The sequence below is a fragment of the Giraffa tippelskirchi genome, chromosome 14 (assembly GCF_054371585.1).
Source record: "Giraffa tippelskirchi isolate mGirTip1 chromosome 14, T2T-mGirTip1v1.2.pri, whole genome shotgun sequence".
In the NCBI taxonomy this organism is placed as follows: Eukaryota; Metazoa; Chordata; class Mammalia; order Artiodactyla; family Giraffidae; genus Giraffa; species Giraffa tippelskirchi.
Genome location: NC_137288.1, coordinates 31,081,936 through 31,226,114, shown reverse-complemented (window position 1 = coordinate 31,226,114; position 144,179 = coordinate 31,081,936). Strand labels below are relative to the sequence as shown.

At 37.0% G+C, this 144,179-nt stretch overlaps 1 pseudogene; it reads right to left on the bottom strand.

Annotated features, from left to right (window-relative positions):
* Positions 1–25,421: 25,421 nt before the first annotated feature.
* LOC145534867 (large ribosomal subunit protein eL43 pseudogene) lies at positions 25,422–25,739 on the bottom strand (annotated as a pseudogene).
* Between the last annotated feature and the right edge of the window lie 118,440 nt (positions 25,740–144,179).

Below are 144,179 nucleotides of genomic sequence, written 5' to 3'. Positions count from 1 at the left end.
GTGGGCTTTATCCCAGGAATGCAAGGTTTTTTTAACATCCGCAAATCAATCAATGTAATACACCACATTAACAAATTGAAAGAAAAAAACCATACGGTTATCTCAATAGATGCAGAAAAAGCCTTTGACAAAATTCAGCATCCATTTATGATTAAAACCCTCCAGAAAGCAGGAATAGAAGGAACATATCTCAACATAATAAAAGCTATATATGACAAACCCACAGCAAACATTATCCTCAATGGTGAAAAATTGAAAGCATTTCCCCTAAAGTCAGGAACAAGGCAAGGATGCCCACTTTCACCACTACTATTCAACATAGTTTTGGAAGTTTTGGCCACAGCAATCAGAGCTGAAAAAGAAATAAAAGGAATACAGATAGGAAAAGAAGAAGTAAAACTCTCACTGTTTGCAGATGACATGATCCTCTACATAGAAAACCCTAAAGACTCTACTAGAAAATTACTAGAGTTGATCAATGAATATAGTAAAGTTGCAGGATATAAAATTAACACACAGAAATCCCTTGCATTCCTATACTCCAATAATGAGAAAACAGAAAGAGAAATTAAGGAAACAATACCATTCACCATTGCATCAAAAAGAATAAAATACTTAGGAATATATCTACCTAAAGAAACAAAAGACTTATATATAGAAAACTATAAAACACTGATGAAAGAAATCAAAGAGGACACAAACAGATGGAGAAATATACCGTGTTCATGGATTGGAAGAATTAATATAGTGAAAATGAGTATTCTACCCAAAGCAATCTACAGATTCAATGCAATCCCTATCAAGCTACCAATGGTATTTTTCACAGAACTAGAACAAATCATCTCACAATTTGTATGGAAATATAAGAAACCTCGAATAGCCAAAGCAATCTTGAGGAAGAAGAATGGAACTGGAGGAATCAACCTGCCTGACTTCAGACTCTACTACAAAGCCACAGTCATCAAGACAGTATGGTACTGGCACAAAGATAGAAATATAGATCAATGGAACAAAATAGAAAGCCCAGAGATAAACCCACGCACATATGGACACCTTATCTTCGACAAAGGAGGCAAGAACATACAATGGAGAAAAGACAACCTCTTTAACAAGTGGTGCTGGGAAAACTGGTCAACCACTTGTAAAAGAATGAAACTAGAACACTTCCTAACACCGTACACAAAAATAAACTCAAAATGGATTAAAGATCTAAACGTAAGACCAGAAACAATAAAACTCCTAGAGGAAAACATAGGCAAAACACTCTCCGACATAAATCACAGCAGGATCCTCCATGACCCACCTCCCAGAATATTGGAAATAAAAGCAAAAATAAACAAATGGGACCTAATTAAAATTAAAAGCTTTTGCACAACAAAGGAAACTATAAACAAGGTGAAAAGACAGCCTTCAGAATGGGAGAAAATAATAGCAAATGAAGCAACAGACAAACAATTAATATCAAAAATATACAAGCAACTTCTGCAGCTGAATTCCAGAAAAATAAATGACCCAATCAAAAAATGGGCCAAAGAACTAAACAGACATTTCTCCAAAGAAGACATACAGATGGCTAACAAACACATGAAAAGATGCTCAACATCACTCATTATTAGAGAAATGCAAATCAAAACCACAATGAGGTATCATTTCACACCAGTCAGAATGGCTGCTATCCAAAAGTCTACAAGCAATAAATGCTGGAGAGGGTGTGGAGAAAAGGGAACCCTCTTACACTGTTGGTGGGAATGCAAACTAGTACAGCCACTATGGAGAAGAGTGTGGAGATTCCTTAAAAAACTGGGAATAGAACTGCCATATGACCCAGCAATCCCACTGCTGGGCATATACACCGAGGAAACCAGAATTGAAAGAGACGCGTGTACCCCAATGTTCATCGCAGCACTGTTTACAATAGCCAGGACATGGAAGCAACCTAGATGTCCATCAGCAGATGAATGGATAAGGAAGCTGTGGTACATATACACAATGGAATATTACTCAGCCATTAAAAAAAATACATTTGAACCGGTTCTACTGAGATGGATGAAACTGGAGCCCATTATACAGAGTGAAGTAAGCCAGAAAGAAAAACAACAATACAGTATACTAATGCATATATATGGAATCTGAAAGATGGTAACGATAACCCTATATGCGGGACAGAATGAGAGACACAGATGCATGGAACAATTTTATGGACTCTGAGGGAGAAGGTGAGGGTGGGACGTTCTGGGAGAATGGCATTGAGACATGTGTATTGTCATATGTGAAACAGAGCACCATTCCATGTTCGATGCATGTGACAAGGGCTCGGGGCCGGGGCAGTGGGATGATCCAGAGGGATGGGAGGGGGAGGGAGGTGGGTGGGGGGTTCGGGAAGGGGAACACATGTAAACCCATGGCTGATTCTTGTCAATGTATGGCAAAAACTATTACAATATTGTAAAGTAATTAGCCCCCAAGTAAAATAAATAAATGTATAAAAAAAAAAAAAAAAAAAAAAAAAAAACACTAGGGTTTCCTTTACTGCGATTTTTCCTCTGGCCCTGTTTGTAAGAATCACAGTTGAGTCCTAGAAATGCTTACTATAGAACAGTGAATAAAACAACAACAACTACAAAATGAGATTGCATTTGTTTTTCATACATGAAGAAGAGATAAATTGAACTTCATTAGTTCAAATATTTATTGAGTACTTACCATTTTCTAGGCTTTCCTAACAGCTAAGATGCTAAAAGAGTCAGCCTACAATACAGGAGACCCAGGTTTGATCCTTGGGTCCAGAAGATCCCCTGGAGAAAGGAATGGCTATTCACTCCAGTATTCTTGCCTGGAGAACTCCATGGACAGAGGAGCTTAGCAGGTTATAGTCCATGGAGACACAAAGAGTCAGACACAACTGAGCATCTAGTACTACCATTTTCTGATTTGAAAATTAAACAAGTAACATTCTAAGTTTATAGTTGGCTTTAAATCAGTCACTTTCCCAAGATTATACAAAGAAGCAATATCAAGGAAAAGCCCGAATTTCAGATTTTTATTGTCTTTGTGCACACTGCCTCCAGAGAGTCCCCTTGGCCTTTCACACATTTTCCCATATTTTCTGATGACCTTAGATGTGAATGTTCATGAGGCTGGTGGGGAAATTGGACTGTCTGTGGTCATGAACTTCAGCAAGGGTAGCTGTTCCACCTGCCTTTTCTCCCTCCTGTATACATTTATTGGATGGAAATGCATACCTGACTTCCTTAGCTAAAGGTCTCCAGGCAATGCTCATCCTACCAACTCATACAACTTCTTGACCTGCCTATTAGTAGAGCCCGGCCTCCACCCAGAGTTTTTCTAGGCACTGTTTGAATCCAGTAACCCAGTCTGGGAGGGCTTTGGAGTTTATTTCTAGTCTGTTTCCAGTGTTAATTTTATATAATTGATCTTAGAAAATGCAATTAGGCAACATAAATTATTCTTTTTCGATTAAATATTTAACCACAACAGAAACAATGAATATCCTAAATGCATTAATTTAAAATCTTTCTCCAAGAAATGCAAGATTATTTTTCCCTAGAAGTGAAAAATTATCTGTAAAGAATGCAATAAAAATAAGAAATATTTTAAGTTAATTTGTGAACAAAATAATAGAAATGGCTGTATTACTGTGTTACAAATCAATTATATTAATAATGAAACCTTATACAAGTTTACTTTTATTTAATTAGTTGTATCAGTATGTGCTGTAATTGTTAATGCATCACACTATAAAAGATGAAATAAGGTTAAATGGCAGTTCCCAAAACATGTATATTTTACAATGTGAGGAAAAATCACAGCAAAATATCATAAATAATGTAAAAGATCTTCTAAATTGTTATGTTTGTTAGAAATCATTTGTGGGTGAGGAGAGTGAAAATAATAGTTTCCAGGAATATTTTCTCCTCCTCCTCCTCTTGGTTAATATTTAGATCATAAATGATCAGAAATGAAAGTTCTCACGCAATAACTAATTTACCTCCTCCATTTTTAAAAATAGAAAATGAGGATTCTGATGCCTTCAAGGAGTGAAGAGATTTCCTCAAGGCCAGCCCAGTACTTAGTTTATTAGAGAATAGAATTAGAACCCTGATTTTATGAACTCTCAGACAACACAAGGCTCTCCAACTTTGTAATGCTTTCTTCCATTCTCCAGTAATGATTATGAAACACACATTTTTTCTTGATTCTCAGAAATTTCCCCCTATGGCTAACACAATTTACTTGAAATGTAAGAACATTGCACAAAATAAAAGTTGCATTGAGTCACAGGGAAATAAAAATCTTAACCTATTTTGTGCTACTAAGTACAGCTGATACTTTGGATGCTGAAGGGTGATAATTTAAACAAAATTGACACTGTGCTGGTTTTATGGATTTCTAATGCATTTCATCTTGGGTACATTGGACATATTGTTGTCTTGGCTTATGCTGAGTCTAATACTGAGGTTTGGAAACTTACACAAATTGAGAACTGCAGGCTTCCTTCTTCAAAAGGCAGACAACACAAAAACAGTTTTTTCCCTCCCGTATTCAGTTAGCATGTTTACTAAAAACTTCATATTTAAGGAAACAGAGAGCAATAGTTGATTAAAATTGACTTAATACTCTTTTACTCTTTACAGATAGTTTATTGGCTGATTTATTTTCTTAATTTTTTGACATTTTGATTAAATCATTTTCTCTATATTTGTAAACTTTATCAAATGGGCCTGTCTTCTAGTGGAACTTAAGACCACGTTCTGTGGAAAGTTACACACACACACACACACACACACACAAACTCACAATCAAAGAACAACAAAACCAAACCTATAATCACTAAAACAAAGATAGAAAGAGTAAAAACTCCATAAGCACAATATAAATAAAACTAAAGGGCAATGTTGGACTTTCTTCAAGTTTTCTTGGATCATCTGAATATCTTGCCCACTGTATATTGTGCTCATATTTTCTTTTAAGTAGGAAAAAAAAAACCAAGCAAACCTATTTTTCCTTTGCCAGTTGGGTATAGAGGAGGTAAGTATATGTGTATCTGTCCATTTCTGTCCCCATCGCTGTTTTCTGTCTTTCTCTGTTATCGTTTTTATCTTCTAGAAAGCTATATTTTCTCCAGAATAGGCAGGGCGAAAATGTGTCTATCTTTGGGATTTTATGAACGATGAAGATGACAATGTTCTTAGGATCCCAAAATGTGTGATCCGGGTACTGATTTGTTTTTCATAATTTGTCAATCTATTTACATGAAAATTCCCCCAAACATAAAAACATTGAGAGCTAGAGTTATAGTGACTTGCATATATTGGAAGAAATTAAAAATACTGTCCTGTCTCCTGTATAGGTAAGTGTTTCAGCAGGCATTCTCTGGGTGGAGCAGACATGTTTAGGCTCTGCCTCTCTCATGGCAGGAGAATCCCAAAATGCACATAAAAGGACTTCAGATCCAGCATCAGGTAGGAAGACTTCTGCTTGCAATGAATGTACACAATGCACTCTCACAAGGTCTCATTTTTATGAAAGAGTCAGATCTTGGTTTTGGCCTATAATTAATTCCATGTCTTTTGTGACTTTTGATATATAGAAACTAATGCAAATTTTAACATGTACTGTCATGATTCGTTTAATTACTTATAAAATAGTGGCCTTCCATAAATATATATATTTTTTATCTTGTAAAGGAAAATGGGGCATAATATTTTACTGAGATTGGCTCAGGGAAATCTGAGTCACTAATTTTATATACCAAAAAAAAAAGGATATTCACCTAGTTACACCAAGGATCTGAGGCAGCTAACAAAAATTGAGAAGTTTAAATAAATAAAAATAAATAAGATAGTTGAAATAAGTGGGAAATACATATGCACAATGTCCTAGTAATATTTGTGTAGAAGATTGTCAGGTTTGGTTGTAAGCGTCCTTGCAGTTCAAGCAAGGAGACTATAGGCACACTGTACATAATGCACATTCAGGTATTTGTTGACTGGATGGAGTGGCTGTTTTGTGAATTATTAGCAGCTTTGTAACAAAAGTTAATAAATCACATCAAATACTTTTACATGGTGTTTGAACATCTCAAATATGGTGCATTCCATGATCTGTCCTCAGTAAGTGTTGAATGCGATATTGAATGTAAGAAACCAGTACTGTCTTTACAAAAGTTATTTTTCACATTAAAAAATGAGACCTGTGGCCTAAAATTAACAGCTTCTCAAAACCAAGGATTTATCTAAGTTCCTAAAAGTCCATCTTTAAAAATAATTTTAAAGGAAAAATAAAATGTATAAAGCTAAATATAAAATATAAACCAATTATAAGTTGCAAGTAGATTTTCTGTTTGCCTTTTCATACTGTTCATGGGGTTCTCAAGGGAAGACTACTGAAGTAGTTTGCCATTCCCTTCTCCAGTGGATCATGTTTGTCAGAACTCTCCAGCGTGACCTGTCCATCTTGGGTGGCTCTACAAGGAATGGCTCATAGTTGCATTGAGTTAGACAAGGCTGTGATCCATGTGATAAGTTTGGTTAGTTTTCTGTAATTGTGGTTTTCATGTTGTCTACCTTCTGATGGATACGGATGAGATGCTTGTGGAAACTTCCTAATGGGAGGGACTGGCTGTGGGGGAGTTTGGGTCTTGCTCTGATGGGCAGGGCCATGCTCAGTAAACCTTTAATCCAATTTTCTATTGATGGGTGGGGCTGTGTTCCCTCCCTGTGGTTTGGCCAAACTACTGGTAGGGGTAGTGGCTGTATGGCAGGGGTAATGGTGGCAAGAGCAAACTCCTTCAAAAAGACTTATGCCAGCATGCCACGTCATAATTGGGAAAGGAGTACGTCAAGGCTGTGTATTGTCACCCTGCTTATTTAACTTATATGCAGAGTGCCTCATGCAAAATGCCGGGCTGGATGAAGAACAAGCTGGAATCAAGATTGCCAGGGGAAATATCAACAAACTCAGATATGCAGATGACAATACCCTTATGGCAGAAAGTGAAGAGGAACCAAAGAACTTCTGATGAAAGTGAGAGAGGAGAGTGAAAAGGCTGGCTTATAACTCAACATTGAAAAAACTAAGATCATGGCATCCAGTCCTATCACTTCATGACAAATAGATGGGGAAACAATGGAAACAGTGACAAACTTTATTTTGGGGGCTCCAAAATCACTGCAGATGGTGACTGCAGCCATGAAATTAAAAGATGCTGGCTCCTTGGAAGAAAAGCTATGACAAACCTAAACAGCATATTAAAAAGCAGACACAAGAATCAAATGGAACCAAGATGGCAGACAAGACTAGACCTTGATTCTCATCCAGCAAGCAAAATGATACACCCAGAGGTGCCATGACAGTTCCAAGGCACTGTCAAAAGCCCAAGGAGTGGGCAGTAGCCTGAATCCTGAAAATCACCTCTTCCCCAAAATAATTGGAATAATTCTCCCACTCATTAGCATATGAACTTAGCTTACCTGTAAAAACTAACCAAGCCACATTTCACAGCCACACTTGCCTTCTGAAATGGCAGACTCTGTCTGTGGAGTGTGCTTCTCTGAATCTGAATAAATCCATTTCTTACCTATCACTTTGTCTCTCACTGAATTCTTTTTGCAATGAGACATCAAAAACCTGAGCCTTAATAGGCCCTGAAACCAGGTACCGTGAGTTTTGGCTGGGTTTGAGTCCTAGCCACATGGGTTCGAGTCCCAAACCGGGTTTTGGCTGGGTTGGAGTCCGAGCCATGTGCGCTTGAGTCCCAAGCAGGGTTTTGGCTGGGTCTGAGTTCCAGGCATGTGGATTCAAGTCCCAGGCAGGGTTTTGGCTGGGTTCAAGTTCCAGCACATGATTTCAAGTCTCAATCTGAGGCAAACAGTTTCAAAACCAGTCAGTCCTAAAGGAAATCAATCCTCAATATTCAACAGGACTGATGCTGAAGCTGAAGCTCCAATACTTTGACCACCTGATGCAAAGAACTGACTCATTAGAAAAGACCCTGATGCTGGGAAGGATTGAAGGCAGCAGGAGAAGGGGATGACAGAGGATGAGATGGCTGGATGACTCTATGGACATGAGTTTGAGCAATCTCTGGGAGTTGATGATGAACAAGGAGGCCTGGCATGCTGTAGTCCACTGGGTCACAAAGAGTCAGACATGCCTGAGCAACTGAACTGAGATTTTCTTTTGCTGATTGTCTCCTCATTCTCAAATGGATTGAATATTTTGACTGAATCAAAATATTCAGTAATATCAGGATATTACAAAGACCTGATATCTCTCTGTGGTTAGGCAAAGCTTACTTGAAATTGATAACCTAATTTTTATATGCATTGGCATGCAGTCTTCCTTTCATGAAATATTGCAATTTTTTATCTGGTGACCTAAACTATCAGATAAAAGTGGAAAAGAAGAAAACGAGAGGACTTGAGGAAAAAGAAAAGCTGTCAGCAATGACATCTCAAAAGCATTCTTTATTTTCTGATCTCATTTGCTCTTAAAAAATTAAGTGACTGGAACAATACCATGTGCCTGAGAATTCAGAGACTGATGAGCTCCCATAAACTTGTGTTTTGGTTTCAACCTGTCCATTAGCCAACCTGACACATGTAGGTAATCAACAGTTATCAGTCTTTCTCTTTGAGAAATACTCTCATTATCTCAGAATTTTTATTTCCATATTTGTAACTGTGGGATTTAGTGAGCTAAATTTTCTTCCAAGTACAATATCCACGTCATTCAGTAGAAGAATGCAGTTGTAAAAGTGGAATCACCAATACATGTGATCACAGACTGTTTGGAGAAGTCTGTATTCTAGAAACTGGGAACTCGTTTTTAAATAATTTGTGATATTTAAGAACACCCCACTTGTGAGTTAGTTTACTTTTTCCTAACGTTAGTTCAGTTGACTCCAAAAACTTTGAATGGTGACACATTTTAAAGGGCATCTCAGAATTACTTTATCAAAAATTAGTAAACTGATTATATACACATTCCTTTTAGTTTTTCTATTTAATTAGAGGAAGAACTATGCTCAGAGCACTCTGCTTAGTGCTAGGAACAAGGGAGTGAAGAAAATGAAGTTGTAGGGCACATGGCCACATAGGCTTTTAACAAATAATTAGTTTATTGATTATTTAATTACAGCTGGGATAATAAAGAGAAAATGCAGGATGTTATGAAAATGAATAATAGAGTACTATGATAAAGTCGCGGGTCAAGGAGAGCTTTTTAAGACATAATATTAAAGCAGAATAGTAGAGCTCAAAGCTTCATCAAGAGAGGTCCTTGCAAGAGTGTTCTTTTCTTCTACCATTGTGAGAGGCACTTTGCTACTTTGTTGTAGCTGGTGGGGTGGGGGTGGGAGGGAGTGGGGCGAGAGTGAATACCAACCTACCTTCCCGGGTTTTCTTCCAGATTCTTTCCTTCCAACCTAGCAAGGAGAGAAAAAAATAAAACATATTTCTGTATATTCCATAAATTTACAGAATTTCAGCTCCCCCCAAATAGAATGGCATTCAGCACATCAGGTACTACCCAAAGTATTTGTTTCAGAGCCTTTGCCTTAAAGTGTGCTCATTCAATGATTATTAACCGAATGAGTTTTCCTACAAAATTTTGGATAACCCTGTCTACCAAATCATACAAGATAGGGCTATCAGATCCAAAGAAATGAAAGGATAGGAAGTTTTATTGATATTGTTTAAACATTAATTAGTATTGGAGAATGAGGAATGTGGCAAATTCCCTTTGGAAGATGATTATGATCTCATCTATCTAGTTTTCCTAATTTATACATCTATCCAAAACTTGTTTGTATGTATCAGTTCATGTGCATTTGGTCTCTCTCTTTAGATTAACTAAATGTATTTTAAACGCAGGGATCATACCTACCATTATTGTACCTAATGTAGGACCAACTATCTATTGATATACAGGCTTGGGAAGACTGGGGAAGCTACTTGAATGGTCCTTGACAGCTGAAATTTCTTTTCCCCTAGTTTTTGTACTACTTTCTTTTTCTTAATCACAAGAGATCAGAAATGAATTATCAGTAGGTTGCTATGTATTTGTAAAAATCCTGAAAATGATGGAGCTGTGTGTGTTCTAAATGTTCTTTTGCTAGTTTAAAATCATGAAGCTCTCAGTTGCAAATATTATCGGTATGTATGAGTGGCCCAACTGTTGCTCCTACCTCCCTTCCTTCCTGGTGGGTGTCTCCTTCTGAGAGTGCTACATCTGCCTTTGGAACCCTTCTGGGGAGAGGGGGTGGGGGGGAAATAAAGATGTGTGCTGTTGTTTTGCGTTGTCAGATAGCAGGATTTGTATGTGTGTGTGAATCTTAGGAAAGTACCGTTCTTTTTCTGCCTGCCTCTTTCTCTCTCAGTTGTTTCACCTCTTTTCCCCACCAACGTGTAAGTACACACTGCCTTTCTTTTTTAAAAAGCGAACAAATATGAGAATGGGAGGCAGGAATTTACTGCAGCAGATTTTTGAAAAAATACATTTCTCCACTTTCTTTCTTGCCACACTCCAAAGACAGCCCACATACACAGATGTGACAACTTCTTTGTAAAGCTAATTTGAGCGAATGCCTGTCTGGCAACTTACTCTGGGAATAGTTACATTTACCCAAACTGAAATTCTGCCTTTGTAGAGGTGACACTGATGGTGTGTTATTACTGGATACCCAGAAAAGAGACACTAGGAGAAGAAAAAAAAAATTAAAAATAAAATAAAAGACATGAAAGTGAAGTACACATGGGTTTGTTTTTGAAGATCTTTGTTAATGGGACTAGAATAGAGGTGCCTGCCCAAATGTGACTCTGCTCTTGTAAAAATAGCTCTCTGGGAGGTATCTGGCATTGACTGGATTAATTTGTGAGCTTTTTTGTTTTCCTTGATAAAGACCTTCCACAAATACAGCAAAAAAGAGGTAGATATAAGGGTCTCCACTAAAGAGATGAGTGAAGGGGAAAGAAAAGAGGTGCCTCTCATTGCCAAATTCATTTTTAATGCTTTTCTTTTCCATTTTGTGTATAATTATTTCTATCTAATTTGTCATATTGTTCATTCCAAATAGAGGGTGTGCAACCAAACTCATAATATATTGGGTGAGAGATAAGGCTATTACCAAACTACTTGATGAGGGAAGGTGGGGTGTTTGCAGAGGGAGAAGAAAGAACCCTTTCTCTGTCCTGATTGCACATTCTAACTGGACATCATTCACTGGACAATTGCATTCCTTCCTTCCTTTCCATCCCTTCTCTGCATTTCCTCTTCCTTTCTTTCCTTTATCTCCTTGTGCTTGTTCTTTCGTCAATGCAGCTTACATTTATATTTCTACCTATTTAATGCATTGGGGGATGTGGGGAATGCATAATGCATTTGTGGAGAACATAAAGAATATTATATGCTGTCTTGCCCTCAGGAGTTTGCTGCTATTTGAGAAGACATGATATATATGCATGAAATGTTGAATAAAGATTCAAGATTTGAATGGCAATATAAGAATATAAATCAGATGAGCAATAAGTACTATCAGCTTTTAGTTAAGAGATCAGTGGAGACTGGATGGTCAGAATAAGCTTTGTTAACTTCATCTCCTTTTCTGGAACACTCACTGCTAATATATACACTTCGAGGTTTTATCTGTTTAACTTATAATTCTTTGCCAGTTTATCTTTCCAAATGTTTCCCAAATATTCTTCAGACTTCAAAGTTTTGAATAAACTTGATCTTCTTCTGTGAAGAATCCTGTAGTCTTTGCAGCCCCCTGGCATATCCTCCTTCCCTGAATTACTCTACATCAGAACTTCTCTACCACATACTCAACAATGGACAGCACATCATCTACCCTGTGCTTTGTTTTTTATTATATATTTAGTCCCAACTTTTCCCTAAAAATTTCTATTGTTTTGCAAGTAGGGCTCCATTTTATACTTCCTATACAGCACATAGCACAAAATATATCATCTGGTCTACCCTGTTTTCCAATATGTATTTACTCGGTTGATTTTTAGCCTAGAGAATTTGAACAAACTCCCCTCTTTGAGGGCATCCCATATCTTTTCCAGATCTAATATCCAATGTGATTTTGTTTCTATTCCTTGAAGCTGAATCATTCTTACAGATATTTAAGGAACATTTCTTATTTGTAATGATCACATGAGGCATAAAAGCAGTTTGGGGAGATGAGCGAAGTTCTCATGAAGTTTAATGACCCCAAAAGGTTGCCACTGCTGATAGCAGCAGGATTGCTATGTAGGATACATTTTCAGGAGGGTTAAGTTCTTTTACATCTTTTAAGACCACCTCAGCTCTCTGAGGAGAAGGCAATGGCACCCTACTCCAGTACTCTTGCCTGAAAAATCCCATGGATGGAGGAGCCTGGTAGGCTGCAGTCCATGGGGTTGCATAGAGTCAGACACGACTGAAGTGACTTAGCAGCGGCAGCAGCTCTCTGAATCAGATGGAGCCTTTAATATTTATTTTTCACTATTTTATTTAAAGCCACTTTAAAAGCTATTCAATAGAGGGCATGACAAAATGATCTCGATGCTCTGCCAGACTCTGTCATTCTCGAATTCCAAATATCAACACACACATATATGTGTACAACACATATACTCACATATACACAAACATACTGGATTCAATGGAAGGTGACTAAATTCAACATTTCCTTACAAGCACCCTCTCTCTCAGATCAGCACCCCAATTTTATCCTTCTCTGTGCCTCATAGGCTCAAGTTCTGTTTGGCAAAAGAACCGGAACAATTGTGATTCCTGGGAGAATATCTAAAACGACAGTTGCTGAAAGGTTACAGCAAAATCTATTAGAAAAGAAAAGTTGAGGGAAATCAGGTGAGCTCATAGAAGAAAATAAGGAAAGATTGGTTCCCTTTTGGGATTAGGTCTAATTAAGGTGAGCAAGCAGCTGGGCCTGTTTGGAATAACAATTGTGCTAGCATGTCACTTTTTTCTGCTTAGTTGAAATTTATATAGTTTGGGAATGGTGGATATAAGAAAATTAGAGCTCATTTAGAATCTGTTGAAAGGACAGTGGGCCTTCATTATTAGTTTTGCATCTGAATTTTCCTGGGGCAGTCCTCTCTCTGTTATAGGTAATGGATTTTTCCCCAGATGTAATTGGATGAGTTTAATTTTTTCTCTCATTACCTGTCGAGGAGGCCTATGCCCCTACTTCCCTTTGTGTTTTATTAGGACTGTAACCCCTATTTAAATAAAGGCTTTGATTGTGCTTATATACGTTCAATCAGCACTTTCTGATTGAACAGTTCTGGTCACACAATGCTCTCGCCTAGCATTTTTTACTAATTACATTTTCGCCCCGGCTGGGTATGGAAAAACCTCTGATGATGTTTGTTTGCTGCTTTTGATTATGCTGGTGATTTGGTCTGTGCAGAGTGTCACAGGACTGAGAAAACAGATCTTCAGACTATAGTCCTGCTGGTCTCGAACGGTGACTTGATCTGATCTTGTCTTTTATTAAAGGGATAGAAAGCTAAGTCATGTGCTGATAAATGCTTAACAAGCAGTTCTAAATAAATAAAGCAAACAAATCTCTATCATAGCTTTCACTGATTTCCATGGTGTAAATATTCCCACCATGGCTGATTTCAACATAATATAATTGAATGTGGAGCTGAGAAGAGAAGCACACAATTTGAAATCCAGGTCTGCTGTGTGCAGCTCCAGCACATGATGAAAAGTCTCAGTTACATACCTGTCATTGAGGCCATGTAGCTCATCATCTTCATATCACAATTAAGATGGATACTGGTTGTTAAGCCGATTTAATTAGAGTATAATTTCAATGATTTATATATTTTGTCGCTAAAGGCATTTTAAGGTGATTCTTCTCCCTGTGCTGAAAAGTCAGAAATATAATGGTTAAAGTGTATCATCTTAAATCAAATGTACATGTTTCCTGAGAAATTTTTAAATATTTATATATTTCATTCTTTTTTAATATATTAGCAAGCATCTTAGTAGATGTATTGTGCCAGGAGTTTGAAGACCTTAAATTTAGCTCAAGCCATGATTAAAATTATTAAAATCATCTGTATCCTTGAGGAGGAGTTCCTTTAATATCAGGGCATCACCAATTTACACCTCATTTTAGGAAAGAGAACAATAGTTCAATTATAACCTCTCATAGAAAGCTGCTCCTTTTCACCTGGATAGTATTATAAATTCTTTTGAATAGATGCATGATATTTTATCTTTATCTGTCCTAAAGCAAACTCTTAACCAGAAACCCCAGTGATAACATGTTTATGTATTATATCTATAATGTAACTTATGTTGATAGATTTTACTGGAAGGCAGAAATCAAGCTTTGTTCATCTTGTATATCTTTCAAAATTTAGCCCAAGAAACTGAACAGAGTGAGTACTCGATTAGCATGAGTGGAATGAGTTAGTGACTGACTGCTTTCCTGTTAGACAAAGATTGGTGTGGAAACAAGAAATAATTCAAACTAAAATCTTAAAAAAATTAAAGGTCCGTCATCAATGATAAACATTTGACTCTTGACAGTACATATTTTCTAATGCTTTCTAAGGACTAGAATGGAAAAACAAATATTAGTTTGTAATAAGTTTAAAAAAAGGATTAAACTTTATGATATCTCTATACACCTTACAAATACATTTGCTTTGACAATCTCCCAAATAACTAAAATTGCTTCAATTAAGTTTAATTAATATTCATCTTTAGTTACTCTATAAATGCAATGACATTTCTTCAAAGTGGGAGGGATATCCCAATGGACTGAGATTTCTCTTTTTTGCTTCCAGGTAAGCCCCCTACCCCATTGCATCAGGGCCTCCAGGCTTTGTGGAATAGACAGACTTATGGTTCACTCTTAAATGAAATAGAATGTAATATGTTGGCTATGCTGTCTGGTGATGACATCTATGGCTAAGAATCTGGAAACTAGGCCTTTCCTTCTGAATCTTGTCAGTCCACCTTTTTGTTTCCTTACTTTCTTTCATAAAATAGAACAGATAATAACTTCTTTGCCAGTATTAAGTAGAGTATGGATAAGAAAACAGACTTTAAAATATAAAAACGCTGTAACATAAAATAGCCTTAAATATTATATATAATAATATAATACAAGATAAAATATTATCATTAACCCAATGACTAATCTTCAGGCAACAAATCTAATTATAGATGGCTGGTATAATTTAAAAGATCATTGTGTTCAATTGCTAAGTCCTGTCCAACTCTTTGTGACCCCATGGACTGTAGCATGCCAAGCTTCCCTGTCCTTCACTACTTTCTGGAGTTTGTTCAAACTCATGTCCATTGAGTTGGTGTAGCTATCTAGCTATCTCATCCTCTGCTGCCCCCTTTCCCTTTTGCCTTCAACCTTTCCTAGCATCAGGGTCTTTTCCAATGAGTCATCTCTTCACATCAGGTAGCCAAAGTTCTGGAGCTTCAGTTTCAGCATAAATCCTTCCAGTGAATATTCAGAGTTGATTTCCTTTAAGATTGACTGATTTGATCTCCTTGAGTCTCCAAGGGACTCTCAAGAGTCTTCTGCAGTACCACAGTTCAAAAGCATCAATTCTTCAGTGCTCAGCCTTCTTTATGTTCCAAGTCTCACGTCTGTATAAGACTTCTGGAAAAATCATACCTTTGACTATATAGATCTTTGTCAGCAGATTGATGTCTCTGCTTTTTAATATGCTGTTTGGTTTTTCATAGCTTTTCTTCCAAGGAGCAAGTGTCTTTAATTTCCTGGCTGCACTCATAGTCCACAGTGATTTTAGAGTCCAAGAAACTAAAATTTGCCACTGTTTCCATTTTTTCCCCATCTATTTGCCATGAAGTGATGGGCCAGGTGCCATAATATTAGGCTTTTGAATGTTGAGTTTTAAGCCAGTTTTTAAAAGGCAATGAATGATTTCAAAATGGAACTGGGTCTGGAGTTGTCAGTTTCTGGCAAATGGTGGACTAAAATAGTGCTGACATCCTCCCACTACATGCATGTCAATAAAATGAAATGAAATAAAATATGACCATAAGATACTCAACAAATGGCTAACTTTGTAAGAAAGAGAAATAATCACTTCCCCAAAGCAAAAAGAAAAAGGTGAAGATAAGAAGGCCAGTAGCAGGACAGATCCTGAATTTTAATTTACCTACAGAAGATGAGACAATATCATGGGCCTGAGATAAGTGAGAAATAAAAACTGAGACTTTCTAAGTTGAAACTAGAGCCTGTCTGCCACAACCCAGGAAGAATGTTCGTTGTGCTGTTTATATAGTGAAGTGAAAGTTGCTCAGTCGTGTTTGATTCTTTACGACCTCATGGATTGTAGCCTGCCAGCTTCTTCTGTCCATGGAATTCTCCAGGCCAAAATACTGGAGTGGGTAAACATTCCTTTCTCCAGGGGATTTTTCCAACCCAGAGATTGAAACCCGGTCTTCTGCATTGCAGGCGGATTCTTTACCATCTGCTGCTGCTAAGTCACTTCAGTCGTGTCTGACTGTGCGACCCCATAGACGGCAGCCCACCAGGCTCCCCCATCCCTGGGATTCTCCAGGCAAGAACACTGGAGTGGGTTGCCATTTCCTTCTCCAATGCATGAAAGTGAAAAGTGAAAGTGAAGTCACTCAGTCGTGTCCGACTCTTAACGACCCCATGGACTGAAGTCTGCCAGGCTCCTCCACCCATGAGAGCCACCAGGAAATCCCGTGCTATTTATATAAGTGAAATGTAAAACATAAGTAAGCAAGAAATAGTTTTAAATTAAAATAATCCAAGATATAAATTGGTAAATAGTAGCCAAAATAAATCTCATGTAACTTTCTTAATATTAATTGAAATACTTTGTAGTAAAAGAAAAGTAAAATAAAACAGCATTGTTGGGTTAAAAAAGGTCATTAATTTTATGACTTTCAGGTCATAAGAAATATATTACAATCCTGAACAACATAGCTTCAAAATATGTTGATCAAAGACTGACAGAAATATAAGGAAAATCCAAAATTAAATTTGGAGATATTAAACATAATTCTCTGAGGAATTAGTAGGTCATCAGACTGAAAATAGATAAAGATTATTTGTATTAAGAAATTTTTGAGTTGGTGGAAATAACTGAAACATGCCGTGTTTCTATTTATTTAAATGGATCACTTAGCCAGTACAAGAGAGTTATTTGTAAAGTAAAAGTTTCAAGTAATTGATGACAAAACAACATATTTGTTATTTATAGATGCTATCATTGTTAGCATACAATAATCAAGGGATGAGAATAAACAAGTAATTTGCTATAACTAATAAGAGATTTCAGCATAATTATGCAAACTAAATGACACTAATATACAAAAATTGGTGGTGTTTCTATATGTTAGTGGTGATGAGATACTTTAGTTTCTACAAAGATAATAATCTATAATGGATTCTATAAAGTACCTAGAACTAAATCAAATAAGAGATGTATAAAAATTTAAAAAGTTAATAAAGAAAATAAATTAGTATGAAATTATCAGAGAGATATACCAGGTTCAATATTGGAAAATTTTAATAAGACAAAGATGGAGATTTTTCATAAATTAATCCATAAGTGGCATGCAGTTTCTAACAACACTCTGAAATATTCTTCTAGTGATATCAGACAAGCTGATCATAGACTGTATTTATAAAGAGAAAGGACAAACAACAATTGAAAAATTAAAAACAAAATAATGGGAGCTTAATCCACAAAGACTTATGCTAAAGCAATAGTTATTAAGAGTTTGGTTGACAATTAGTAGAAAATAATAGAGATGCCAAAGTATAACCACCTATAGATTAGAAACTAGTTATGCCACAAAGGAGGCATTACAAGTCAGTGGGAAAATGTTAATAAGTGGGGAAATAGTGGATAAGTTATTAACTGGGTTGTAAATATTGACTTTCCTATCAAAAACTTTAATTCATTTCAGATGGGTTAAAATACAAAATGTAAAAACTAAAAAAGAAACTCTAGAACATCTTTATGATATCAATATATGATAATATTTAAAGTAAAATGAAAATTATACATTGAAAAGGAACATATTGATACTTTGTCCCATTAAAATAATAACAGAATATTCCTATGACTATCCAATGAATTGATGTGATGTGATGCTATCTATACCTAGAACACATAAAAATATTTCAAGCCCTTAATAAAGTGTTCTATAAATGAGTAAAAATTTGAACAAATAATTCAAAGAAAAACACTATCTGCAAACAAGGATGACAAAAAAAGATATTTAACTTTACTACTTAGAAGGGGGATTCAAATCAAAAGAAATTTAAAATTTCTGACCTGCCAGATGAGCAAAATTAGAGAAATATGTGTTGGTGAACATAAATTAGGAATATAAATTACTACAAATTGCAAGTCCAGCCATGTCAATTTGAAGTCCAGTCATGCCTGTGCAGTGTAATTTCATGCCACCATTTTGAAGAATATGTGAATAAAATTCAAAACAGTCAAAATTACCTATACTTTATGGTATATCCATTCCGCTTCCTAGTATTTTACCCTAGAAAACATCTGTCTGGTGTTGTACTAAAGGAGATTCATGGAAACATATTTACTGTGACACTATGTAAGACTGGGAAGAAGGGTGTTGTTTTGCTTATCAACCATATAAGAGCAAAATATCAAACATCATTCTTACAATGAAGTAGTTTGTGGGAAATTTATATCAACTTGTTTCAACATGAATAAGCATAAAAAAACATAATATTAAGTAACATCAGTTGAAAGTTTAAATAAATTTTTAAACCAAATGAAACAATGATCTATATTGTTTATGGAAATATACATATGAAGGAAAAATATAAAAGCACGCATGATTATATATAGATAGCAATAGTGTTAGAGAGATTTTCAGAATAGTGATTACTTTCAGAGAAAGAAGAAGAGGAAATTGATGGGATAGTTGTTGGATTTACATTTTTTTCATTAAAACTGAAAAGGGAAATTCTATTTTGGACCTTAAAACTTAAGTTCTTTTACATGTAGCACCATGCAAAGTTTAGCAATGACTAAACTTGCTTTTGTTTTCCCTCTCATGAAGAATGGTCTTTAGAATGTCCAGTGACCATGAACAACACTGGCATCCTTCAGAGACATTACATTACATTATAAAATGCTGGACTGTGGGCTTCCTTATTGGAAGAAAGGATCATTCTATAGCTTCTATGTCAAGAGATCATATCTGGGAGACATTTGAATACTGAATATCTCAAATAACAGGGGACTTACCATTCACATAACACCCATTCAGTATTTTTTTTTTTTGAAAGCAGAGACATATTTAATTGCCATAACTCAAAGAGTTTTTGGAGAGAGTAGTGTGGGGAAGAATGTCAGACATCCCTCCAAGTCATCACCAGGGACAGCTAACACAGACCTACAGAGCTGATCAAAAGAGATCTTCCAATCACTATCCAGTTAATGTCTGCTGCTAAGTCACTTCAGTTGTGTTCGACTCTGTGCGACCCCACAGACGGCAGCCCACCAGGCTCCCCCGTCCCTGGGATTCTCCAGGCAAGAACACTGGAGTCGGTTGCCATTTCCTTCTCCAATGCATGAAAGTGAAAAGGGAAAGTGAAGTCTCTCAGTCGTGTCCGACCCTTAGCTACCCCATGGTCTGCAGCCTACCAGGCTCCTCTGTCCATAGGATTTTCCAGGCAAGAACACTGGAGTGGGTTGCCATTTCCTTCTCCGCCAGTTAATGTCTAATGCTGAACAAAACACTTTCATTTATACAAACAAGGACAGGAAGTACACACACTTACATGTGCAAGATACTGTGAAAAAAATCAATTCCCTAGAGAAAGAGAGACCAGACTAAGAGCAAAGAGTCCCCTCTAAGAGTCAATATGACTTGTAGAACATAAATTTAATAAGGAATTTGTGATAAAACAAAAATATTGTAAAACATGCTGTTTTCAGAATTTGCTTTTTAAAATTTAACCACATACTAAACACCCACTCAGTCTTGAATAGTCTGTTAGAAATATGTTTTGTTGAGAGAATATCCAACTTGTATTCCCCATTTTGAGCTTCTCTACATGCTTTCTGGAAAAATGAGGTTAAATATTGTATGTGGCAGATTTACTGATATTTGAAGTTCTCCACTTAGTGTTTTCTTCAACCTGCTTTTCAGCAGAATCATACCTCTACTTGCAGATCCCTCATGGCCCTCTGCCCTCTACTTATTCTATTTGTTACAAGCACTTTCTAGAATAAGGAAGAATCCCTGTGTAGAGGGGTGGATGACACTAGACTTTGTAAGTCAGTCCCTTCCTATACTCTACCATTTAAAGCAATGTCCTGGGAGATCAAGTCAGTATTTCTGCTGTTAGTTTTTCACCGGTTATGTTATTACAAAATGATGCAGCAGTAGGTGGTTATGGCAGATCTCTATGAGGAAAGCTCTAGCCGTGGCTGTCCTATTGTACTTACAAACAGCCTACATCCCTCCATACATATGTATACAGGCAGGAGACATGGGCAATTTTTTTGTCTCATATCATGAATAATTTTAACAGTACAGACGTCTGACTTTGAGTCAACAACCAGTTTCAGACGAACGCAATTGCAGCCAAAGAAAGTTTCTAACTAAAATTAGCCACTTTTCATATTTAACAAACTACTGCCTGCTGTATTTCCTGTGATCTCAGCTTTCCTCTTCCTCTCATATGGTCACATGTAACATTGACTCCTTCACTTCCGTCTCTATTTTCTTCTTGGCTTCTCTAAGTGTAAAACTTGCAGTTCCTCCTGCCAAATGACTTTCCAAGACTGTGTCTAGGATATGCCAACCCAACTCAGGCTCACATTCTTTCCCACATTATCCTCAGATTTCAGTGACCATAAGCCCCTTTGCTCTTAACATGTATCCAAGAAACTGGAATGGGAACCTCACATAAAAACAAACAAACAAATAAAAGCACTTTGAGGGCAAGAATTCAAAAAAGATCTCTGGGCATAGCCTCAGGCAGATGATAAATTGAATGTTTTTAAGAACTATATCCCATTTAATCTTTATAAAATATTCTGCAATATCTGTAATTATTCATATACTACAGATGAGAAGCTTAAGCAATTTTTTCATGACATCAATAAACCCTCAACTATGCTTATTTTGTTTGACTCCTTGGAAATTAGATCACTGTCTTATTCAGCTTGACTGGTGTTAAAAATACCATACACTGGATGGCTTAACCGACATATGTTTGATGTTCAAAGTTTTGGAGGCTGAGAAGTCAAAGGTCAAGGTGACAGCAGATCTGGCTCTTGATTAGGACCTTCTCTCCTCCTAATGATGGTCACCGTCTTGCTGTGTCTTCACAGAGTGAAGAGAGGAAGCTCTGACATCACTGCTTCTTATGAGTGCTACTTTCATTATTGTGGCTTCAACCTCAAAGTGAAAGAAAGTGAAGTTGCTCAGTCGTGCCCGACTCTTTGCAACCCCACGGACTGTAGCCTACCAGGTTCCCCCATCTGTGGAATTTTCCAAGCAAGAGTACTGGAGTGGATTGCCATTTCATTGCACCCAGAGGAAACATCCTAATATCATCACATTGGGAGTTAAAGCTTCAACATATGAGTTTGGAGGGATCACGTTCAGTCCATGGCAACTGTGCTCTGCTTAAGTCCAGTCGTGGCTGTGCTTCTCTGACTAACCCTGTTCTTGTGCAGTTTGCTTGCTCTTAACAGGAATTATCCTAGTTTGCATGAATCATCTATCACTGAAAATATAGAATAAGTCCTGGACTAATTGAACTGATGGCCTCCTGCTCTACAGATAAGATTTTCCCTGACTGTGGTTGATGGATGAGAGAGACACTTTGGGATTTTATTAAGGAAACTTTTATTTCAGACTGCAGTCCTTCACTTCTATCTTATTATCCAACCTCAGAACTCTTATGTTCTCAGCATCAGATGGCCCTTGGTCAAGAATTTTCATTCAAGTGTTTAATCGATTTTGGAGGCTGTGCGGTACTTGGGTGTAATGTATAGTTTCTGGGATCTAAGAGTCTGGCTTCAAGTTCCATTTCTATGATCTATTAGATCCATAAGTTTACATATTACCTCATCTCAGGCCGTTGTTTCCTCATCTGTTAACTGAAGTTACTAATAGCATCTACTCCACACAGTTGTGGAGAGGATAAAATGTATAAAACTCATAATTTAGTTTGAAATAATAATTTACTCTGAATAGAGGCTACAGTTTCTCAAGATTGTCACAAGACCACACATTTTGGCATTTGATAAATATCATTTTATTTGAATATTAAGCAGCAGACAAGTTTCCCACAGTTGTGTGCTATTGAAATACTTCTTTTATCTCTAGAAAGCAATTCTAATTATGGTACATTTATAGACTACATGAGAATTATAATCACAAATGCTTAAATACTCAACTAGTCTGGTGTCTTTTGCCTTGTTTCCTCCTCCAGTGTGCAAAACTGTATCCTATAGAGCTTGGGAGTAGGCAAATAAACAAACGGACAAATATCCTGTTACTTTCCAGACCCCAATCTTCTCATTTGTGTCTGAGGGACTTGAACTAGAACCTTAGCAAAATATAACAAAAGTAGCTCCTGCTTTAAAATTCTTACATATCTGTGATGATGATTATGTTCCCAATCATGTTCATATTTAACAAACATATCTTTAGTTGTTATCACTTTAAAAAAAAATTCTAAAATGTGTATATAGTTAATTGGGCTTCATTTTTAAAAGTGCTTTCAAAGATAAAAGTTAAAAAGTGTTTCACTTTAAGCTTGAGTCATTTTACATTGTAAATCATAGTTTCTGGTGAATTTAACTTTGGTGCCAAGACCATGTCCTTGGATCAGTTTCACAGAAGCATGCGAGAAGGCTGATGTGTGGGAGTGAATGAAGTTTTTGCACGTAGAAGAAACTGATTCCTGGGTGTGCTTAGAGATGCTGCAAAGTGTCTGTTGTACCAGGGCCAGTGGGACTTGCTGAGAAAGAATACAGGGGCTCCTACCATTTTGGGGGGCATAAGAGTTTATGCACTGTTGCAGACATTGGGTCTTATTCTCTCATGGAGCCTTAAATTCTCTGTTTTAAATCTAGTATTTGCTTGGCTCTTCAGTTGTGCCATTTTTCTTAATTTATGGGCCTGCCGATTTCTAACATATGATAAAAAAAAAATATTAAAAAATAATGTATCCTACTCTGCTCGGAGAAGGCAATGGCACCCCACTCCAGTACTCTTGCCTGGAAAATCCCATGGACGGAGGAGCCTGGTAGGCTACAGTCCATGGGGTCACTAAGAGTTGGACACGACTGAGTGACTTCACTTTCAATTTTCCCTTTCATGCACTGGAGAAGGAAATGGCAATCCACTCTAGTGTTCTTGCCTGGAGAATCCCAGAGACGGAGGAGCCTGGTGGGCTGCCGTCTATGGGGTCGCACAGAGCCGGACACGACTGAAGCTACTTAGCAGCAGCAGCAGCAGCAACTCTGCTACATCCACAATCTACTGTACTCTCTCTTTCTCTCACCATCAAAGCTCTTGCATGCAATGTAGCACTAGAATTCACTGCTGAAGAGGCAACATGTTCTCCCAAACTTTCATTCTTACAACTTGCATGCTAGGAACTTTCTTCCCACCATAAATATTGAGAACAACTTCCGCTTCCATCCTTTCACTCACCTTTCCTTAGCAGAGTAAAAGTTAGAACTCCAGATATCTATTGGGTAGAATTAATGCATTAGCTGATTGATGCTCACCTTAACCTTTCACCCTGGATGGGCAGGAGTAGAGTAGAGGTGTGGAGGACGGGGTCAATATTTGATCCACAGATTCACTGTCCTCATTAAAAGGATCCTGAGACTTAGACTTGAAACTTCACAGAGACTAGACAAGGAGTACTCAGACTGATATTTCAGAATCTCCATGAAATGGTACTGAACTGCATTAAAATCTAGCACACTGTGTTCTTTAAAGAGTTCTGTGTTTAAGTAAACTCTTACGCTTCTTAGACACCCAATGCTTTCCTTGTATTTTACCTTTATTTAAGGTGTTTCTTCTCATAAAGTTTCACTTCTAAAAGTTATTTAGACGTTAAATTTCTGTCTTCTAAACTGTAGTGGTATAAATTCTTTCTCAATCAAAATTATTACCTTTATTCTATATTTTAATTCACATAACTGTTTTTAACCTATGAGACTAAAAGCTTCTTTTGGTTTTGTGTTTGTTTTATAAGCTTCTTGAATATACAGGACCTACAATTTGTTCACTTTTTATCCTTAAACATGCCTTACTTAGCACCTTGAAGACAGTAAAAACTCATCATTCACTACTTAATTGTTACCTGGGAATTAAATTTTAATGTGTGAGAGTTCATTCACTTCTGGCAGAAAAAGATGTGGATCAGGAAATACCGCCTTTCTTTAGACCAGACAGTCCAAGTTTTGATTATTTATCTCATTTTTTTCCTGGCTAGTCTTTCTGCTAGTGAATAACCAATAGTTATCAATCTCCATATCCTCAGGCTGGAACATCACTTTCATATGAAGTGAAATTGTGAATAAATCTACAAAACCTCAAAGATTTTACAATGTTGCCATACTAACTTTTTTTTTTTTTTTTTTTTTTTTTTTACATTCAGGAATAAGAAAGGGCTTTGGTCAGAAAAATCTAAGTTCCCTGCCTCCTCCATTCTCCCTTTCTCCTCGGTATTTTCTTTCCCTTCCCCCGATGCTTTGATTCCACTTATTGACCCTTGCTTTTCAGAGTCTCTCACTGTATTATTATTTAATCCAGGAAGAGAAACACTAATACAGTATATTAACACATATATATGGAATTTAGAAAGACAGTAACAACAACCCTATATACAAGACAGCAAGAGACACAGATATAAAGAACAGACTTTTGGACCATGTAGGAGAATGTGAGAGTGGGATGATATGAGAGAAAAGCATTGAAACATGGTATTTTACATACATACCATATGTAAAATAGATGACCAGTGCAAGTTTGATGCATGAAGCTGGGCACTCAAAGTTGGTGCTGTAGAACTACCCAGAGGAATGGGGTGGAGAGGGAGGTGAGAGAGGGGTTCAGGATGGGGGGACACATATACAACCAAGGCTGATGCATGTCAATGTATGGCAAAAAAACACAATACTGTAAAGTAATTAGCCTCCAATTAAAATAAATAAAGTAATAAAAAAAGTAACTCTCAAGGACCATGCTTCCCAGGTGTTCTGGTCTGCTCCGTTATTACTATCACCTATTGAAATCGTTCTAGCCTGGGGAGATTTTTTGTTGTTGTTACATAAATTAACCCATTTATTATAGGCTAGCAACATTATCAAAAGATGGCACTCCTACTGGTCCTTCAGTTTCTTCAGTCTTCAGATGGCAGGCTTCACTGTGACTACAGAAGTGGTGTTGTAGGTCCAGTCACCTCCAGCTACTGTTTTCATGCAGGAACCACAGTGCCAAATGCCCATACCTCATCTCTTCATCTTCGTTTTGCCACAGAAGAAGCAAGTGTACTTGGTGTGCTGGCTGATATCAATTTTCTTCACCATTTTCCTGAGAGAAGTATCATAACAGGTCCTGTATTTGCCCATAGTTCCAGCCTTCTTGATGTGTTTTGCCAGGTCTGAGCCCAGAGAACTGGAGAGCATTTTCATTTCCATCTATCATGCTATGTTTATCCTGTAAAATCTTTTCCCCATGCTTCACCTGTAGAAATAGTTGAAGAGATCAATAAAAATAAAAATAAATCCAAAACATATTAAAATTAGTGGAATGTTCTTAGAGAAGTGGAAACCATGTGAGATCTTTTCTGAAAGGAGGAAAGCAGAGGATTGGACTAAAGGGTAAACCACAGCCTTGGGCCAGTGGTCCCCCACTGGGGAGTCTCTGTTGCAAATATGTAGTAAGCTGTTTCCTAAGTGGTGGGATTTGGAGCAGGGGAAGGACAATAGCAGACAGTCATGCCGTGAGTTGTGGTGCTAGAGTAGGAGATGTCACACATTGGTCACTGATCTCTTCCATTGCCAGGGTTCTATGATAGTAATGTAGCTGATTGCCTGCAGGAGAGAGTATACACTTCAAGATATCTAACTGATAAGAGAGCAGGCTCACCAGGTGCTGGTGATGTTTGTGAGAAATAAAAGGGCAACAAAATCAAATCTTTATTGTTGAGTTTAACCTGTTCTTCCCCTTTTTGACTATATTACAGGATGCAAGGCAAATCATAACCTCTGGATCATTTTCTCAAGAAAGCAGCCTGATCCAAAGATGTAGTAAATAGATGTAAAGGATATTTCAACTACAAAAGTGGTGACAAAATCAAGGCTCACTACAATTTGTGAAAGAAGGACAATGCACTTCCACAAATAAAATAGATTATAGCCAAGGTAAAAAAGTCAACATCTAATAACCACAACATCTGGGAGGTATCAGAGATAACGTTTCATCTAAAAAACTGGGATCAAGAAAATAGATCTAAGTAGAAAACTTGGATATAAAAATAAAATTAATAAAAAAACAAAAAATATTCAGTGAGTGTCATAATATAAAAAATGAACACAGCAGACAAGAAAGTTAATGATATGGAAGGCCTTGCCTAGTAATTGTTAAAGAAATTTTCATGTAATGTTAAAGAGATTAAGATTGTGTAAATAAGAGTAACAAGAGCTAGGAAGGAGCCATTATCATTAAGCTAGGTCATTACTCATATTTAGGAAAAATAAAAATCTGGAAATTATACACACATGTTTAGTGATTCTTTATTCTTATTATTTAAATATAATATCTGCCTTACAATGCAGGAGACACAGGAGATGCAGATTCGATCCCTGGGTTTGGAAGATCCCCTGGAAGAGGAAACGGTGACACACTTTAGTACTCTTGCCTGAAAAATCCCATGGACAGAGGAGCAAATCAAGAACCAAAAGAAGAAAAGTATTCAGGGACTTGGACCACCATTTTCCACTGATGAAAATGTTTGCCAGTTTTGAAATCAGCAGCAGAGAGTTTGAGAAGTGCTTTTGACATTCATGTGAGGCTATATGATCAAAACATTAACAGTTGGCATGCAAAGCTCACCATGGGTAGAATTCCTGGTAAAATCCCAATACATTAAATTATCCATAAAACAAATCTCAAGGAAATCTAAAGGGCTGAAATCATAAACAATATGTTCACTGTCATAGTAAAATTAAGCTGGAAACCAACATCAAAGAAATAAATAGACATGTTTCAAATTAAGATATATATTCGGAGAAGGCAATGGCAACCGACTCCAGTACTCTTGCCTGGAAAATCCCATGGATGGAGGAGCCTAGTAGGCTACAGTCCGTGGGGTCACTAGGAGTCGGACTCGACTGAGCGACTTCACTTTCCCTTTTCACTTTCATGCATTGGAGAAGGAAATGGCAACCCACTCCAATATTCTTGCCTGGAGAATCCCAGAGACGGGGGAGCCTGGTGGGCTGCCGTCTATGGGGTTGCACAGAGTCGGACATGACTGAAGCGACTTAGCAGCAGCAGCACTGAAGTATCAAAAAATCAATGAATAACTCAAAATGAATGGCAGAAAACACTTTGAGCTGAATGATAATAAAAATATTACATGCCATAACTTGCTCAATCAGTGATTAAGGAAAATTTTATAGAATCAGTTGTGTACATTTTTTAATATTCTCATTTTCCCCCAGCTTTATTGAGACATAATTGACGTATAGTATTTAGTAAGTTTAATGTTATATAATGCATTTATTTCATACATTTATATATCATGAAATGATTGACAATATAATATTAGCTATTACCTTCATCACATCATGTTATTAAAATTTTTTGTGGTGAGAATATTTAAGATTTGCTCTCTTAACAAATTTCAAATACATACTACAGTATTGTTGACTATAACCTCCATATTGTACATTAGATCCTCAAAGTATTTGTCTTATAACTGAAAGTTTATATCCTTTCACCAACATATCCCATTTCCCCCATTTCTAAGCCTCTGATAATCACCATTATACAGTCTATTGGAGCTTAATTATTTTAGATTCTATATATAAGTTATATCATGCACTATTTGTCTTTTTCTGACAGACTTATGAAGGTCCATCCATACAGACAAAAATGGCAGTGTGTGTGTGTGTGTGTGTGTGTGTGTATCTATCACATCTTCTTTATCCATTCACCTGATGATGGACACTTGGGTTGTTTCCATATCCTGACAATGGCTATTGTGAATAATGCTGCAGGGGACATAGAGATGCCTATAGCTCTTTGACATCCTGATTTCCTTTCCTTTGGGTGTATACCTACATGTAGGACTGCAGGGTTGCATAGTAGTTCTATTTTTTAACATTTTGTGGTGCCTCCATACTGGAGATGACATTTCATTGTGGTTTACATTTACATTTTTCTGATGATTAGTAATTTGAGCAACATTTGTATTAGTTAAAAAAAAATCAGAGAAAACTATAGTTCATCTGTTAGAATTAATACATAAGTTTAGAAGTGTTGCTGGATACAAGGCTAATATACAAAACATGATTGTATTTCTATAATTGCAATAGAGTTATATAATCAAATTAACAGTAAACATTGAGAAATAGTAAAGACTGGAAATAAATATTACAAAAGATAGGTAAAGTTTCCACCCAGAAAATAAAACATTACTGAAACAAATTAGATATCTTACTTAAATAAATGCAGAAATCACCCTTCTTTATGGGCTAGAAATTCTAAATATTGTAGAAATATTGAATTTTTCCCAATTAATCTTAACACTCAAGATAATGTTAATGAAAATTTCTTAGATTTTGAAAAGAACTTGAGAATCTGATTTTTTATTAATTTTAAACTTTTTATTTTGTATTGGGTATAGCTGATAAACAATATTGTGAGTTTCAGGTGAAAAGTGAAGGGATTCAGCCATATATACACACACACATACACATACACACACACACACACACACACACACACACACACACACATATATATACATTTTCCACCAAACTTCCCAGCCATCCAGGCTGCCATGTAACACTGAACAGCATTCCATGTGCTGTACAGTTGGTCTTTGTTGATTACCCATTTTAAATATAGCAGTGTGTACATGTCTATCCCAAATTCCTTAATTATCCCTTCGCCCTGGCAACTATAAGTTTTCATTTTGCAGACTAATCCTTGTCAGTCACATCATTTGCAAACACTTTCTCCCAATTTGTGGACTGCCTTTATGTCTTGTTTATTGTTTCCTTTTATGTTCAAAAGCTTTTGAGTTTAAGTAAGTCCCATTTGTTTATTTTTGCTTATTTCCATTGTTTTGGGAGATGGATTGAAAAAGATACTGCTGCAATTTATGTCAGAGAGTGTTCTGCCTACATATTCCTCTGGGGGGTTTACAGCGTTTGGTCTCACATTTAGGTCTTTAGTCCATTTTTAGCTTATTGTGAGCTTGTACCTGACACAAGATGGTGGAGTAGAAGACTGTGCACCCGTCTTCTCCTGTGAGAATTCCAAAATTGCAACTTACAGTTGAACAGCCATTGACAGGAGAATGCTGGATCCCACCAAAAAAAGGTACCCCATATCCAAGGGCAAAGGAGAAGCCCCAACTGGATGGTAGGAGGGGCAAAATCGAGTTTCGAATCAAACCACACACCTGCTATTGATGCTTGGAGGGCTCAAACAAAACCTTGTGCACACCAGGACCAGGATCCAGGGACTCCACAAGAGACTGAGCCAGACCTGCCTTTGAGTATTTGAGTGTCTTCTGTGGAGGCACGGGTCAGCAGTGGTCTGCCGTGGGACGGGGCTCTTGCTACAGCAGATCTGGGAGGCATGCTATGTGAGTCCCACCAGAGAATCATTGAGCAGAAAACCCACAACTTGAAGAACACTTACATCAAAGAAGTTCTCACACTGTTGCAAAAGTTCTAGGGCCCACAATAGATTTCCCAACCTGGGGATCCAGCAAAGGGACTGAGAACCCCCAGGGAATTTGACTTTGACGGCCAATGGGATTTGATTACAGAACTTCCACAGGACTGGGGAAAAAGACTCTTGGAGGACACAAACAAAACCTTGTGCACAGCAGGACCCAGGAGAAAGGAGCAGTGACCCCATAAGAGACTAAGTCAGACTTGCCTGTGAGTGTCCAGGAGTCTCTGGCAGAGGGGTGGGTTGAAAGTGGTCAGTGGCACTGATTATAACAGTTCTGGCATAAGTCCTTTTGAAGGAGTTTGGCCTCAGGCCAAACTACAGGAAGGAAACACAGCCCTACCCATCAACAGAAAATTAGATTAAAGATTTACTGAGCATGGCCCTGCCCATCAGCGCAAGACTCAGATTCCCCCACAGCTAGTCCCTCTCACCAGGAAGCTTCTACAAGCCTCATCCTTATCCATCAGAGGGGAGATAAAATGGAGACCACAATTACAGAAAACTAACCAAACTGATCACATGGATCACAGTCTTATCTAACTCAATGAAACTATGAACCATGCCTTGTAGGGTCACCCAAGATGGATGGGTCATGGTGGAGAGTTCTGACAAACCATGGTCCACTGGAGAAAGAAATGGCAAACCACTTCAGTATTCTTGCCTTGAGAACCCCATGAACAGTATGAAAAGGCAAAAAGATATCACACTGAAAGATGAACTTATCAGGTTGGTAGGTGCCTGATGTGCTATTGGAAAAGAGTAGAGAAAATGCTCCAGAAAGAATGAAGAGACTCTGAGTCAAGGCAAAAACAACACCCAGCTGTGGGTGAGACTGGTGATAGAAGCAAAGCCCAGTGTTGTAAAGAACAATATTGCATGGGAACAGGGTATGCTAGGTCTATGAATCAAGGTAAATTGGAAGTGGTCAAACAGGAAGTGGCAAGAGTGAACATTGACATTTTAGAAATCAGTGAACTAAAATGGGCTGGAATGGGCAAATTTAAATCAAATGAGCATTATATCTATTACTGTGGGCAAGAATCCCTTAGAAGAAATGGAATAGCCTTCATAGTCAATAAAAGAGTCCAAAATGCAGTACTTACATGCAATCTCTAAAAAGACAGAATGATCTCTGTTTGTTTTCAAGGCAAATCATTCAATATCACAGTATTCCAAGTCTTTGCCCCAACCACTAATGGAAAAGAGCTGAAGTTGAATGGTTCTATGAAGACCTAGAAGAACATCTAGAACTAACAGTGAAAAAAAAAAAATGATGTCCTTTTCATCATAGGGAACTAGAAGGCAAAAGGAGGAAGTCAAGAGATACTTGTAATAACAGGAAGTTTGGCCTTGGAATACAAAATGAAGTAGAGTAAAGGCTAACAGAGTTTTGCCAAGAGAATGCATGGATCATAGCAAACACCCTCTTCTAAAAACACAAGAGACAACTCTACACATGGACATCACCAGATGGTCAATACTGGAATCAGATTGATTCTTTTCAGCCAAAGATGGAGAAGCTCTACACAGGCATTAAAAACAAGACCAGAAGTTGACTGTGGCTTGGATCATGAACTCCTTATGGCAAAACTCAGACTTAAATGGAAGGAAGCAGGGAAAACCACTAGACCATTCAGGTATGACATAAATCAAATCCCTTACAATTAAACAGTGAAAGTGACAAGTAAATTCAAGGGATTAGATGTGATAGACAGAGTGCCTGAAGATCTATGGACAGAGGTTCCTAATATTGTACAGGAGACAGTGATTAGAACCATCCACAAGAAAAGAAATGAAAAAAGGCAAAATGGTTGTCTGAGGAGGCCTTACAAACAGCTGAGAAAACAAAAAAACTAAAGACAAAGGAGAAAAGGAAAGATATACCCATCTGAACGCAGAGTACCAAAGAATAACGTGAAAGATAAGACAGCCTTCCTAAGTGATCAATGAGAAGAAACAGAGGAAAACAATAGAATAGGGAAGACTAGAGATCTCTTCAAGAAAATTAAAGCTACAAAGGGAACATTTCATGCAAACATGTGCAAAATAAAGGACAGAAGCAATATGGACATACAGAAGCAGAAGATATTTAGGAAAGGTGGCAAGAATGCACAGAACTATACAAAAAAGATTTTAATGTCCCAGATAACCATGATGCTGTGATCAATCACCCAGGGCCAGATATCTTGGAGTGCAAAGTCAAGTGGGCCTTAGGAAGCATCACTACAAACAAAGCTAGTGGAAGTGATAGAATTCCAGATGGGCTATTTCAAATCCTAAAAGATGATGCTGTGAAAGTTCTGTGCTCATTATGCCAGCAAATTTGGAAAACTCAGAAGTGGCCACAGGACTGGAAGAGGTCATTTTTCATTCCAATCACAAAGAAGGGCAATGCCAAAGAATGTTCAAACTACCACACAACTGACACATCTCACATGTTAACAAAGTAATGCTCAAAATTCTCCAAGACAGGCTTCAACAGAGACAGATTTAGAAAAGACAGAGGAAACAGAGATCAAATTGCAAACATTTGTTGGATCATAGAAAAAGCAAGAAAATTCCAGAAAAATATCTGTTTCATTGACTATGCTAAAGCCATTGACTGTGTGGTTCACAACGATCTGTGGAAAATTCTTAAAGAGATGGGAATACCAGACCATATTACCTACTTCCTGAGAAAACTGTATGCAGTTGAAAAAGCAACAGTTAGGACCAGACATGGAACAATGGACTTATTCCAATTAGGAAAGTAGTACACCAAGGCTGTATATTGTCACCTTGCTTATTTAACTTATATGCAGACTACATCATGTGAAATCCCAGCCTGGAAGAAGCATAAGCTGGAATCAAGATTGCCGGGAGAAATATCAATAACCTCAGATATGCAGATGACATCACCCTTATGGCAGAAAGTGAAGAGGAATAAAGAGTCTCTTGATGAAAGTGAAAGAGGAGAGTGAAAAAAAACTGGCTTAAAACTCAACATTCAAAAAACAAAGATCAAGTCATCCAGTCCCATTACTTCATGGCAAATAGATGGGGAAACAATGGAAACAGTGGCAGACTTTATTTTCTTGGGCTCCAAAATCATTGCAGATGGTGACTGTAGCCATGAAATTAAAAGACGCTTGCTCCTTGGAGGGAAATCTATGACCAATCTAGACAGCATATTAAAAAGCAGAGGCATTACGTTACCAACAAAGGTCCATCTAGTCAAAGTTATGGTTTTTCCAGTAGTCATGTATGGATGTGAGAGTTGGACCATAAAGAAAGCTGAGTGCCAAAGAATTGATGCTTTTGAACTATGATGTTGGAGAAGATTCCTGGAGTCCCTTGGACGGCAAGGAGACCAAGCCCATCAATCCTAATATCCTGAATATTCATTGGAAGGACTGTTGCTAAGCTGAAGTTCCAATAGTTTGGCCGCCAGATGCGAAGAACTGTCTCATTGGAAAAGACCCTGAGAAAGATGCTGGGAAAGATCAAAGGTGGGAGGAGAAGGGGACACCAGAGGATGAGATAGCTGAATGGCATCCCAGATTTGATGGACGTGAGTTTGAGCAAGCTCTGGGAGTTAGTGATGGACAGGGAAGCCTGGTGTGCTGCAGTCCATTGGGTTGCAAAGAGTTGGACACGACTGAGTGACTGAACTGACTGGAACTGAGCTTATCTTTTTGTATGGTGTTAAAGAATGATCTAATTTTGTTTTATTTTTCTTTTTAAATGTAGCTGTCCAGTTTGCCCAGCAGCATGTGTTGAAGAGACTATCTTTCCAGCATTGTGTGGTTTTGCCTAATTTGTCATAGGGTAATCAACCATAGGTGCATGGGTTTATTTCTGTTTTTTCAATCTTGTTCCATTGATTTTAAAATATATATGGAAATTCAAAAGTCCAAGAAGTTTCCATTGTAAAAATATAAGGCAATTTGGGAAGGTTTAAATTAAGCTAACTATAAATATAAAGTAGTTAAGACAGCATGATTTGTGCAAGAACAAACAAGCAGTCCAATGGAACAAAATAGAGAGCTTAGAATGTGTACCATGCATTTATAAACATTCCTTTAGTGGCAAAGCTGGCACTACAGAGCAGTACAGAAGGAATAGCAATTTCAATAAATAAAATAAATAAGTAGAATATAGAGTCATTTGAATATTTATGTAGAAACAAAATGTAAACTTGACTATGACCTCATACCATACACAATAAACTGCAGATCAGTAGACATCAAAATGTCAGGAAGACATCAAACTTACCTTTGTTACCTTGGAATAGCAAAAGAAAGTAAAATGATTTAAAGAGCATAGATGTAAATGAAAAGATTCACTTTTTATTGCAGTAATATCTATTTATGAAAAGTATCATTAAATGGGTCGAATTCAAATTATATTGTGGGAAAAGACACTTGAAGAACAAAAAACTGACAAAAATTCTATAGCCAAAATATGTGTATGTGTGTGTATACACACACACACACACACATTCTTAAAAAACTAATAAAATTGATAGTTAACAGAAAAATTGCAAAATACTTGAATAGCTACTTTTCAAGACAATGTCAAAATGGAATGCAAATATATGAAATTATGCTGAAATTAAATAATAATAAGAGAAATGCAATGAAAGCCATAATATGATACCATTAAATAACCACAGTGTCCAAAACTAAAAATATAAAATATATAATGATGTTTTTTCTTTTTTTATTCTCTACAAATTTAAGTGTTAACATTAAATTTTTTCAGGAGATTTGCCTGGTTTTGGTTTTGGTTTATTGATATTTCCTAGAATGGGGACAATTTTTGGAGGTTCATCAAAAAAGCAAGAGAGTTCCAGAAAAACATCTATTTATGCTTTGTTGACTATGCCAAAGCCTTTGACTGTGTGGATCACAATAAACTATGGACAATTCTGAAAGAGTTGGGAATATCAGACCATCTGACCTGTCTCTTGAGAAATCTGTATGCAGATCAGGAAGCCACAGTTAGGTCATGGAACAACAGACTGGTTCCAAATAGGAAAAGGAGTATGTCAAGGCTGTATATTGTCACCCTGCTTACTTAACTTATATGGAGAGTACATCATGAGAAACTCTGGGCTGGATGAAGCACAAGCTGGAGTCAAGATTGCCAGGAGAAATATCAATAACCTCAGATATGCAGATGACACAACCCTTATGGCAGAAAGTGAAGAAGAGATAAAGAACCTCTTGATGAAAGTGAAAGAGGAGAGTGAAAAAGCTGGCTTAAAGCTCAACATTCAGAAAACTAAGATCATGGCATCTGGTCCCATCATTTCATGGCAAATAGATGGGGAAACAGTGGAAACAGTGGCTGACTTTATTTTGGGGGGCTCCAAAATCACTGCAGATAGTGACTGCAGCCATGAAATAAAAAGACACTAACTCCTTGGAAGAAAAGTTATGGCCAACCTAGATAGCATACTAAAAAGCAGAGACATTATTTTGTCAACAAAGGTCCATCTAGTCAAGGCTATGGTTTTTCCAGTAGTCACGTATAGATGTGAGAGTTGAACTATAAAGAAAGCTGAGTGCCGAAGCATCGATGCTTTTGAACTGTGGTGTTGGAAAAGACTCTTGAAAGTCCCTTGGAGTGAAAGTTACAACCAGTTCATCCTAAAGGAGATCAGTCCTGAGTGTTCATTGGAAAGATTGATGTTGAAGTTGAAACTCCTATACACTGAGCACCTGATACAAAGAGCTGATTCATTTGAAAAGACCCTGATGCTGGGAATGATTGAAAGTGGGAAGAGAAGGGGATGACAGAGGATGAGATGGTTGGATGACATCACCAACTCAATGGACATGAGTTTGGGTGGACTCTGGGAGTTGGTGATGCACAGGGAGGCCTGGCGTGCTGCAGTCCATGGGGTCGCAAAGAGTTGGACACGACTGAGTGACTGAACTTAACTGAACTGAACCCACATTCACAAAATTTGTTCTGCTTAGCCCACAATTTTAAGGGTAATAGCAAGAGATTTGTCCAATTTTCAGCTGGGAATATTTCTATATTTTTAAATTTTAATTTCATTTAAAAAAATAGTTAGATTTTTGTTGAGAGATTTTATAGTCCAAATTCAACTTGACATTAACATTTTGCTGCCGATGACTGTCTTCATAATAAAATATGTTAAGAGTTGATATGGTAGAATTTGCTGTGACTTCTTAGTTCTAGGTTGTCTGAAATTGATAAACCAAGGCAATAATGAATAACATAATCAGCCCATTCAGTCCAATTAACCACTTAATCCTTTTTTCCAATTAAAATTATTTCGATTTTTCCCTATCATTACTGTCTTTTTTCTATTGCCAATGGCATTGTAGTTATTACTGGAGGAAAGCATGGCAACCCGCTCCAGTATTTTTGCCTGGAGAAAACCCATGGACAGAGGAACCTGGCAGCCTACAGTTCATGGGGTCACACAGAATTGGACATGACTGAGAGACTAAGCACAACACCTATATCTATGCAGATGAAACAGGAATGAGAGGGAAGCATTTGTTATCTCACCCTGGAGGTCTAAATATGTTTGATATGGAGATAGAGAAGACTTCTACCAGTGTCGACAATAAATATCACTATCAACCAGGAGGTTTAATTTGTTATCAGACCACTCACATTTTGGGACTTAGACCTTACCTTCTTTCCCTATTATGCATCATTCATTAAGGCACATCTGTAACATCTAAATACACCTCTTATGTACCAATCGTCTCATTCCCAGTCCTCCATACAGTTTTCAAATTCTTACGAATCTATTTTTTTATTGAAAATTTTAAGTAAAACAAACTAATTTAGGCATGGAGATGATAGTTATCAGCTACCCTAAATTGTGAAATTTCATATAGACCTGGATTGACAAAATTGTACACAATTTATTGGCTGTTAGATATTATATAAAGAGAACTCAACTCACTATTTATATATTTACAATTGGTAACATTAATGTGCATTTTAATTTACTAGATCTCTAAAGATAAGATCTATGGTCAAGTTTGCCAGAAGACTAATTCCAGAAGACTAAGACATAGTGGAATTTTGGCCACTCTCTGAATATCTATTTTCAGCCTTCATATCCTGACATTTGTCATCATAAGCTTTAAAACATGTTGTTAGTAACACAGTTAAAACACTAAAACTTGTCAAAATTTAGAGCAAAATAAAGCTTATTCATATATCCTGATTTACCATGACATGCTCACTAAATTGTCCCTGAATCTTTTCTGGAATGGGTATTGTAGAATAGATATAAGCCAAGAATTGCACCTATTTAGGAGAAAATACAAAAAGATTTAAAATGGAGGGATAACACAATGGAAATATTTGAATGAATAACAAATGGATGACTGTTTGGTGTGCACAGAGATAATCGGAGACCATGGCTTCCCACTTTTCCTTATCTTCTCCTCCCAGAGTATAGGTTAGTGTACTTTGATGTCTGACCTGTTGCCTAGCTTTTATATTATGTAATTTATGTAATGCAGTCATTAGATACAAACACTGGGGATAACAATAATGCTGTCAGGATTGTTCACCACATTCACCAATATGTCTTAACTTGGAACATCAAAATAATCTGAAATTTCATTTTATCTGTGACTCAAAAAGAGAATGATTTATTCCTAAAATCTAGACAAAGGCTATCTTGGAACATGGTGACTGCAGTTCCAGAGAATTATGGCGAGGTAATATTAATTTTTTCAATCAAGATCCTCACCTCTTGTTAGTAATATCTCACCACATTAACATATTAGTATCCCATTGCATTGTATTAATATTCATATCATATCAGAATTTATTGTTGCTTATACAGTGTTAAAGTCATATAGCATTAGTGACTTTCATATCAGAGATTAGTGAAAGTGGATCCTAATAAGACTTTCATATTCAATTACTAAGGTAACAGTTTTGTCTTTCCAAGTCACTTCTAACTAGAGCCCAGAGTACAAATTGATAAATGTGGTAATAAAGCAATCTTTCTGGCTGAAGATGGATGGCCCCTGGGACCAGTGGAGCTGTGAAAATAGGACTTGAATCAAGGGGCCACAGTTCTGACAGGAAAGAAGTTCAACCCGTTGCCTACATAGCAGCACTTCTGAACTAAAGACTGTATGGACATAAGAAGCTAGAAACACAGAACTTTTCCTTGGTAATTTACTTTCCACTCCTGTTATCCTGTTCCAGTCTGATAACTTGAGCTACAAAAGAAAAGGAACATAAATGAAAACTTCTTATGAAAGTGGCTTCTTTTGTCCCAGAAATTATTCAAATTTAGAGAACTTTCACCTAACATTTGGATCGGTAGGTGAGATATTTTGGGACACACAAATGATTGCAAGGACTCAAATGCTGCTATATTATTATTCAAATTACTAGGTTAAACTTAATCTTGACACCTATAGCAGGATATGCAAGAAATAGAATCTATGAACATATCCATATGTTGATCTGACTTCGCTGATGGCATGAACTGTGCTTTTCTCACCTTTTGATTCTAACACCTCTTCTCAGCACCTGCTACGTAACATGCATTCCACATGCACTCTTTGGCAAGGTAAATTAGTAGAGCTCATTTGGGTGCTGAGATCAGAGGTCAAACCAGTCATAAGTGTCATTTGGTAGGAAAGGGCAGGATTTCTCCATCAACTAGAAAAACATTCATACATAATTTGCACAGGCACATATGTGTGTGTGTATCAATTGTTTTGTGTCTCTTCCTGCAATCCTTTAACATATAGTGTATTAGACAAACTTTCTAAAATTTCTTCTGCATTACCTCTCTTTTTAAACCACAGTAATCTTCTTTCCTGGAGTCTTAATTCCTTCTTTTCTCAGTTTCCTTTCTTGGTATATTACCATATCAAATTATTTCTAGTTTAAGAGGAAAAAGAAAACCCTCTCCTCCCTTGACTCAGGGCTTCAGTCACATTATCATCCTCCTACTTCTTTGTACAGCTGTGTATTTTTAAATATCTAGACATTTATGGTCTCAGGGTCATTGCTCCTCAGCCTATCGCAGTCTGTATTATATTCATACTCCCTTGAATGTTTCCTTTTGTGATCAACAGCAGCCCCCAGCGTGCTAAAGCAAAGGGACATCTTTTCAGTCTATAAATTCTGACCTCTCATTCCATTTGATACTTTTTCCAAATTCACCCTCCTTGTTTGATCTTTGGTCTTTTAGATCTTATGGCATCACTTTACTCTGGCTTCTTGCCTCTCTCTCTCTCTTTCTGTATATATATTTCTCATTCTGCTTTGGGGTCACATCTTCAAGTTCTCTTCTCTGCACAGTCAACCTAATTGATTAGATACCGTTCCTTTCGTTTGATGGTTTCAAGCTTTAGTGTGAATGAAAAGCACCTGGAGAGCTTGATAAAACCCAGAACACTGGACCCCACCTTAATAATTTGAACTAGAAACCCAGGGAATATTTTGTCCATCTCCCTCTCTAACATTACACCTTCCTTTCCCTCCACTAAACTTAATCCACTAAAAAGTCCTAATGCCCTTAACTTATAACTCAGGGAGTCTTCTCTCTTCTATTAATAGTTTCCTGGGCCACTGCTTGTCTGGATTAAGCAAGGGCTCCTTTAATTGTTCGTTTATGTCTAGGAAATTAGCAGTTAACGTTTAGCTAGTATTTGTTTTTAATTTACAAATATTTTGACAAACATTTCTTAAAAATATTGTATCAATTTAAAAGGAAATGATAGAGAATAGATAAATTAATATTTTACAAAGAAGAGGGTACATGATTTTCCAGGACCACAGAAGAATTTAGCTAGATCATCTCTTCCTATGAATTACCCTGGATTTCATAGGGAGAGAAAGAGAAATAATAAAGTATTTTTTTTAAAAGCTGCAACTACTCTTATTCCATGTTACATATTAGGAAATGAGCTCAGAAGATTCAATAACTTCAAGGATTTCACAATAAGAAGAGGTAAGATTGAGATTAAAATGAAAGTATGTCTAACTTCAGAATCTGTGTTCTTAATCCCTTTACTTATGAATAGTCCTTGGTAATGACAGTTCCCTTGTTGAAAGCTGGCAGTTCTCAATTATAGCAATGAATTCTGAATTCTCACTTAGAGCCTTAAAATGCCATTCATACTAGCAGTAAGTGTTAATTCTGGCTCTTGCTCCTATAGTTTACATACTATAAACCCCTCTCTACATCTGTGTCTCTTTTGCTGTCTTGTATATTGGGTCATCGTTACAGTCTTTCTAAATTCTCTATATATGTGTTAATATACTGTATTGGTGTTTCTCTTTCTGACTTAAATTAATTAGCCTCCAGTTAAAAAAAAATAAAAACCCTCTCTAGATGGGCCAATCCTATGCTCAGAAAAAAGCTATCCTACCTTGGGCTCCATCATCCATGTGGTTATTCCCCTGATCCTCATGCAGGATCAAGCCACTCCCCAATATTTTTTTTTTATTTGTATTAACCCCTCCTTCACAGCTTCCTGATTTATGATGATTTCCTTCTCATTGTCCCCTAAGTTATGTTTCTCTGGGCACTCATTTGTTTTGTAAGGCGTTAGTAGCTACATTTTTTTTTTTTTATAGTAGCTACATTTTTTAACAGTTTATAGTTTCACCTGTAGCTGTATAATAAGCAATGTGAGAATAATAGTTGTTTCTTTTTTCTGTTCTTGGTGCTGTCATGCAATGCCTAGGTCAGGAGGAAGCACAGCTAGGTCAGGAAGGCAATGCTGGTTAGATAGGTTTCCCTCTTGGTATAAGAATCAATATACATTTATATTTTCCTTAAAATACTGTCAATTAAATAGCATTTCTAAAATCTCCAAGTCTCTAAAGTACCCAGGGTGGTGGTTTATTTTAATCTTAAAATAATAAACAAATCTATTTGCTTATGCAACTGAGATTCATTTGATTGAGCAGCTTCTTTATAATTCATGTGTCTCTTCCTCTTAGCTGGTATTGTAAGAAATTCTGGATTGTCTCTCTCATCTGTTGGATACTTTTCTTTGATAGAAAAAGCAAGACACATTTGAGTCTGGGATGAAGGGTTAATTGTTTCACCAGCAGAAATCTCTTAAAGATTTGAATTGCTCCCTGGCTTACTAAGGTCTCTCTCCTAACACAAACCTGGCCACATTGCTTTCTGTGAGGTGGTAGATACAGTAAACTGGTCATATGGAATCAAAGTCTAGTGCAGAACACAATGGAGACTTAGAGACTTTGTCTTTAGGGCACAACAAAGACATGGGAATCTTGTTTGATAACATTATCTTCTTTTAATTTCTTTGCAGAACACTTTCTGAAAATTGAAATCCTTTATCTAAGAGCCAGAGATCTTAGCTTTGACCCAGTTGCCCCTTAAATATGAATAAGAGCTGGTGTCTAATGCTATCTATCTTATATTTACCTGGTCTACTTGACTGCATACTATTTTGTGGTGCTTTTCTTGAAAGACAGCTTTCTTCTCTTATCCTCAGCGAATAATTTTCTTTGCAGCCTACGGGAATTTAGAGACATATTTTCCATTTTTTTCATCTTCCTGGTTAGGTCGAAGTTATAAAGGTTATCACAATTATAATTTGAATTCATTTCATGTCTTTGGTTAGAATAGCATTATTTGAATCATCAACTGTTGTTTCAAAAAATAGGACTTTACATTTTAGTTTCATTCCCCTGTAGTATTTAATCAAGGACTCCTCTTGTCAATCAATCAGTTTATTTGCATTTATATTACACTGTTCAGGAAGGGGTGTGTGATTGTGTAACACACACACACATTCTCCACTTCTTCCACTCCCTATTCTCCTATCAAATGGTAAAAGTGCAGAGCAGAGCTAGAAATGAACAAACAGCCAGGTGTCTAACTTTAAAAAAATTGGCAATATCAAGCAATGAAATACTTTTGTTTCATGTGAGATAGGGTTAGCAGCTAAAAGGCCATTACAAGATAGGGTTGGAGTTAAAAGGCAGATAGAATTTGAGTAGACAGAAAGTCTTTGCAAAAAGATAAGATGATGGAAAATATAAGATTTGTTTGATAACAGTTGTGAAACTGATTTATTCAAATAAAATTTTGATTTATCAAAAAAATGCAAATAGTTGTTTTGTTGCATTCAAATCTTTTGTGACCCCATGGACTGTAGCCCTATAGGCTCCCTTGTCCATGGAATTTTCCAGGCAAGAATAAGGGAGCGGGTTGCCATTTCCTTCTCCAGGGAATGTTCCCAACTCAAGGATCAAACCCACATCTCCTGCACTGACAGGTGATTTTTTTTTTTTTTTACCACTGAGCCACTTGGGAAGCTCATAGGTAGTAATAGAAGACATTGAATGAATGAACATAGGCCAGGTCTCTCCACTTGACATCTTGATGATAAAAAAGAAACAGTGAGGGGGAGAGAGAGAGAGAGAGAAAGAAGAATGAATGCTGGGTTACACTCTGAGGTCGGCAGGTTGCTGCTGCTAAGTCGCTTCAGTCGTGTCCGACTCTGTGCGAACCCATAGACGGCGGCCCACCAGGCTCCTCCGTCCCTGGGATTCTCCAGGCAAGAGTACTGGAGTGGGGTTCCATTGCCTTCTCCAGAGGTCGGCAGGTTATACCTAGACAATTAGATTAACTGTTATTACATCCCCAGAGTCGTGGCAGTAAAGGACTGTGAGATCGGACCCAAGTCTGGTTTGAAGCCAAAAAAAACAACGAAAAAAACGCAAATGCTGGATTAGCTATATAGTAACTCTCAGTTCTTGGGTTCGTTTTTTATCCTCTCTGAAATCAAGTCTTCTCATCTGAAAAAAATATCTTGTCAGGTTATTTTGATAATTACATAAGCTTAGATACAAATTAACAAAATGCAATAGTAATCGTTGCTGTTTAGTCACGAAATTGTGTCCAACTCTTTATGACCCCATAGACTGCAGCACACAGGGCTTCCCTGTCCTTTGGAGTTTGCTCAAACTCATGTCCATTTAGTCGGTAGTGCCATCCAACCATCTCATCCTCTGTCTCCCCCTTCTCATCCTACCCTCAATCTTTTCCAGCATCAAGGTCTTTTCCAGTGAGTCGGCTCTTTTCATCAGGTGGACAAGTATTGCAGCTTCAACTTCAGCATCAGTCCTTCCAATGAAAAATCAAGCTTTATTTCCTTTAGGGTTGACTGGTTTGATCTTGTTGAAGTCCAAGGGACTCTCAAGAGTCTTCTCCAGCACCACAGTTCAAAGCATCATTTCTTAGGTGCTCAGCCTTCTTTATGGTCCAACTCTCATATCTGTACATGACTACTGGAAAAACCATAGCTCTGACTATATGGACCTTTGCCAGCAAGTGATGTCTGCTTTTTAGTACAGTGTCAGGTTTGTCAAACCTTTCCTTCCAAGGAGGAAGTGCCTTTTAATTTTGTGGCTGCAGTCACCATCTGCAGTGATTTTGGAGTCCAAGAAAATAAAAGCTATTTCCACTTCTTTCCCATCTATTTGCCATGAAATGGTGGGACTAGATGCCATGATCTTAGCTTTTTGAATATTGAGTTTTAAGCCAGCTTTTCACTCTCCTCTTTCACCCTCATGTTAGATATTCCTCACGCTGATCAGAATGGCCATCATCAAAATGTCTACAAACAATAAATGCTGAAGAGAGTGTGGAGAAAAAGGGAACTCTCTTACACTGTTGGTAGCAATGCAAACTGGTACAGCCACTATGGACAACAGTGTGGAGATTCCCTCAAAAACTGAGAATAGACCTGCCATACGACTCAGTAACCTGACTGTTGGGCATACACCCCAAGGAAACCAGAATTGAAAGACACACATGTACCCTAATATTATTGCAGCACTATTTACAGTAGCTAGCACATGGAAGCAACTTAGATGTCCATTGGGAGATGAACGGATAAGGAAATGTGGTACACATATACAATGGAATATTACTCAGCCATATAAAGGAGCACATTTGAGTCAGTCCTAATGAGGTGGATGAACCTGGAGCCTATTATACAGAGTGAACTGTTTCAGAAAGAGAAAGACAAATGCTGTTTATTAATGCATATGTATGGAATTTAGAAAGATGGAACTAATGATCCTACCTGCAGGGCAGAAAATGAGACATAAAGAACAGACTTTCGGATTCAGTGGGAGAAAGTGAGAGTGGGATGATTTGAGCAAATAGCACTGAAACATGTATGAAATATGTGAAATAGAAGGCCTGCAAGTTCAATGCATGAAGCAGGGCACCCAAAGCTGGTGCTCTGGGACAACCCAGAAGGTTGGGGTGGAGAGGGAGATGGGAGGGGAATTCAGGAAGTGAGGGCACACATGTATACCTGTGGCCGATTCATGTTGGCGTATGGCAAAAACCATCAAAATAATGTAAAGTAATTATCCTCCAATTAAAATTAATTAATTAAAAAAAATTCTTCTCCCTTTCACCTTCGCTTTGGTTTATGTGTGGTGATGGACCCCCATCTTATAGAGTAAGCTAGATTTATTTTAGGATATCTTTCCAACAAAAATGCAATTCTTCCACAATACCTTCCTAAATGGTTAAGTATATTTTGTTATAAACATGAAATCATTTTTAGGCATTAAAATGAAAATATAAATTACAAATAATGAAATGTATAATATGTATTTTGATAAATATTGATTTTGATAAATATAAATTGCCTCAAAATGTCAAGTATCATGATTTAATTATTTTAACAACATGGTTTCTTCTGGGAATATGAATGTGTTAAAATCAATAGTAGTGGATATAAATGCAATGTTGCTATTAATATCCATTTTTAGAGGTCTCAATGATCCCTTATAGTCCCACTGTCTTTTTATGAAAAGCATCTCTGTAAGATACAAAGTTCCCAGGCCTAGTTTTCCAGCTTTGTGAGTATTCCCCCATGTCCCACTTTGTAAATGTTCATTTGCTTGTAATGGCAATTTATGTCACTGTGCATTATATGGATGGCCTAATTCAAGGCCAGTCATCCAGTGGAGATGTCTTCACTTCAAGGGAAGTTGGTTAATGGTTGGAACCAGGATGTTTTATTGTACCATTTCATTGAACTGTATTTTCTACAGTATCTTTTTACTGACTGTACCTAAAAACATTTTATTATATTTAATCATATACACTCATTCTCATTAGGAGGTTATCATTCCCCTTGTAGTTCTACCTTCCCAGTGCCAGCAGTGCTTTGGGTTTCTTAATGCTGCACTAAGAGAAGCATTGGTTTTTAAATTAAAATCCTTATTGCTCATTACGTGTCCTGTGATTTCAATAAATGAAATGTACCATCTTCCACTGAAAGAGATAGAGCCTCTAGTTAGGACCTAACTTATGTGGAAGTAGACAGGACAAGCCATAGAATTTTAGAGGTTCCAACAGCCTCTCCCATGTTTCTCCCAAGCCAGTTTCTCCAACTCCACCTGCAACTGCTTTTTACATGTTAGTTAATTCCTAGCATAAAATGGCAACCCACTCCAGTATTCTTGCCTAGAGAATCCCGTGGACAGAGGAGCCTGGAGGGCTGCTGTCCATAGAGTCGCACAGAGTTGGACATGACTGAAGCAACTTAGCATGCATGCATGCATTGGAGAAGGAAATGGCAACCCACTCCAGTGTTCTTGCCTGGAGAATCCCAGGGACAGTGGAGCCTGATGGGCTGCCCTCTATGGGGTCACACAGAGTCGGATACAACTGAAGCAACTTAGCAGCAGCAGCAGCATTCCTTCAAAAGACCTTACTGACTTTCAGTCTATTCATTTGCCATTTATTCACACATTCTATTATTTTTATAAAGGCCTTGGAACACCAATCATATTATGGCTTCTGTTTGTGTCTTCAGATTCAAAGATGAGTTATTCAACGTATTAACATTAAAGAGAATGATGTACAGTGCAGTCACCGTATAAAAACAATTACAAAACATGATTTTAGGAGCTTTAATAGCTATACGAGCAAAATGTTTCTGGAATACAAGCAAATGTCAGGGCTTTCACTGAGAAAGTCATAGATATGCAGGTTAGCAAAAGTGGCCAACTTGACTAAAGAGAATCATAAGAATAACATGTAGAAAAGAGGTGTGAGAGATCCTGCATGTTCAAATAAGAGCGAACTGGTTTAAGTAGATTTAGCAGCTTTGTAAATTGGAAAGCAAAGGCTATATGGTAAGTCATTGTTGGGTGGGATCAAAGTGGGTTGAAGTTCAGGAATGGAGAGTGAGTCAGAGTCAGATATAGGCTTATATTGTGGTTATAGTTAATAATGATAGTAGTAAAGGTTGATGTATTTGGAGCAATGGTATTGTTATAAATATCAACATTCTTTGTGCCAAAACAGCATCTTTAAATGGAATATCTGATGCATAACATTGTTTAACCTCATGCATCCTAGCATCTATTTCCTGCCCTTTTATTGATCTATAAAAAGCATTGATTTAATCATTCTCATAAAATTTGGTGATATTGTGTTACTGTCATCAACTCAAAATCATCTGGAAGAATGAATGAAAGAAAAAGTGAAAGTGAAAGTCACTCAGTCGTGTCTGACACTTTGCAACCCCATGGACTATACAGACCATGGAATTCTCCAGGCCAGACTACTGCAGTGGGTAGCCTATCCTTTCTCTAGAGGATCTTCCTGACCCAGGAATCAAACAGGGGTCTCCTGCATTACAGGCAGATTCTTTACCAACTGAACTATACTTATATTATTAAATTCCTCTCATGAAAGAACAACTGAGACTAAAAACTGAAAGAAAAAATCAAATTTTCTGTCAAATTCCCTCCAAAATTTATTTTGTATCTAAAATCCACATAGCATAGAATAACTTATTGATTTAATTATGGAAGGATAAAGTTTGTATGAAATTTAAAAGCAAAGAGTCACCAAGAATTTATTTATTAAAAAGTACAGAGTTTATGGGCTTGAGATTTTTCTAAGGCCAAAATGTTATGTTGAAAATTTTCATTTTATAATTTTAATCACTTACTATTACTTTTAATTTTAGGGTCTATATCATACTTTTTTTTTTTTAATGTTTTTTAGCCAGCACAGTTAATGTCTTGTGAGGAAATCACAGTCTTTCCTCCAGGTTATTTATAGGTTCTCAAAAGGTGGACTAACCATCTTATTTCATTTTGAATTGTATGTCCAGTAGAAGATTCGCTCCTCTTTACCTGTTCTGTTTTTCTACTAGTAGCTCAGAGATACATTTGTCACTTCTAGAAGTTTTGCAAATTTTCATTATATACATATCTAAAATATTAATACCAATTTTGCACATTGTGCCTTGTTATTCTTTTCCATTTGTTATTTTTCACATTGATTTATTTCTATGCTTATTTTTATTTTATCGTCCCTCAGTTTAATATGTATTGCATCATATATTCTACAGGCAACCTAAAATCTATTTTGTAACTAAATGAGATAAAAACAAACACAAAGAGTGCTATTCTTCACATAACACTAGCCATAAGAAAACATGGCAGTGTGCTTTTCCATTTTATAGATGAATTTTGAAATTAAATGAGGTAACATGATTGAGGATGCAGCCTAACCAGAATGGAAAGTGTTAGTCGCTCAGTCATTTCTGATTCTTTGTGACCTCATGGACTGTAACCCAACAGTTTTCTCTATCCATGGAAGAATACTGGAATGGGTTGCCATTCCCTTAGTTGAATACTAAAGGTAACAGATGGGCGTGTGCTTATCGGCTATTAATTTGTCCACAAAGCCCTGTGTTCTGTGTAGGACCAGTGCTGCACAATTTAATAAGCAAGGGCAATAATTATGACAGGCAGGAGAAGAAAATTATAACCAATCAAGGAAGAAAAAATGACACCTGTATTCCACAAAATTAGGATAGAGAATCTGGCTTGCCCAGAGAATGCTGGGAGTTTAACAATTAAAGGCAGTTTCTCTAGAGACTGGGGGCTGTGTCTTCCTGCACATGCTAATGAAGTATAATTCATTTTTCCTCACCCCCACCTTTAGAAATCAAAGTTCTAGAGTCTGTATCAGACACATTTGAAAGGCGAGGTCTTCTCTCTCTTTGCAGTATTGTGTCTCCTCTTCAGGGAGCATTCTCCTGTTCTATTAATTATTGTGCTTGGATGACATTACTATTCATTGACTAGCATCTCAAAATACTTGACTTAGCATTGGGTCTGGAACTAATACTAATAAGTACAAGGTTGAATACTGGTTGAAGTTTTATTTATTCTTTTCTCTCTCTCTTCGACACACAAAGAAAGAGGATAGTTTTATTCATAATTCAGCTGCCTTGCACTTCTAGAGAGAATTTAGTCTGTTGATTCATTAGTGACAGTGTCATAGAAAAATGCACCGCTGGGATATTCCTAAGAAATGGAAAAACCCAATCCCAAATTCCCATAGACAATCCAAAGAGGAGGTACAAAAATGAAGAATTATTTAATTCATTATAATTTTAATATTACTTTCAATAATATGTATTTTGGAGGCAGAAAAACCTTTGTTCACTGGTCTGGGGCTGGTGATTTCAAATGTGCTGTATTGGTAAAACGGATATTGGTACTGGAGGTAAGATTAGAATGTGATGAGATTAATCTTTTTAAGCAAACATGGTAGGCTATATCCACTCAAGGAAGACACTGTGTTCTTTAAAGTAGCCAACAGGAAAAGCTATTGTATCATACTAACCAAAGAAAACCCAACTACTAATATTATCAAGAAATATGTTTACTTTTCCTTTGCAACAGAAAATGTGCTGGCATTAGGTCACCTGTTCTGATAATAAAAACAAAGTTATGTGCTATTTCTTGCTTCACTATGCAGATCACATTGGCTTTTGACTACTATTTATTGTCTCATGGTCACATGGTGGTTGACTCACCTAAAAGTATCACTTTATATTCAAGGCAGAGAAAGGAAAATAAGGTGGGGCCAGAATGGATTCTCTTGTTTCTTTTCTTCTAATTGGGAATTTAAAAGACCCTGAGACATTTATACTTTTACCTTCAGTAACTGGTTTTCATGCCTCTCTCAACTGTTGTTAGAAGACCAGACATATGACTTTATGTATCTTATTGTGGGAGTTGAACAAGGGAGAAGGAATTGAGATTGGAAGTGGTTCTGTAACCAAGAAGGACCCTATGGGACCTTCCCAGGACAGACCGCCACCCTTTGTTCTCCATCTGTCTATTGTTTGTAGAAAAAAGTTAGGGTCCTAGGCTTCCCTGAGTTTTCAAAGAATACATTTAAAGAGAGAAGTATGGAAATGCGGAAACAAAAGAAAACAGTCAAGAAAGACAAAATAATAATAGTTTAATAATTAAAGTCAAAGAGCTTTAGTTTCTCTTCAAGGACCATAGAAAATATTCTGAGCCGTATCTATCCTTTGAACTGTTTTGCAGACACTGAAACCCCCGCTAAGGGAAGAAGTTAATTATATGCTGACCACAAGCACGTAGACCCCAGGCCTGTTGAAAGCAGAAGGTTGATGATGTTGATTCCTAATTGGTTTCCCACCAACCAATCAGAAGGTCATCTACTAACTTAGCATTGCATCCTGCAAACCTCTACCTTACCCCATCTTTAAAATTCTGTCCCTGACAGCCCCTGGGGAAGTGCAGGGCTTTTGAGCATTAGCTACCAGCCTCATTTGGCACCTGCACTAAACGCTTCATTCTCCATCACTAGAATCTGCTGTCAGTAAATTCTCTACACTGCATGCAGGTGAGCAAACCTAAGTTTGGTTCAATAACAGTGTTGGCCAAAGAAGAGTGTCACCATGAAGATGGAGTTAGTCCAATAAGGTTTTATTATTTTAAATTCTTCATTGTTTACTAACTGCATTTTCAAACACATTTTCCTTGGAGCAGAGGATCAGGTCTGCCTTCACTTAGTATCATTTAGCAATAGCATAATGCCTCTCAATATACGTATTGAGTAAATGAATTAATGAGTGAAAAAATGAACCAATACAATTTTTCCACTAGGCACCTATTGGTTTTTCTATGTGACTCTCGAACAAAGAGGAGTGGGTTGGGGGGGAATGAAACATTGGCAGCTAAAAGTGTGAAGCAGATGGAACATACTTTTTCTTTCTAGTGGATGAGGTGGTGCAAACTGTTATTGAAGGAGGAACAGAGACAGACTGAAGAAACTATATCTACTCGTCCAGTCCAAGTCCTCCCTCTGCTCCAACAATCTAGAGACTGGGTTGCTTCTTACATTTACTATGTCTTGAAATTGATCCCAAGGGCCCAGTCCTTTCCCTGACTGATCTTTCTTCTGCTCATATCTGCAGTTTCTTCCTGACAGCCTAGTCCCTTCATACTGTTTTGTCTCCAATTCTGATAACTGTCCGTTTCAGCTAGGGCAAAGTTTTCTATAAAACTTAATTAGTTTTTCATTAATTATTTTCTTAATAAAGTTTTTTTTTTATTCCTTTCACCTAATATTTATAACCTAAACGTCAACCTCCAAAACAATACCTCCGTCACTGAAATTGTAAGCCATCTGTGAACACATCGAAACTCCCAGATTTCAGGAGTTTTCAGTGATTTGATTTTTGAGAAGCAGAGAACAAGGGTTGCCTTATGTATTTTATGTCTGGGAAGTGATATGGTTGTGTTTCTTATATCTATTGCTTAACTGAACATCAGTGGAATGACAGGGAAAGACATTGGCTGTGAATAAAGTAAGGAATATGACTAAACTTCTCCTGAATTAGGAATTCCATCACTAACAGTTGAAAAAAGAGTAGATGGGCAAGCTTCACTCTGTTCCCAGATTTGTAGTTATTTTCTGCCTTTTAACTTGCACTTTCTCTAATATCATGTTATCATCACCCACCTCATTCCCTGCCTTAACTTATTTTCTTAGGTTCACCAGTGTTTTTCTCCCCACAATCCAAACAAATTATTTAAATTACTGTCACATGTTATACATTTAGAGCTATGATAATCATTATTGAGGTTAATCAGTTGAGTGATACTGTGAATATGATGAATATGATTACTTCTCTTTTATGGAGTTAAACTAACATACTATGAGGTTAAGTGGGATCAAACCAACAGTGGGGCCAAAACTTAGACCTGGGTTTTCTCAGTCATAAACAATGCTTTTTTTATTTTTACTTTTATATACATAAAATTTTTTATATACATGAAAAGTCACATGAAAGAAAAGACACCTCATGAAGCTATCACTTGAAATTGGAGCCCACCCTCCTTTTAAAAAATACATTAAATGCCAGCTCAGTATCAGTTTGAGTTAAGCTATATTTGCTTTTTCAGGGGTTAGACTTTTCTAGGCATGTCTGATAGACTGACAAAATAGATTAAAGAAAATATTTGGGAGCTTCCTAAACTCTAAGGATTCTCCTAGGAAGCATTTCCCCTTAAGGAAGTTTTTTTTTTGTTTGTTTTGTTTTGTTTTTAAATGAAGTCTAAAGAGACCTTTATTTCTAAAGACTCCTAGTAGGAAATTATAAAATTTTCACAGTTCGGTTCAGTTGCTCAGTCGTGTCCAATTCTTTGATACCCCATGAATTGCAGAATGCCAGGCCTCCCTGTCCATCACCAACTCCCGGAGCTTGCTCAAACTCACGTCCATTGAGTCGGTGATGCTATCCAGCCATCTCATCCTCTGTCGTTCCCTTCTCTACCTGCCTTCAATCTTTCCCAGCATCAGGGTCTTTTCCAATGAGTCAGTTCTTATCATCATGTGGCCAAAGTGTTGGAGCTTCAGGTTCAGCATTAGTCCTTCCAATGAATATTCAGGACTAATTTCCTTTAGAATCAAATGGTTTGACCTCCTTGGAGTCCAAGGGACTCTCAAGAGTCTTCTCTAACACCACAGTTTCAAAAGCATCAATTCTTCAGCACTCAGCTTCCTTTATGGTCGAACTCTCACATCCATACATGACTACTGGAAGAACTATAGCTTTGACTGGATGGACATTTGTCAGTAAATTAATGTCTCTGCTTTTTATTCTTTTATTTTTTTAATAAATTTATTTATTTTAGTTGGGGGCTAATTACTTTACAATATTGTAGCGGTTTTTGCCATACATTCACATGAATCAGCCATGGGTTTACATGTGTTCCCCATCCTGAACCCCCCTCCCACCTCCCTCCCCATCCCATCCCTCTGGGTCATCCCATTGCCCCAGCCCTGAGTATTTGTTCATGCATCGAACCTGGAATGGTGTTCTGTTTCACATATGATAATATACATGTTTTGATGCTATTCGCTCAGAACATCCCACCCTCACCTTCTCCCTCAGAGTCCATAAGACTGTTCTATGTATCTGTGTCTCTTATTCTGTCTTGCATATAGGGTTATCGTTACCATCTTTCAAATTCCATATATATGCATTAGTATACTGTATTGGTGTTTTTCTTTCTGGCTTACTTCACTCTGTATAATGGGCTCCAGTTTCATCCATCTCAATAGAACTGATTCAAATGCATTCTTTTTAAGGGCTGAGTAATATTCCGTTGTGTATATGTACCACAGCTTCTGCTTTTTAATATGCTGTTTAGGTTGGGCATAGATTTTCTTGCAAGGAGCAAGCATCTTTTAATTTCATGGCTGCAGTCACCATCTTCAGTGATTTTGGAGTCCAAGAAAATAAAGTCTGTCACTGTTTCCATTGCTTCTCCATCTATTTGCCATGAAGTGATGGGACCAGATGCCATGATCTTAGTTTTTAGGGTTTGAATATTGAGTTTTAAGACAGCTTTTTCACTCTCCTCTTTCTCTTTCATCAAGAGCCTCTTTAGTTCCTCTTCACTTTCGGCCATAAGGGTGGTGTCATTTGTATATCAGAGGTTATTGATATTTCTCCCTGCAATCTTGATTCCAGCTTGTGCTTTATCCAGCCTGGCATTTTATATGATGTGCTTTGCATATAAGTTAAATAAACAGGTGGCGGTATACAGCCTTGACATATTCCTTTCCCAATTTGGAATCAATCCTTTGTTCTATGTCCAGTTCTAACTGTTGCTTCTTGACCTGCATACAGATTTCTCATGAGGCAGGTAAGATGATCTGGTATTCCCATCTCTTTAAAAATTTTCCACAGTTTGTCATGATCCACATAGTCAAAAGCTTTGGCATGGTCAATGAAGCAGAAGTAGATGATTTTCTGGAACTCTCTTGCTTTTTCTATGATCTAGGATCTTGGCAATTTGATCTCTGTTCCTCTGCCTTTTTTAAATCCAGCTTGAACATCTCAAAGTTCTCAGTTCACATACTGTTGAAGCCTGGTTTGAAGAATTTGGAGCATTACTTTGATAGCATGTGAGATAATGCAATTGTGTGGTAGTTTGAGCATTCTTTGGCATTGCTTTTCTATGAGATTGGAATGAAAACTGACCTTTTCCATTCTCATGGCCACTGCTGAGTTTTCCAAATCTGCTAGCATATTGAGTGCAGCACTTTCACAGTATCATCTTTCAGGATTTGAAATAGCTCAGCTGGAATTCACCAGCTTTGTTCCAGTCAAACCTCCACTAGCTTTGTTCATAGTGATGCTTCCTAAGACCCACTTGACTTTGTACTCCAGGATGTCTGGCTCTGGGTGAGTGATCACACCATCGTGGTCATCTGGGCCATTAAGATCTTTTTGTATAGTTCTTCTGTGTATTCTTGCCACCTTTTCTTAATATCTTCTGCTTCTCTTAGGTCCATGACATTTCTGTCCTTATTGTGCCCATCTTTGCATGAAATTTTCCCTTGGTATCTCTAATTTTCTTGAAGATATCTCTAGTCTTTCCTATTCTATTGCTTTCTTTTATTTCTTTGCATTAATCACTTAGGACGGCTTTCTTATCTCTTCTTGCTATTCTTTGGGATTCTGCATTCAGACGTGTATATCTTTCCTTTTCTCCCTTGTCTTTCACTTCTCTTCTTTTCTCAGCTATTTGTAAGGTCTCCTCAGATAACCATTTTGCCTTTTTGCATTTCTTTTTCTTGGGGATGGTCTTGATCACTGTCTCCTGTACAATGTCATGAACCTCCGTCCATAGTTCTTTAGGTTCTCTGTCTATCAAATCTAATCCCTTGAATCTCTTTATCATTTCCACTGTGTAATTGTAAGGAATTTGATTTAAGTAATACCTGAATGGTCTAGTGGTTTTCCCTGCTTTCTTCAATTTAATTCTGAATTTTGCAATAAGGTATTCAAGATCTGAGCCACAGTCAGTTCCTGGTCTTGTTTTTGCTGACTGTGTAGAGCTTCTCAATCTTCAGCCACAAAGAACATAATCAATCTGATTTTGGTTGACCATCTGGTGATGTCCATGTGTAGAGTTGTCTCTTGTGTTGCTGGAAAGAGGGTGTTTGCTATAACCAGTGCCTTCTCTTGGCTAAACTCTGTTAGCCTTTGCCCTATTTCATTTTGTACTTCAAAGCAAAACTTGCCTGTTACTCCAAGTGTCTCTTGACTTCCTACTTCTGCATTACAGTCCCCTATGATGAAAAGGATATCTTTTTCTGGTGTTAGTTCTAGAAGGTCTTGTACGTTTCACAGAGCTGTTCTACTTCAGCTTCTTCAGTATTAGTGGTTGTGATATAGACTTGGATTACTGTAATACTGAATGGTTTGCCTTGGAAACAAACAGAGATCATTCTGTAATTTTTGAGATTGCACCTAAATATTGCATTTCGGTCTCTTCTGTTGACTCTGAGGACTACTGCATTTCTTCTAAGGGATTCCTGCCCACAGTAGTAGGTATGAACTAAGTCATATGAATTAAATTCACCCATTTCAGTCCATTTCCACCCTTTCCCATCCATTGAATTAAATTTGCCCATCTGTCCATTCCAGTTTGTAATAGACAAATTTCATATTTATGTAAGGTGTTAATATTGGAAGTATCTAGGTGAGGCATATATAAGCACTTTTTAAAGTATTTTTATAGCTTCTCTATAGGTCTAAAATTAGTTTAAAGTGAAAAGTTTATTGCTTTCACATCTGGGTCACATTTTTTGATTTATCAATTTACCATATTTTACTTTAACTCCTCACTCAGAAAATTTGTCCTTTACCTTGTCATTTATAGTGCTTTGCTTTAATTATGAGTGAAATGCTTATAGAAATATGAAACACAAAATACATGAATTAAAATGAAGAAATCTTCTATAACTTTTAAGAGCTCCTATCTGAAAGCAAAATTGTCTTTTGAAGTATGTTTTTATTCTGCTTATGGACCATTCATTCTAAAGCATATAAAATATGTCTTCATGGTGTTTTATTATTAACTAAAACAGAATGATAAGCTTGCTTTGGTAGTGTGAACTATTTGTGAGCAATTAAGATAGTAAAACAATCTTGACATGTATAAAATACCTAGAATTGTTCCATTTAAATATATAATTATTAAAGTTTAATTTAGTCTCACCTGACTCCTTTTTGACATTTATCTATTTTCCATTTTATCTTGAATAAGTTCGACTGTTATAGTTCTCAATTTACCTGCCAAGAAAACAGGTAAAGTCTTACTTGTCCTTTAGCCCTAAATTGTTGTAATTCTACCATGAATGCTTAACAATCTAATTTCAAATAATGAGAAAGGTGGGTAGAGGACATACTCTTCTGGAGAATCATTTATCAGGCTCTGAGATCATGTTTCTGGTTAATCCTATGCTTATTTTTTACATTTAAATTTCCTGGTATATCTTCCCAGTTTCCAAGCATAACAGATTGGTTAAGATAATGGACTCCAGAGCCACAACATCTGTGTTCAGGTGAGACTCTGAGATTTCCTACCTATGTGAACTTGCGCAAGTTACCTAAGCCCTCTGCACCTCAGTTTCCTCATACAATAAATAACAAACAGTCATATTTCCCCCATAGTGACATTATGAAAATCAAATGACTTTTAGTTGGTTAAGACTTAAAACAGAGTGCCTGGTATATCAAAATTATGATACCAGGTTTGCTAACTAAAATGCCTTAATTCATTCTGGATTTGGTGTAATTACATGACATTCATATATTAATGCAAGAATGTCATTGTTAATTTTTCTCTCAGGGGCGGCAGGGGGGGAACAGAGAAATCAGAGTGTCTTGAGTAAGGATTTGATTAAGAGTAAATTACTTTTAGAAAATTAGTCAAGTTTCTAGAGAATTATAGAAAGGTAGAATATTTATCCTAGATTCCCCCAAAGACCAAGCTCTATTCCAAGATGAAGTGGCATACTTCAGGGAAGATTTTGTTTGCATCCATGTGTCTGTGTGTATGCATACATGTATATATACAAATTTTTTTGATGCACTGATGTTCTGGTCACAGACTGTCAGTGGCCATTTGAGAACTGGCAGCTCTTTCCTCCTCTTCGTTCTCCATTGTCATTGTTATTGACATTGTTATAATTTATATTCATCTGATTATCAGAGTGTGGAGGCTGACATGTCCAGGAGAACTAGGTTGAGCACAAGAGCTGCTTCTGGAGTGAGATAAACAGACAACAAACAAAAAGACTTCTCGATTCAGCAGTTCCCCAAAGTGTATGATGCATATATGAGTCATTCTCATGAAGTGGATAAAATTCCCATTTACAAAGACAGAAATGAAAATAAAATTGTTTTTAATTTAGCAGACAGAAGAATGGGATGAAATATCGAGCTCAAGAGGATTCTTCTGAAAATGGATTTCTAGCAGAAAAGTTTCACCCCTCTAAGCATCGACATGCAAATTTTGCCTTCCATAAGCTAATCAAGACTTTTTCTTTTTTTTTGGCAAGAAAACAAAGAAAAACCAGTCTAATCCTGAGTAAACCTGGCTTTTTCTTACTTACTGGGTCTCACAGGAAAAGCAGATTGCAATGTTTAACTCTCTAATATATGCAATAAAAGATTTCAGCGATATGTCAAGCTGACTACTTAGCCATTCAACTCCTTTCACATTATACATATTGCTATGCACTGTCGCTTGAGATTACTTTGTGCAAGAAAGCTTTGTTAGGACAGGGTAATTTGATGAATGTCAAAGCCAAATGTATATATGGAGATAGAGATATAAGGGATGAGGCCAACTTGATTTCTATTTGACTCCCACACAAATCACATTTTCAATACATTTCAATGAATCACTGTTAGATGCTAGGCTGGTGGACATGACACATTCTGGACATGGTTAGGATGACAGATTAGGGATATTTCAAACATGGACCCTTGAAGGGCATAGTTTGAAAAAAATCAGAGAGTGTAATACTACATTATTTCTGCAGTATATTTTAATCAAAATATTTAAGTGAAAATTCCTCTATATCTAGTGTTTCCATGAAAACATTGCTCTCTTTGTGGAGAGAGGCCATCTTTCATGACATTTTTTTTTTCATATTTCTAGGAGAGAATTTAGCTAAGCTCATAGAGAGATGGTTTCTGCTTCATGAAATATTCATTCATGACTGGTTTGGGGAGCAACCATAGACAAACTCCCCTTCAGCTCTGCCATGTGGGGAAGGGCTCTTGGAGCACACACATTGTGTCTGTTTAGTATGCTTTGCATGCAGAGGAGAAGAGGACTTGCAAGTAGCACGACGCTATTGGATTCTCGGGGTTGAACTGTTGGCCTGGGTCTCTTTATCTAATTTATATGTCTTTGAATGCTAGGTGTCTCATTTCTAATATTAGGGCTATCTTTCTGGAACAGGTGTCGGCAGATGAGGCCGGGTCACTGGGATGCTGAGAGAACTTAAAGAGTCCTCAATTTAAGATTAATTATTGCTACCTTATGCATTTCTTATTCCTGATCCCAAGGTTTTGAAAAATAGAAATCTTTTTGCATTAAATTATTTTATATATACTCTTTGAATTAATCTAACATCATCACTCTTCCTTACTGATTCTATATTCTTTTTTTGTTTATTGGCTTTCCTAACTGAGGGTATTATCAACTATCAAAATATGGAAATCATACGTAGGAACCGTAATATGAAAAAAGTATTGTAGTATTACAGTATGGAATGGTCTGTTTGGAAGGACCTTGGCATTGCTTATGCTAAATCCTTTAATTTACAGGTGAGGAAACTGAAAAATGATTTTCCCCTCACTCATAAAGCTACTGAAGAAATTATCTAGACTAACGTTTCACATGGGTTTCCCCTGTGACTCAGCGGTTCAGAATCTACCTGTAATGCATGAAATGCAGGAGATGCTGGGTTGATCCCTGGGTCAGGAAGATCCCCTGGAGGAGGACATGGCAATCTACTCCAATATTCTTGCCTGGAGAATCCCATGGACAGAAGAGCCTGGTGGGCTACAGTCCATAGGGTTGCAAAGAGCCAGACATGATTGAAGCAACTGAGCATGCATGCACATGCACATACATATATGCATGCACATACTTCTCCTAACTAAATTCACATAGCACATGATTGTTTTGAGTGATAATTATTATAAACATATCATTATGAATGTATAATTATGCTTTTCCAAACTATACACTTTGTCTCTCCCTAACTCTCAAAACTGGATATCCAGGAAATTCTAGGCCCTTTTGGAACCACCTAAAAGGAGGTCTATACTACTCAGTTAAAAAAGGGAAAAGACAAAATTATGTATCTTAGTTGACCAGTTTAAATGCGTAAACAGTGTAGAATTTTAAAGCCTGGATTCCATATTAGAATGCTTGGTTAAAAATCATAGCTCCAGCAAGTTATATAACACATCTATTCCTGAGTTTTCTCATCTGTAAAACTGAAGTAATAATAACACCTAATTTAGTAGGGTTATTGTGAAGTTTAAATGAATTATTATAGACAATAAACATCTGTGTAAAACATGTAAAATGGTACATGGTCTATAGTTACTGTCATAAAATATTAGTTGTCATTATTACCAGCTAGGTGCTTGGATCTGTAGGAGGAGAGACAGTGAATCCTTTTGTCATATAGGTGACTAGATAGAACCAAATTTCCCATTATCCATTCCTCTGCTGATGGACATTTAGGTTGTTTCCATGTCTTGGATATTGTAAACAGTGCTACAATGAATATTGAGATGCATCTATCCTTTCAAATCATGCTTTCTCTGGATATATGCTGAGGAATTGGATTGATGGATAAAGAAGATATGGTACATATATACAGTGAAATAATATTTAGCCATTAAAGAGAAAGAATCAATGACATTTTCAGCAACATTGATGAACCTGGAGATTATCATATTAAGTGAAGTAAGTCAAGCAGAGAAAGACAAATATCACTGATATCACTTATAGCCAGAGTCTAAAAAGAAACAAGATACAAATAAAATTATTTACAAAACAGAACAGACTCATAGATTTAGAGAACAAACTTTCGCTTACCAGGGTGGGAAAAATGGTAGAGAGGGATAGATTGGGAATTTGGGATTGACATGCACGCACTGATATGTTTAAAATAGATAACCAGCAAGGACCTACTGCATAGCATGTGGAACTCTGTTCAATATTCTGTAGTAATCTAAATGGAAACAAAAAATTGAAAAAGAATAGATACATGTATACATATAACTGAATCACTTTCTTTACACCTTAAACTAATATAACATTACCAATCAACTATACTCCAATATGAAATTTAAAAAAATTAAAAAGCTAAAGGGATCAACCAATCAACACATAAACATATAAACACAGTATCACCAAGAATGTGTCCATTTGAGAGAGGTGAGGAGGGCTGGATCAATATACAGAAGTATCTAGCAGTACTTGATATAAAAAGATTTAAGAGGATATTTATAGTTGATGAAATGAAGTAACTTGATATTTGGTGATTTATGGTTGTTGGCTAAGTCATGTCTGACCCTTGCAATCCCCTGTACTGTAGCCTGCCAAACTCCTCTGTCCATGGTATTTTCCAGGTGACAATGTAGAAGTAGGTTGTCATTTCCTTCTCCAGAGGATCTTCCTGACCCAGGAATTGAACCCAGGTCTCCTGCATTGCAGGCAGATTCTTTAACAACTAAACTATGACAGAAGCCCTAATTTGTGGTTACGAAGTATGAAAGTGGGGGTAGTGGTAAATTAAAAATTTGGGATTATATATAACACTACTATATATAAAATAGGTAACCCACAAGGGCCTAGTACATGGGAACTATACCTAATATTTTTTAAGTAATCTATAAAGGAAAATAATCTGAAAAATGTAGATATATATGCATAAATGAATTGTGCTGCACATCTGAAAATAACATAATACTGTAAATAAAATGTGCTTCAATAATAATAATAAAAGTAAAAATATATATCTATGGTTGATATAATGGATTATAAGAAATTATAATTTCTTCAAATTTCATGATTGGTATTCATTTATTCATTCACTTCATAAAGATTTAGTTGTTGTGCACTAGATCCCAATTGCCATTCTCTGTACTACATAAACTCATATCAACATGTGGGAAAGATCTTTGTCAAAAACTACTCTCAGGCAAGTTAGGGCCAAAAACACATGGAAAAGAACTTTTATACCTTGGCAGTGTAGCCTGATCCCAAGCCTGTTCTTTCTCTGAAATTCCTAGCTGTCTATTTTAGATATTCTTTTTATAATGCATAAATGAACATCTGTTTGTGCATTTCCATGGGGAAATAAAAGCATTAATAATTCAGATTGCTATCACAGCTCTGTTAATAGCCAGAAATGCTATAGATAGGAGTTTATATCCACTAGAAGTTGGTTGGCTTTCAGAAAAATACACAGCAAGTATAAATACAAATATAACTAATGCACATTAAACTCAGGGTTCCTGCTCTCCACAAGGCATGAATTAGTACAGCAGTGGTAGAATCTATGGGTTAGGTACTTAGAAGAAGGCAAATGGAGAAGGCGATGGCAGAGGATGAGATGGTTAGATAGCATCACTGACTCAATGAACCTGAATTTGAGCAAAGTCCTGGAGATAGGGGAGGACAGAGGAGCCTAGCGTGCTGCAGTCCATGAGATGGCAAAGAGTCAGACATGACTTTACAACTGAACAACACAACTTAGAAACTTGAGAATATCATTCATGACCTACCCTTGAGTCCACACTATCTTTGTTAGACTCTTCTTATTTCATGGGTTTATGCCTTTCTTAAACAAATGACTTTGTAATATCTTAAAAATAAAGCCATTTCTTTGGCTTTTCTTGACTTACATGGAGTAGGTTTTGGCATAGAGTACATATACTTTTTATAAATTGAATAGTGATTAAAGTTACTTCTGTGGCAAGAAATATATAAAAAGAGAGAGATGGAGGAAGAGTTTGTAAAATCAGAGAAACAGGGCTACACACAAAGCTATATGGATGAGAAATATTACTCAAGTGCTCAAGACCTAAATTGAGTGGCTGTAGCTTTATCTACAGGTCTCCTGCTTTTACTTCAGTGATTATGAGCGATCACCTTCTCATGGTCTGTTATGGAATCTTCTTCAAGTTCATCCAGGATTGTGCTCTTTGGTCTTCTTTGGCAGTGTACTCTGATCCTAGACTTTAGTTGGTGCCCATTCATTTTTTCATTAAAGACACTTTCCAACTTGCTGATTTTCTGAAAGACTCATCTTAGTACAGAACAAATGAAACATAAGCCTAAACATTTGCAGAAAGCTTGGTAGTAGAAGAAAGGGAAATCCCTAAAATAATGTCTGGGTTTGAATAAGCTGGATAGTAGTTCAATATATCTCCATAGCACAAGCATCTGGTGAGCAGAAAGGCATAAAGTGGTAACATGGAAATAACACAGTACTAAATGGAAATATTTGGACTCTATCAGTATTAATTAACTTTCCTGAGCTTCTCTTTCCGGAGGAAAAAAAAAATGTGGCAGTAAGTTTTTAAGAAAATTAGAATGATTTTGAAAATACAACCAGTAAAATTTCTAAAGTGTCTGCATAGTACTTGACACTCAGTAGTTGCTCAGAAGTACTTAGTCCTTTCTCTCCTGCATTCTCCATACTATGTCTTAAAGGGGTGATAATCATCAGACAGGAATATGTCAAGGTAAATAACTCAGTACTACCCAGTGCACTGGCTTGTTTATGCAACTTTACATTACACACTTAGAGAAGGAAATGGCAACCCAATCCAGTATTCTTGCCTGGAGAATTCCATGGACAGAGGAGCCTGGTTGGCCTCAGTCCATGGGGTCACAAAGAGTCAGACACGACAGTGACTAGCATACACACACGTCACACTCTAGTCAGCTACCAAGGCAGCTGGGGGCTTCAAGCAGGGGCTGGGATGGGAGTGGGAAAGAGAAACGTGTGAGTAGCAATGGCTACATACTGCAAAGCCATCAGAGATGGAGGGGCAAAATAAAGTCCTGGGATAGCAGGCAGATTAGTGTAAGACACAGTCAATCTATAAAATATAGCTTCATTCTTGTTTTCACCGCAACCTACAGGTACAAATCTCATTCCTTTGTCTTTCAGCTTTATAACAAGGAAAAAGCGGTGGTTGGTTGCTTTGTCCTGCAAATGATAGCCCCATTCCCTTCTTTTTATATACCTTTCTTGGGTTGTTATTTAACTTTTCCTCAGTCAGGAATATTAGATATTAGTACATAGTTTAAGGGTTGAGCTTGGCAAGCTGAGTAAATCCTGTACCAACAGGTAAGACTAGGAAGCTCGTCTCAGTGGCTTCAACCATCACTGCTCCTTGTGCTCCCAAGAGCACAGCCTCCCCTATGCGTCCTTCTAAGACAGTGTTCCTATTTCCTTGCACATACATGTGAGTATAGTGAAAGATGAAAATGTATCCTGCAGAAGTGCTGTAGTTGCAACTTATGCTAGTCAATTGGGAGCAATGTAGGCCATGGCCAGAGTTATAGAAATTAATTCCTGAGGCAGGTGATTATTAGAGTGGTCTCTCTCCAGCTCCCTGTACAACCTTCCCTAGGTATCATGGGAAATGGGACTGAACACCTTCGGTGACAGAAAGCCCTATGAATCTAAGTATTCTTAGTTGTTCCATGGAAATTTCTAACTTTCTTCCCTCGTGTAGTCAAATAATCCTAGTACTGCTTTACCTCACACTTTCCTTTATTAAAAGACTAATGAAAGGTAATCAAGGATGCCAAGGAGCACCACACAATCCTTCACTATATAAATGAGAATACAGACCAGAAGGGACACATCTGGCATCAAGCACTGGTTGAGGACAAGGCAAGATCCAATTTTATTCCTACTTGTAGCAATATTTTTATTTTCCCTTTGTTCTTAGTTTTATCAACCTAACATGGAAACTAGCTGTGGTCAGTGGCCATTTCTTCTTTTGGAGAAGAACTTCAATGTCAAACTATTTCTGTGATGTTACAGCAGATCATTCAAGATTCCTTTCTCTCCACCACTATTAAACTAAGGCAAGCATATATTTTCACATACAAGTCAGTTGCCATCTACTAGCTAGAGAAACCTCCACAGTTGCTTTGCCTGGACCTTCTTTTCAACATGACTGGGGATGTCCTAGCTTTGGGAACAAACTTGCTGCCGGCTGTGTCTTTCAAACACTGGAGATCTAGCATAGAGAATGTAGGCTTTGGTGCCACGATGCAAAGAAGGGGCTCCCCAGCAGCAAAACTAGAACCACATAGATACACTCCACTCCAGTTCACACAGCTCTGTGAACCATGAGCACACAGAGATGCTTCAGGTCCCTGCTAAGCTGAGACTACAGTAGTTCTCCACCTGAAATCACCATTCATTTATCTTCTACTTTTCTAAATCAGTCAAGTGTTCACTAAAGAATGCTATTCTTTTATCTTCTGTTGTTACTTTTTAATTCTTTATTTATCACATGGTATGACCTAGCCCTCTGGGTAGACTGTGAGCTTACTGGTGATAGAAAAGATACTATTTATGTTTGTCTTCCTCACCTTACCTCATATTGTGTCTTGCATAATAATGTCAATGCATGAGTGCTCAGTCATGTCTGACTCTATGGGTTGTAGCCTGCCAGATTACTTTGTCCGTGGGGTTCTCCAGGCTAGAATACTGGAGTGGGGATCTAGTAGTCCTCCTCCAGGGGATCTTCCCAATCCAAGGACCAAACCTGTATCTTCTGCATTGGCAGGCAGATTCTTTACCACTGAGCCCCCTGAGAAGCCCAGTAATACATACCCATTAATTAACAATCAGTGAAACTGTTTTGCATCTGATTTGAACAGGTGGTGCCTCCTTTAATATATCTTGAGTTACATGTTATTTTCTTAGCACAAAAAGAGGGAAGAATTGTTTACCTCCTAAATACGCAGTTCATATCTGCCTATTGTATTAGGAAAGATTAAACAAAAGATTAATTACATTAAAATAATAGATAGCATTTATTAAGCACTTGTATATCATGTACTATAATAAGAATTGTATATGCATTATCAACATTAACTTAAAAATGATTGGATTATTAATATCAGCCTTCACAGGTTGATTGTAAGGGTTCAGTGAGAGAATATCCTATAAACAATAAAACATGAGATATGGATTGTGATGACAGTGAGTGTTTTATCACAGTGGTTAGGTTTAACTTTGGAATGCTGAAAAACCTACGAGGTGAGACACTTAAAGAGTAAGTTTCAATGAGGGAATATCTACGATAGGAAAAAAGTCTGAGGTCCCAAAGATAAGGCACAGATTTTAGCCAGAGAGGGAAGAATAGAACAAATGAAGGGTTCCCAAAATATATTTGAAATTGCTAGCAAATGCCAACCACTTTCCATTTCTGCCTAGAGTCACTCCTGTTCTTTCTTTAAAACTGTGAACAATATGCCTTTGATCTTGCATATTTTTCTTGATCCAATCATTGTTTTCTTTTAAATCTAGTTCCACTTATCCTGAGGGCTGCTGATTCAACAATAGGTCTGAATATTCAAGTTTAAATGATATATATTTTAACTTGTGTTTAAAGGAAAGCTTTGTAATTCCTATAAGAAATGAATCATTAATTCTGTCATGACATTATATATGAAATCTACCCAGGAGCTCCCAAATGCTCTCCAATTCACAGGAGACTAAAGTTCAGCAAACCAAGCTGATGTAGTATTATATTTGCCCTTTAAAAAAGGTCAGAATATTGTTCAATTGATGCCAACATCCATGAACTAAATGAAAGGGGGCTTGAGAAGATTGGATGTGGTTAAGAGTTTTACAGAATTCATGAGGCTCCTTAGTCACTGTAAAATAAAACTCCCTAAAAAACCTTATTGAGAGTAAATCCTGGGAGTATGGATATGGGCAATCAACAGAACAATTTTTATTGGGTTTGGATGGGTTAAGCCATTTTTAGTTTTCAAAATTCATAGCATGGTATCCTTTCTCCAAATGTTATTATTTTTGTTTTCATAAGGAGCTAAGAAAGAAATGAGACTTGAGTCATATTTAAGCCTATGGCAGACTTAGAGTTAATAATACTCAGGATCTGGAGATGTAATTTGGCATTGAGACAATTATATGAATGTTTAAATGGTTTAGCTGCCTACCTTTGGCAAGGCCAGAATGTATCTTACAGACTTTAAGGTACACTATCAGCTGTAATGCTTTAGTTTTTTTTATGCTTTAATATTTTTCTGCATCTTATGTTGCCTTTCTTTAAAATAATGTTTTCCACTTTTAATGCATTTATATATATATATATATATATATATATATATATATATATATATTTAATGACAAATTGTAGTATAAGATTCATAATGAGAAATGTTAGGACCATGATTCTAGTTTCTACTCTCTGGTCAACAGATTCCTATCCTTTTAGTCTCATTTTACTTAACTTACATATTTTAAAATAATCTGTGTTTATTGCACTTTTTGTCCTGTACCACACAGCATGTGGGATTTTATTTCCCCAACCAGGATTGAATTCATGTCCCCTGCATTGGAAGCATGGAGTTTTAACCACTGGACTGACAGAAAAGTCCCTACTACTATATTTTGATGGCAATTTTTGCTGTGATAAGTAGTTCTCTGTCGCTGGAGATAGGTATTGAATACCCTTACGTGCCTCCTGTTTGTACTCCCCCTTTCCTCTACCTCCCAGTATGATCATGCCACAATCAAAGATAACATTTATCCTCACTATGTATATTATTCTCTAAGAATTTTTATGACTGAGCCATGAATGCATTGTGAGTACATTTTCTTTCTTGTTCAATATTTTGTCATGGCAAGAGGTAGTTATCAATTCAGATGATAACTTCATTCCTAATAGGAAAGATTTTTTTCAGCATTTAGCCTGGAATTGATGCATATCAATTTTACCCTTATTCCATAAACCAGAATTCAAGAACATAAACATATCTAACTGGAAAGCTGGAAAGTAGAATCTAAGAGGAGTCTACAGGAAATACTGAAAAGGGGATTTGTTGAAAGCTTTCAGCAGTTTTGTCGTATCTTCTTTCCACTTCCCCCTCGTTTCTTGTTTCAATTATCTCACTGAGCTCGGAAGAAAGAAGAAATACACTGAGACAATGAGATACTTAATGGACTAAGTAAGTAAGTAAGTAAGTGTTAGTTGCCCAGTCGTGCCTGACTCTTTGCGACCCCATGGACTGCAGCCCATCAGGCTCTTCTTTTCATGAGATTTTCCAGGCAAGGATACTGGAGTGGGTTGCCATTTCCTTCTCCAGGGGATCTTCCCGACCCAGGGATCGAACCCGGGTCTCCTGCACTGCAGGCAGATTCTTTATCGATTGAGCTACAAGGGAAGCCTTATGGACTTAATGGACTATGTTCAACTAAAAGTTTCATATTGTATTTCCTTCCTTGCTTCTTTTTGTCTTCCTTTCCTCCTCCATTTCTTTCTTCTTTTATTTTTAACTTTCAAATATCTTCCAGGAAAAAGTTTAATTTTATCCTCTCAATAACGTGTTCTCTTAGTAGGGAGATGTTGATTACTTACAGAACATATTACATCAGAGGCTTCCGTGGTGGCTCAGATGGTAAGGAATCTGCCTGCAATACGGGAGACATGGGTTTGGTCCCTGGGTTGGGAAGATTCCCTGGAGGAGGGCATGGCAACCCACTCCAGTATTCTTCCCTGGAGAATCCCCGTGGGCAGAGGAGCCTGGCGGGCTACAGTGCATGGAGTCGCAAAGACTTGGACACGAGTGACTAAGTACAGCACGGTACTGTAATTCAAAAAGGTTAAGTAATTTTCCTGCAGTTCACACAGAAAAAAAAGTTGAAGTTTATGGAAAAACAAAAACAAAAACTTTGAAACTTGCCTACCTGGTTATGACGCCTGATCTGATCTCTTCCAACAGCATGGATCAATATGCATTTTTTTCTAAGTGAAAGCCGTATAAAAATCTGGAGAGACTGATGTCAAAATGTAATTTATTGAGTATAGATGCCCCTATTATTTTCATTAAATATCTTGACTCGTCACTATACCTCTTCAATCCCATTTATTTGCTCTCACCATCACCTGGTAGGTGAGATTTCATGTCATATTCAGAGGAGAAGCTGGCTTCTGTCTTAAGACTCTTGCTTAAGAAAGTTCTCATCTTCAATATAATTGGATAAAGTAAAATTAAAAAAGAAAAGCTCTCAAGATGGCCCATTAAACATGAATCAATATAGCAGAAACTGAGACCTTCCTTGCTAAGAGAACATATAAGCAAATATGGATAGGAGTTCCATATTCTATTTTTAAAAAGTCAGAGCCAAACAACAAATAAAGTCTGGCAACAAATGTGCTAGAAAGATGACTTGAAATAAAATATAATCTACTTCTCTCTCTCTTACTATGTTAACCGCATGTCAGCATAATAGACTGTCTAATAACCCCATCGCTCCAGTTAACCATAGCATTTAAAGAAGCATATAAAAGAACAAACGAAAAGTAAATTTGTTAAGCTGGGAACTAGGCACTGAGCCTAGCTCATTCAGTGTTCATAACTCTCTGTATGGGTACATATATTCTCATTTTAAAAATGACAAAAATAAAGATGGAAAAGGTTAGAGAAACCTTGCCTTGTCTTTTTGAGAGAGTCATGGAACAAGGCCCAGTGAAGAAAGAGATCAGGAATAAGTGACGGCGAAAAGAAAAACCCTGTGCAAAAGACAGCAAGGAGAATAGATGTTTAAGAGAGACAGATGTTTAAGGGAAAAATAAAATATGATTAGTGAAGAAGAGCTGAGCTACAATTGTAGCTCTTGGTAAAAACCATGGGTGACTAAAGAGAAGAGGTGGTATCTGAAAAAACAGAGTTTGCAATGGAGAGAGACCTTTTTTAATCAGCATTCAGGAATCTATTAAGGTCTTGACCTGAGGCTTGGTCTACACAGTGCTCATACCTCCTAGTAAACAGAGAAATAAAATCAGTTGTTGGGATGTTTGTCCAAGCCTCGGAATGTAGACATCTCTCAGTACCTGGATAGTGGGGTTGTGTTAAAAAGAACCCATAGCTCTGATGTTGACAGAGATGACTCATTGCATTTCTTCATTCTCCCTTCATTCATTTTTAATGGGAAAATATTCTTTTCTGTTTCCAATTGTGCCTATATTCATAACAAAATTTTCCATGACTACGCCTTTTATCTGCACTTTCTGAAACTTTCTGCCCTCCTATCTGAATGTTCTGCTTTTATTAAAAGTGGCCGCTTTAAAAGATGCCCTTTTCTTAATGAAACCCACCCAAATAGTCTTTATTGCCCTACTTCTTCCATTTTCCTCCCTCTCTGGCACATATTTTACCTGGTATCCATAATTGCCATTTTTCCCTTGCTGTCATTTAACCCACGGTTCATTATTCGCTCTTCTTTAAATGCATCCATGTTAATTTCCTCAGAATGTCCTTATTGCCAGCTGGCCTCTTCCCTGCAGATTTCCTGTGGCCAAATGTCACACCTAAGCGCCTGCACCTTTGGTGATTTCTCCCAGCATTTGTTTAGACCCTATCCATCATTATCTCACAATAAACAACAGCTTTGCAAATGGAGAGCAAGGCTTGCCCAGTGATTGATGTTTCTGTACGCCTGTCTTTTCTCCTTGTGAGAATCACATGGGTCCCCTCCCTTTATTTTGAGGACTTTGGCTGTACCTGCCATAGCTTATGGGAAAACAAGGCTAAACTGCCAATACCAGGGCCCCTCTTCTTTTTCTCTTACTGCATTTCCTTATCGGTTGTGACAATATGCCACAATTAATGATAGCAGAAATACCCATGTTTGATACCGTATGCATCACACTTAGGCGTGATGGATTAGCAATCAAGGAAATTAATTCTGCCATTACAAAGTAACATCTGAACTTTGAAGTTAGGCAATTGCATTGTATAAGGTTGAGTTATGAATTCAGCCACAAATATAACATTAGGCAAGCTTATTTAGGAGCAGAATAGTTTCAATATTTTAGCTTTTCAGTTTCTCAAGAAATGGTTTATAATTCTTTTCCACCAAGCTCCTTCAATTTGGAGGGATACAGGATTATCAGATTTCAAGGTCAAAAAAAAAAAAAAACCTTAATTAATTTCTGTATTTTTGACCAAGTAAATAATATTTCTAATAGATTGTTCATGACCACAGATTCCACAGATTCTTCAAAAACCAGTCCTTTCTGGCATGAGTCATTTTGCTTTTACAGAAGGCATCAGGTTTATTAGAGCATGCTTTTTATTAACTTGAGAAACCCTGGAACAATACAAGTCAACAATACAAGTCAATGTGGTTACCTACATTTCCTATAATATTTCACCTTTGAGGCTATTTTATACACTTTTACACTCAAAATGCAGCTTTTGGAGATTGTTTCCACTTTTCTCACAGATTAGATTCTCATGTCTAGAGCTGATGTTCAGTTGGAACCAGTCTACACCAACTGTGAGATTGCTGAGGCTGCCTGGTCATGCGAAATAAAATATCTAAACCAATAATGCTTAAGCACTGTAAAATATGGAAAAGAATCAAAATGCATAAAAATCTTCTACTAAGTGTATTAATACATGTCATGAAATGAAGTGAAGGTCTCAATCATGTCCAACTCTTTCTGACCCCATGGACTCTAGCCCACCGGGCTTCTCTGTCCCTGGGATTCTTGAGGCAAGAATACTGGAGTGAGCAGCTATTTCCTTCTTCAGGGCATCTTCCTGACCCAGAAATCAAACCCAGATCTCCTACATTGCAGGCAGACTCTTTACTATCTGAGCCACCAGGGAAGCCCAGTACATGTCATAGGGAGGTAATTTTATGTTGATACTCAATTTACATGGACAAACTCATTCCTCTGTAGACATCATGGGCACAGACTCAACTAACATGGATGAATCAATCATTCTCGCTGTTTATATTAGCTAAAGTCATTTTTGATGGGGCTGAAGAGGTAAACAGCCTTTCATAGCTGTCTACTGATCTGATTTGGGCCATGGGTAGATTGTAGATTTGAGTCTCCAGAGACCACAGGAAAAAAAAAAAATCAAAAAAACACGAGATCAGAAAGGATGTTAACTTTGACCCTACCCCACATTATCTGCAAAAGGGACTTGATCCACTGATTTTCTTTAGTATTTTCTCCTTAGTATAGAAGAAGGCCCCAAGGTTGGGCAGTGGTCCCCAACATCTTTGGCACCAGGGACCAGTTTCATGGAAGACAATATTTCCATGGACTGGGGAGGGGTGGTTTGGGAATGATTCTCATAAAGAGCAGGCAACCTATATCCCTCACATGTGCAGTTCACAGTAGGATTCATGGTCCTATAGTATCTAATGCCACCATTGATCTGACAGCGTAGGTGGTAATGTGATTGATAGGGAGTGGCTGTAAATACAGATGAAGCTTCATTGACTCATCTGCCACTCATCTCCTGCTTGCGGCCAAGTTCCTAACAGGCAATCGACCAACCAGTACCGGTCCATGGCCTAAGAGTTGGTGACAGGCACAATTCCAATGAAAATATCAAATGAGCAAAACTCTACGAAATCTGATAAATATCTCCCTCATCAATCCCTCCCTTGTTTTGGAAGTAACATAGTGATATTCTGAATCAGGGGTGGGGAAACTAAAACATGTTTAAAAAAAGTACTTGATCAATATATTCCATGTCTAAGTTTTCAGAACAATGTCTGAAAAACTTCAGAATCATTTCTCAATGTTTGTGACACATCAAATTTCTTGCATTGGTTTGACTTATTAATTATGAAATATTATTTATCCTTAAGATGGTTTCCTTGGAAACTATACATGGTGATACATTATTAAATCCATTATGGAATGTATCAGAAATACTGCATTTCCTTAAAAACATTCTGATAATCATACTTTATAATTTAAACTGTCATTTAACCAAAATAATTTAAGTAAATGAGTTGCCTTCTTGTTTGCATTTTTGTTATTTACACAGTTTCATTCCACTCAGTTGAATACATATTTATTAGCAATTTCTGTATTGTTCTGTGAGTTACTAGGAATTAAGGATATTAGCAATTAGAAGTTATTTTTATCATGGCTAGGTTATCACAAAATGAATCCATGAACGTCAGCAGACCTATGCTCATTAGTTCAGTTCAGTTGCTCAGTCATGTCCAACTATTTGTGACCCCATGGCACATCAGGCTTCCCTGTCCATGACTACTGGAAAAAACATAACTTTGTCTAGATGGACCTTTGTTCGAAAAGTAATGTCTCTGCTTTTTAATATGCTGTCTAGGTTGGTCATATCTTTTCTTCCAAAGAGCAAGCACCTTTTAATTTCATGGCTGCAGTCACCATCTGCAGTGATTTTGGAGCCGGAGGAAATAAAGCCTGTCACTGTTTCCATTGTTTCCCCATCTATTTGCCATGAAGTGATGGGACCAGATGCCATGATCTTAGGATTTTGAATGTTGAGTTTTAAGACAGCTTTTTCACTTTCCTCTTTCACTTTCATAAAGAGGCTCTAGTTCCTTTTCACTTTCTGCCATAAGGGTAGAGTCATCAGCATATCTGATGTTATTGATATTTCTCCCAGCAATCTTGATCCAGCTTGTTCTGTGGGTTACTAGGAATTTTGAGCATTACTTTGATAGTGTGTGAGATGAGTGCAACTGTGCAGTAGTTTGAACGTTCTTTGGCATTGCTTTCCTTTGGGACTGGAATGAAAACTGACCTTTTCCAGTCTTGTGGCTACTGATGAGTTTTCCAAATTTGTTGGCGTATTGAGTGCAGCACTTTCACAGCATCATCTTTTAGGATTTGAAATAGCTCAGCTTGAATTCCATCACCTCCACTAACTTTGTTGGTGGTGGTGCTTCCTAAGGCCCACTTGACTTCACACTCTAGGATGTCTGGCTCTAGGTGAATGATCACAACATCATGGTTATCTGAGTCATTAAGATCTTTTCTGTATAACTCTTCTGTGTATTCTTGGCACCTCTTCTTAATATCTTCTGCTTCTCTTAGGTCCATACCATTTCTCTCCTTTATTGTGCCCATCTTTGCATGAAATGTTCCTTTGATACCTAATTTTGTTGAAGAGATCTCTAGTCTTTCCCATTCTATTATTTCTCCTCTATTTCTTTGCACTGATCACTGAGGAAGGCTTTATCTCCCTTGGTATTTTTTAGAACTCTGCAATCAGATGAGTATATGTTTCCTTTTCTCCTTTGCCTTTAGCTTCTTTTCTTTTCTCAGCTATTTGTAAGGCCTCCTCAGACAACCATTTTGCCTTTTTGTATTTCTTTTTCTTGGGGATGGTCTTGATCACTGTCTCCTGTGCAATGTCACAAACCTCTGACAATAGTTCTTCAAGCACTCTGTCAATCAAATCTAATCCCTTTAATTTATTCGTCACTTCCACTGTATAATTGTCAGGGGTTTGATTTAGGTCATACCTGAATGGTCTGGTGGTTTTCCCTACTTTCTTCAACTTAAGTCTATATTTAGCAGTAAGGAGTTCAAGATTTGAGCCACAGTCAGCTCCTGATCTTGTTTTTGCTGGCTGTATAAAGCTTTTCCATCTTCGGCTGCAAAGAATATAATCAATCTGATTCCAGCATTGACCATCTGGTGATGTCCATGTGAAGAGTTGTCTCTTGTGTTGTTAGAAGAGGGTGTTTGCTATGACCAGTGCATTCTCTAGGCGATACTCTGTTAGCCTTGCCCTGTTTCATTTTGTCTTCCAAGGCCAAATTTGCCTGTTGTTTGGGATATCTCTTGATTATCTACTTTTGCATTCCAGTTCCCTATGATGAAAAGGACATCTTTTTTGGTGTCAGTTCTAGCATGTCTTGTAGGTCTTCATAGAGTCGTTCAACTACAGCTTCTTCAGCATTAGTGGCTGGGGCATAGACTTGGGTTATTGTGACTGAATGGTTTGCCTTGGAAACAAACAGATCATTCTGTCACTTTTGAGACTGCACCCATATATTGCATTTGGACTCTTCTGTTGACTGTGAGGGCTAGTCTATTCCTTGTAAGGGATTCTTGCCTGCAGTTATAGATACAATGATCACCTGAATTAAATTCCCCCATTTTCATTCACTGACCCCTAAAATGTCAATATTCACTCTTGCCATCTCCTTTTTGGCCACTTCCAATTTACCTTGATTCACGGACCTAACATCCCAGGTTCCTATGCAATATTGTTTTTTTTAACAGCATCAGACTTTACTTCATCACCAGTCACATCCACAACTTGGTGTGAGTCTCATAGCGGTTCATAAGGTGACCATTGTCAGAGAGATCAAGGTTATCAACATTTGATACTTAAGTAGACAGACTGAAGTCAGATGCCAAGTAATTTTTAGCAAATCCAAGTCTAGAACCCAGGATCCTCTACATTATGCCCAAAGTACTTTTGAATTAAGCTTTCATATTTCCACTCTTGGCATTTGTTTTAAGAACCTCAAATTGGATGGATGCCCCACATAAGTGAACCATTTAAATTATATCAGCAACAGAGAATTCCCTGACTGTCCAGTGGTTAGGACTTGGCACTTTCACTGGCAAGGGCCCGAGTTCAGTCCCTGGTAGGGGAACTAAGATCCCACAGGCTGTGCAGTTAGCCAACAAATAAATAAAAATATATCAGCAGGAAAAGAATATGTAAAAAATACATATTTTTCTACAGCATATGTAAAAAATTAAAGAGTATTTTTCCAGAAACAAAACATCAGCTTGAATAGAACTAAACTATTGCTTTCTTGACCCATTTTCTATGAGCTTGATATTTTAAAAATACTTAAAATTATATTTCAAATGAGAGTAACCAAGAGTTTCACCTCTTTAAGACACAGCTACTCCAGAATTTAGACATACACCTTGTTCCAACCTAGACATCATTTTAAAAAGCAGAGACATTACTTTGCCAACAAAGGTCCGTCTAGTTAAAGCTATGGTTTTTCCAGTAGTCATGTACGGATGTGAGAGTTGGACTATAAAGAAAGCTGAGAGCCAAAGAATTGATGCTTTTGAACTGTGGTGTTGGAGAAGACTCTTGAGGGTCCCTTGGATAGCAAGAAGATCCAACCAGTCCATCCTAAAGGAAATCAGTCCTGAGTGTTCACTGGAAGGACTGATGCTGAAGCTGAAACTCCAATACTTTGGCCACCTGATGTGAAGAACTGACTCATTGGAAAAGACCCTGATGCTGGGAAAGATTGAAGGCAGGAGGAGAAGGGGACGACAGAGGGTGAGATGGTTCAGTGGCATCACTGACTCAATGGACATGAGTTTGAGTAAACTCTGGGAGTTGGTGATGGACAGGGAAGCCTGGCATGCTGCAGTCCATGGGATTGCAAAGAGTCGGACATGACTGAGCGACTGAACTGAACTGAACTGATTGTTGCAAGGTGGGTGCCTTATTTTTGTTTCCATTTATTCTTGACTACTTGAAGTCTCACTGTAAATGGAAAACCAATCATGAAATAACTAAGATTTGAAGACAAACATAAGGTAAAGAACTGAAAAATATATGTAAGTCTTGTTTCCCGATCAATCAATTATGGTCAATCAATGCTGTCATGTTCTTCACAGTTGTTTGACCAAGATGGGGATGAAGAGGGAAGGAGCAGTTTTCACTGCACTTACAAAATGTAATTTTTATTCCCCAGAGTGACAGAAGCATGATTTATGTCCAGGGAGTCAGGTTAAGTTCTAAATGTTAGTTTCACAAAGTGATATACTTCCTGAAAAGCACACATGGAATCCCTCTACACATGAAGAAGTGTATTGCCCAAAACACATAAGAGGAAAATATCAATGTGTTATTACCAACACTGTAGCATTATTTATATTTCTAAAAAGCATATTCTTCTAGATTACTTAATTCTGACTTATAATTGCATAATGTAAGTAAGGTTAGTTTGTATATTTGTGTATATTTTTACACATAAGCTTAAGAGGAGATTTTTAAAGTTTTCATTATACCCAGACTTGTTCCTCTAAAATCAAATTTAAGTTGAATGTAAATATACTGTGCAATTTTTTTCAAAGCACAAACAAGACATTGCTTATATTAGCAGTTATCAGCGGCAAGTAGAATTAGATGTCTATGAGACAGCAAGTTTGTTGATTGTTCCATTGTGCCACAACAGATGGAGAAGAGAGGCATCCTATAGGTCAACTTATTGTTGTTTAGTTGCTAAGGCATGTCTGACTCTTTGTGACCCCATGGACTGTAGCTCACCAGGCTTCTCTGTCCACGGGGTTTTTTACACAAGAATATTGGAGTGGGTTGTCATTTCCTTCTCTAGAGGATCTTTCCAACCCAGCAATCAAACCTGGGTCTCCTGCATTGCAGGCAGATTCTTTGCCACTGAGTCACGAGGGAAGCCCAAAGGTCAATTTAGGATGAACAAGATCATAGGAAGGCAAAAATGGCTAATGGGAAACTTTAAATTTCCTACAATTCTCTTCCTCTCCCTTTGCACAAACAATAAGCTCACTTCCCTCCCTGTCCAAGAGCTACTCCAGAGTCCCTGCTTCCTTTCCATAAGCTGTCTTCAGATTGTAAACCTACTATTTATTTTTCCTTCTTTCTTCCTGCCTTCCACTTTCCTCTGTTCCTCACAAGTTATCCAATGGCAGCCCAGGCATCTTTTTAGATGATGTTCAATCCCTTTTAACTAGAGTCTTAGCCCTTCAAAGAGACAGTTAATTAGCATGACAAAACTTTCAGCAGGTCATAAAAGAGTATGAAAGTCATATGATAGAGAAGAACTTCCTTTTCTCATTAGGTAACATAACATTAAACATTAAAAAAAAAATTTTACTCAACCTTCTAATTACGTGCATTATTGAAGGGTGGTTAAAAGTATAGCTACCAGAATTATACTAGTTGTGTTCAAATCTTCACTTCTCCAGTTGTTAGCAAAATGGTCCTAGATAAGTTATTTAACTTCTGTGCCTTGATTCTGCCAGCTGCAAAATCCAAGTGTCAGCAGTACCAACTTTAGAGAGCCATTATAGAAAGCCCAAGGACAGAGGAACCTGGAGGGCTAAATCCAAAGACTCACAAAGAGTCAGAGCCTGACTTAGCGACTAAACACCACCAACAACAATATCAATACTAGAACTCAATTTCTCAACATATAAAAAGTACTTGAAATAATGCCTGACATAGAGTACAGCACATACATGGTTTACCAACATTATTCTACAAAATCATTTATTTCATCCTCAAGCAAAGCTAATGAAGGTATTATATTTCTTGCATGTGATCAAAAGCTGGGCAGTGTTTCAGCCAGCGTTTGAATTCAGACTGATTCCAGAAATTACCATCTTTCCATGGTGATTTTAACCATTTAAAGGCAATGCTTCACTTTATATGGAGAAAGCCTAAAGTTACACCTAACAAAATGAGGTTATTTTGAAATCATCTTTCATATTCAAAAGATATGCAAGGTATACAGGGGCCAGGTGTGATCATGCCAGCGACCCTCCAGTCACATTCTGCCGAGAACTGTGCTTGTCAAATGGACTCAATTTATTTTTGTAAAGTGTTGGTGTATGTCTCATGTAACATCAGCTTCCTAAATGTGATTCCCATAACTGATGGATGTTAAATACAGATGTACAGAGACTACTCTTACTGTAATCCTGTCTCATGAGGATATGAACCCATTCCTAGAAACAAGCAGAACAAATCCTTGACAATACAATAAATTGTCATAAAAATTCCAATATAAAAGGCAGGTACTTGGGCTCTCCTATCAACCCTTACTAACTTTGATTTAGCATATCACACTTGATTATCTGCTTATTCAAAACAAAGCATATTTTAAGTTTCAAATTAGAGAAGAGATGCAGGTTTTGTTTGAATCAGCAGACTGACATTTGCAGTAAATTATAGTTAGTAACAATAAGTTAAAGTGTTAGTTGTTCAGTCATATTCAGCTCTTTGTGACCCCGTGGACTCTAGGCCCACTGGGCTCCTTTGTCCATGGGATTCTCCAGTCAAGAACACTGGAGTGGGCTGCCATTTGCTTTTCCAGGGGATCTTCCCAACCCAGGGATTGAACCTGGATTTCCTGCACTGCAGGCAGATTCTTTATCATCTGAGTCACCAGTAATATAGTTACACATACACAAAATCAGACCAAAGTATATATTTCCTGAGAGCAGGGAGATAATTATAGTGGTAACTGTTGTTTATAAAGCAATGGTTAAATAACGTTTAATGTTTTCTGGGATCAGAGAGCTTAGGAAGATCTTGATCATACATATTATATTGAAATAAGCTGATTTCTGATTTGTGAAACTAGATTCCGGTTATGCAGAAAATACCTGTACTCATAAAACTCCAGATAAATTAAATGATAATTTAATATGTTCTGTGTAGAATCCAGCTGTTCTATGGTGATGGTTAAGCATACATATTTTCTTGTTAAATTGAACACTCATTCAAATAGAGATTGAAATTTCACAAAGAGGTTATTCACAAGAAACATTGGCCACTTTTGATAATATGCCTCATAATTAGTTTTATAGCTATTGCATTTAATGTTCAAAGTAGAGACAGGATGTACCAGAAATCTGGATGCCAGCAGATACTGAATGCAATACAGGAAATAACTTATGAAATTGTATTCCTCCATTCTGCTTCCTTAGCTCATAATTTGGTTCTGATTGAGAGAGAGGGGGGAAAAAAAAAATCAGAAGATTCAGAGGTTCAAATTATATTAGCACTCAAAAGTTTGGATTTGTTTTCAAATATCCTGGGCCTGAAAATGTTGGCTGGAAATGCCAGGAAAAACACTGTTTCTTCACAGTGTTTCTGGCAGTTCGACTCCTGCTCCTGGCTGGAAGTTCAAGTGCAGAGACGCATGAAATTGAACAATGATAATAATAAAAACTTTTCTGAAACCATTTTGAGGTGGCAAAAAAGTAGGATTTTAGGTCTATCTAATCTGGAGAAATGGCTCAGGTACAATTTTATAGTCAAATGGGTTCATCTTCTTTCCTTCTTTCTCATTTGGTTCCCTTCACGTGATAATTTTACTCTTGTATTAAGAATTCAAACTTCAGCACCACTGAGCTGATACCTGTTAATTATTTGGACTCTGATTAGTTCATTTGTTGGCTAGCAAGACCCCTTTGTTCTGTTCTTTTTGTGTGTGAGCAAAAGGAATTTCAACTCAATGAATCTTACCCTTTGCTTACATGTGTGCTTTGAATATTCTGTGAGGGGAGTGGTGAAAGTTATTGGACAAAGGGCAATGAAGTTGGAAGATTATCTCCACATGTCATTACTTCTAGACCTTCTCCTTTGTCTTATTAGTGAGGAATACAATGTTAGAATCTATATCCAAGCATTCCCTGGGGCCATTGTCTTTTCTAGAGAAAGAATCTCTACATAAAAAGGGTAGATACATTAATCATAAAATTTTCCAGTGAATATTAAAATTCTGTCTTGCAAAAGGGAAAAATAATGAAACTTTATTTGTCCTTCATTCAGTCTGGCTCCTTTCTTTCTGAAGACCTCTAAGCATTATTTGTATGCTTAGAAATAGTTATGAATAGTCTATGAAATAGTTTATGAATAGAGATAGGTTATGAAAAGAAAGTTCTCTTGGATAGAATAGTAAAGGTGAATGAATGAGTTGTTAGAAATCATAATCTTACAAGAGATTTATACTACATTTATGTAAACAGATGTTAAACATTACCTATCTGTTACTATTTAAAACAAGGAAGGCACCCTCCTCTGAAGCAAATCCTACTATGCTAACATCACTGAGAGAGTCTCTTGGGCCATTTTGGTAAAAAGTCTTCCAATTATGTGTAATACATGATTTAAGGTGGCACAGATGAGAAGTGATACACAAAGGATACATTTACTCAATTAAATATCCATGATTTCATGAAGAATTATCTCCATTTCTAACATTATTTTCCAAAGTCAATCATATATGCTCAAGATCTATAAAAATTCCTTTTTTTATGGAAACTGCAAAATATGGAAGACCCTTTAATAATTTGCACATGGCATTTTGTGTGGCCACATAAATGCTCTGTTCATTTTCCTTCCAGACATATTCATTTAGTCAGGGATTATTTTTATATAGACGGATTATGGTGATTAGAAGTTTCCAAAGGAGTTTGCATTCACAATAAATACTGATGATTTTAGCCTACTGAGAAGTTGTTTATAGCAGTTTGTTTTCCTAGCTCGAGTCCATAAGTCTAGTTTTAGAAGCAGCAGGGCCAATAAACCACAAAAGAACTATTTTATGGGAGACCCAGTAACTCGAATTGCTAGAAAAAATGAGAAAGTAAAGAATTTCAAGAAATGACCACTATTGACCATTTCATATGGTGTGTGGTGTTTGCCTTCATTGGTGGGATAATTGAACCAGGGGACATCAAATCCATAGCAATACAACGCTTTCCTTACAAGACAGTTAACTCACCATCAATCAACTGGTAGGAATAGTTTCTGTGTTGCAGTCTAAGTATGTTTTCATTCAGCTCATTTGCACTTCAAAGCTGAAGTCGATAATTCAGGCCCAAGTAGGTACAATTTGGGCTATTTCCCTTTTGTAGCATATGAACACAAGCTGAGAAAATCTCTAAATTCATTTGCACAGGGCATTACTGGCCAGAGTTGGCAAAGCAGAGAAGCTGCTCATTTCCTGTAGGTAAGTATTATTGCTGTGAATAAATCCTTTGAGAGCTCAGGGCCCCAAGTAAACATGGTTTGCTCTCTATTGGTGATCAGTGATTTTATTACATAAAACATAAGGATACTCTTTGTTTTACAACAGATCTTAGAATCTTATCTTAAGCAAAACACTTGTGGGCTGAATTAGTAAGCCCAGCCAATCACCTTCATGGATTAAGAAATGCTTAGTGAATACAAGGAAGGAAACCATGATGGGAAAGGTGAGCACTGTCTAGGTCAGAGACAAAGTGGTTAGATTATTATCAGGAAGTAAAAGCAGCAGAAGAGTGGTGGGAAAAGGCAATTACAGTCCTCTTTGTTCAAATACCATTTAATGAAAACTCTCAGGACCACTGCACTACAGTGTAACACATATGGAATGTTTTGTTTCTTGTACTTTGTTCTCTGTTCCTTTATTAAATTCGAGATTCAAAAAAAAATGTGTTAAACACATTTTTTGTGTGTGAGACCTCATATCCCCAGTTTTGCAGGGCAATCCTGCAAAGTTGGTCCAACATCACACTCTGTCTATACACACTTGCTATAATCAACAAAGTTACTTATTATTCACCATGTTAGAGGATTTCACCAGCCTTATTATTTTGAGTTACTTATGAAGTTCTATGAGAGATGATCCTATTTAAAAGACTTGGCCAACCCATTGAGTTAGGGTTTTTTGTTTGCTTGAGTTATTTTTAAACCAACACCTACTGAGTGTCCTTTTTGTGCCCCAAACACAAATGGATGCATGATATGACCTCATTAAATCATCTCAAGATCCTTGTAGACTAACATTGTGCACATTTTACATGTGAAAATATTAGAGAGATTAGGTAATTTCTCCAAAGTTAAGTCTTTTATAATATGCATACTGCCTCCCATGCCAGTGACACAGGATAATACACTTGTAATATTTGGGATACATAACAATGTCTTCTTTAACAAGAATATGAGCATTTTCAAAAGGGATAACACAACTTGTGATGATCCTGCCTAGTTTCTCACATTCTTCCTATCTTGGCCTTCCCCCATGTAGCCCAAATTTGTGTGTACTCATTCTCCAATACTCATCTCTATTCAAGTCAAATCATTTCTTAATGGCTTCTTGAATACCCCATGCTCAGCTAAAGCTTCACGTGCTTCTTTGCCTGGAATTCCACTTTTTTTGTCTTCCCATCATTGAATACCAAGACTGAGACTTTCTGGTGAACCATCGCTCTTCCCCCACATCACTTTGCTACAAAACAAGCTTCCTTTTCTCAGTTTCATGCAATTCACAATTAATTCCATCCTGTGTGCTATTGCTTTCTTTTAGTTCATCTTGAAACATTTCCAATAAATCTTCTCCAAAATCTCAAACCTATATCTACAATAACCTTATTCACACCAAAGCAGAATGATTATTTATAATCTTTATTGAGTGCTAGACTTCTCTCTTAAAAAAAAAAAAAGATTTACTTATTTATCATTGAATGTGCTGGTTTTTTGTTGCCATACATAGACTTTCTCTGGTTGCAGCGAGAAGTGGGTACTCTTGATTGCAGTGTATGGGCTTCTCATTGTGGTGGCTTCTCTTGTTGTGGAGCCCAGACTCTAAGTATGAGGGCTTCAGTTGTGGCAGTGCATGGACTCGGTAATTGTAGCTCGTGGGCTCTAGAGCACAGTCTCAGTAGTTGTGACACATGTTTTAGTTGCTCCACAGCATGTAAAATCTTCCCAGATGAGGGGTCAAACCAGTGTTCCTGCATTGTAAGGCAGATTCTTAACAAGTGGACCTCTAGGGAAGCCTTAGACTTCTGCCTTATACTACGTTAGAACATCTCAGAAATGGCCATGGAAATAATCTATGAAGTATAAATTATTGTGATCATTTTACAAGACAAAACGGAGGCTTTGAGGTGGAGTTAATTGTCTAAGACAATACTAGGACACCCAGGACCCATGCATAAGTCTTGTCCCCAAAGTTCATGTTTATCTCACATTACACTAGCTGTTTCCCCTCAGACATATATATGTGTGTATATATATAGTCTCTCTATATATTCATCCTCTCATGTTCATGTAACATCCTGTTCATGTAGCAACATTAAAAGCTTTAAATATTTTAGTAAAAAAGCAAACAGAAAGTCTAGAAAGGTCTAGAATGAGTTTCTGCAGATACTGTCAGGCACACTGGCCTGATTTGAGAGGGAAGATGACCTTCCTTTGGCTCTCTCTGATCAGAGGCTCAAGGGTAGAAATATGAACATCAGGGCAAGGTGAGTTCCCAGATTCTCCTAGAGCCAACTCATTGGAAAAGACCCTGACGCTGGGAAGACTGAGGCGAGGAGGAGAAGGGAATGACAGAGGACAAAATGACTGGATGACTTCACCAACTCAATGGACATGAGTTTGAGCAAACTCAGGGAAATAGTGAAGGACAGGAAAGCCTGGTGTGCTGCAGTCCACAGAGTCACTAAGAGGCAGACATGGCTGAGCCTCTGAACAACAATCACCACACCTCTAGAGGATGTTTGAGGAGTAGTTATGACCTATGGTGCTGCAAGAATAAGATATTTTTAAGTAGACATTTCCACAATGACTCTTTTTAAATTTGAATGCTTTCCTTTGTTTCAAAATTATTGCCATCATCTAATGAAGAGAAACAGGTTAAATTAATCAAAGTAAAATTTTAGACAGAACATCAAAAAAATCTGCTAATAGTGAGATCCATTAAACTCTATTAGAAGCCCCTTTGACTGAGTCATTTAAAAGAAGATCAAGTTCCCCCAAGATGATTCTGAGAAGACCCCAGGCCAGGGGAGAGGAGCAGATGGAGCCCACAAGCCTTCCAGTCTCTAATGTGGGTGATTTTTATTCTGTATTCCCTCATTTTGCCTTCTTGTCAACAAATCCTGCCATCATTTCACTCACATCTTTGCAGCATTTTTCCAGAGCTGTTAACAGAAATCATTTCACAGAGAGTGGGAAAGAATGTCATTTTGTCATTTTCTTGGGGGAGTGGAAGGGAAGAGCAGGCAGTCTCTGCTTCCTGAGGCTTTCATGATGAAAAAAAAGAGGAAAGTGAGGCCTGCCAGCTCATGGGGTGCAAGAAACAAGTTCCCTTGGCAGTGCTATGCAAAAATAGTAACTGGAAACTCCTCAGCCAGCCTCTCTCCTTATTAACTAGAAGGAAGGACAATTTGGGACCATATTAACACCCCCAAACTTACTAGCACTAATGAGCTGCATGAACTTAATCATTACATTATATCTGAAGAGTAAGAGGAACTTTAATGATCATCAGGTATAATCTGCTTCTTAATTCAGGAACTCCTTTTAATTACAGAATTCCTATGAGATGGCCATTGGAAGCTCATTATTTCATTGAATTTTCCATCCCATGGTTAGTTGTTTCATTTGTTAAAAAAAAGTCACCCTTTTATTGATCTAGGACATTCATTCCTTAGTACTTGCTTTCTCCTTTGGAATAATAATAATGTATGAAGAAAAGAGTGATAATGATGATGATGAGTTGCAGAATTTTTTTCTATATATTAGGCATGTAATACAATTTTACATAATTTTATATTCTTGTTTGTAATCAGAAAAGTCTGAGGCTATAGGCATTTTTATTAGTCTCTATTCTACACAAGGAGGGATTGAGACATAATTCTAGAGTGACCTTGTTGAGGTCATATAACTAATATATGGAAAATTAGAATTTGTGCCCAATTCTGTTTGATTACAGAGCTCAAGCTCTTATGTGGACTGCGTACTGGACACACACAGATACACACACACAAAGCCTCTAGCTCCTTATTTTACACATTCAAAATACACTGTTCATTTCTTTTTTTTTTTTCCTTAGATTGCATATCCCAGCTTCTCTAAGGATTCCTTAATTAATATGACTTTCAACCACCACATGATCATGGTTGATTTTATTTTAGAAGTTTCTGATTTTCCTTCCTTGAGTGTGGAACCTTAAATTGGAAATAATACTGAAAAGTGCAGTTTAAGTGCAGAGCATAGAAGATTTTATCACCATCCTTCATCACTTTTCCAAATCAAATTCCTGCATCTGTAAAAGTTATTAATAGCAAAGATGATAACTGACATTAGAAGAACACCAAAGTACAAAGATGTAGGAGATAAAAAAAAAATCTTACAATTGAGAAGATTCTATTTGCAGGTCAGAAATTCTTTTTATTTACTTGAAGCATCACCATTTTTTTATGTAAAACTGAGCCTACACTTCTTTTATATGATTTTCTATTCTATTTGAGGACATGGAGCTCCCTGCATCTGCTGAAATTTGGTGTGAATGTGCTTTCAGCTCAGCTACCCAAGGTGCAACCACACAGCAGGGGCTCCATTCTTATATATTTAAGAGCCCTGTTGTAAACTTCTGGCAGAAGCAATGTGCTAAGTAGAGCTCAGCCTTTCAGATTAGTCAGAAAGTGAAATAAAAACTAGGTGTGACTGTCTTCAAGTGACCAAGGTAAATCAAAAAGTAGGAGATGCTTAAGCATTATTCCTACAGCCATAGTGGGAGACTGGGTTGCCACAGAAGTCACTGGCTGCTGAAGCCTTTGTCTGGAACAGTCAGGAAAGCTCTGATGCTGATGTGGAAATTGTTCAAAGACTGAATAAGGTCTTTGAGAAAGCTCCAGGGGTAGGTAGGGGAACTGTGATAGTATGCTTTCAAAGAACTCATGCACAATCCAAGAAAATAGCAAGGCCAGTGCCAAAGGAAACAGATAGACTTTGTTAAAAGAGGAAAATAGTAGTAAAGGTGGTAATTATAGTAATAAAACAATTTAATGTATAATGAAATAATACCAATCAAACATGGAGATAAGTAAAAAATGGGGCGCTTTGGAGTTAGGGTATTATGATTTTCTACATCATTTTACATGTGACTTGATGCATATGGCAATAAAGATCCTCAAGAAACTGTCTTGGGCAAGGTATCTATTGCAAGGAAAAGTAGACACTATTCAATGTCAGAAGTTCTGGGCTACAGTTTTGGTCATTCAGTATCACTGTGGTTGGAGGCACCTTTATGATTAGATTAATAAGTATATATAAACAAACAAACAAAAAAGAATAATGCAGAACGTATTAAACTAACTCTCCTTTGTTACTCCTCTTCCCTCTCCAATTAGCTAGACCTTGTTCTTCTTACTTTCTAAATTTTGCATCTTGTAGAAGGTACATGCATGACTCTAAGCAACCTACTGATGATATTCCTTTCTTTTTTCTGACTTATGAAACTTAAGCATTATTTTTCCTATCTATTGAAAATGAAGATTTAGCTCATCTATATGACCCCAACTGCCACTTCTCCACTTTCCTTTTAGCTAATTTTTCAGTTTTTCAATTGACTACATCTTTAATGTTGTTTTAGTACATACAATAAAATTGGAATGTTACAGAAACTGGCATGGCTCAAGGATGACATGCGACTTTGTGAAACATTCATATTTTTGTGGAATATTATTCAGCCTTAACAATAATGAAATTCTATCACAAGCTACAGCATGAACATTTTTTGAAAATATAGTGCTGAGTGAAATAAGCCAGACACAAAAGGGCACACATTTGTATATATATCTTCATTGTTTAACTACTCTTATCTTTTGACTTCTTCCACATAAAACTAACATTTATGCACATCTTTTCAGTCTTTACCCTCATTATGAGTAACTGCATACACAAACCTTTTCAAAAAAATATGTAGAAGCAATTGTAGATATTGGTTGTGTTTACAAATTTCTCCCCCTGCTTTTCTATTTTCTATGCATTGGGATTATAGGGTTCAGAACCCTTGCAGCTGATGAAGTCAAGTGACCAGCAACATTTATCAGTGAATTAAGTGGCAAGGAAGTGAGCCATTCTCAGATCTGGGCATTTAACCAAAAAGACCTTGGTTCTTTTCCACCACAGTGGTAAATTTTGAGATGGCTGTTTTTTCTTTTTTATGTTCTTAAGTTTTCCTGAGGTTACTTTTTAAGAGTAGAGACTTTTCACCCATCCCTTTGTGTAATCAGCATACCCTTCAAATACAACTATTAATGTCTTTTTCCAGATTTGTGCAATTTTCCTGTGTTTTATTTTGCTTATTTCTTCCCTTTTACATTTTATTTTCTCATTTCAGACTTCGTATTTATCAGCTTTTATATAACCTTGTTTGCTAGTATCTCTTCTATATCTTATCACATATTTTCCACTCTTTGTTCATTTTGTTCTATATAGAGAGTTTCTTGACTTTGATCTCTTTTTCTTTTTTATCACCCTTCAAGTCCCTATGAAGTACTAATTAGATTTTTTCAAGTTTCTTCTTTTCAGTGATTTTTTTCCTGTTTCCATTGGGATTGTTTTATCTATTTATTTTGCTAGTTTAATGCTGCTAATTTTCTTTTAATGCCTGAGTGATTATAAATTACTTGTGCATATTTAAAACCGGAGGTACTGAACTGACTTTTCCAGGTAGTGGATTGGGTTTTCTCTGCTCTTCTATTATACAAGCTTGTTTTCTCTGCAAAATATTTTCTTCAGTCATGGGAGCTGATCGGATCAAGTAGGCACTCAAATCACAGGGACACAGTCTTTTGATAAGGGATTACCAAAACGGGAAGAGCTTTTATTTTGTGGTACCAGTACCCAGCTAGCGGTCCTAATTCTCCCCAAGCAATGCATTACATTTCTTTAACGTGGGGATTATTTTGCTGTTTTCTCTTCCCTTGGGTTACTGTGAGCTTTCTTGTTCTCTTGTTACATCCAAGAATGTGGGAGAGAGAGAAGAGGGGTATGGACACGACTGGTTCCTTATTCTAGAAGTATGTGGTGAGCTCTCTATTCCTCCCACTCATCAATTTTGGCTCACTTTCATGATCTCCTCCTCCATACTTAGGAATTTTACTCCAAAAGCCTTTGGGGTTCTGCCTGAAAGATTAGCTTTTCCTGCCATCCTCTCTTATGTTAATTTTGGACTATAGATTCCTCAGTCCTCTTTGTTCAATTACATGTTTTTCATCTACTTCCATCTCTCAGAAAAGCTTTAAACCTAATGTTGAATGATGACCCTTCTCCCATTCTCTTTCCTTTTAGGGTTTATAGGTTTAATCCTGTTTTTATTCTTCTTTATTTTAATGAGAACTGGAGGAAAATGCAAACATTTGATCACCATATTCAATCAGAGATCACCCTGTTCACTTGCAGTGAACAGAGGACTGCACTGAATTTTGTGTATCTGTGATGGATCAGCTATGTTCTCACTGAAGGTCATACATGATGAGTTTAGGTTCCTAAAACACCGGTAGATATTTTCAGTATTTTTTAGACACATCAACACCTTTTCTTGGTTTTTAAGTTGTTTGAAATGAACATGTAGGAAAATAGAAAGTGGATGAAAACCAGAATTTTAATCAATAGCTCTTCTTCTTACCACACCTTTATATTTTATTTTATTTTTATTTTTTGGAAAAAGTTGAATATAACCAATACAAAATTCCATTATTAAATTATCAGTTTTGTTTTTGAATGGTTCTAATTTCAATGACTTGTTGAAAGGAAACCAAAAAATAATAAAAGTAGTATGAGAAAAACTAAAACATTTCAATAGATTTCCTCTTTGGATTTCAGAAGATATTGTGTCTCAAAGAATCTTGAATTCAGGTTTTATTCTTGTAGTTTCCTGCCTCTAAAATTATTTCTCAAGTCGTTTTCCTCAGCTCTTACAAGAATACATCTGTGCTTCTGAAAAATATTCTCACAAGTGTTGTGGGTGATTTATTGGTGCTTATAGCCATCCTATTTTGGGTGTATAAAATCGTGACTGCTCCAAATGTCCAGAGTCAACAACAGTGTGGTTTTCATAATTGGCCCAGACCTCCTTTCTGTCACCCTGCTTTTATTAACTCACCCTGGTTTTGCCCTCCCTAAACTTCTAGATTCTTCATTATGTAGTCTGCCTCCTTGATATATCTCAGCAGAACTTTCTCTCTGATATCTCCTTTGGATCTTTTCTTAATACCAACCTTGTCTCTCTTATACACAATTTCATGTCCAAGCTTCTTTTGACACCATGTTTCTTTGTGTTTATTTTATCATTTCTTTCTTTCTTTTTTTTTTTTTAGATTGGATTGATGGGTAGAGTCCCTTGTGGAGGGGGAGGAGGAGCAAAAGCGTTTTCTCCAATACTAACTTTATACATCAAGTCAGAGTCAACTACTAGACTGCATTCAGAGAGAAAGACTGTGCATCACAGCCAAAGTAGGTGTGCTGAAATGTGTGAAGAGCTATAGCAGGGACAAATTGGCTGGAAAATATCAACTGTAAGTGGCCTAGGTCATTATCAGAGACAATTCAAGTTTGATTCTCCTACTACATATTATCTATTGAAAGAAAACACAGATGATTTAAATGTTTATCAAATAGCCGATACATACATACTATGGAGCCCATTATAATACAAATTATGTAAATTCAATAATGACTATAAGGAGCTATCCTCAAAGTAACTTGATTATCTGGTAGAACAGAGATGTCATGGAGTGACAGAAGAGAGGAAAGGGATGACTATACTTTGTAAGTGTAGTAGGATCTTTTTTTTAAGAACTGAAAGTAAACAATATGTTTATAGCCATAGTATTTTTTTTTAAAGTATTCTGTACCCTAACCTTGGACCCATAAAATCAAGTCAAATCTTACCTACACTGGGGAGCTCAGAGGAGATGAGAAATTATATGGCCAGCTTACCAGAGAGCTCTATCATGGCTCAAGGAATGACATAACATAGCATACAGTTTCCAATTATTGAAGTGTACTTCTGGGTGGTCAGAGAAGAAGTTCCTGCTAATCCCCCTTTATGCTTATGAAATGAGAATACTTTCATAATAAGAATACTTCAAGTTAGACCATCTGGCAAGTTGTCTTGCCTAATTACAAGTCCAAATCTTTTGACTGACTTTTCTCATGAGAGAATTTGAAGTTACTTTTCTACTTGGTCAACCCTCTTTGAAATCTAACAAGAAACAAATCGCCAGTGATTTTTCCAGCCAATTCTATCTATTTCTTTAGACAACTATGCATTTCAAAGCATTCTGTTCACTAATGTGTTTATTTATACACCTACAGTATATTTTGTCTACAATAAAATCTCCTATTTGGCCATTTGCCAAAGGAAAGGTCATTCTGTGGTTCAGTCCCTCAAGTCGTGTCTGACTCTGTGTGACCCCATGGACTGCAGCATGCCAGGTTTCCCTGTCCATCGCCAACTCCCGGAGCCTGCTCAAACATATGTCTGTCGAGTTGATACATTCTGTGGTTAATGTCACTCATATTATTAGAGCGAGTATCCCAAACATCTTTTTATACAGTTCAGTTATTTTATTCAGCAGAGCTGTTTCTTTGCTCATAATCAGAATGCATCAATTGTAGCCTTTTTGAGTAAAGGCTAAGCTACTTCAGTCGTGTCCGACTCTTTGTGACCCTATTTACTTAGCCCACCAGGCTCCTCTGTACATGGGATTCTCCAGGCAAGAATACTGGAGTGGATTGCCATTTCCTTCTCCAGGAGATCTTCCTGATCCAGGGATCAAATCCACATATCTTATGTCTCTTGCTTTGGCAGATGTGTTCTTTACCACTAGCACCACCTGGGAAGCCTGTTTAATTTTTGAATTTTGAGACTGAATGAAGTGTGAAGAAGGATAGGACACTATAGCAAGTGCTGTTAACGTGAGCACTGCACAGTTTTTAGGAGGTGGCATTCACACTGCAGACTACAGGGAATGGGAATCTGAAATCCTATAGAGAAGCTTTACACCATCTCTGTTCTTTAGTCAAATACAGAAAAACACCAAGTTTCTTTAGGAAAAGCTAGCATAACATTGCTATCTAGAACAGGAAGTTGCATCAAATATTCAGGTTATACCATATTAGTAATATTAGTTGCTCTATAGGAAAAAAAGAAAATAAAGTTCAAAATTGAAATTTCAGTCTCCTTCACCTTGGAAATCAAGCATTAATGGTTCATGAAATTATCAAAGATACAATAAGTGTATATTATGCACAACACATTCTGTTAACGCTATCTGTACAGTTCAGTTCAGTCAGCCAGTCATGTCCGACTCTTTGCACCCCCATGGACTGCAGCACAACAGGCTTCCTCGTCCATCACCAATTCCCTGAGTTTGCTCAAATTCATATCCATTGAGTCAGTGATGCCATCGAACCATCTCATCCTCTGTCATCCCTTTCTCCTACCTTCAATCTTTCCCAGCATCAGGGTCTTTTCTAATGAGTCAGCCCTTCGCATCAAGTGGCCAAGGTATCGGAGCTTCAGCTTCAGCATCAGCCCTTCCAATGAATATTCAAGATTGATTTCCTTTAGGATTGACTGGTTTGATCTCTTTGTACATGCTATGGAAAATTCAATAATGAGTGAGACAGTGATCTCAAAGGAACCAAGAGTCTGGCAGAAGAAAGAAACAGCCACACGTTTGATGGAGTGATAAAATAGAAGAGGGATGGTATGAATTCATCTTAAAGATATCTAACCTTGGGATTAAAACAGAAAATGTTTTATGATATAGACTACAAATCATAGAGGCAAGAAGCATGACTGATGATAAATATCTTTGCATTCACAGAGCTTTCAGATGTCATTGTATAGAGAAGTTTTTGTGTCTTTATATATGATATCTTGTGGCTTTAGATAGATAATAGACAAGAATATGTTGTTAAAACATATAAATATGAATGCTGAACACAGTGCATGGTTAGAAATATAGACAGGTTATAATAAAAATAAATAAATAATATATGATAGATAAAGACATAGAGAGAGAGAGACAGAGAGAGAAAGCCAGGAAGATTAATAAAGTCTCCATTGTAATCTTAGGGTTATATCTACAACTATGAAGCAGAATTGATTAATTACACTCCTGGTTAAGAAGGCAGAGTAGAAGGATGTATGCTCATCTCCTCTGAAAGCACCAAAATTGCAACTATCTGTTGAATAATCATTGACAGGAGGAAGCTGAAATCCACCAAAAAAGGATACCCCACACCCCAGACGAAGAAGTCATAGCAAGGTGGTAGGGGGGCACAATCACAGCAAAATTCAATCCCATACATGCTGGGTGGGGACCCACAGACTCGGTTCAATTCAGTTCAGTCACTCAGTCATGTCTGACTCTTTGCAACCCCATGGACTACAGCATGCCAGGCTTCCCTGTCCATCACCAACTCCTGGAGCCTACTCAAACTCATGTCCATTGCATCAGTGATGGCATCCAACCATCTCATCCTCTGTCATCCCCTTCTCCTCCCTCCTTCAATCTTTCCCAGCATCAGGGCCTTTTCCAATGAGTTGGTTCTTCGCATCAGGTGGCCAAAGTATTGGAGTTTCAGCTTCAGCATCAATCCTTCCAATGAATATTCAGGACTGATTTTCTTTAGGATTGGTAGGTTGTATCTCCTTGCTGTCCAAGGGGCTCTCAAGAGTCTTCTCCAACACCACAGTTCAAAAGCATCAAGTCTTCAGTGACCAGCTATCTTTATAGTCCAACTCTCACATCCATAAATGACTACTGGAAAAGCCATAGTTTTGACTAGATGGACCTTTGTTGGTAAAGTTCTGACAAAATGTGGTCCACTGGAGAATGGAATGGCAAACCACTACAGTATTCTTGCCTTGAGAACCCCAGGAACAGTATGAAAAGACCCACAGACTGGAGAACAATAATACCAAGAAGTTCTCATACTATTATGAAGGTTCTGAACCTCATGTCATGCTTCCCAGCTTTGGGATCTGACAAAGAGACTGGGAATCACCAGGAAATATGGCCTTGAGGACCAGCAGGATTTGATTATAGGCCTTCCAGAGAACTGAGAGAAACAAAGACTCCAGACTTGAAGGCCACAAACAACACTTTGCATGCACCAAGACCCAGAAAAGAGGAGCAGTGACCCACAGAAGACTAAACCAAAATTACCTGCTAGTGTTGGAGGGACGCCTATGGAGGTGTGTGTCGACAGGGCTTCACCACAGGAATAAGGGCACCGAAATGTCTCCCTTGGCTATACCCCCTTGAAGTTTGCCATTAATACTATAATAGAGCCCAAAGACCCCAAGGCTCTGTCACCTCAGGCCGAGGAACTACCAAGGAGGGAGTGAAGCCCCTACCCACCAGCAAAAAATTGGATTAAAGCTTTACTGAGCAAGGTTCTGCCCACCAGAACAAGACCCAGTTTTTCCCACTGTCAGTTCCTCCCATCAAGAAGTTTACACGAGCCTCTTATCTTCATCCATCAGAGGGCAGACAGAAAAAGCAAGAAGAAGCATCGTTTCACAGTGGCTAATATAAAATCCATACTACAGAAAGTTAATCATGATGAAAAAGCAGAAAGTTGTGTCCCAGGTGAAGGGGCAAGATAAAAATCCCAGAAAAAAACAACTAAATGAAGTGGAGGTAGGCAACCTTTCAGAAAAAGAAATCCGAATAATGATAGTGAAGATAATCCAGGATCTCAAGAAAAGAATGGAGGCAAAGATTAAGAGGATGCAAGAAATGTTTACCGAAGACCTACAAGAACTAAAGAACAAACAGAGATGAATAATACACTAGAAGGAATCAACAGCAGAATAATTGAGGTAGAAAAATGGATAAATGACCTGGAGGATAGAATGGTGGAAATCAGTGCCACAGAACAGAATACAGAAAAAAGAATGGAAAGAAATGAAGACAGCCTAAGAGACCTCTGGAGCAATATTAAACACACCTACATTCACACTATTGGGGTCCCAGAAGGAGAAGAGAGAGAGAGAAAGGACCTGAGAAAATATTTTAAGAGATAATAGCTGAAAACTTACTTAACATAGGAAAGGAAATAGTTACCACATCCAGGAAGCACATAGAGTCCCAGACAGGATAAACCCAAGGAGGAATACACTGAGACACATCGTAATCAAACTGACAAAAATTAAAGACAGAGATAAAGTATTAAAAGCAACAAGGCAAAACATACAGAGGAATTCCCATTCGGCTATCAGATAATTTCTCAACAGAAACTTTACAGAGCAGAAGGGAATGGCATAATATATTTAAAGTGATGAAAGGGAAAAACCTGCAACCAAGAATACTCTACCCAGCAAGACTCCTTCAGATTTGATGGAGAAATCAAAAGCTTTCCAGACAAGCAAAAGTTAAGATAATTCAGCACTACCAAAGCAGTTTTACAGTGAATGCTAAAGGAATTTCTTTAGGCAGGAAAAAAAAGTGAAGGGAAAAAAAAAAAAACTACAGAAAATCCAAAACAATTAAGAAAATGGTTATAGGATGATACACATCAATCATTACCTTAAGTATAAATGGATTAAATCCACCAATTAAAAGACATGAACTGGCTGGGAGGATGAAAATATGTACATGTATGCACTTCCACTTACCACATCACCCTGCATCCCCCCAAATTCTATATAATTATTTTTTATTCTTAAGTTAATAATGTTCCTGTTATGACTTACAGTTGTAGTTATCATTTATTTTTTGCCTGGCTATTGATTGTGAAAACTAATGAATGTCATTTACTGTCTTGATTATGTAGCTATTATTCACTTTATAACATTGTACCATGATTGGTCAAGAGAAAAATAATAGAACTGTATATCACCGAGACTATGATCTAGTAGAAAAACATGTAATCACTTTTTAAAATCCAGTTGCATGTCAGAATTATCTTGAATTTTTTAGAAAAATTCAGATGCTCATGTATTGCTTTTTCGCACCAGAGCTCCAGATATGTTTCTAATGAACAGTCATGTTTAAAAATAACTGGACTATATGATGACCTTTTACTTTTATCTAGTTTGTTTCACTTTTTCTATTTTATATTCAGTGCTCCCATTTCATTTAGTTTGTTGTTGTTGTTCAGTTGCTCGTCATGTCCAACACTTTGCAACCACATGGACTGAAGAATGCCAGGCTTCCACGTCCTTCCACATCTCCCAGAGCTTGCTCAAATTCATCTCCATTGAATCGATGATGCCATTCAACCATCTCGTCCTCTGTCATCCCCTTCTCCTCCTGCCTGCAATCTTTCCCAGCATCAGGGTCTTTTTCAGTGAGTCAGCTCTTCTCATCAGGTGGCCAAATATTGGAGCTTCAGCCTCAGCACCAGTCCCTTTAGGATGGACTGGTTTGATCCCCTTGCAGTCCAAGGGACTCTCAAGAGTCTTCTCCAACACCACAGTTCAAAAACATCAATTCTTTGTCACTCAGCCTTCTTTATGGTCCAACTCTCAAATCCCTACATGATTACTGGAAAAATCATAGTTTTGACTAGATGGAACTTTGTCAGCAAAATAATGTCTTTGCTTTTTAATATGCTCTCTAGGTTTGTCATAGCTTTTCTTTCAAGGAGCAAGCTTCTTTTAATTCTGTGGGTGCAGTCACCGTCTGCAATGATTTTGGAGCCCAAGAAAATAAAGTCTGTCACTGTTTCCATTGTTTCCCCATCTGTTTGCCATGAAGTGATGGGACCTGATGCCACGATCTTAGGTTTTTGAATTTTGAGTTAAAATCCAACTTTTTCACTCTCCTCTTTCACCTTCATCAAGAGGCTCTTCAGTTCCTTTTCACTTTCTGCTATTAAAGTGGTATCATCTGCATATTTGAGGTTATTGATATTTTTCCTGGCAATCTTACTTTCAGCTTGTGATTCATCCAACCTGGCATTTCGCATGATGTACTCTGCATATAAGCTAAATAAGCAGAGTGACAATTTATAGCCTTAACATACTCCTTTCCCAATTTGAAATCAGTCCATTGTTCCATGTCCGGTTCTAACTGTTGCTTCTTGAACTACATACAGGTTTCACAGTAGCAGGTAAGGTGGTCTGGTATTCCCATATCTTTAAAAATTTTCCACAGTTTGTTGTGATCCACCCAGTAAAAGGCTTTAGCAAGTCAATGAAGCAGAAGTAGATGTTTTTTCCTGGAATTCTCTTGCGTTTTCTATGATCCAACAGATGTTGGCAATATTTGTAAATTCAGTTTTAACATCCAGAAGTTCTATGTTCACCACTTTTTCCAATCTTCTTTTCTTTTCTTGATGTTCTTTCTCAAACCTTTACCAAGTGTAGTAGAAAAGCTTTGTATACATATATGTGTACTATATATGTGTGTGTATAATACATATATTTTAGAAAACTTACACATTTTTTCTAAAACATTGACATTTTGATCCTACTTGTTTGACTTAGTATGAATAGAAAGCTAGACTTCTAATTAAAAATATATATGCAATAAACAACACAGGTTTACTGTATAATAGGGAACTATAATCAAGATCTTGTAATAACGTATGATGGAAAATAATTTAAAAAAATAATATATGTGTATTTGTGTAACTGAGTAAAGCGACTTAGCAGCAGCAGCAGCAGTGGAAATGAATCACTGTGCTGTACTCCTGAAACACTGTTAGTCAATTATATTTCAATAAAATACATACATTTAAAATTTAAAAAAAATGATTGATTCAATACATATGCTTTTATTTCCATTTTGAACATTAAATACAATGTTCAATGTTTTGGTGTTTGCTTGGACCAAAAGCTAATTTTAATCTCTGATTTTCCAATGATGTGTTTAAATTTCCCAAGATGTAATTTTCAGTGTAGAATTTCCTTACGCCCGAAAAATGTCATGGTGACAATTTTATCAAAGTCTTCAGTAAGCTAACTTTTTTTTGAAAATTAAAAAAAAGAAAATAGAATCCTGACTAATATATGTGCTTATTGTTCTTCCAATTAATCTTTTCTTGTTCTACTTCATAATGTGTAACAAATAAAAACCAACCTTTCTACAATATGTTCCTAGTGACATTTGTATACCAGGCAAAAACAAACATTGATAAAATAAAGCTACAAATCATTTTTTAATTGGCATATAACCTTGTTCCCCCCTCTCCCCCATTCTTTAGTCTTCTCTTCAGGAGAGCTCGAGAATTTGATTCAATCTGGAGTTGTGTTCCGCTACACTAGCTCCCCGAGCTAGCCAATTATCTATGAAGATTTCTTCTTGGATGCCCTCAGTTAGCTCTGTTCATTCAATGGAAAACTTGTGGTACTGAATTCATTCTAAATGACAGGCAGAAAAATCAGTACTATTTGAATGGCAACTTAAATATACAATGCAAGGTATTTGATTTAACTTAAATTAAATTAATTTAGTTGTCAAAGCCCCAACAAAGACGCTTAGCGTTTCATGTGGTATCTCTTTGATATATAGAGGAGTGTGTGTGTGTGTGTGTGTGTGTGTGTGTGTGTGTACAAGAGAGAGAAATACTGTACAACTTTCCTATGCTTTTGCACTGAAAGCTATCTTTTGCTGTTTTCTTTTATGAAAATAAGTAAAAAACAAATGCATATTAACTTATATGAAGTTGCAAAATATGATAGATACTATATCATTATAAATTATATTACCTAACTTACAATACTGTTTCTTAGAATTGTTTCCCTCTATTTAGAATTCTATTGTGATCATCTTAGACCATCTATCTACCAAGTGCAGAACATTGAAAGAACACTTGTCTCTGGTGTTTCCCCTGTCATAGATTCAACCGTTCAATAAATCTGCCAATCATACGCCAAATCAAATCTGATGATTTCTAATCTACCCAGTTTTATGCCAAATATGATAGAAGATATGAAAGCATAAGACATAGTTCTTATCCTCAAGTAAAAAATTCCAGGAGTGGCATTTATCTTCTTGGAAAATTCAACCCCTTTTACTTTGCCACATAACTTTAAAAATGACAATTGGAGAATGACTAAGAGTGCTTTAGGAACTTTTAAAAGAGAGGAGACTACACAAAAGATGTGAGAAATTAAATATCTTGCAGTTTAATATAGTTGATTTCCCTCTGGAAGAAGTGTCCTCACCACAAAACTTCAAAATGGATGGCAGGCAATGGACAAGAGATCTGATTAGTAAGAAATACAAATATGGTGACAAAGAGTTGAGGAAGGGGAGAGAAAACAAAGAGCAAAGTAAGCTGGATATTAAAACAATAAAACAATTTTACCTTAAACTAGAATGATGTTTTCCTAAAAACAAAAACTCCAGAGAATCCCTAACAATTTTATTTCAATATAATTTATTAGCAGCAGTTGAGCCATAGATATATTGTTCAAAGTTAATTTCTTTGATGATATTTTGATACAGCTTTCCCCATTTTCCTCTTCACCTGCACCTCCTTACCCCACAGGGGGATACTGGAGGTGTGGGAATATGGTGTCAGGACCTGTTGAATATACAGGGGATCACTGAAAGTAGCATGTGAATATGTGAAGGAAGGTTTCTGAAAAGTCATATCATAAAACTGAAAGTCATTCAGTTGTGTCCGACTTTTTGCAACCCCATGGACTATACAGTCCATGGACTTCTCTAGGCCAGAATACTGGATGAGTAGCCTTTTCCTTCTCCAGGGGATCTTCCCAACCCAGAAATTGAACTGGGGTCTCCTGCATTGCAGGCGGATTCTTAAAAATCATATCATAGGGAGACACCAAACCAAAATGAAATGAGTATTTTTTAAAATGTCTTTTGTACAGCAACTCACTTTTTAATCAACAGGATGAATATATGGGAAATCACAGAGAAGAAAATTTGAAGCAGAAGCGATAGACAGTAAAGAGATGCCAAGCATTCCCTAAAGGATATTTGCAAGGAATGTTTCCAGGATGCCTCTGCTGTGAGTGGGAAGGTAGCTCTGGAAACCACCCAGCTGGTATGAAGAAGCTGCACTGAACATTCCAATAGGATAGGCAAAAACAAGAAAATAAGTCCAAGAGTATCATTTTCACTGTGTACAATCTGAATTGGCTTCAAGACTTAAGATTGTTATAAATTAACTTTATTGCATAATTCCATACTAAATACTGGGGCATTAAGACCTTTCAAATACTAAAATCAGAAATTCAATTAATATTTCTTGCTTACCATGAATCTGTAGCACTGATTTTAGAATTTAGCTGTAGACTGGCTCATATTGCTTTCTGTGTGCTTTGCATTCATCAGTCAACTTCAGTCCATCCTGAGTGTGTATCTGTCAGTGTGTGCAAGTATAAAGCAAGAATTGGCCCCTGTCTTTTAAAGAACTAGTTATCTTGTGGGTGAGATAAAATTTATAAGTATGAAAAAATAAATGATTATCTCATTACAGTTGTATTCTCAACATGTAGAACTTGCGTTTACTTGTCACATGGAAACACATGAATGGTGTCTTAGAACACAAAATATGGCTGATGACAAAATGCGTATGCACTTAGAGATTTCTCTAATTTGTTTATATATTTGTGAATGCATAAATTTCTTGCTTCTTCCAGAATCAGTTCTCTATCAAGGCACAAACTCTCTATATATACAACTATCTTTAACATTTTCACTACATTTTTTCTCTTACCTGTGAAAGTTACATATATAGATAGATAGATAGATTAATGGATGTGAGAGTTGGACCATGAAGAAGGCTGAGCATGGAAGAATTGATACTTTTGAACTATGGTGTTGGGGAAGACTCTTGAGAGTCCCTTGGACTGACTGCGAGGGGATCACATCAGTCAATTCTAAAGGAAATCAATCCTGAATCTTCATTAGGACTGATGCTGAGCCTGGAGCTCCGATACTTTGGTTGCCTGATGCGAAGAGCTGACTCATTAGAAAAGACCCTGATGCTGGGAAAGATTGAAGGCAGGAGGAGAAGGAGACGACAGAGGATGAGATGGTTGGATGGTATCACCGACTTAACGGACATGAGTTTGAGTAAACTCTGGGAGTTGGCGATGGACAGGGAGACCTGGTGTGCTGCAGTCCGTGAGGTTGCAGAGCCGGACATGACCAAGCGACTGAACTGACTGACTGTTGTATGCATATATATGGATATATAGATATATATGGAAGTAAAGATTGTAACCTAACGTTCAAGATATGAAAAAAATAATAGCATTTTTTGAGTACCAAAATGTGAGTAAAATATACAAGCTAGGTTTCTAAAGGACAGAAATATGTCTGATATAAGGGTAAAGGCAACATTTACATTTTGTAAGAAGTAAATGGGTTAATTTCTTTTTTAATTCATGTATTCATTCAAAACCTTGTTACTTAGCTCTATGATGGATACTTTGATTAGTGGTAACCATTAAATGTAGTTTGTTTTAAAGCGAGGTCTGAATTTTCATTGTAATACACAGATTTGCTGCACACAAAGTACAGAAATTCCTTCCAATAATGTATGTGAACTGGTGATACCTTTAAATAATAAAATGCTAAACACAAGCATGAAGTATGGAATTCCCACATGGCAGTGGTGGCTAGGGAAGGCAATTAAGAAGGTGAAATCATGGTAGTAGTCGGTACTTGATCGTAAAAGAGGCAACTTCAAGATGGCAGCATCACCTCGTCTGATTATTAATAAATAAATATTGACGTTAATTTAGCACTTTCCGTCTTCAAAGCACTTTACAAATATTAATTAGTCCTCTTAGGACTATTTGAAATATGATTTCTGAAGTTTGCATTTTAATAGGATATTCACGATGGTGTTTTTTGGCTTCAAGTACAACAGCTTTTTTTTTCAATTCTCAGAATTTGTTTTTTTCTGGAATTAAAGTTAGTAGAATGAATGTAGCTAAAGAGCCATTGCATAAAAGGTTATCTCAGGACACTGAGTTTGGAGTCAGGAGGAACTGCATTTGCATATTCCCACAGTAATGGACCAAGATCAGGGTTCAGTTTTCCTAAAGACGTTTGACCAGGGAGAGGTACTTTTAGATCACCACATGAACCCATTTTTGCACTCAAACCTTTGTACAGGGTGTCATCCCTGCTTGGAACTGCCACTCAAATGGCTAACAGCTTTCATTCTTCTTTTGCTTACTGATTCCTAGGCATCTAGGTTTTATATTTTATAGCAGGAAAGTATTCCCTAAATTCTAGCTTTTTTTTTTATCATCTGGCAAATCTTCATTAAGTTACCAAATCAAAATAAAATCATAGATGCTTACCTTATAGGTCATAGAATAAGAGATTTAAGATTATATGAGTAACCACTAAACAGAATGTGTTATTCAAAAAATAATCTTTTTTTAAAAAGTTTTTCATTTACAAAAATTTGAGGGAAAGTTACAGATGGTTTTCATATACTCCCTCAACACCTCCCCTAGCCCTTCCTATAATGAACATCAGCATGGTACATTTGTTAGAATTGATGAGTCAATAGTGATGGTGATGATGGTGGTGGTTTAGTCACTAAGTCCTGTCAGACTCTCGACCCCACGGACTGTAGCCTTCCAGTCTCCTCTGTCCATGAGATTTCCTAGATAAGAACACTGGAGCAGTTTGCCATTTCCTTCTCCGTGGGATCTTCCCGACCCAGGGATCGAACCCAGGTCCTCTGCACTCCATGTGGTCGCCTGCATTGCAGGTGGATTCTTTACTGAGTCACTAGGGGAGCCCATCAGTACTGATACATTATTAGTAACTAAAGTCCATAGCTTCCATTAGAGTTCACTCTTTATGCTGTACATTCTATGTTTTGACAAATGTGCAGTGACGTATGTCCACCATTACTGTATCACAAGAATAGTTTCTCTTGCATGTCCTTGTCAGTTAATAAGAGTTCGACTTCTCTGTGACCACTCACCTTTGTTCCAGGCACACCAGCGCTTCAAGGAGGTTGTGTCCCTTCGGTGACTGCTTGTAGAAACACTACGCCATCAGTCTTCTCAGCTCCACTGAGCAGGGAATCTCTCTGTCCCTGTAGAAATGCATTTCATTCAGCCTGACTTGAAGATAAGACCAGGGTCTAAGGGTTGGTGATGAAAGGGAGACATTTGCAATTTAATGCCATTTGACTTATAAGAGGTCTTCCCAAATAGATGTGTTTGTCATGCATCTTGTCCAGTTAGGGAGCTTCCTGTCACCTTCCTTTTGTTTGCTATACCTATCGGTTCCCTCACTTCTGCAATATCCAGGGTCATCACAGGTTCCACTATAACATCCACTCTGTCTGTGTAGCTACAAATGATTCTACTAATCATCAGGAAGAGATTCACCTCTATATTTTGGATAAGCAGCTTGTCTAGCCAAAATAGATATACTGGCTTATGTCCAATTTTTTAAGATCCACAAATCTTTGCTGGACCATAACCCCCCACTTAGTATACAGGAGCAATCTTTCCGTCTCAACATAGGCATCTAATTGCTTTGTGATTATTTGTCTATGTCTGCTCCCCTTCTAGACTGTAAGCTACATAATGGAAAGAAATTATTGTTCTTGTTTACTTTACTTACTCCTGAATTCCTCAATAATTTAAACTTTGCCTGCTACAAGATAGAGACTCAATTTCAGAATGGGTTTAAAACAAAAAAAAATAAAAACAGATTTTTAAAAAGTAGATACAAGGAGAATAAATAAACTAGAACATTAACTTTATGTAATGCTTCAAGGAGATGATTTTTTAAAAATGTCTAACTTTACCATCCAATCTTCATCCCTAATGAATGCGTAATAGCACAGAGAAGATGAAAAGAAGGCAAGGGTATGTTCATGGCTTGCAAAATCATTGCATAAAACCTTGATCAAAATATTGTATGTACTTCAAATTCAGTCCCCTTTTGTGCTTGAAGATTACCTCTAAATGCTACTTTCCATCACTGAAGATAAAGACACTGATGACAACAATGGCAATTTTTCATTCCCCCAGTGAGAAGACCCATTCTATTCACCAATGGAGGAAATTTCAGGCACTCTTTAAAAAACCTCAGATCTATGCAGAGATTCATGCTCTCTAAAGGATCATTGTAAACACTTCCTGTTTACCTTTGGGCATCCTCTGGAAACCTCTCTCTGTTACCCTCCTGTGTCTGAACCAGGCACTGCACCTAGGGCCCTGTTAGCATGGTGTAGCGGAGAAGGCAATGGCGCTCCACTCCAGTACTCTTGCCCGGGAAGTCCCATGGACGGAGGAGCCTGGTAAGCTACAGTCCATGGGGTCGCTAAGAGTTGGACATGACCGAGCGACTTCACTTTCACTTTTCCCTTTCATGCACTGGAGAAGGAAATGGCAACCCACTCCAGTATTCGTGCTTGGAGAATCCCAGGGACGGACGTGGGCTGCCATCTATGGGGTCACACAGAGTTGGACACGACTGAAGTGACTTAGCAGCAGCAGCATGGTGTAGCCTCTCTCATTTTCCTCTCAGTCTATATTGTAGTTGCCTGGATATTTGTCCATTTTCTCCACCAGGCTTCAGGCTACATTAGGACAAAAAGTCGGTTTGCTTTGCTTACTATATCATATGCTGAACTCAATGTCTGGAATATAATATGGGGAGGAAGGGAGTGAGGGGAGGTAGGAAACAAAGCAAGAATGAGAGCCAAAAAAATTAAAAAAAAAAAAAGAATGCAGGAAGGGAAATCTCACATCTAGAAATAATAAACTGCTTCTCCTAGAATCTTGATTCATAAGACAGCACAGAGCTTTTCAGGAAAAACAAAATGTCAACCTAGCAAGGGAAACTAGCTGGCCCACACCTCCTCCGGAACCATCCTTGACACTATGATTAGCCTTGATTTTGCTTTCCCATCTGTTTGATTTATATTAGATGACAGTGGATTAACTGACCTCAGCTACACTTTACTGCTGTGTTCCATGGGATAGTTAATCACTATAGCCAGATATGGAGATGTCCCCAGCACTAACAACAATGCAGTCCTGTGTCGTGTGCATTGTTTTATCTTGGGTGTCATTTCCTTTGTTGCTTCTGGACTATATTTGATTGTTTTTGTCTTTTCTATCATCTGAGATGAGTTTAACTCACTTGTACCCTGTTGGCTTTACTATTCATACAGGGGGGCAGACCGTCTCTTTGCACTTAACACTTATTTTCTTATTTTATACCTGGCATGTGTATGTATTATTGCTCAAATTAATTGAAGACAGGGACCATGCCCTTTATTATAGCTTTATCATTTCCTTTAGTGGCTAAGTTACTATGTTGAATACAAAAGGTCCTTGATTTTTTTTTGAAGATAAAATCTATAAAAAGTAAAAGGAATTTTCTTATCACAAACAGAAATATTTATAATTCAACTCATATATACTCCTTCAAAACCACCAAAATCCTGAGATTTATATTAAGAGTTTAAGATATTCAAGAAATGTTTTAAAAAATCAGTGGCTATATTTGTACATGTACCATTTGTGTTTTCATTGGGTCAAAAAAAAAGTGCTTGCTTGTTTAGTTTTGCTTGTTTTTTGTTTGTTTGCTTTATGTCAGATACCGAACTCAAGAGTTGAAAGATGTTATTACAAAGCATGAACTCTCCTCTCTGTCACCACCCATGCAGACCTACTAGGCTCTACCCTCACTGATGTCCTAAATGGCATCTTAGCAGCAGAAAGGTCAGAAACAAAAAGCTCCAAGTTCACAAGATTTAAAGGCAAATTATCAGGAGTTGGACTAGAGCTCCAAACCATACAGGCTATAAGGTCAGAGCTTAACTGTTTTTCCATTTTATTGCTCAAGGACAAGAGAGCTTGATGCATGAGACTCCAGCACCATAAACTGTCTACCGAGGTGGCCATTTTATCATGTATGGTTGCGAGTTGAGTACTGACCACACAATTTAAATCGACAGCAGCCAGGCCCTGGTGGAGATGTGAGAAGCAATGTCACACACAACATCCTTTTCCTAGTTATTGGGACCCAGACAGGTGGCAGGAAGGGAATGAGGGGTGAGGTGTGGGGAGAAGGAGGGGTGGGGAGGCACAGGGACATTTCCCATCTCAGGAGTACAAGATTCATTACCTCTGATGAAAAGTCACCAGGCTGCCGTGAGTCCTGACATACTCCGTGACAGGAGAAAGTGACATGGCCATTTGACATTCAGGGCTAGAAGGTTGCCGGTCTGTAATCACTAGTTAAAATTGAATCTTGTACATTGCACCCTGCCAGCACAGCTCAACTCTTGATAATTATTTGGATGCTACTGTATTTGGATTTTATTTCCCCAGCAGAGAGGGGAAGTTGGATTTATAGTGTACTGCTGGGTTAAGATTGGAACAAGCTAGATCTTTTTTATGGTTAATATGGCAGAGCCAAATAAATCTAGAGGTGCTTTTTGTCCCCATTTTAATTCTAAACCCCTTGGGGATGGGAGTGGGGAGTCACAAAAGAATCAAAGAATGCATCTTCTAATTTTCCATGAACAAGCTACAATTCTGTCTGTGCTAATGTTTTTCTCTTTTTTTCCTTTCAATTCATGATGCTTTAAACCAGCCATCTGGACACGAATGGGGCTGGGAAACACCATTTTGAAACAACTATAGCCTGAGTAGCCACATGGATGAGGACATAGATCGTTAATGCCACTTAACAACCACTTCTTCTTTACCTGGGGGTCAGGAAAAGGACAAGAGAAATGTTTTACAGTGGGTCATTTTAGTATAATTACAGAGTGGCCTTGAAGTGTTGATTTGCATACAGGCATGCTGTGATTCCAACAAGAATATTCTTTCCTCTCATTCCTATTCCAAGGCATGAAAGCTTCCATTCTTTGCAGGAGCACAGCCTATATATTCACCCCATTAAGCCCAGAGGGATCCCGGATGTTAGCTTGACAGGCTCAGTCTAATATTTTGAGGGGTCACAAGCCACATGTTCTTAGAAGGGAAGAGTGATCACAAGAGGTAACTTTATGTACCGACAGAATATGCATTGCCTGTGCACAATGGTTTAGCTGTGCTTTGCTGCTGCTGCTGCTGCTAAGTCACTTCAGTCATGTCCGACTCTGTGCGACACCATAGACGGCAGCCCACCAGGCTCCGCCGTCCCTGGGATTCTCCAGGCAAGAGTACTGGAGTGGGGTGCCATTGCCTTCTCCACTGTGCTTTGGGAAGTAGTCAAACTGGCCCGATCTAAGATATCTTTGCTACTGTCTAAAAGCCCATTATTAGAAAAGCATCAATTTAAATAAAAGTATTGTGTATCCAAGGGTTCCAAAGTAAGTCACTATTTCTTGGAGAAAAAAAAAAATGTATATATATATTTATATAAATATATATATATATATATATATATATATATATATATATATATATACTTATATACTCAAACACTGGCATAGATAAAACATGGTGGAAATTTTGCTGGGAAAGTCTGATAGGCTCTGATCCAAGAGGGCTCAAGAACTGACATTCATTGTTCTGGGGGATTCACTCTGAACCCAGAACTCTCAGCCTTGCTCCAGCTGCAACCTAATTTCTGGCAGTTAACTGTGATCTCATTACTTACACAGAAGTCTCATCACTTGCTCATCACTAAGTTTTAGGATTGATGTGAAAGTGAAAGTTGATCAGTCGTGTCCGACTCTTCTTTGCAACCCCATGGACTATATAGTTCATGGAATTCTCCAGGCCAGAATGCTGGAATGGTTAGTCTTTCCTTTCTCCAGGGGATCTTCCAACCCAGGGATCAAACCCAGGTCTCCTGCATTGCAGGTGGATTCTTTACCAGCTGAGCTACAAGGGAAGCCCAAGAACACGGGAGTGGGCAGCCTATCCCTTCTCCAGCAGATCTTCCCGACCCAGGAATCCAACCAGGGTCTCCTGCATTGCAGGTGGATTTTTTACCAACTGGCCTATCAGGGAAGCCCTATAGAATTGATATATGGAACCGGAATTCTGATTAATCTAATTGACAGTGAGAGATAACAATGCAGCAGGATTTACATGTGAAAGCCACATGACTAGAGCAGACATAACAGATAAACCGGCCAAATTCCAACCAGAAGATGTCTGTGTGACCAAGGAACTACCAGGGAAGTAGAAATGAATCCAACTCTTCACCTTCTTACTGAGAGAGCAAGTATAGCCAAGGTTGTCTTCACCAAATGTGTTTATGCCTGCTAAGTCACTTCAGTTGTGTCCGATTCTTTGTGACCCTATGAACTGCAACCTGCCAGGCTCCTCTGTCTATGGAATCCTCCAGGCAAGCATACTGGAGTGGGTTGGATGCTCTTCTCCAGGGGATCTTACAAGACAGGGACTGAACCCATGTCTCTTATGTCTCCTTCACTGGCAGGCAGGTTCATTATGACTTAAAGAGGTGAGATATTCAGTGTCCTCAGTGTAAGGTTCCCTTTCTTCTGATAGTGCTGAGATGGGCTCTGCCAATCCTTATTTTCTCTCTGCTCCTTTGTTCAGTCTTCAACAGTAAACATCACCCACTGTATCCCTCCTCCACTTTGAACCAGAGAGAGTCTATTGATATCAGAGCTCACTCTCAGAAAGTTGTCCTATTTTTCTGCTTTTCTAGTCACTTGCAGACATAAACAATTTAGAATGAATATATTAATTGCTTACTTTCATTCCACTAGAAAAATCCAATGATAGAAAATATACTGATAACTTAAGGAGAGTTTGTTTTTTTTTTTTAACAAAGCAAGAATTTCTGAACAGGGGAAATCTAGGAAAGTAACTGAGTCTTGAGAAATTTGTCAGTCGAATGATAAGGTTGTTTGGTGAAAGAACATGAACAACTTAAGGAGGTTAATATAGAACAAAGAAGAGAGACCAAAAAAAAAGGAAAAAAAAACATATATATCAAGAAGGCTGAAATTACGCCTATAATCTCCTAATGGAAACAGAGAAAGGAGTGTCTTGGACACCATGGTTGCTGAAATGATGATCCTCAGGAGTAGTAAAACTGGGGTACCTGTGTTGGTTAGTGAGTGTGGTTAAAGGAATAAACCAACTTGTCAGTCGTATCATATTTGAGCTGTTTCTAAATCTAAAGATTGGATCAAGGGCAATTTCTTTTTTTATGGGCCTCAATTACCTTTGCATAGGAAGAATAACCTCAATTAAGCCATAAAGCAAAACAACAAAGCTGCAGCTAATAATGGATTTCATCAACAGTATTGCCGATGGCAAGCTGAAGAGCAGTTTCCATATTCCCAGGGTTGGGAAAGGACTTCCTCCTCTTCTTCCCCAGACAGAATCTCCTGTATCATATATGGCTCACTTCAAGGCCTCCTCTTCCATGAATCTCTTTTTAACCCTCACAGTTGATCTTTCCTTCCCTTAATTTCTATAGAATTTTATCTTCTTATATCACATGCATTAGATTGTAAAGTTATTTCTGCGTTTATACATCTTGCTTGAATGAGCAACTATAGCCTGAAGGTAAGAAGTTTCTGACACCTAAAGTTAAACTTTTGACCTCTTGGAAACTCGATTTTCTTAACTATTAAGATAAGGAAATGAGACTATGGACCTCAAAGGTCACTTCCAGCTCTAACATTCAGTTGAAACTGTGGTGTGCTTCTCAAACTTCTCCTAGAAGAGAAATGTATTTGTCTTTGTTTAATTTGTGCAACTCTGTGTTTGTTCAGCCCAATGTAAGCAGAACACTGTAAGAGCAATGCTTGGTACTAAACTCCAAACACACCACAGATTCAGCCCAACGACAGCCCTCCATATGCAGCAATGTCAGCTAGACGTGAAACCAGCAAAATTGTCTTGTGAAGTGACTGCTGGTTCTGCAGCTAGGACATAGGAACTCTATGCTTTGTGGAGTCAAAGTTTGTGTGCGTGTGTTTGACCTTTCATTTTAGAATATTGTGCCACCAGACTCTTTCTAGCCTCATCTTGTTTACATGTATTTCTGAGGAGATGAAGCAGTCCGAAGCCTTCTACTCCTACAGCTCCCAGTTGTGAGCTTTTCCCACAGCTTTTGATGCAATTAGCATCCTGGAATATTGAACAGAAGCAATTTTATCCTGCAATCAAGAATACTTCAGCTATGGTTAAATGTGAGTTATTGCTGCACACAGAAAGAAAGCTAGCCTATGAGAGGTAGCGTTGCTCACAGGTGAAAAGAACATAAGCCTGCCAACACCTAGAAGGGCATGGCTTGCCTTTTGATAGTATGATTATTTTAATATGCATGCTAGTGTTCTTTTGAAGAATATTGATTATGTTCATTGGCATCACAAAATTGGGGATAAAATCATCAATATTCCATTGAACAAGGGAGAAAGGGATAGAATTTGTGGCAGCCTCAGGTGAAGCCTAAAGATTACACCACTGGATTTGGATAGATTTTCTTTACTTTCCTTCAAATTTGTATGTTACCCAAAAAGGAAGATTTTTGTTGCTAAGTGGGGTTAGAGCTTAGTATCCATTTTAGGAATACTAGGAACAGAAATCTTCTTTTCGCACACATCCCCTGGCTATGCTATCTGATCATTTAGCAGGAAACACTTTCTCTCTGCCTTCCTGGGGGCTGTTAATTCAAATGCAGAGGGAAAACATGGGTTTGCCTTTTGTGCCACTCTCTTAATCAAAGTGATTTTCCTAAATGCAACTGTAGAAAATAGACTCTTTTATTTTAGGATCTGCAGCAGTTTTTACAATGTTAGGCAAACCTGAGCCCCTCCTTAAAATGTCAAGAAAACAAAAAACCATCCCCACCTGAAAGCCCTCTTGTCTTGAAAGGATTTTTTTGGCTGTTTCCCTTAAGCTGCTTTCTCCTTCTGTGCAACTTCCCAATCCCATTCACAAACTGTTGCCATGGTAAATAATTATATCACAGATGAATTGTGTACACTTCCTTTTCATAGCTGGAAGAGAAATTGTAGAGGAAAGGGGAAAAACTCAAAATCCTTTAAAATTACAGGGGAGATAGCTGAGGAAAGATTGCCTCCTCGTTAACATAATTAGCTCCATGAATTATAAATTGGTATTAGAACTTGCTCTTCATGACAAAAGGAGTAATTATATTTACTCATGTAAAATTAAACAATACCAAAAAAATTAATGGGACTCACCAGAAGCTCTCTTGACATTATCATAAAATTCAGAGACCTGAATACCCCACAAACTGAAGTGATTTAAGCAGCATAAACTTTAATGCTGCTCAAATGTACTATGTAGAAATATATCTCCTGGCTAGTTTATAATTGTAGTACTCCATGTTCAGAACACACAAAAATACACACAACAGTAGTAACAACAACAGCAATAGCAGCAAGCTCTTAAACACATTTTTCCATAGACTGAGGCACAGAAAAGTCCAGATTTTTGGTACCCAAATGGGATGTGGAAGTAATTTTCACAGAAAATATTTTGTTTTCTATTGACTATTCTAAAGTCAAAACTTCCAGAATAGAGGGTAACCTGTTAAACAACTCTCAAATATCACTAAAAGAGGGGCTGATTGAGAAAAGGCTGATTTGTCAAACTAGCTTTGCACATCCAGAAAGGTATCCTATAAGACAAGGGTCTCCAACCTCCAGAATCTAGTACCTGATGATCTGAGGTGGAGCTGATGTAATAAAAATAGAAATAAAGTGCACGATAAATGTAATGTACTTGAATCATCCTGAAACCACCCCCACCCCAGTCTGTAAAAAACTTGTCTTCCACAAGACCAATGATTAACAACACTCAACTATATGAACTGTATGAAACAAAACAAAGAGAATACTTACTTGTATCCAAGTAGAGGAGCCTGGGGTGAATTCAGGTGTCTTTGGAGAAAACCTTGACTCAAACACTAATTCAGCATCAAGTTCATTTGGGAGGATCCACAACTGTACACGGCTTGTTAGGAATGGGAGGAGGACAGCAAATAAAACTGCAAGATGCTTTCTATACTTCCAGAATTTATGAATCCTAGAAACCCAGCCTTACATTTAGAATAATATGCAGCCAAAATGAAGCTTAAAGAATATGACAAAGTGATTAAATCGTATGTTAAGTGAAAAAGCAAGTTATAAAATTGCTATTCTAATGATGCCTGGTGTGTGCATATGGGATGACAATCTGTCACTGCTTTTCCTCCTGACCATCCTTCCTACTCCAGGACTTCTGGAGTCTAGCTTGATTCACTTGGCTGTTTAGAAGTACCATTGAATCTGTCCTTCACTTTGCATGTGAGAATATTAATGCAGGCCACTCAATAGGACAACTCGGATGGTAAGGGTGGGGAGGAGGCTACACCTAAGGGAAGAATCAGGATATTCCATTTCAAGGTACCACCCAGAGAAACATTAGGAAACAGGTGGTGGACTCAAATTGAGTAGTCAAGGAGAGATTAATAAAAGGGGTTATTCAGAAAAATGCAGGCAGGTTTAAAGAAACCAACAAGGGATAATGCAGTATTCCAGGATTAGTGACAGTAAAAAGTCCTCACAAACCCTGAAGGAGTAAGAGGAGTATGTGCTTAGCAGAACTTGTAGAGGGGAGCTGTAGCCTAGGAATACCAAGCAGGAGTTGTGGCCTTTGGTCGAAGGACACATCCAACCTGTGGCAACTTGGCAAGACAGGAGCAAGAAGAATGAATATCCCAATTTGACACTCCTGCCCTTTAGTCTTCTGCAGGTACCTTCCATTGGCCAAGCTCAATGCAAAACCAGAGGCAGGGTTTTTGTTTTTGTTTTTTTTAATTTATTTGCTTTGGCTTATAAATATTATTCTCTTTGGGCACAAAGCATGATGGAAAAGGGTGAGGAGTAGATCTAGAGAAATCAATAAGAAATTGCTAACACAAATAAGTAAGAGACTGGGAGACAACTTTTTGAAAGATTAGCAAATTTTTCACTCTAGAAAATCGTCTGTTTCCAAATGAAAAATTTTGTCACTAAATTAAAAAAATTCTAATGTTGAAAATCTGGCATAAATATTTACTATGGACTATCTCCATGCTATTATTTTAAAGTTAAATGGTTTTGAACCCAATGGATCATTCAGCTTAGTAAAATATATTTAAATTAATTTTTGAGGCCTCAGTTACCTCACCAATAAGACATTTTCAACAGCAATTTTGTTATATGAATAAATGAATAAAAGAATGAACAGTGGAACTCCCTGGGAAAATTCTCCCTTTCAGAGGTAACATCCTTGATTGGATTTTACTAGTTTTTTATTCATGATCTTGCTTTCCTCACCACAGCAGTCTCCACCACTTTTCATATCCAAAGAGATTAGTTTTGTTTTCCTCCAAATAATGTGCCTTGAGGCTCACGGTAAGTTTTACAGTAGGGCCATTGGGGGAAAATAGTATTTTCTAATGATGTAGCATAGTTGATTTTTATTTAGAATTACTATGTTATCATTTGTAAATAACTCATTAAATATATGTGCCATGATTATTTACTGCAAGGAAAATTGATACTCTCTTTTTCCAGGCTAACAAACTGGTATTAAATATATAATAGCAAAACTATTTTTTGTGTAATAGGTCATATTAAATTCTGTCCTTTTAAAAATGACTCTCCACATTTGCTTCCTAGACTACTTATCTAATGTATTCTATAAATCTCTATTTTTTAGCATATGGCTCTGATTTTATTAATACCACATAACCACATAAAGGTTTTTAATAATGAAAATTGTCTTTGTCACTTAGAGAGACTAATGTTCTCAATGTTGTAGATATTAAAAACCACCAGAGGAAAGGAACTAGAGTTAAAGAAAGAACAAAGTAAGAAACCATCATTTATTTTTAGATAGTATGTGTGGTAAAGTGTGATGATACACAGACAAAACAAGGTCAAACCAGTAATGGAAAGAGCATGATATCTATACTGTCACATATGTCCCTTTCATATGGGAGACACCACAGACAGATCATAGCATTGCTTGTCCTCATACATTGTCCTTGATGCGGTTTTACCATCTTGCTTCTTCTGGTGCTATCATCTTTCCAGTCCCAATGAATCAGAGCCAACCGACTTCTGCAAGTGCCCAAAATATCAGACTTGTTCATCCAATATTTCATTTTCCAATGAAAATAACCTTTAGCATTTATATGTTAATTCTCTGTAATAAGTTAAATGAACATGCTTTCTTTTCTGTTTACATTGAAAATGTAGTGCATGAATATGATTTACAATTCCAGAACTTATGTAACCTCATTCAGGGATACTCACATTCACTGAGAATCATCAAGCAAGGGAGTTAAAGAAACCAAGTGCAATTTTATAATAATAATAACTATGAAAACTTTTATGACTGTGGTAAACACTTAACAGTCATTACTTAATTTCATTCTTTTCAAAAATGTGAGGTGGTATTATTCAGCTTTACAGTTGAGGAAACTGAGGTTCAGAGGATTATGTAAATTACCCAAGAATACTCAGCTAGTACCCAGTATGAACTCTACAGTCATGATAAATATCCATTTTTGAGGACATAAATTTCATAATAATGATTAAAATAAATATCATATTAATCAATAAATTGGATTCAGAGAAGATAAGTGAATTTCCCAGGCCACGTAGATGCCCAAGTTTCAGCTGAGGATTGAATACTAGTCCACCAGATTTTTGAGTTAAGGTATGTTTCCTCTCCACCTTCACCAAATATCTGCCTAATAAAGTCATGAATTTAACAATTCTGATTGGACTAACTTCTGAGTGAAAACCTAGGGAAAATTTGACTACATACTTCTTTGAGTCAGAACCTGCCTCCTCTTCCATACCTTTGAGATGGGTCGCAGTCTGGTCAGTAAAAGCACATGATCAGTGTGCATTATCATTTTAAAGGTCAAAGTCACGTGTGCATCTGGAAATAGTAAACATCATTAGCAGTAATTACTCAAAGTGGAGTGAAAATCAGATCATACTATAAATAGGCAAATAGTGTAGAGCAATGTTTGAAACAATATCCACATTCACATCTCAACTCTCAGTATACTGGATAAGGAATACCTCCCAAACAAATGTTGCTGGAGGTCTGCATGGCATTCAGAGTGGCTCCTTGCCTGTTGGTTGAAATCCTCATCAGGATGAGTTCCAAAAAGAAGTTATTCACCTAAAGGCTGTCGACTTCTATTAGCTCACACTGGGCAATAATTTCGATTTTCATGTTTCTGCACAGTAAAAAGGGGGGGGGGGAAGAACTTCATATGTGCCAAAGCTTAGCTGCCAACTGTCGGGGAAAAAAAAAAAATTTGATTTATATTGAATACTGCACTTTGGAATGAAAGAAAGCATTGTTTAAATGAAGCTGAGGCTCTCAGTCACCTATGCCTATATTACTGTGAAATCAATTATGTGGGCTCTTTCGAAAGTTACTGATTGTAGCAAATTGAATGGCCTTCATTTCAGCATAATTTGGAGAGGTTGATGTAATCAGAGACCTTACACCACGGTGAAATACAAGATTCGTGATACTCAGATGGTAAAAAAAAAAAAAAAGCTACAGTGGTTAAGCTTGTTCTGTACCTTCCACTTACCGGCTGTAATGCGTTCCTAAGTACAAATGAAATCGTTTTGATGAAGGCGGTGATGGTTCTGAAGGGATGTGTGAAGGGGTAAGGGAGTGGAAATAGGGTTGCTGGAAATCGCACTCTTGTCCTCATGTGCAAGGAGGCTGTAGAATCTAATCCTAGACCTAATTGGCTGCAAATGAAACACTTTAATATCAAATCTTGAGTTATGCCCCAGAGCTGAGGTTCAAGCATAGATGTGAGGAGAGGTGAAATGCTTGATTTTCCTGGCTATGATGTTTGTTCCACTTCATTCTTTTGGAAGTCTAAAGGCCTAAATAATTGCTCTCCAAATTATAAATTGATTCTCTCTAACCTCAAGACAGTGCTTGACTTGAGAAAATTCGTAGTAGGTTTGGTTTCATTGCATTTACCTAAATGAAAATTGTTGTGTGCACTTCCATATGAGAAGCAGCATGTTTGTAATCAAGCGTTCTATTTTGTAATAAGTCAGTTGTCATTGCCAGTGCTGAAACTTGTTTGCTTTAAATCAATGGCAAAGGGATCATACTCCATCAAGACTCTAAGAGTTATGTGAGCACAGGTTGGCCTTTGGGAGGTTGGAGGTGTTAAACAGAAACTTACTTCTTACAAGGTGCTTGGGACATTTTCCAGCTTTGAGAATTAGTGTGGCTTTGAGTTGCAGACTCAGGCAGCAGAGTCATATCCCTTTGTATTCAGAAAGTTTAGCATTTGTTCTTTCTTCAACGATTTAAAACAGCTCAGCTTAAGAACAAAAAAAAATTGATGACAGTTTTTCTGTAACACTGAAAATAGATCCCTCGTTTGAACATAATTCTTACCCAGAGTCAAGAGAGCTTGATATAGTGAGGAAAAGAATCTAGGTTCAATCTTCAGTCCTTTGCCTTGAATCCATGGTTGGTTGACCTGGCTGAAGTTTAGTGTTTTCACTTGCATATAGGACCAACTGTGTAGGTAAACTGAAGGCTTAAATTACAAAATGAAGGTGTGTCAGGGCATTTTCTCATAAAGATGAGAAAATATCAGTTATTATTCCCTCAACTAATTTGTGAGACCTCTAAATGCAACAGTCAAGTTTTCTCTTTGCAGAGAACATTTAATATATATTAGATTTTTCAATTATTTCTTGCTTGAGATAAAATATCTTAGAAGGAAAATGGATTGGAGTTCAAAAACTCTTACATCAATCCCAGATCTAACAATACAATCTTAAAAAAATATTTTTTTTTCTAGGTCTATGAATGAAAAGGTATATTTAAAAGCATTTACAAAGGTTTCTTTTAGAACTGAATTCTGTGATACAAAATTTTATTTTTTTGAAATATAAAGTGAAATTCAGCATTTATCTATTAACGCATGAATGCATATTATATTTTTGGATGATGCGTGTGCATGTGTGCTAAATTGCTTCACTCATGTCTGACTCTTTGTGACCCTATTTACTGTAGACCACCAGGGTCCCCTGTCCATGGGATTTCCAGGCAAGAATACTTGAGTGGGTTTTCATACCCTCCTCCTGGGGATCTTCCCAACCCAGGGATCAAACCCACGTCTATTATGTATCCTGCATTGGCAGATGGGTTCTTTACCACTAGCACCAAATGGGAAGCCTGTATTTTAGATACCTGCTATCGATTGGACAGCTTCCATGTATGAGGTCTAAAAAACATACACATACTCACATGTAAACTTTCTATATTTCTAATTGCTTCCTTTTTTAAAAATAATATTGAGTTGTATGGACTGTTTGTGTGCTTTGGATATTAACCCCTTTTCAGTCACATTGTTTGCAAATATTTTCTCCTATTCTATAAGTTGTCTTTTCATTTGTTGATTGTTTCATTTGCGGTGCAAAAACTTTTAACTTTGTTTAGGTAGGTCCCATTTGTTTATTTTATTTCTTTTTTCTTGGGAGACTGATCTAAGGAAATATTAATACAATTTATGTTTGAGAATGGTTTGTCTATCTTTTCTTCTAGAAGTTTCGTAGTGTCATGCCTTATATTTAGGTCTTGGTCATAGTGTGAGGGAGAGTTCTAATTTGATTGATCTATATGTAGCATCTAGCTTTCCCAACACCACTTGCTGAAGTGTGAAGTCTTTTCTCCATTGTATATGTTGCCTTTGTTGTCATAGATTAATTGACAGTAGATGTGTGGGTTTATTTTTGGGCTCTGTATTACATTTCATTAATCCATATGTTTGTTTTTGTGCCAATACTATATATTTTGCTGTTTTGATTACTGTAGCTTTGTAGTATTATCTGACATCTGGAAGGATTATGCTCCAGTTATGTCATTTTTCCTCTGATTACTTTGGCAATTCTGGGTTTTTGATGGTTCTATATATATATTTGGATTATTTGTTCTAGTTTTGTGAAAAATGTCATGGGTAATTTTGTCAGGGATAACATTAAATCTGTAGATTGCTTTTAGTAGTATGTATATTTTATGGATATTATTTTTTGTCAGTTCAGGAGCATTGGATATCTTTTTATTTCTTTGAATCACTTTCAATTTACTTTATCAAAGATTTATAGTTTTCAGCATAGAGGTCTTTAACCTCCTTGGTTAAGTTTATTCCTATATACATTTTTTTTTCTTTTTTTTAAATGAAATTTAAACTGAAATTTTTTTTTTTTACTTTCTATTCATGATATTTCTTTAATAGTGTAAAGAAATACAATGGATTTATGTGTATTGATCTTGTATGCTGATACTTTACTAAATTCATTTATTAGCTTCCAAGGTTTTGTGTGGAGTCTTTAGGGTACTCCAACTTCTATACTTTTAAATTACTTGAAGCAAGATATTACTATCACACTATATCTTAATTTTAAAATGTAATATATTTTATTGAGAAAAATATTATATTATCAACTAAGGAAACAATGGAAATTAAAAAGCAGAGAAGAGGTAAAGCACAAAGAATTTTTTTTTAAATATTTAGTATATGGTGTTAGAAAATAATTTCTTCTTCTTACAGAAGTTTTACTAAGGAGACAGAAGAGTGTTCTGGGGAATAATTTCATGATCTTGGATCAAGATACATCTGCTGGTATGTACCAGATCCTAGTGCAGGGAACTGAGGATGAAATTATTCAGTTTTAGTAGGAATCAGTATGTACTAGACACTACTAAACAGTCTAGCTTCTTCAAGAAATAGAATCAATAGGAGATAGCTGTATCTATGTTGATGCTGCTTAGTCGCTTTTGTCATGTCCGACTCTATGTGACCCTATGATTGGCTGCCCACCAGGCTCCTCTGTCTGTGGGATTTTCTGGGCAAAAGTATTAGAGTGGGTCGTCATTCCCTCTTCCAGTGGATCTTCCTGACCCAGGGATCGAACCCTAGTCTCCTGCATTGCAGGCAGAGTCTCTATGTCTGAGCCACCAGGGAAGCCCCATCTATATCTATAACTAATTGATATCTATACTGACATCTAGATCTCTATGTATATAGATATATCTAACATTGTTCCTACGGAAAAAAAAGTTTAAAAACAACGAAACATTAATAAATCACACTACAGGGGAATTTTTAATTTTCTCAAAATAAAATTATTAAAAAAAAAAGAAACCTAGCAATCTCTACATCTTTACATAGTCTGTACTAGCTTTACTCTATCTCTATATTGTAATAGGTTCTAGTGAATTTCTACGTTACCCTGCATCTTTTAGTTTACATACAGAGAAGTTATACATATTAACACACGCATATGGCATAACTTTTGCTTGAGATTATTTTATAATCATCTAGGGAAGAAAATAAAACACATACAAATATTGGAGATAGAGTAGACTCTATTTAATCCACTGTTAGATTTTCTGGGGTAGCCAGTAAGTATCATAAAGAGCAGAGTCAGATAGAGCCTAAAATATTTAACCAAGGAGAGATTGGGACATGGAATGAACCTTAAGAGATACCCTGAAGCAAAAAGACAGGAAAACATCCCTGCCGTACACAAAACACACATTTAAGTTGAATGATGAGAGTGGAATAGTGTATCCTGCATTAATGCTATTTTAAAATTCTGTCTGAAACAACTGATGTCTTGAATTAAAACACAGTCTAACCACATTCTCAAAAAAGTTCTTAAAGACTCGGACAACCACGATGGTGTGGTCAGTCACCTAGAGCCAGACATGCTGGAGTGTGAAGCCAAGGGTGCCTTAGGAAGCATTACTACAAACCAAGCTAGTGAAGGTGATGGAATTCCAGCTGAGCTATTTCAAATCCTAAAAGATGATTCTGTTAAAGTACTGCACTCAATATGCCTTGCTCTGTACACCTCTCTTAACACATCCAATCCATCTGATAATCAAAGATATGAAGCATTTCAGAAAATTTCTTTATGTAAATTCAAGCATTACCAGTCTACCTTTTTCTCACTTGCTTCATTAGGCTATGATTATTGTTCTTGAAAATAAATGTATTGGCTGCATTTATTCCCACCCAGTATCTGTGTTAACTCAAAAATAAATGCTGTCTATATTATCCAAATCAATGTATCTCACTTAAAAAATGCCAAGATATATTGTTCCATATTAGTCTTATGACAGGGTCTACCAATCTAGTCACAATGATTCACCTCTGAACTGTCAGGGTTTTGAGTTTTTTTTTTTTCCAACACAATATTGAAAAGATCAGAGAAAAACCTACAATAATTATAGAAATATTATTTCTCAAAATAGTATTTTAAAAACCCAGAATTCTCCAGTAATAGAATAAGACATCCCACGATGCCCTGTTAATGAAGACATCCAAATAGAGACAGGATGGCTCTCTTGTTCTTTCCAGGCTACTGGGAGAGAAGTTGTGATTTAAACCAGGGTTTGGACTCCAAGACTTTTGTTTCTAGCTATTCTGCTCTAGCTTCTCACTACTTCCATTGACTTTTAAACTTTTAAACTCAGTTTCCTCATCGTTTAGATGAAGATAAAAAACCTATCTCATTTTGTTTTCCCTAAGAGTTCAATTACATGGTACCTTAACTCTTCCAGCTTAGTGCAGCTTCTGGAAATGTTGTAATCCCCACCCCATATCAACCCTTTTTATTAGCTTTGCCAAAAAATACAGTCATTCTCAAATGCAAAAATATAGCTAAATACTAATACCTCCAAGATCTTTTTTTCTGACTCCCCTAGTCAAAAGTACTTTCCAAATCCAATAATAATTTTATTTGTACATCTTCATTAACATCTATCACTATCTAAACATGCATTTAATGTCCTCCACTTCATTGTCAGCATCTTGAGATGCAGAACCACAATGCAATTCACCTGGGTATCTTCAGGAAATGAATAGTATAACATCAATAATGCACATTTATTGAGGATTAATATATGTCAGGTGTTCTTCTTGACTATTTTACTCTTCTCAATAATCCTATATCAAAAAGTAGTATTATTCCTAGTTTATAGAATAAAACAAACAAACAAAAAAACCCTGATATTTAGGAGAGTTCAGCAACTTGCTGAAATCACATAATTACCCAAGAATTTGAGTGTAATTTTGAAACAAGATTGATCCCAGAAGTCCTCTCTTAACCTCTGTAAGTATGGTGGTCTTGGCCTGAATATAGCCTTTGGTAGTGAAGATTCATTCTGCAGTTTCTGCCATTAATAAGCCTGTTTATTTTAAATAGGCAATAGAAAGATTCCTAGATGGAAATTGTCATAGCATTTTCATATAGGGGTGGGTGGGTAGTAACTAAAGAGCTAACCAGAATATAGTGATGTCAATTAGGCTAGATCCAGACATAACAGTTGGGAAGTCCCGTGGAGAAGATAGGCTAGGAAGGAAGACTGAACACTGAGTCCAGAGAGAAGAGCTTCAGACAGTGTGTCCAGAAAAGCAGCCACTATCACACAGATCAAATAGAGATAAAGAGGAACATCTTAAAAGGCAGATGGAACATGGACATGTTTCAGGGATAGAACTGTATGCAGAAATCCAATAAGATAGCATATGAGGTTCAGTTCTATGGCTCACCAGTCTCTCAGAGGAAATTATTAGAGGAAGGTACATCTCTGGTCCTAGAGGAAATACGTATTGAGACAGTGACAGAGGTTGAGATTCAGGCCAGGGTCTACTAACTGACCAAAAAGAAAAAGAACATGCTAATTGCATCACAAAATCAAAATAGACATCTTGTGTGCTAGAAAAATGTAGAAGGACAGAGACAAACTACAACCACTGTTGACATAATGCTCAGCCAATGAAATAGTTACATATTAAAGCCAAACTTTTGGTGGAATTAAATATGTTCTTTATAGATAGATAAATAGATGGTTGTACATCTATCTATAGACTTTTTCTTAATTTATTTATTTTAAATTGAAAGATAGTTACAATGTTGTGTTGGTTTCTACCATACATCGACATGGATCAGTCATAGGTATATCTATGTCCCCTCCATCTTGAACCTCCCTCCCACCTTCCATTATCTGTAGACTTGAGGGAAAAGAACTAGGAAGATTCTGATAGGCAAATTTCACAGGGAGAGCCAAACTGACTTACTGAATCCTAATGAAATTAAGGCAACATCATATTTTAATGTAAACACCTAAAATAATTCTCTAATAGGCCTATAACCAAGATGCTCTCTCTGATAGCAAATGACAGAGATTGTACAGAAATAATGGCACTATTTCTTCTTCAATTATAACTTTGCTTTTCAAATTCTGTCATTCTCAAAAGAACCCAGATTTCTTGGTTAAAGCACAGTTTATGGGTCTCAACTTCAGAGTTTCTGATTTGGTACATCTGTGGTGAGTTCTAATATTTTGCATTTCTAACAAATTTTCAAGAGATACTGTTGATCTCAGAAAGAGATCACAAGTCAAGAACCCCTGAATTCAGGTAAAACTTCTAAGTTCCTAAGTATTACTAATAAGAATGGATCCAAAATGTCACCAACACCAAATAGGAAGTAGAAAACACTGGCAGAAAACAAACAAAAGCATACTTGTCCAAAGATGATTGTATTTTTTCGTGGAATTTGAGATGTCTGAAATGTGACCATATTCATGAATTCCTGGATTTTGATACTTGCTTGTTCATATCTAGGACACAAGCTACAGCTCTCAGTCTTAGTGGTCTAGATTTTTGTTTGAAACTATAGTAACTTCCAAATATATCCTTAGATAGACTTCTACTCCAGAGTGATTTTGTTTCCACCAACACATTAATGTGACATTTTAAAATTGTCTTTCCATGAAATTAGGCATCTTCCCAAATATCCCTGTTCTTCTAATTGTGTGTCTGAATTTATTTATTTATTTTTTAAATTTTACCTTTAATGTGAGAAAAAGTATTAGCAAATGAAGGCTTTCCAGGTGGTGCTGGTGGTAAAGAACTCTCCTGCTATCACAGGAGGCATGATACTTGGGTTCGATACCTGTGTAGGGAAGATCCCTTGGAGGAGGGCATGACAACCCACTCCAGTATTCTTGCCTGGAGAATCCCATGAACAGAGGAACCGGGTGGGCTGCAGTCTATGGTGTCACAAAGAGTCAGAAACAACTGAAGTGACTTAGCATGCATTGGCAAATGAAATGGTCCTGAACAGAAGTATTAAGGAGGGGAGTGAGGCACAATCATATTTCTATAAAGATTAAGATAAGTCAGGACCCATAGTTATCAGCAATGTCAGAGTTGAGAAGCAGGTGTCCAGCATTAATCCATGTAGACTCATGACATTAATGGGAGTCTTGTGGCTTTATTCCCAAGCACTTCTTTGAACATTTATCCCAAGATATGAATTAATACAATGTAGTTCTTGTACTGCTGGGTCTTATTGCTTAATTAATGTGATCATAATGACAGCGGGGAACTCTAAATTTTCCATGTCACTTCATGTCCTATAAAGTTTCAGTAGAGTAATGAGCTTCATAAGAAGATGAGTCATTTGCATTTGAAGGTGTAAGTGACAGGCTTAGAGGCATTGTCCACCATTAAAAAGAAGCTACGCAAAGATATTGGCTGAGAAAGGCATATGATGTGTACCATGTTCTAATATTTATGGGTAAGCATCTTGGAGCAAATTCTGAGAATTAACCTATTCATTTTTACCATATTTCCATAGTACCCCTAAGAAAGAAATGATGTGTTAACTTGATATACCAATAACTATTAAATTTTCCTTTCAACAGGTGGTTGTAAACTATCCCTATAAGCAAGATATTACCCTTTAGCATTCTGTGTGTGGTGGAATCAGGGCAGAGGTGGAGTAAGTCAAGTAAATATGCATACCTTCCCACAATTTTGTACAGAAACATTTTACTCCAAATTCTTAGATTTATTGTTATTTTCCTGTATTTGTCCTATGTGTCATCTGTAACATTTGACACCACGACTGTCTCTTTTCCTTCTTAAATTTTTCTTCTCCCTGGTTTGTAATGACAAAGCCTTTTGTCCTTCTTATGTAACCCTGACACTACTCTTAACCTTTGACTATCTCTCATTAATATAACCATTCAATATAAGATATCTCCCTAGGTTATGCTCTTGACCTTCCTCTCTGCTTCTTAATATTTCTTTGTGTTATCTAATGTATTTGCACAAACTTAAACTGTCACCTACAAGAAGGTAAGACCCAAAAATGTGCATCATAGGATCAGAAAGTAAAATGTGTAGCTAAAACACACAAGACTTGCAATATTCCATCCAAGTCCCATGCTGTATTAAAGAAACCACCTCTGCACTAGTGTTTATCAAGGTAATAAAAGAGATTTTTTCACAATAAAGCTAATACATATAAGCTGAAATAATTCCTTCCTTTCATCCTGCAGCATGGTACATCATATTACACTTATGAGTTATAGGAGCATCAAGATATTTGGAAGGGTATCCCTTAGGTTTCTGTACTAGAATTATGCACACTTGATAGTATAGGAAATTATTTATCTGACTTCTCATACACTCTGTAGTCTAAAAGGCTTAATATGGCCTCTATTTCAACATCTAATGTGATTCAAAGAAGGAATGATACTCTTTTCCCAATATACAAGTTTATATCATAGTGAAAGCAGTGTACTGGTTTAATTGCATGGGCTGTCAAGAAATGGCCGTCACAGGATCTCAAGTTTTTGGAGTTTAAGATTCACCAGGAGCTTGAAAACAAAAACTGGAATGACCTCTGTAGACAACAATATGAAAGTTCTTGAAAAAATTAAAAATAGAACTACCATATGATCTAGCAATTTCACTACTGTGACAATATATGAAGAAAATAAAAACATTAATTCTAAAAGCACATGTACCGCAATGTTCATAGCAGCATTGTTTAACAGAGCCAAGATATGTAAGGAAACTTAATATCCATCAACAGAAGAATAAAGAAGATGTGATATGGAGCACTGAGTTAGTCACTCAGTCATATCTGACTCTTTGAGACCCCATGGACTGTAAAAAATAAATAAGCTATAAGGATACACTGTACAGCACAGGGAAATATAGCCATTATTTTGTAATAACTTTAAATGAAGTATAATTATTAAAATACTGAATCACTAAGCTGTACACCTGAAACTAATATATTATAAACCAACTATCACATCAGTTCAGTCAATCAGTCGTGTCTAAATATTTGCGACCCCATGGACTGCAGTACTCCAGGCCTCCCTGTCCATCACCAACTCCCAGAGTCTACTCAAACTCATGTCCATTGAGTCGGTATTGCCATCCAACCATCTCATTCTCTATCATCCCCTTCTCCCACTTTCAATCTTTCCCAGCCTCAGGGTCTTTTCAAATGAGTCAGTTCTTCGCATCAGGTGGCCAAAGTATTGGAGTTTAAGCTTCAGTATCAGTCCATCCAATGAATATTTAGGACTGATTTCCTTTAGGATGAACTGGTTGAATCTCCTTGCAGTCCAAGGGACTCTCAAGAGTCTTCTCCAACACCACATTTCTAAATCATCAATTTTTCGGTGCTCAGCTTTCTTTATAGTCCAACTCTCACATCCATACATGACTCCTGGAAAAACCATAACTTTGACTAGACGGACCTTTGTTGGCAAAGCAATGTCTCTGCTTTTTAATAGGCTATCTAGGTTGATCATAACTTTTCTTCCAAGGAGCAAGAATCTTTGAATTTCATGGCTGCAGTCACCATCCGCAGTGATTTTGGAGCCCCCCAAAATAAAGTCACCATCACTGTTTTCACTGTTTCCCCATCTATTTGCCACAAGTGATGTGGCAAATGGGAGTGATAGGACTGGATACAATGGTCTTAGTTTTCTGAATGTTGAGTTTTAAGCCAACTTTTTCACTCTTCTCTTTCACTTTCATCAACAGGCTCTTTAGTTCTTCGCTTTCTGCCATAAGGGTGGTGTCATCTGCATATCTGAGATTATTGATATTTCTCCCGGCAATCTTGATTCCAGCTTTTGCTTCATCCAGTCCAGCATTTCTCATCATGTAGTTTGCATATAAATTAAATAAGCAGGGTGACAATATACAGCCTTGACGTACTCCTTTCCCAATTTGGAACCAGTCTGTCATTCCATGCCTGGTTCTAACTGTTGCTTCTTAAACTGCACACAGATTTCTCAGGAGGCAGGTACGGTGGTCTGGTATTTCCATGTCTTGAAGAATTTTCCACAGTTTGTTGTGATCCACACAGTCAAAGGTTTTGGCATAGTCAATAAAGCAGAAGTAGATGTTTTTCTGGAACTCTCTCGCTTTTTTGATGTTCCAAGAGATGTCGACAATTTGATCTCTGGCTCCTCTGCCTTTTCTAAATCTAGCTTGAACATCTGGAAGTTCATGGTTCATGTACTGTTGAAGCCTGGCTTGGAGAATTTTGAGCATTACTTTGCTAGCATGTGAAATGAGTGCAATTGTGTGGTAGTTTGAGCATTTTTTGGCATTGCCTTTCTTTGGGACTAGAATGAAAACTGACCTTTTTCTTTACTTTAACTTAAAATGCTTTATTTTAAAAAATATGATAAGTATATAATCCTCCTAATATTGGGAAAATAAAATATTAAAATGCACAAGAAACAAATGTAATTTCTATTCCTCTGTGGCTATGATTTTGATGCCATGAGCTATTGAAAACACAGATTCAGACATTCTTTAAACAAGTCAGATACAAAGCATAAAAACGTACCTCATCCTTGAGACCTGGGTGCCAAAAATTGTCTAGTCTCCTATGTTTATCAAATACTAGGAATGGAGTGCATAAAAATCTAAAAGATCTATATGTAGACCATGAAGTGAAGGAAAACCTGGATCTTACTACAGCTTCAGAAAATTAAAAGCAAAACTAGAAGAAATCAGCACAACACTTATAAAAGATGGTTCAATTATAAAGTCACTTATGTAAGTAATGGCAGGCCAAGTAGAATATAAATATACAATATAAAGGATAACGTAATCAAGAATATTTTATTGTTCTGAAAAGTTTTGTTCCTAAACTTTTATACATTCTTCATGGGGCCAAAAGCAGCCCTAATGGAGAGAACAGAACTAATTCTTAGACAATACATGGGGGGAAAAAAAATGCTAAAGACCTCTGAAATTACCAGGCTCAAAAATCTTCATTTGAGTCATGAAAAACCTGAGGGCTAGACAGTGATATCACCTACATTGAAAAACATAGATTATTAAAATCACCCTTGGAACAAAAGCATACCACCTAATTTCCAACTCAGTTCTCTAAACTGTCAGCTGAGACTAGTGATAATAAAATCCGAAGAGTTAATATTAAATGTGCAAATATGTATAAAAAGGAGATTTATACTATTTACCCTTTTCAAAGCCTTGGCTGTACAAAGGGCATTAAATCACAGACCTTAGATAATCAAGAACAGAAACAATATTATCAGGTCATAGACCACATTTCCTACTTACTCATTTCTGCCTTATGATTCACTTAACCTAACATTCATCACTCACGGAATATATTATATATTTCTAAAGATTCTTCTGTTTTCTGAGCAAGGCTACCACTGAAATCTTGGCCCAAAATGAAAACAAATGATCATTTGACGAGACATTCACCTTGAAGAAATTTTGCTCTGGACTACTTGAATTAAGATCACCACTTAAACCACTGACAATCAATAACAGTTTGGTTGCTTAAATCTCTGGCCAATGTACTTCTTTTTACAGTAAAATATCTAACTCAAAAGTGGAATATATTTTATCTAATAAAGTAATGTACAATTTCAAAAATTAATTGCTATTATTTCTTGTAGCTCTCTAGCCATTTCAAATCTCATGCGTTTTTTTGGTAACTATTCTCAAACCAAACACTAATCTGTAGGCCAGGCTCTGAAGCTGTTTGGTAATCTCATGAGTCACTTGGAAGTGCCCAAAGGGGTCCCATGTGGATTCCTTATGTTGCAACAATTCATATATTAAAAACATGATGTGAGACTATTTCAGTTAGCAAAATATAAGTCCAGCAGAAAAACACCTGATATATGCTATTGTCTTGTGTTCCTTGTGAGATACAAACTTTTGCATATCATCTCAAGTCTACATGTTAATCCCTGCTGCTAGGCTTAAGGTTTGATTACATAGGGTCGATGTGCAGGAGACATAAGAGGCTTGGGTTCGATCCATGTGTTGAGAAGATCCCCTGGAGGAAGGCATGGCAACCCACTCCATATTCCTGCCTGGAGAATCCCATGGACAGAGGAGCCTGGTGGGCTACAGTCCATGAGATCGCATAGAGTCGGACAGGATTGAAGCAACTTAGCATGCATGCACGCACATGACGTGTTAGAAGATTCCACAGAAAATATTTCTATGAAGAAATGGGAAAACTCACCTATTTGGAACCCATCTGAAGAGAAGTCCAACCTGATTAGCTAACCCAACAACAAAGATTTGATTAAAAAAAAACAAAAACTAATCATCCAGAAACCAAAGACTTAAAGTCTTAGGCCTCAGGAGGAGTCAGGTACCATAAGTAACACATAAGAGGAGTTTCACTGGAAGTTTTTTGGGATCTTGTAATATAAGTATTGCATTCTTAATATTCCTCTAAATAGGTATAATACAAAGTGGTGAGAGATGGACCACACTTCACCTTGGAAACAGGTGAAGTTTGGACACTATAGGCGCCTATGAATTTGGATTCTCACCAGCAGTGTACATTGAAGCAGTCCAAGAGATGGTTTTAGGAGGGATGTGCCTAATATCACATTGTTCAGTGTCGCAGCAGGTGCGCTCAAAATGAGATTATGCAAACTGGGAGAGAGTCAGTTCAGTTCAGTCACTCAGTCATATCTGAGTCTTTGTCACCCCATGGACTGCAGCATGCCAGTCTTCCCTGTCCATAACCAACTCCTGGAGCTTGCTCAAACTCATGGCCATCGAATTGGTGACACCATCCTTCCATCTCATACTCTGTCGTCCCCTTCTCCTTCTGCCCTCAATCTTTCCCAGCATCAAGGTCTTTTCTAAGGAGTCAGTTCTTCATATCAGGTGACCAAAGTATTGGAGCTTCAGCTTCAGCTGAAAGAAGGAGAATAGCAACACTTGAAGAAAAGCAACTCTGTTTTAGGGAACTTCTGTAATGCCTGACAGAGAGGTGACTATAGACATAGGTGTGATACCCCCTATTGATTCTTAAATGTTCTCTAGGAAAATTTGCAGAGGATTCCAACTTGAATTAGGTAGAGGACAGAAACCCATTATACGAGCATCACTTCTAGTAATGAGAGCTCTTTTGTACTCAGAAATTGCTAGGACAAGAGAAACTTCAGTTGACGTAAGCTTTGTCTCCTAGCCAGCTATGGGCATTTATATACCTTGTAGAATCTGTTTGAGTACTTTTTATCAAAATCCCAGTCTTTACATCCCCAAAAGTCAAGCCAATATTCTGAAGTAAATCGTTACTTGTCTACCTAAGTCCACTATGATCTGACTTTTCTCCAAATTTGCCTGTCAGTTATCACTTGAAATATCCATTTAGTAAGCATTATTATAAACTCATTTCTGCCATTACTTACATTATAATTCTCTAATGCCTAAAACCGCAGAGATAGGTTTCACAAAGGTAGGCTGATCTCTCTTGTATATGCGTGCTGAATCATGTCTGACTCTTTGCAACCCCATGGACTGTAGCCTGCCAGGCTCTTCTGTCCATGGGATTATCCAGGCAAGAATACTGGAGTGGGTTGCCATTTCCTCTTCCAGGGAATATTCCTGACCCAGGGATTAAACCCATATCTCAAGTGGCTCCCACATTGGCAGGCAGACCCTTTACCACTGAGCCACTTGGGAAGCCCCTGATTTCCCTCACTAAACTGCAAATGCTGAGAATGTTGGCGCTTGTCTTTATTTAGCTTAGAGTAGTTTCAAAGGTGTACGACAATGGTAGAGACTCAAAAGCTCTCAAATGTATGCATGAATGGAATATTTAATTTTCCACCACTGAGGCTATGATGGTCTTACCAAAGGACATGCCCAATGCTGTTACATGGTTTGGTTCATCTATTTATTCTGCATTATAGGCCACAATAAATAAATGACTGAATTCTTCCTCTCAGTAGAATGTGGTGATTCCCTGGGACAATTATTCGTTTGTCAGAATTGTATTTTGATAAAAGTTCAAAGAGAAAGGTGAAAAAATGGGCAAAAATCTGCTGATAAATTTAAAAATTTTTACTAAAATCACAGCAGTAAAACAGCTGAAGCTCAAATGTAGAGAATCATGTCTCCTGAAAATAAATATCCCCCAAGCTCATAAACACCAAGGCTAGTGGTCAGGAATGAACAGATGTTTATTGCCTCATGCACCCTCTGCTACTCTGGGATAATCTCTTAAATATCCCAAATCCAGTTTGAATTTAAATTAGATTCATATTTTCTTTCACGATTATTCCATTAAAAATATCATATGATTAGCCAATTAAATGGAGGAAAAAATCAGTAGGAGAGCAATCCCCTTTAATATTTTCAATTAAGATGTAGTGTGGCCAATAAAAACGGCTTACATTTTCATTTTATGGGTACCTATGGAGAGCATTATGACACAAATGACTCAGAAGAAGGTAATCGTTTCAAAATATATTGTAGTGGAAGACTGTAAACAGTGCAGTGTGTTAGCTTACAGGGGATGTGATGAAAATATAAAGATTTTTTTCAAAGGGGATTCATGTTTATTTTATAGTCTTTTAGGGTGCTTGTGCCTGCCAATTTGCAGCACATATTTCTAAAATGTCATGGACTGTTCTCTCCCAGGAAAGGGTGGGAAGGTGAGAATATACCCATTAGGGGATAATATGTTTTCAAGAAGAAGAGAGTCGTGTAGCAACTCCATCCTGTCTGCTGCCTAGATTTGAAATGGCACTTCACCGGGGCATAGTATAAAGTCTTATTTTCTTATAGGGACATGAGGAGAAGACTGAAAAGTTGGGGCAACGTGATGTCAAATGCAGCAAGGAATATGGAAAATTTCTAATGTGTAGCATAGCATCATACATTTTGAATCTATAACCACTGAAAGTTGGACTGAGTTATTTCATTTTCTCTGACTTCTTGTGACTGTGTGCCTCCAATTAATATCAACATCAGTAGTTCTTAATGGTCATAGTATGTCATAGCACATTTTTACAAGCTCTTCTGTACATGTGATTACTGAATTAGAATAGCAATGATAACATTCTCATGTGCAGGGGAAGGGACTCAATTCTCTCATATTAAAAATGTTTAACATAGCTTGATTTAGAATGTGTGTACTTGATTTTGACTGAGAGTTTAGTAAGAACTTATTGGCTAAAGATCTATCGTTGCACATAGAGATTTCATACTTAGTCATCTGTGTAAAAGCAAGCCAATAGTTGAGAACGCTTCTCAACAAACTAAAGGAGTAATACAAAAAATAGTCAAAGAAACCAGAATTTAAAATACATACAACTAATAACAGATTTTTTTGTTGTTTTAAAAAAAGCTAAAAAATGTGTTTATCATGTGTCAGCTACTGTACAAACTTTTTAATATAAATCTTTTTCACATTCCAGTGAGATTGGTGTCACTGGACACAACAAAGACCACAGGGCTAGAAAACAGCAGCAAACTGGAGCTAGAGACATATCTGTATGTAGTTCCTCCCGTGGGTATGTGCACTTGACACTGCACACGAAGGACTGGAATAAACAAAGGTGAGCAAGTAGGTCAAAATCCCTTCCCTCAGGGAGTTTGCATTCTATTTTATTTTGGTTATAAATTGGGTATAATCAAAACTTGTTCCCCAAGCTATTTCACAAGATTTCTCCTATTTTCAATCAGTTCAGTTCAGTTCAGTCACTCAGTCGTGTCTGACTCTTTGTGACCCCATGAACCACAGCACGCCAGGCCTCCCTGTCCATCACCAACTCCTGGAGTCCACCCCAACCCATGTCCACTGAGTTGGCGATGCCATCCAACCGTCTCATCCTCTGTCCTCCCCCTCTCCTCCTGCTCTCAAACCTTCCCAGCATCAAGGTCTTTTCAAATGTGTCAGCTTTTCACATCAGGTGGCCAAAATATTGGAGTTTCAGCTTCAAAATCAGTCCTTCCAATGAACACCCAGGACTGATCTCCATTAGGATGCACGGGTTGGATCTCCTTGCAGTCCAAGGGACTCTCAAGAGTCTTGTCCAACACCATAGTTCAAAAGCAGCAATTCTTCCGTGCTCAGCTTTCTTTATAGTCCAACTCTCACATCCATACATGACCACTGGAAAAACCATAGCCTTGACTAGACGGACCATCGTTGACAAAATAATGTCTCTGCTTTTTAATATGCTGGCCAGGTTGGTCATAACTTTCCTTCCAAGGAGTAAACATCTTTTAATTTCATGGCTGTAGTCACCATCTGCAGTGATTTTGGAGCCAAGAAAAATAAAGTCTGACACTGTTTCCACTGTTTCCCCATCTATTTTCCATGAAGTGATGGGACCAGATGCCATGATCTTAGTTTTCTGAATGTTGAGCTTTAAGCCAACGTTTTCACTCTCCTCTTTCACTTTCATCAAGAGGTTCTTTAGTTCTTCTTCACTTTCTGCCATAAGGGTGGTGTCATCTGCATGTCTGAGGTTCTTGATATTTTTCATGGTAATCTTGATTCCAGCTTGTGCTTCCTCCAGCCCAGCGTTTTTCATGATGTACTCTGCATATAAGTTAAATAAGCAGGGTGACAATATACAGCCTTGATGTACTCCTTTTCCTATATGGAACAAGTCTGTTGTTCCATGTCCAGTTCTAACTGTTGCTTCCTGACCTGCATACAGATTTCTCAAGAGGCAGGTCAGGTGGTCTGATTTTCCCATCTCTTTCAGAATTTTCCACAGTTTATTGTGATCCACACAGTCAAAGGCTTTGGCATAGTCAATAAAGCAGAAATAGATGTTTTTCTGGAACTCTCTTGCTTTTTCAATGATCTATTAGATGTTGGCAATTTGATCTCTGGTTCCTCTGCCTTTTCTAAAACCAGCTTGAACATCTGGAAGTTCATGGTTCACGTATTGCTGAAACCTGCCTTGGAGAATTTTAAGCATTACTTTACTAGTGTGTGAGATGAGTGCAATTGTGTAGTAGTTTGAGCATTATTTGGCATGGTTTTTCTTTGCAATTAGAATTAAAACTGACTTTTTCCATTCTCATAGCCACTGCTGAGTTTTCCAAATTTGCTGGCATATTGAGTGCAGCACTTTCACAACATCATCTTTCAGGATTTGAAGTAGCTCAACTGGAATTCCATCACCTCCACTAGCTTTGTCTGTAGTGATGCTTCCTAAGGCCCACTTGACTTCACATTCCAAGATGTCTGGTTCTAGGTGAATGATCACACCATCGTGATTATCTGGGTCATGAAGATCTTTTTTGTACAGTTCTTCTGTGTATTCTTGCCACCTCTTCTTAATATCTTCTGCTTCTGTTAGGTCCCTACCATTTCTGTCCTTTATTGAGCCCATCTTTGCATGAAATGTTCCCTTGGTATCTCTAATCTTCTTGAAGGGATCTCTAGTCTTTCCTATTCTATTATTTTCCTCTACTTCTTGGCATTGATCACTGAGGAAGGCTTTCTTATCTCTCCTTGCTTTTCTTTGGAACTCTGCATTCAAATGGGAATATCTTTCCTTTTCTCCTTTGCTTTTCACTTCCCTTCTTTTCACAGCTATTTGTAAGGCCTCCTCAGACAACCATTTTGCTTTTCTGCATTTCTTTTTCTTGGGGATGGTCTTAATCCCTGTCTCCTGTACAATGTCATGAACCTCTGTCCATAGTTCATCAGGCACTCTGTCTATCAGATCTAGTCCCTGAAATCTATTTCTCACTTCCACTGTATACTCATAAGGGATTTGATTTAGGTCATACCTGAATAATCTAGTGGTTTCCCCTGCTTTCTTCAATTTAAGTCTGAATTTGGCAATAAGGAGTTCATGATCTGAGACACAGTCAGCTCCCAGTCTTGTTTTTGCTGACTGTATAGAGCTTCTCCATCTTTAGCTGTAAAGGATATAATCAACCTGATTTCAATGTTGACCATCTGGTGATGTCCATGTATAGAGTCTTCTCTTGTGTTGTTGGAAGAGGGTGCTTGCTATGACCAGTGCATTCTCTTGGCAGAACTCTATTAGCCTTTGCCCTGCTTCATTCTGTACTCGAAGGCCAAATTTGCCTGTTACTCCAGGTGTTTCTTGACTTCCCACTTTTGCACTCCAGTCCCCTATAATGAAAAGGACAATTTTTGTGTGCGTTAGTTCTAGAAGGTCTTGTAGGTTTTCATAGAACTGTTCAACTTCAGCTTCCTCAGCGCTACTGGTCGGGGAATAGACTTGAATTACCGTGATATTGAATGGTTTGCCTTGGAAACGAACAGAGATCATTCCGTCGTTATTGAGACTGCATCAAAGTACTGCATTTCAGAGTCTTATGTTGACTATAATGGCTACTACATTTCTTCTAAGGGATTCCTGCCCACAGTAGTAGATATAATAGTCATCTGAGTTAAATTCACCCATTCCAATTTTCAATGAATTTGATGAATAATTAAAAGTCTGAGGGAGAACAGTGAACTGAAACCTTTTTTTTCTGTACATCTCATTCCTATTTAAAATGGGACAATGCGTTGTATTTTCATGTTTTCTCAGTAGTATATAAACTACATCAACATTTGATTCAAATCCCCGACTTCAGGAATGAGTTAGATTTATTTTTTGCATACAGAAAATAGCAGGAGACTACTATAGTCATTTTTGGCCACAGGCAAAAATGAAATCTAGAAGTTTGTTGTGTTCATTACTCTACCCCTACACATCTAATTCATATTTCTTAAATGATTGTGCTTTTATTTTCAAAAGTTGTCATATAGAAAGTATCTTAACTCTTTTCACTTAAAGAGTTGAAACATCACTTCTCAGAGTAAGGCTTTAGGGTTCCTAATGATCAAGTTTTTAAGTGGGAGTATGTGGCAACTTGAAAGGAAAATTTCAGTTATGGCACTGAGTAAGAAAGACATTTACAAGTCTGAAATCTTCAGTGCTAGAAAGAGCAAGAGAGTTCAAGAAAAACATCTATTTCTGCTTTATTGACTATATCAAAGCCTTTGACGGTGTGGATCACAATAAACTGTGGAAAATTCTGAAAGAGATGGGAATACCAGACCATTTGACCTGTCTCTTGAGAAACCTGTATGCAGGTCAGGAAGCAACAGTTAGAACTGGACATGGAACAACAGACTGGTTCCAAATAGAAAAAGGAGTACTTCAAGGCTGTATATTGTCACCATGCTTATTTAACTTATATGCAGAGTACATCATGAGAAACAGAAGCTGGAATCAAGATTGCCGGGAAAAATATCAATAACATCAGATATGCGGATGACACCACCCTTATGGCAGAAAGTGAAGAAGAACTAAAGAGCCTCTTGATGACAGTGAAAGAGGAGAGTGAAAAAGTTGGCTTAAAGCTCAACGTTCAGAAAACTAAGATCATGGCATCTGGTCCCATCACTTCATGGCAAATAGATGGGGAAACAGTGGAAACAGTGTCAGACTTTATTTTTTTGGGCTCCAGAATCACCACTGATGGTGACTGCAGCCATGAAATTAAAAGACGCTTACTCCTTGGAAGGAAGGTTATGGCCAACCTAGATAGCATATTGAAAAGCAGAGACATTACTTTGCCAACAAAATTCCGTCTAGTCAAGGCTATGGTTTTTCCAGTGGTCATGTATGGATGTGAGAGCTGGACGGTGAAGAAAGCTGAACGCCAAAGAATTGATGCTTTTGAACTGTGGTGTTGGAGAAGACTCTTGAGAGTCCCTTGGACTGCAAGGAGATCCAATCAATCCATCCTAAAAGAGATCAATCCTAGGTGTTCATTGGAAGGTCTGATGTTGAAGCTGAAACTCCAATACTTTGGCCATCTCATGCGAAGGGTTGACTCATTGGAAAAGACCCTAATGCTGGGTAGGATTGGGGGCGGGAGGAGAAGGGAACGACAGAGGATGAGATGGTTGGATGGCATCACCGACTCGATGGACATGGGTTTGGGTAGACTCTGGGAGTTGGTGATGGACAGAGAGGCCTGGTGTGCTGGAATTCATGGGGTCGCAAAGAGTCGGACACGACTGAGCGACTAAACTGAACTGAACTGATTCGTAAGATAATATTGCGTTAGTAATAAATGACATGATCTGCACACACAACTTTAACAATCATATGTTTTCCTTATCTTCCTTTATCTCTTCCCACAGTATCTGGTATGTCTTTCCCAATTAAGATGCACTTGTTAAAGTTTTCATATGTTTGTTCTGGTTGACCTACAGTGTTTATTTGCAACTAGTCATACTTTTGTAAGATTGTAAGGGCGGTAATAGCAACATGTGCATTTTAAATAGATTTCTAAGTTTTCTATGTGTTTATATGTCTATATATACATGTGTGTGAAGTTGCTTCAGGCATGTCTGACTCTTTGCGACTCTGTGGACTGTATAGCCTACCAGGCTCTTCTGTCCATGGGATTATCCAAGAAAGAATACTGGAGTGAGTGGCCATTCCATTCTCCAGGAGATCTTCCTGACACAGAGATTGAACCCATGTCTCTTATGTCTCCCGCATTGGCAGGAGGGTTCTTTACCACTAGAGTCAGCTGGGAAGCCATATATATACATATATATATTATATATATGTATATATAATGGCATTAGTATATAATGGCCTTAGATAAAGTGCATCTTAAGTGGCAAAATTTCAGTTAGGTAGAGTAAGATATAAACTGAGGAGTTGTACTGTGAATGTTTAAGGCAACTTACTGTCATGGACAGAGGCGCCTGGCAGGCTGAAGTCCATGGAGTCACAAAGGGTCAGACATGATTAAGTGACTTATTTGGCTTTTAATATTGGATATTTTACACACAAGTTAGAGTAACATAACCTTGGTCTCAGTTTACTGACCTGGAAAACCTGAATGCAAATACATACCTCTTTGGATTCCAATTTTTTTTTTAAAGATATATTTTATGTAAAATTTTTAAGCATAGTTTCTGGTATATAGAACAGAGTCTGGATGTGTGCGTGCCAAGTCACTTCAGTCATGTCTGACTGTTTGCAACCCCATGGACTGTAGGCCACTAGGCTCCCGTGTCCATGGGATTCTCCAGGCAAGAATACTGGAGTGGATTGCCGTGTCCTCCTCCAGGGGATCTTCCCAACCCAGGGATTGAACCCGCCTCTCTTAGGTCTCCTGCATTGGCAGGTGTTCTTTACCACTAGTGCCACCTGGGTAGCCCAATATCAACATTATGTCTGTCATCATGCAGTTGTCTTACATGTTAAAGCATAGATAGAATTTTAGTTATTTGACAACAAAACAAATGCTTTAGTATAATCCATTCTTATGTCACTTAAAACTGTCATAACATTGAAAAATGACCATAAATGTTGAGAAAATGGACAGTTGTATGATCAACATGATTTGAAGACCCTTCAGCTAAAAACAAAAAACAAATAAACAGCAAAAACAAACAAACATATTCCTCACACCAAGCTTGACATTCTTTCTTTCTTTCTTTCAGGTCATTTATTCACATTATCATGATTCTAAAATGTTAATTGACTGTGGTTTCTGGTGAGGAAGTTACTTTGTGTTAAAATGACACTTTATACAGGAAAATCTCTCTAGCCTATGTTCTAGTCACTTCCCCAATGCAGGTTATTTGACAGATCAATCCAGAGTCTTCTGTTTTTAGGGTATGTTTCTTACCTCTGCTCTGCCTGTTAAAAAAAGAGATTGACAAGATTGTTGAAATTAAATCTGGATTTAGTCCTAAAGCTAGTCAACATTATAAGGAAGCAGGGCACAAAGGTCACCATTCTAATTTATACATTTTCTAATTAATTTCCATATTTTTGGTACTAAATTTTTGGCCCAATGTCAGAATCTGAATGTGAAGACTTTAAAAGAGCTTCCTATAAGATTACCTCTTTACTTCTGACTCTGTTTAATTGTCAACTGCATCTTATTTTATTCTGTTAATTAACTTTATTTCACAGCTTTACCACAATCAAAGAAATTAGTTTTCTAATTTTTTCTAATGTTTTTGGTTTCTTCCTGCTAAAAGAATAGATCATTTTAGTGAGATCTCAAAATGGAGACAAGCCAAACATAATACTTACTCAACTATTATTGACCTGGATTTAGGCTCTGTTTTTAAAATTAGTAGGATGACTTGACAACAGAAGGATCAAAAATGAGATAAAAATAAGCTTTTTAAAGAGAAACTTTATGCTATTCTTTAAATTTTAAGTACCTGATACAGAATATGTTCTTAAAATAATCTAAAGAATGGATGACTGAATGACTCAATAAATGTAGCAGGCATCTTATAATCTGTTTATGCAACTATTTCTCACTATTTGCATGAACTTTAACATTAATAAATCAAAAGATCCTGAGCCTTAGTTTACATATCGCAATTTGGAAAAATAGTATTTTCTGAACAGTCAATATGTTCAAGATCAAATGAAATAATATAAAGAAATTGCTTTGAAAATTGTAAAAGTAAGGTACAGTATATTTTGATAGTTATTTTTGAAAAAAGATCACACCCTACAAAAATGCTCAGTTCAGTTCATTCATTCTCTCAGTTGTGTCTTTTTGACCTCATGGACTGCAGGATGCCAGGCCTCCCTGTCCATCGCCAACTTCTGGAGTCTACTCAAACTCATGTTCATTGAGTCGGTGATACCATCTAACCATCTCATCCTCTGTTGTCCCCTTCTCCTCTCGCCTTCAATCTTTCCCAGCATCAGGGTCTTTTCCAATGAGTCAGTTCTTCTCATCAGGTGGCTAAAGTATTGGAGTTTCAGCTTCAACATCAGTCCTTCCAATGAATATTCAGGACTGATTTCCTTAGGATGGACTGGTTGGATGTCCTTGTAGTCAAAGGACTCTCAAGAGTCTTCTCCAACAGCATAGTTCAAAAGCATCAATTCTTCGCCACTCAGCTTTCTTTATAGTCCAACTCTCACATTCATACATGACTGCTGGAAAAATCATAGCCTTGACTAGATGGACCTTTGTTGGCAAAGTAATGTCTTTGTTTTTTAATATGCTGTCTAGATTGGTCATAACTTTCCTTCCAAGGAGCAAGCATGTTTGAATTTTATGGCTGCAGTTACCATCTGCAGTGATTTTGGAGCCCCAGAAATAAAGTCTATCACTGTTTCCATTGTTTCCCCATCTATTTGCCATGATGTGGTGGGACCAGATGCCATGATCTTAGTTTTCTGAATGTTGAGTTTGACGCCAACTTTTAAGAGCCTTAAGGAAGGACCCATTGTGATGCAGGGAGAGTGGAGGAGAGCAATAGCAGGGCAGGAAGAGCAAAAAGTTAGTTTCCCCTGGACCTATGTCCTCTCTTCATAGAATCAAAGCCTTGATCAATTATTAATATATTAATACTATTTTTACAATCATAGACTGGGAGAAAATATTTGCAAATCATATATTTGGTACAAAACTTGTATGCAGAGTATATAGAGTGCCTCTAAACTCAACTAAGCAAGCAACTCAATTATAACTGGGTCAATATGTGAGCAGAATAAAAATTTTAAAATATACATGCCAACTAAGAATACTTTTAGCATTTTAAAAAATATTCAAAATATTCAACAAGATTTGTTATCAGAGACAGCAAGCTAAAATTTATGAAAATAAATTTGAAAGATTGTCAATATTTCAAAATAGGCCAAAGATCTTAACAGATACGTCACCAAAAAATATATACAAATCACAAAAAGTGTATGAAAAGACACTCTACACTGTACTATCATCAGTGATATGAAAATTAAAACAATAGTAAGATTGCACTACACACTTATTAGAATGGCCAAAATCTAGAATGCTGAGAAGGATGTTCAACAACAGAGATCTTCATACCTTGCTAGTGGGAATGCAAAATGAAACAGTCACTTCAGAAGAGTTTGCTTCTTACAAAACTAAGTTTAGTCTTATCATACAGTCCAATAACTGCACTCCATGGTGTTTACTTAAAGGAGTTGAAGACTTATGTCCACAAATAATATGATGGTGAATACATGTCATTTTACATTTGTCCAAACCTATAGACTGTGTAATACCTAGATGGAACCCTACAGTAAACTATGGACTTTGGGTGGTCACAATATGTCAATGTAGGTTCATTTAACTGTAATTAATGTACCACTTTGGTAAGGGGATGTTGATAATGGAGGAAGATATACATGTTTGAGGGGTTTTATGAAAACCTCTGTACTATCCTCTCAATTTTGCTGTGAACCTAAAACTGCTCTAAAATATAAATTCTTAAAAAATGACAGAGCAAATCTAACTCTCATATCCTACTGATTAGAGTAAGTCACAGTAGGATTGGAGTAAACCATTTTGCATCCCCATTAAAAATCACTGTATCAGCTTCTTATAAAATTGAATATGCATTTATCATGCAACTCAAAAATCCCACTCAGATATTTATCTCAGTGAATTATAAAAGAATGTTCTCTAAAGTTTATGGAAGTTTTATTTATTAATCATCCCAAATTGGAAACACCTCAAATGACCTTAAACATGTAAATGCATAAATGTTTTCTGTACATTCATGCAATGGACCACCTCTCAGGTATAAAAAAGAAATGTACTAGTGATTCGGATAGCATAAAGATCCTTAAGTGCATTTTGCTAATTGAAATAAGTGGGATAAAAAAAGCCACAAATTTTATACTTTTAATTTTTTAAATGATGTGTAATTCTGTAAAACATGAAACTAAACTATCAGTGTATCAGTGCTTGCCAACATTTAGAACAGCATAATAGTTTCTCTACAAAGGACAATAGGTGTACATTATGGAGGGGGCATTGAAGGAATTGAACTCTATGGCACTGTAATAATGTATACATGAGTGTGTGCATTTGTCTAAACCCATAGACCTGTACTCCACAAATCAAAATTTTTATAATATGAAAATCAAAAGAAAAAAATCAACAAAAATGTTGGAAGGATTCAAGATAAAATCAGATTGTGACAAATAACTCCAATAGTATTACAAATTAGTAACATTACTGAAGGATGTAGCTGATTTGATAAACTTTGGAAAAGCTTTTATTTTATTCAAAATATTTTCTAATCCTGAAACAAAATTAAAAGTTAAAATGGAAAATACATACTTATACTCTTCATAATTTTAAAAGATAAATGTAATATACATTTACTCTAAATTTATATATAGATAAAATATTTTCTTATTTTTTTAGTCATAGAAATTTTATAATCAGGTTGCTTATATTTTGAGTAGTAAATTAATGCCTAGTTATCTTTTTGTTATTCCTTTCTTTCTTAAATCCATTGTAGTGAGATATCAAATGATGGAAATGTTCAATTTTTGAAAAAAAAAGAACATTGAACTTTGCTTTGCAAAGCAACATATTACGTTTTATGAATACTCATGTGTCCTCAAGGTGAAGGTGCATTCTGCGATTGTTTGGTTCAGTATTTATATATACCATTTGGGTCAAGCTTGTTATTTGTATTGTTCAAATCTTCTAAATAATTTTGCTGATTTTGTTTTTGTTTGTTTGTTTTTTCTAACGTGTATTGAAAGAAATATCTTAAAATAGCCCATTATAATAATGAATTTATCTCTTTTAATCCTTTGTTTTTGTATATTTTAATTTGCTATTGCTTTTTGTGTTTCGCTTTTGGGACTTGAAGATTAGAATTGTAATATATTCTTAATGGACTGACTCTTTAGTCATTATGCACTGTCTCCTATCTAGTGCTTTGGCAGCATATCAAAAATATTTGTATCTTGTGTTTTCATTTTAAAATCAGATCTAACTGTCCTCAATTTTTCTTCTTTACTTTCTTTAATTTTACCCATGTGTTGTCTAAAAGAATATTATTTAGTTTCTAAATATTTTTAAACCTTCTAGAAATATTTTTAAGTATATTTATTTTTATTGTCCCAGTATATGCCCTATCTTGGAAAATGTTCTTCATGAATTTAAAAAGGATATGTATATTCTGATGTTAATGGTTGGAATGTTCCATAAATGTCAATTAAAATTTGTTGATCAATATTGTTGTTCATGTTTCTGTATCTTTGCAGATTTTCTATTCTATCAATTATTGAAAGAGGGATATTAAAATATATAAATGCAATTGTAGATGTGTCTATTTCTTCTCAGTGTTCTTTTAACTTTAATTTTTTTTTAAACTTTGAATTTCTGTTACTAGTTGTATAAGCCTTAATGACTGTTGTGTTCTCCTGATATAGAATATCTTTGTTATTGCAAAGTGATCTTCTTTACTCCTGGCAAATTTTTATATCTGATATATTGAGGCACATCAGTTTGATTTTGAATGACGTTAGCTTGTCATATTTTCCCCATCCTTTACTTTTATTTTAATGTAGTAGTGTCATATCTAAAAATTGCATTTCTAACAGACAACACATAACTGGATTCTCACTTTTTAATGCCTTTAAATTATTTATAATTAATGCAATAATTTACATCAGGTTTAACTTTTTAATTTTTTTATTGGCTGTTTATCCTATATATAATATTTCCCCTTTTTAAAACATTTTCCTTCCTCTTTTGAATTAGATTTCTTTTTGTTTTCCATTATATCACATTTGTCAGCTTATTAGATATGTCATTTTTTTTCAGTTCTGGAGATTATTTTAATCAGTTTTTATTAATTTATTTATTTTAATTGGAGGCTAATTACTTCACAATATTGTGTTGTTTTTTGCCAAAAATTGATATGAATCAGCCTTGGTTGTACATGCATCCCAACATCCTAAACCTCTCTCCCCCCTCCCTCCCTACCCCATCCCACTGGGTTGATCCAGAGCACCAGCTTTGGGTGCCCTGCTTCATGCATCAAATGTGCAATGGTCATCTATTTTGCATAAGCAATATACATGTTTCAGTGCTATTCTCTCATATTTGACTGTTTCTTTAAGATTTATAGTGTGCACTTTTAATTCATTGGTCTACCTTACAGTGATATGATTTTTCATAAATTACAAGGATCACACAACATATATTTCCACTTTTTATTCTCCATTCTTTGATACACTGATATATTTTAAAACCTACAATAGATTTTTAATTTTAAGCATTGGATTGTCTTTTCAGGAGGTTAAATAACAAGTAATTGCTTTATGATAATCCATAGTTACCATTTTTGGTGTCTAATGTTTCTTTGTATAGACTTACATTCCTTTGTATAGATTCATTTCTCCATCCAGTAGAATTTCTTTCTTTTTGAAGGGCTTCCTTTAACACTTGTGGTAGTACCTACTACTGATAAATTATTTCAATTTTCATTGAATTGAAAGAGTCTTCATTTGCATTATTTAAAAATTTGTGCTGGATATAAAATTCTAGATATTTACTAGATATAAAATTCCAGAATGGTAGTTATTTTGCTTTGGTCAGTTTCATTGGTCTTTTGTTTTTCGTTGCATTAGTGTTCGAGATATCTTCTAATATCCTACATTTTGTTTCTCTGTATACAATGGGGATTTTCTCCATCTAGATTCTTTTAAGATTTTATTTATTTTGAGAAATGCGATTATCATGTGCCTTGCCTTGGTGTATTTTTTAAAATCATTTTGTGGTTGGATTTATTGTTTCTAAAAATGCAGGTTTGCAATTTTTATTACATCTGGATAAACCTTGGCCCTACGTATTCGATTATGCTTCTCTTCCTTCTCAGTTTCCTCTTGTCTGTGAATTCCCATTACACTTGAAGTTCTTTCCCAGCTCACTGTTTATTTGGCTTATCATTTTTTTCCTCTACTTTCGTCTTTGATAATGCCACTTGCAATGTCTTCAGGTTCATTTATTCTTTTATCTACAGTACCTAGTCTGACATTAATCTCTTCCAACGTATTTTTCAACTCAGTCATTATATATATTTTTTAATCTACAGCAGTTTGATTTGCATCTTTAAAAATATCTTACTCATTTCTACTTAACTTTTAAGCTAATGTAATACAAATATGTTATCTATTTCAATGTCTCTGCTAATTTTAGTTCTGGTCAGTGCTAATTAATTGATTTTTACTTTCACCATGGGTCATAATTTTCTTTTTTCTGTATGCCTGATAATTTTTGATCATATGAAAGCTATGGAGAAGGCAATGGCACCCCACTCCAGTACTCTTGCCTGGAGAATCCCATAGACGGAGGAGCCTGGTAGGCTACAGTCCATGGGGTCGCTAAGAGTCGGACACGACTGAGCGACTTCACTTTCACTTTTCCCTTTCATGCACTGGAGAAAGAAATGGCAACCCACTCTAGTGTTCTTGCCTGGAGAATCCCAGGGACGGCGGAGCCTGGTGGGCTGCCATCTATGGGGTCGCACAGAGTCAGACACGACCGAAGTGACTTAGCAGCAGCATGAAAGCTATATTGATTTACCGTTTTTGAGTGGTGAATATTTTTGAATCTCTATACTTTTGAGCTTTCTTTCAGCACATAGTTACTTATAGACTACTCAAATACTTCAGGCCATACTTCTGAAATGTTAGATGGGGCCAGAGCTGTGTTTAATTCATGGCTAATTACTTCCCACTACTGAGGCAAAATCATTCTGATTGCCCTAATGTCATAAGAATTACTCCAGTGTCACATGAATTATTAAGTTTTCCAGTCAGGCCGGTAAAAACAGGCTCTATATCCGGCTCTCAGTTAGAGTCACTTACTCGTCTTTCTGTTCTTTTTGGTAGTTCTTTCCCTGAACTCAGATAATCAACTCGTGTGCATACATTGATCTCTGTCACACTGAGTACTCATTCCTGCCGATGTCGGAATTCTCTCACTTTGCAGTCTCAACTCTAGGGGGCGCTGTACTGCAAGCTCTAGTACTTGATCTTCCCGGGCTGGTACTCACAGTGTCGGTTTGGGTTCATCTGGGCTACACTTCCTCCTACAGCAGCCTAGAAATTCTCCCAAAGGCAGTAATCTGGGGTAATCGGCTCACTTTGTTTTACTTTTCTTCTTTCAGGAATCACTGTTACCATTTTTTGATATCTAGTGTCAAAAAATATTTATTTTCCTCTATTTTTTGTCTTTTTTTTTTTTCCTTAGGAGGGGTGAGGAGTGGTTCAGGTGAAAGGGTGATCTAGTTACCATTTGTTTCTTGGCCAGAAAGAGAAGTACAGGTAACTGGGATATTTTAAAAGTTTCTAACTGACATCATTTCTTTTAGAGCACCAATATAATATTTAACTTATCTGAGGGTGCTTCTAAAGTCACCTTTTATGAAACTGGCTTTTGTTTTTATATCTTTAGGATTCATGCCTTATCCCTAAGAGTACTTTATATATATTTCTATTTTCATCCCTTTAAGTCCTATAATTGTTAAAGGCATACCTGAAACTATCTTTGGATGTATGTTGGTTTTTGTTGGAATCCTGTAACTTTATACAATTAAATTTAATTTCATGATCTTAAAGTTTCTTTAATTTTAAGACTATGTTGTCCTTCTTTTCTACCATTCATAGCACCAGCAAACTTTGTAAGTGCATAGTATATACTTTGTAAATAAACAGTTTTATTGCCAATGAAAAACAGATTTAGATTTAATATAGAACAAATGACATTAAATGATACCTGCCTTGCTTTAATTTTCAATTCTGTGAAATTATAAGATTTACCATGCTGATAAAATATATACAGTACTTTAAAAATTACAGCCTTAAATAATAGTTGAGAATTGTGTAAATGAAAAGTACCTCCTGGGGATTTCACAGCAGGATAGGATGTCTTATACCATGTGACAGGCATATTTTATGATCTTGTCTTTCCCAAAGGAGAATAGGAAACTAATTCTGAGCATCTCAAGAGAAAAAAAATATTGGCATTTAATTAACACCATAAGGCAGACAAACAGCTCAAGTGATCTTTATCTCTGATGTTTGCCTTGGATGCTTGCAGGAATAGAAAGCTTTCAACAATTTTATGCTTTTTGTAGTATCCCTTTAACACACCTTCAGGCGTCATGCACATAAGCTACATGCATAATATGGCTTTATTTATGGAGACACTTGCTGGAGCTTGTAAGAAACTGTTTTTGTATTATTATTCAAATAGCAAAATGATTATACTGTCTTATTTATGTAAGCACCTCTGAGAGAGTACACTTTTCTTCTATGAAAAATAAGATTTAAGTCATCCTATGAAAAGTACTATAGTAACTCATTCAAAAGCCTTGATACAATTCTACAGAATTTTCAGAAGCTAGTTGAACTGACCCTGTAGGTAATAATTAACCTTTTAACTTAATGTATATTTTACTTTGGT